The sequence below is a fragment of the Convolutriloba macropyga genome, chromosome 11 (genome assembly GCF_964194025.1).
Source record: "Convolutriloba macropyga chromosome 11, txConMacr16.3, whole genome shotgun sequence".
Taxonomy (NCBI): Eukaryota; Metazoa; Xenacoelomorpha; order Acoela; family Convolutidae; genus Convolutriloba; species Convolutriloba macropyga.
In genome coordinates this window covers 19,516,862-19,631,603 of record NC_134478.1, presented here as the reverse complement: position 1 = coordinate 19,631,603, position 114,742 = coordinate 19,516,862, and the positions used below count along the sequence as shown (strand labels likewise).

Here is a 114,742-nt window from a genome sequence, read left to right as displayed (position 1 = left end):
TTGTTCACGCAAACGAAAAGAGATGTATTCTAAGTGGTTCGATTGACTTTGACTGAAACAAAGTCACTTTGACTGATAATTACGGGTTGAGAGTAATTAAATCAGAAATGTCAACAATTCAACACAGTCCATGTCATTCTAATTCTGATATCTTTTTGCCCTAAAAAATCATAAATATAATGGGATCCATTTCTCAAAAAACCTTGTTGGCTATCCAACTACTTAGCTATCCAGTACTTATGATCCAGCGCACTGAAACGCATGAAGATACCTTTTTTTAAAAAAAAATGTGCTATTTTGGTCGATCAAAAATATTTGTGAAACAATACATAAATGGTAACAGATGTGAGCCCCTGAAGATTTGAAGGGTTCCGTGGGAGAAATTTCAAGCTACTTATTTCTCGAAGACAAATTGAAGCTCAAAACGTGAAAACTTTTTGCGATTTGTATTTTACGGCGGTTCATACACGCTAGGAGTACAAGAACTTCAAATGCATAGAATACAGTTTTAAATCGGATACAATACGATACTGTTATAGTGAACTTGCTAATTGAAGATTGCCTAAAGATGAAAGAAAACAGCAACCCAAAACAAAACCGAAATTGAGTTTAAAAAGTTTTGAATAGCAACCCAAACAAAACCAAATTTGAGTTTGAAAACTAATTTCTTGAAAAAAAGTTTGTCCCAAAAATAAAAGTTCTTGATAAAAAGTTTTAAGATCAACTTGAAATTTATCTAATAGATTGATTCCTATTGATTACCATTTTCAACTTTTGATTAAAATAGCTTTCATGTCATTCTCAATTATCTGTTTTAACTGTTCAAAAATCAATCAAATAGGTTTTCTGCATAAACTTCAACTGCAAAGATAAAAAAGCACCACTTAAGATGGAATATTTTGTGTAGTTGGCATCAATAAATATTTTGGCTGTAACTGCCCAAAAGAACTCTTAAATTGAACAATTTAAATTGAACAGAGAAATTAAATTGATCTTCATTGTAAACGATCGATTTGCACCCAAAATTATGAAGATCGTCGTCTGAGTTGGAAAATGAATGACCTGAAGAAAAATTAATAAGACAAACGAAAAATTAATTCAAAAGAGCGAATACTAGAACTTATTCGCTGATATTATGTTTACTTAAATTAAACTTTTTCTCAATTGTTGTAGAAATTTTGTTAGTTAATTACATTTTTGAATAAAATTTACTCTTTTCAAAGTGTTTTTTCGGGAGCTCCAATTTTTTAAAGAAATAATAACCATTTCAACACTAGAAATAAATAAAATAAAGAAAAAAATTCTTAACCAATTTTAAAAAAAATCTTCATTCTGGATTTTTGCAAACTGTAAAAAAAATTGTCATCAGCACCTAGTGATATGTTTTTGAAAATCACTTGAAGTATAAGCTAACCGATTGAAAAATAAAATAATTAGATTTGGCGATCACGTTTCCTACAAATGATCAAGCCTGATTATTTAGAGGAGCTGATAAACTTAACGATATCGTTTTTTGATTGAAATTCAAACACATTCAATATTATTCTGCTCAATTGCTTTTCAACCACAAAATTCGCCAGACTTTGCTAAAACGCAGACCACAAAAAGGGATTTTATGTTTTCGGGTCACTTATTTTCAATCTGAAAAAAAAAATCAAACTGATTTCCCTTATATTTTTTGTTTCATTAGTTGCGTTTAAATTGACCAAATAATTTGAATGCATTGAATTTTGGACCAAAGAATTAGCTGCACTGTTGAACTGCTTATAATCTAGAATCTAATTGTCTTTTTGCCAGTTACCTGTTGTACTTATGTAGATTATATTTGCTGAAGTGAAGTTTGATAATCTTGCGGCAAAATTTGTACCTTGTTGATATAGTAAACCTATTTACTCACTTTTACTTAACTGATGGCCATTGGTGAAAACACTTGTTTGATTGCTGTCAAGAAAGACGAAATTAATAACATTCTGGTGAACGATTGATTAGATTCAATTTACAACTGAGTTCACAGGTTCAGTTTAGATGTCCATGTTTGCAAGCAGCATCAACTTGTCGCAAAGAAAAATCTCTTCGGCGCGCTACGAATTCGTTCACGCGTTGAAATGGCAAAAATTTTTAAATGGTTGAATTGACCTGCAATGAAACGAAGTCATTCTAATCAATAAATACAGTTTGAGAATAATTAAATCAAAAATGTCAACAATTTAACGGTTCATGTCATTCTAATTTTGATAATTCATCCGGAAAACTTACCCAGATTGTTTGCCCTTATAAATCATAAATTGAAATATAAGAGGATCCTTTTCTCAATAAAAAGACTTGATGGTGACTATTTGGCTATCAAAAACTTATGCATCATTGAAACGCACGAAAATGTTATCAGAAGTGAGCCCCTGAAGTTTTGAAGTGGTATGTGAGAGACATTTCAGTTTACTCAATTGTCGAAGACAAATTGCAGCTCAAAACGTTGAAAAATTTTGCGATTATTCGTACACGCTAGGAGTACAAGAACTTTAATTGCTTAGAATATAATTTTTAATCCTAATGCTATGCAAAGCGATACTGTAGTAGAAGTTTTTCTAATTGTAAAGTGCCCAAAGATGAAAAAAAATCACAATTTTTTTAATAGCAATCCAAAACAAAAACCAAAATTGATTTTAAAATTGTTTAGTAGCAGCCCAAAATAAAGCCAAATTTGAGTTTAGTATGTAATTTCTTGAAAAAATATTATTTGCCCCAAAAATAAAAGTTCTTGATAAAATTTTTTAGGATCAACTTGAAACCTATGTGGTAGATTCTTCATATTGATTAATATTTTCAACTTTTAATTAAAATAGCTTTCATGTCATTATCAATTATCTGTTTTCACTGAGCAAAAATAAAAATAAAAGAAAACAGGTTTTCTGCATAAACATTAGCCGCAAAATTAAAAGGAGTACAACTTAACATGAAATATTATGAATAGTTCACCAGAATAAATATTTTGGTAAGAATTATTTTGGATCTAAATTGCTCTCAAAAATATTCGGCTTCATTTTTAACTGGCCAAAAAATTTCAACCAATTGACATTGAATAAGAAAATTCTATTGAAGTTCATTTTAAGCGATCGATTTTCTCCCAAAATATTAGAAATCGATGTCTGAATTTGAAAAAACATGACCTGAAGAACAGTTCTCTAATTCAACCATCGCCTTGCACTGCTTGAAGCTTCAAATGCTGATTGGGTTGAAACCAAAAAACAAGCTAAAATAGGTAAAAGTTTACGCGACCCAATAATCATAAAGAAAAACTTTATTTTCAACTTGTCAAAAAATGGTTACGTTTTTGACATTTTGTTTTCTGTATTTGTGTGTCTGCAAGATAGAAACGTTACAAACAAAAAATTACTTGAAAACAGCGAATATTAGAATTTTAGAGGAAGCAATAATTCTTGAGTAGTAGAGAAAAAAGAGAGACCAAATCTTTTTTTTCTGATAAATTAGAGACTTTGGTGTATTCAAATACTTAACTGAAGATTTTAAATATTTTCCGATTTTCGTTGTTTCCTCTTAATCAATTGGAGGGCTGGAACGTTATGTGCCCTGCCAGCCGATTCAGTTTGCCCAATATATTGGTGTTCGTAAATGAATGCATAAATTATCATATATATTATCAATGGGTCGAATATATATTATCCCGGGTCGAAATCAAATGGTTATCTTGCAAGATTCTGCCAGATTCTGCCAGAATCTTGCAAGAATATGCATATTCTTGCAAGATTTCTGCCAGAATCTTGCAAGATAACCATTTTTCTGCCAGAATCTTACAAGATAGCCATTTTTTCTGCCAGAATCTTGCAAGATAACCATTTTTCTGCCAGAATCTTACAAGATAGCCTTTTTTTCTGCCAGAATCTTACAAGATAGCCATTTTTTTCTGCCAGAATCTTACAAGATAGCCATTTTTTCTGCCAGAATCTTACAAGATAGCCATTTTTTTTCTGCCAAAATCTTACAAGCCATTTTCTCAACTACATTTTACACTTGAAAAACGCGCTGAATCCACTCCTAAGACCTTGAAAATGAAAATAATTAACGTCTCAATATTTGAATGTACACATAATCTGGGCATCGACAAAATCAAGAGAAAAACAAGAGACATCAGAAAAATATTAATCTAAGGCATCAGAAAAGGAGTCCTTCCAACTTTTCGCTTTCTTGTTTCATTTCTTGACTTTGTTTTCTTGAAAAGTTTTTTCTTTTTCTTGGTTCATTTCTTGACTTTGTTTTTGGTTATTTTAATGCTTAGACCCTTTTTCTTCTATATCTTGCAAGATAGCCATTTTTCTGGCAGATCTTGCAAGATAACCATTTTTTTGCCAGAATCTTGCAAGATAACCATATTTTGCAAGATTCTGGCAGAATCTTGCAAGATAACCATTTGGTCTCGTCTAGGGTTTATACCGAAATTTGACAAAACTAAGCAAATGTTCAATGAATTGTTTTTCTTTAGATGTTATGTTTACTTAAATTTCACACTGAAATTAAACGTTTTCTCAATTATTTTAGAAATTTCATTAGTACCTTTTGCATAAATACCTTTTCCAAAATTGTTTTCTCTTTGCAAAGTGTTTTTCTTGAGGTCCATTTTTTAAAAGGAATAATAAACATTTCAGCTCTAAAGATTAGCAAACTAAAGAAAGGAAATAATATAATTTTCTTTTAACCAATATTGAAAAACAACAAGTCTTCATCCTGTATTTTGCGAACTTAAAAATAAACTAAAATATCATCAGCATCTAGTGATATGTTTTTGAAAACCACTTGTAGTATCAGGTAACTGATTGAAAATTAATATAATTGGATTTGGCAATCACGTTTGCCTACAGTTGATCATGCTTGATTATTTAGAGGAGTTGATAAACTTTACGATAATGTGAAGTTTGATTGAAAATTAAACACATTTAAAAATTTTCAGCTCCATTGCGTTTTGACCACAAAATTTGCAAGACTTTGCTAAAACGATTGCAAAGCTGCAGACTACAAAAAAGGGAATTTATGTTTTCAGATCAGTTTATTTTCTTCAGGAAAAAGGCAAAAACTGATTTTTCTTTTCCATTGTCTTTGCTTATTTTTGATTAGTTACGTTTGAACTGTCGAAATAATGTGAATGCAGTGATGGACTAGAAAAATTAGCTGCACTTTTTCAGTACTAAAGAATGCTGTTTTCTAAACACAACTAAATGCTTTGGCAATCGTCATTTGACAATAATATTTGTGGCAATTTTAAAAACATCTTTTGAAAATAAACAAACTACACAAATCAACTATTTTAAAACTTGTTTACAATTTAGCATTTTCTGGTGACAAAACATCAGATAAATAAGTGCCTAGCCGTGACTTGATGGAAAACCAAATAGTTGGTCGCAGAGCAGGTCACTTCAACCTCCAGAGTAACACGTGGTGTTCATTTTAGATAGAACCATGTATTCGTTTTAAAGACTATGTTGCAGAAAGCAACTACGAATGAAAGACTTAAATAAACGAGAAAATGCGTAAAGATCACAAGTAAAAACAATTGTAAAATCACAGCTGCAAGTAGGAAAAAATATTACAGCGGAAACGTCAACCTTTACTCGATTCAAAATGTTAAAAAGATTGTAAGAGAAAAAAGAAACAATCAGAGTCAACTGAATTGCTGAAATCCGCTGAGCACAAAATTTTCATTGAATCTGTGACGCAAATCCTTCTTTTTGAAGCAAAGCGTGCAAATTTTGATAGCCCATTTCGGTACCGTTGCCTTCCAATTATAAGGAATTAAAGTGAAAAATCAATTTGAGTACAAGCATAGAAGTATCAGGAAAAATTGAAACTTTTTCAGAAGGGATACATTTTTATTTTGTCTTAAAAACCTCAGCCAGCCGCTCGCTTAGAAAATTTGGGCTGAGTTTTTTATCCAACACAAGGAAACACAGGTGATATATATCGACTAAAATATTTCTTTTACGCAATTATGACCAGCATCTGCGCCCTCTTCGGAAGCCGTACTTCCTTAACTTTTTTACTCGTTTTTTCACCAAAAAACAATGAGAGAAAAATAACATTTCTGTCGGATAGGAAACAATGTATTCGTGTTCTGCGCGCGGTTTGGTTCAAAGGTTTTATTGTTCAGGTCAGCTTGGCACTTTTAATTAACCACTTCTTAACCATTTTCAAAATTGCAAATTAATATCTTTTGCTGACAGCAAACATTGGATTACTAAACCAAACAGATGAAAGAAGCACCACAGACCTATGATCTATGGAAGCCCGCCTTGACGTGCAGGAAAACCAAATAGTTATTCACAGGACAGGTTGAATACACCTCCATGAAAAAAGACAATGGATAGATTCCCTATATATGTTAGGACCTAAAGTTCGTATATAGAAAAAGTAAGGACAAAGAGAATAAGAGAACTAGAAAAAAATCGCTCTTTAATAAAATTAAAATATCAAAAGGCAGGGCAGGCAAGTAAGAGTAAGAAACAATATGTGAAGAAAAATGAAAAGATCAAAGAGTAAAATCAAAATTTGAGCGAACTTTGACAAAAATCTACATGTAGAGAATTGTTACCATCTCGAAAGAGAATAAGTTTGCTAAAAACTAGTGCGGACAAGAACCCATTGATTCCAAATATGAAGTCTCTGAAACCAAAAGGAAGCTCATTCACTATACGAGCAGCGGATAAAACGCACAGAAGCTGAGCAAACAACTACGCATTACGTGGCCAATGTCTGAAAATGTTTCATGGAATCGAAGACGAAAGCGCGCCCACTTTTCACGATTATTATACAAATTTCGAGGATGGAATTTAGTTATGCAAAACGTGGACAGAGGTTACTTATATCGTGGAAAGGGCTTAAAATTTGTCATCAGTATCATTCACGTAACTCAATTCCACATCATTGCCCGAATTTTATTGGTAATTAATTGAGAACAAATTCAAAGACTCAATTGTTCTTCAGAACCGTGCTCTAGGAAATTGCAAAACCGGCTATTGTCTTGCTAACCGACTAATGGTATTGAGAGAAAAATTCCTAAGATTAATCACCAATTCGTTGCTCTCTTTCATTCCGGTAATTAGAAACTGTAATCGTGGGAAACAGTGACCAAGAAACGCGTTACTTATAGGGTAGAAATTAGTGTGGCGTGAAAATGATAAAATGAATTTTGTCCTAAATTTTTACGCCAATCCCAAAGACACGCAATACCAAAGACATCGCTATATCTTGTGTTTGAAGCAAATTTGATTTTCATTAGTCCTTTGGCAATCGTCTCCGCATACGCTTACAAATTTATTTGTAAAGCAAGGTTTGTGGAAAAGAAAGCCCAAAACAATCGAGTATATATACTTGAATTTTTGAACAAGGGCCACGTATTGCCATACAAGTATTCCTCAGAGAAGATATGTTTAATCTGATGCCAAAGTGAACCGAATTCAATTGACAAAACAGTGAGAACCAAAAATGGAGACAAGCAGAAACAACCTAAGCGAAAAATGAGAAAAAAATAAATGCAAAATTATTTTAGCACTTATTAAGACTATATGGCAATGCAGCAAAAACTAATATTCAGGAAGAACCACTATAAAGAAATTTTGCAAACACTACCCAAGTTTAGGTGTCACGCCCAACAGAACACTGATCAGACCATTTTCAAATTTTGTCTCCTGATCAAACTGCGCAAAACTGAATAAAAATTTTGACCAGACTATTTGTGACCCAATAAATGGTGCGATAATTAGTTCAGACCAGACCTCCGTGGAACCTTATTTTTTGAGCGACTTTCTGGCAAACCAATTTGCGCAATTCCAGTCAATCAGACAATGCTGAAGATTTTGCCTTCTGATCAGACTATTCGCTAATGGATATTAAAATTATTTGTAATTCGCATAAAATGTGCCATTCCAGCATATATATATATATATATATATATATATATATATATATATATATAGCACTCAATCTAAGTTTGAATAAGATATTATTTATTGTTATTGCTAGTCTAATAGACAAAATTACTGGGAATATATTGCCATAGTGCGTGCAGCCTTGTTTTTGATTGAACAAAAATAACGCTATCAGTTATTGATAAAAAACAGTTGAAGGACAGTTTTTTTACTAATCATCTTTTTAATTTCCAATCTCCAATTTTCACTAATCAGAGATTCTTTTTCTTGCTTCCAATTTTGCTAACTGCTATTGTCAAGTCATAAGGCGCCAATAATGAAAGATTTTGTCTTTTCCGAATTATTTTGACACTCATTGACATAATTATTCTGGCCGCGACAGGATATTAAACTTGCATAATCTTGCAAGATTGAAATCCGAATTGCAAGTTTCTCAAATTCTTTTTTTGAAGTATTTCAAGAAAACTAAGAGTAAAATAGACGGCATTTGAATGCTTTTACTTATACCTTGTGATGTAAAAATGATAAAAAAAGAACTTTTACGTAAAATTCTACTTTATTCTAAGATCTTTCTCTCATTTTTGAAGAACAGAATTGTGACTCAACAGAATTGAAACAAAATCACTCAGTAAAAAGAATTAAATTGTTATTACATAACCCATAAAGAAGAAGGTGAACAGCTTTCCTGAAACTTTAGATTGATAATTCTGATGCTTTTGTTGTTTATGTCTCTTTTCCTATTTGTTTTCTATGTTCATAGAAGTTGAGTTTTTGGCACACGATAGGATAGTTTTTCAGACTCTGTATTATGAGTATCATTTCTCTATATTATTATTCTTGAGTCTCTACGTTTATTGTTTCGTCGACGTTTTGTTCCATGTTTTTAGAGTTCCTTTGAAAGCTTTTCGATTTTGCAAATCTAATCTTGCAAAACTCTTGCTAAATTTTTTACCATTTCTGGTATTCAGGCTCAATCAATATTTGAATTCAATCTGCCCAGTGCCTAAACCCACATAGCAATTCTTGAAAAGATCCAAGACATTTCTAAATAACGTAAGTACACTGAGGTGCTTGGGAAAAACGTCTTTGCAAATTGGATAATTAACTGAACATGAAGCTGTATGAATCCTGTTAAACAATCAAACTATATACAATTTCTCAATGATTCAATGTTTTTATATAATTTCATTTTTTTAGTTGTCCCAAGAGTAATTGTTTTATTCTACAAAAAATATGGTTCTTAGTATTCGTACAAGGTCATACCAGATTCTTAGTAATTCTACTAGGTCAAATATGGATTGCATCATTTCTTACTGTCATCTATCATATAATTTCTAGTTAGTTATACAAGAATCATTAAAAAAACTGTAGTCCAAAATTTTTATTCCCGATAGACATTTTCAAAACTTCTTGGAAATCATACGGTAAATACTTTACATAAAACATTGAATAATGCCCTGAATTCCCGTATAACTAGAGAGCATTTAAATTTGACATATTGTAGTCCACTAATGGCAAATTTGGTGCACTAAAACAATAACTTAAGATTGAATACAAAGCAAAAAATGATTTAAACTATCGAGTCAATATTTTCTGCTTTTCCTCTATTGAAAGAGCATTCTTTTTATAATTTGGCTTCAGTGAATATAAACTCTTTCATCTTTTAGATATACATGTTTTTCAATTTAGCATCCATTTTGCGCTACGTATTGCGGGGCAATTTGCCGGATCACAAATGGTTCCGGTTAATGACATAAGTGTCGCCTCATTGGCGAAAAGAAATTTATGAGCTCATGAAGTAAAAATTAATGATTGTTTTTTATCATAGTTGATCATCTTTGATTTTTTGGTAATACTACTAAGATAATATATGATTTTTGTGGATCCGTACTAGGATCGTAGCAAGAAATCAAGAATGTAAAGTATCAAATCATATATGAACCTATTATGAAATCGACGTAACTTCAACCCGGGTATTGCTGAATTAATGTATATTTGTTTAAATGGTTGCTTCAACTAACAGTTTAATTATTTTCCTGTTTGTTTACGAAAACAAACAACGCTATTTCTGCCGTTAGTTAATCCCATGATAATCCCTCAAAATTCTATTTGCTATACGCATGATATAGACGTAAAAATTGCCAACATATTGTTTTTTGATACCTAATAAGGCTGAATTTTTCAGTGAATTCATTTATTTTTTATCAGCAATTGAAAAACTGAAACATAAATATAAATAAACAAAATTGCTCAGCGGCGCTTTCATCCGTAGAGTTTTTCAGGAATTCTAATCGATACGTGAGTTTTCATTGAAAAACGTTCATAAATTTTCGAAGGAATATCATTCCGTCTGCGATATGATTCCAAAATTACTAATGCGATTTGAGCGATACCAAAATTGACACTCTAAACACTGCAAAGCACCGTAAAACCACTTGTTTGGTTGCACTATAAGTGAAGTGCAATCAATTCATATTTGAATTCAATCTGCCAGGTGCCAAAAATTGCATAGCAGTTCTTGGGAAGATTCATTAGATTTCTAGAAAACGTAAGTACCCTGAGGTGCTTGGGTGCGTTTTGCAGGCCAAAACGTCTTTGCAAATTGGATCATTAACTGAACATGAAGCTGTTTGAATCCTGTTAGACAATCAAACTATATACAATTTCTCAAAGATTCAATGTTTTTATATTATTTCACTTTTTTAGTTGTCCCAAGAGTAATTGTTTTATTCTTTAAAAAATCATTTTTGATTGTTCTTAGTATTATTTTTTAAGAATTTACTATAGTTGAGTCTTTGTCGAAAAACATCCTAAATTTCGTAGTTCACAAAATTATTTGATTCCAAACATTTGTCATAATAAGTAGTATTAAAAATAACAGCTTCGGATAATCAACAACTTGAATGACAAGAGCAAAGATGAATACAACCCTTGAAATATAAGAAAAATGTGTATTAAGACCTTGTATGCCATATATTTGATAAAGTAAGCAATGAGTTCAATTCAAATACACACAGTTCATTGAACGTACAATTTTTTTTGATTTCATACTGGTTCATTTATGTTTCTGATTATTCGTACTAGGTCACAAATGACTCTTAGTAATTCTACTAGGTCATATATGATTTGTGTCATTTCTTACTGTCATACAGAGACCATAGAATTTCTTGTAAGTTATGCGGGACTCGAAAAAAAATTGTGGGCCGATACCTGGAAAATTACTATTCCCGATAGACATTTTTAAAGCTTCTTGGAATTCTTACTACGTTAATTATTTTACATAAAACATTGAATAATGCCGGGAAGTCCCGTATAACTAGAGAGCATTTAAATTTGACATATTGTAGTCCACAAATGGCAAATTCGGTGCACTAAAACAATAACTTAAGATTGAATACAAAGCAAAAAATGATTTAAACACTCGATTCAATTTTTTTCTGCTTTTCCTCTATTGAAAGAGAATTCATTTTATAATTCGGCTTCAGTAAATATAAACTCTTTCATCATTTAGATATGCATGTTTTTCAAATTAGCTTCCAATTTTGTGCTACGTATTGCGGGTTTTTTGCAGATCAGAAAAAGTTTCCGGGTAATGACAAAGGTGTCGCCTTATGTGCGAAAAGGAATTTATTAGCTCATGGAATAAAAATTAATGATTGTTTTTTATCATATTTGATCATCTTTGATTTTCTGGTAAGACTACTAAGATAATGTAAGATTTTTTTGGTTCCTTACTAGGATCGTACTAAGAAATCAAGTAACTAAACAATAACTTAAGATTGCATACAAAGCAAAAAATGATTTAAACTATCAATTCAAAAATTTTCTTTTGCTTTTTCTCTAATGATTGAGCACTCATTTTATCATTTGGCTTCAGTGAATATAAAATCTTTCATCATTTAGATATATTTGTTTTTCAAATTAGCTTCCAATTTTGCGCTACGTATTGCGGGTTTTTATTACAGATCAGAAAATGTTTCCGGGTAATGACATAAGTGTCGCCTTACGTGCGAAAAGAGGTTTATGAGCTCATGGAATTAAAATTAATGATTTTTTTATTATATTTGATCAACTTTGATTTTTTGTTAATACTACTAGGATCATATATGTTTTTTGTGGTTCCGTACTAGGATTGTACTAGGAAATCAAGAGTGTAAAGTGAGAAATTATGTATGAATCTAAATTGAAATCGACAAAACTTCAACCCGAGTACTGCTGAATTAATGTATATTTGTTTAAATGGTTGCTTCAACTAACAATTTAACTATTTTCTTGTTTATTTACGAAAAAAAAACAACGCTATTTCTGCCATTAGTTAATCCCATGATAATCCCTCAAAATTGTAATTGCTATACGCATGATATAGACAAAAAAATTGCCAACATATTGTTAATTGATACCTAATAAGGCTGAATTTTTCAGTGAATTAATTTATTTTTTATCAGCAATTGAAAAATTGTTAATTGGAATTTCACTAACAAACACCGTGAAGTGATGAGCCGTTACGTTTTTCTTTTAAAAATAAATATTAATAAACAAATTGCTCAGCGGCGCTTTCATCCATAGAGTTTTTCAGGAATTCTAATCTATACGTGAGTATTCATTGAAAAACGTTCAAAAATTTTTGCAGGAATATCATTCCGTCTGCGATATGATCCCAAAATTACTAATGCGATTTGAGCGATATCAAAATTTACACTCTAAACACTGCAAAAGACCGGTAAAACCAATCGTTTGATTGAGATTTAATTCAAGTGCAATCAATTCATATTTGAATTCAATCTGCCAAGTGCCAAAAATTGCATAGCAGTTCTTGGAAGGATTCATTTCATTTCTAAAAAACGTAAGTAGACTGAGGTGCTTGGGTGCGTTTTGCAGGCCAAAACGTCTTTGCAAATTGAATGATTAATTGAACATGAAGCTGCATGAATCCTGTTAAACAATCAAACTATATACAACTTCTCAAGGCCTCAATGTTTTGTATAATTTCATTTTTTAGTTGTCCCGATAATAATTGTTTTATTCTTGAAAAACATCTTTGATGGTTATTAGTTTTATTTTTTAAGAATTCATTATAGTTGAGTCTTTGTCAAAAAACATCCTAAATTTTGCAGTTCACAAAATATTTGATACAAAACTTTTGGCATAATAAGTAGAATTACAATTAACAGCTTCGGATATTCAACAATTTAATGACAAGAGAGAAGAAAAATACCAACCTTGAAATGTAAAACAAATGTGTTTTAAGATCTTGTATGCTATATAATTGATAATTGTAATCAAAGATTTCAATTCGAATACACAGGGTTCCTCGAACGTACAATTTTCTTTGATTTCATGCTGGTTCATATATGGTTCTTAGTATTCGGACCAGGTCACATAAGATTCTTAGTAATTCTACTAGGTCATATACGGATAGTATTATTTCTTACTGTCATACAGAAACCATATATTTTCTTGTTAATTATACAAGAATCATAAAAAAAATTGTAGTCCAAAAACTAAAATATTATTCCCGATAGACATTTTTAAAGCTTCTTGGATATGATTTTTTGTTAAATACTTTACATAAAACATTGAATAATGCCAGAAATTCCCGTATAATTAGAGAGCATTCAATTTTGACATATTGTAGTCCACAAATGGCAATTTAGGTGCACTAAAGCAATAACTTAAGGTTGAATACAAAGCAAAAAATGATTTAAACACTCGATTCAAATTTTTTCTGCTTTTCCTCTATTGAAAGAGAATTCATTTTATAATTTGGCTTCAGTAAATATAAACTCTTTCATCATTTAGATATACATGTTTTTCAAATTAGCTTCCAATTTTGCGCTACGTATTGCGGGTTTTTTTGCAGATCAGAAAATTTTTCCGGGTAATGACAAAGGTGTCGCCTTATGTGCGAAAAGGAATTTATTAGCTCATGGAATAAAAATTAATGATTGTTTTTCATCATATTTGATCATCTTTGATTTTCTGGTAAGACTACTAAGATAATGTAAGATTTTTTTGGTTCCGAACTAGGATTGTACTAAGAAATCAAGTAACTAAACAATAACTTAAGATTGCATACAAAGCAAAAAATGATTTCAACTATCGATTCAAAAATTTTCTTTTGCTTTTTCTCTAATGATTGTGCATTCATTTTATCATTTGGTTTCAGTGAATATAAAATCTTTCATCATTTAGATATATTTGTTTTTCAAATTAGCTTCCAATTTTGCGCTACGTATTGCGGGTTTTTATTACGGATCAGAAAATGTTTCCGGGTAATGACATAAGTGTCGTCTTATGCGCAAAAAGAAGTTTATGAGCTCATGGAATTAAAATTAATGATTTTTTTATTATATTTGATCAACTTTGATTTTCTGTTAAAACTACTAGGTTCATGAATGATTTTTGTGGTTCCGTACTAAGATTGTACTAAGAAATTAAGAGTGTAAAGTGGGAAATCATGTATGAATCTAAATTGAAATCGACAAAACTTCAACCTGGGTACTGCTGAATTAATATATATTTGTTTAAATGGTTGCTTCAACTAACAATTTAACTATTTTCTCGTTTGTTTACGAAAAAAAACAACGCTATTTCTGCCATTAGTTAATCCCATGATAATCCCTCAATATTGTAATTGCTATACGCATGATATAGACAAAAAAATTGCCAACATATTGTTAATTTATACCTAATAAGGCTGAATTTTTCAGTGAATTAATTTATTTCTTATCAGCAATTGAAAAACTGTTAATTGGAATTTCACTAACAAACACCGTGAAGTGATGAGCCGTTACGTTTTTTTTTTAAAAATAATTATTAATAAACAAATTGCTCAGCGGCGCTTTCATCCATAGAGTTTTTCAGGAATTCTAATCGATACGTGAGTTTTCATTGGAAAACGTTCATAAATTTTCGCAGGAATATCATTCCGTCTGCGATATGATCCCAAAATTGTTAATGCGATTTGAGCGATATCAAAATTTACACTCTAAACACTGCAAAAGACCGGTAAAACCAATCGTTTGATTGAGATTTAATTCAAGTGCAATCAATTCATATTTGAATTCAATCTGCCAAGTGCCAAAAATTGCATAGCAGTTCTTGGAAGGATTCATTTCATTTCTAAAAAACGTAAGTAGCCTGAGGTGCTTGGGTGCGTTTTGCAGGCCAAAACGACTTTGCAAATTGAATGATTAATTGAACATGAAGCTGCATGAATACTGTTAAACAATCAAACTATATACAACTTCTCAATGCCTCAATGTTTTATATAATTTCATTTTTTAGTTGTCCCGATAATAATTGTTTTATTCTTGAAAAACATCTTTGATGGTTATTATTTTTATTTTTTAAGAATTCTTTATAGTTGAGTCTTTGTCAAAAAACATCCTAAATTTTGCAGTTCACAAAATATTTGATACAAAACTTTTGGCATAATAAGTAGAATTACAATTAACAGCTTCGGATATTCAACAACTTTAATGACAAGAGAGAAGAAAAATACCAACCTTGAAATGTAAAACAAATGTGTTTTAAGATCTTGTATGCTATATAATTGATAATTGTAATCAAAGATTTCAATTCGAATACACAGGGTTCCTCGAACGTACAATTTTCTTTGATTTCATGCTGGTTCATATATGGTTCTTAGTATTCGGACTAGGTCATATAAGATTCTTAATAATTCTACTAGGTCATATATGGATAGTATTATTTCTTACTTTCATACAGAAACCATATATTTTCTTGTTAATTATACAAGAATCATTAAAAAAATTGTAGTCCAAAAACTAAAATATTATTCTCGATAGACATTTTTAAAGCTTCTTGGATATGATATTTTGTTAAATACTTTACATAAAACATTGAATAATGCCAGAAATTCCCGTATAATTAGAGAGCATTTAATTTTGACATATTGTAGTCCACAAATGGCAAATTAGGTGCACTAAAGCAATAACTTAAGGTTGAATACAAAGCAAAAAATGATTTAAACACTCGATTCAAATTTTTTCTGCTTTTCCTCTATTGAAAGAGAATTCATTTTATAATTTGGCTTCAGTAAATATAAACTCTTTCATGATTTAGATATACATGTTTTTCAAATTAGCTTCCAATTTTGCGCTACGTATTGCGGGTTTTTTTGCAGATCAGAAAATTTTTCCGGGTAATGACAAAGGTGTCGCCTTATGTGCGAAAAGGAATTTATTAGCTCATGGAATAAAAATTAATGATTGTTTTTTATCATATTTGATCATCTTTGATTTTCTGGTAAGACTACTAAGATAATGTAAGATTTTTTTGGTTCCGTACTAGGATTGTACTAAGAAATCAAGTAACTAAACAATAACTTAAGATTGCATACAAAACAAAAAATGATTTCAACTATCGTTTCAAAAATTTTCTTTTGCTTTTTCTCTAATGATTGAGCATTCATTTTATCATTTGGCTTCAGTGAATATAAAATCTTTCATCATTTAGATATATTTGTTTTTCAAGTTAGCTTCCAGTTTTGCGCTACGTATTGCGGGTTTTTATTACGGACCAGAAAATGTTTCCGGGTAATGACATAGGTGTCGTCTTATGCGCGAAAAGAGGTTTATGAGCTCATGGAATTAAAATTAATAATTTTTTTATTATATTTGATCAACTTAGATTTTCTGTTAATACTACTAGGATCATGTATGATTTTTGTGGTTCCGTACTAGGATTGTACTAAGAAATCAAGAGTGTAAAGTGGGAAATCATGTATGAATCTAAATTGAAATCAACAAAACTTCAACCTGGATACTGCTGAATTAATGTATATTTGTCTAAATGGTTACTTCAACTAACAATTTAACTATTTTCTCGTTTGTTTACGAAAACAAACAACGCTATTTCTGCCATTAGTTAATCCCATGATAATCCCTCAAAATTGTAATTGCTATACGCTTGATATAGACAAAAAAATTGCCAACATATTGTTAATTGATACCTAATAAGGCTGAATTTTTCAGTGAATTCATTTATTTTTTATCAGCAATTGAAAAACTGTTAATTGGAATCTCACTAACAAACACCGTGAAGTGATGAGCCGTTACGTTTTTCTTTTAAAAATAAATATTAATAAACAAATTGCTCAGCGGCGCTTTCATCCATAGAGTTTTTCAGGAATTCTTATCGATACGTGAGTTTTCATTGAAAAACGTTCATAAATTTTCGCAGGAATATCATTCCGTCTGCGATATGATCCCAAAATTACTAATGCGATTTGAGCGATATCAAAATTTACACTCTAAACACTGCAAAGACCGGTAAAACCACTTGTTTGGTTGAATTTTAATTCAAGTGCAATCAATTCATATTTGAATTCAATCTGCAAAGTGCCAAAAATTGCATAGCAGTTCTTGGAAAGATTCATTTCATTTCTAAAAAACGTAAGTAGCCTGAGGTGCTTGGGTGCGTTTTGCAGGCCAAAACGTCTTTGCAAATTGAATGATTAATTGAACATGAAACTGCATTAATCCTGTTAAACAATCAAACTGTATAAAACTTCTCAATGATTCAATGTTTTTAAATAATTTCAATTTTTAGTTGTCCCGATAGTAATTGTTTTATTCTTGAAAAAAACATCTTTGATGGTTATTAGTTTTATTTTTTAAGAATTCATTATAGTTGAGATTTTGTCAAAAAACATCCTAAATTTTGCAGTTCACAAAATATTTGATACAAAACTTTTGACATAATAAGTAGAATTACAATTAACAGCTTCGGATATTCAACAACTTTAATGACAAAAGAGAAGAAAAATACCAACCTTGAAATGTAAAACAAATGTGTTTTAAGATCTTGTATGCTATATAATTGATAAGTGTAATCAAAGATTTCAATTCGAATACACAGGGTTCCTCGAACGTACAATTTTCTTTAATTTCATGCTGGTTCATATATGGTTCTTAGTATTCGGACCAGGTCACATAAGATTCTTAGTAATTCTACTAGGTCATATACGGATAGTATTATTTCTTACTGTCATACCGAAACCATATATTTTCTTGTTAATTATACAAGAATCATTAAAAAAATTGTAGTCCAAAAACTAAAATATTATTCCCGATAGACATTTTTAAAGCTTCTTGGATATGATTTTTTGTTAAATACTTTACATAAAACATTGAATAATGCCAGAAATTCCCGTATAATTAGAGAGCATTCAATTTTGACATATTGTAGTCCACAAATGGCAATTTAGGTGCACTAAAGCAATAACTTAAGGTTGAATACAAAGCAAAAAATGATTTAAACACTCGATTCAAATTTTTTCTGCTTTTCCTCTATTGAAAGAGAATTCATTTTATAATTTGGCTTCAGTAAATATAAACTCTTTCATCATTTAGATATACATGTTTTTCAAATTAGCTTCCAATTTTGCGCTACGTATTGCGGGTTTTTTTGCAGATCAGAAAATTTTTCCGGGTAATGACAAAGGTGTCGCCTTATGTGCGAAAAGGAATTTATTAGCTCATGGAATAAAAATTAATGATTGTTTTTCATCATATTTGATCATCTTTGATTTTTTGGTAAGACTACTAAGATAATGTAAGATTTTTTTGGTTCCGTACTAGGATCGTACTAAGAAATCAAGTAACTAAACAATAACTTAAGATTGCATACAAAGCAAAAAATGATTTAAACTATCGATTCAAAAATTTTCTTTTGCTTTTTCTCTAATGATTGAGCATTCATTTTATCATTTGGCTTCAGTGAATATAAAATTCGCATAAAATGTGCCATTCCAGCATATATATATATAGCACTCAATCTAAGTTTGAATAAGATATTATTTATTGTTATTGCTAGTCTAATAGACAAAATTACTGGGAATATTTTGCCATAGTGCGTGCAGCCTTGTTTTTGATTGAACAAAAATAACGCTATCAGTTATTGATAAAAAACAGTTGAAGGACAGTTTTTTTACTAATCATCTTTTTAATTTCCAATCTCCAATTTTCACTAATCAGAGATTCTTTTTCTTGCTTCCAATTTTGCTAACTGCTATTGTCAAGTCATAAGGCGCAAATAATGAAAGATTTTGTCTTTTCCGAATTATTTTGACACTCATTGACATAATTATTCTGGCCGCGACAGGATATTAAACTTGCATAATCTTGCAAGATCGAAATCCGAATTGCAAGTTTCTCAAATTCTTTTTTTGAAGTATTTCAAGAAAACTAAGAGTAAAATAGACGGCATTTGAATGATTTTACTTATACCTTGTGATGTAAAAATGATAAAAAAGAACTTTTACGTAAAATTCTACTTTATTCTAAGATCCTTCTCTCATTTTTGAAGAACAGAATTGTGACTCAACAGAATTGAAACAAAATCACTCAGTAAAAACAATTAAATTGTTTTTACATAACCCATAAAGAAGAAGGTGAACAGCTTTCCTGAAACTTTAGATTGATAATTCTGATGCTTTTGTTGTTTATGTCTCTTTTCCTAATTTTTTTCTATGTTCATAGAAGTTGAGTTTTTGGCACACGATAGGATAGTTTTTCAGACTCTGTATTATGAGTATCATTTCTCTATAATATTATTCTTGAGTCTCTACGTTTATTGTTTCGTCGACGTTTTGTTCCATGCTTTTAGAGTTCCTTTGAAAGCTTTTCGATTTTGCAAATCTAATCTTGCAAAACTCTTGCTAAATTTTTTACCATTTCTGGTATTCCGGCTCAATCAATATTTGAATTCAATCTGCCCAGTGCCTAAACCCACATAGCATTTCTTGAAAAGATCCAAGACATTTCTAAATAACGTAAGTACACTGAGGGGCTTGGGAAAAACGTCTTTGCAAATTGGATAATTAACTGAACATGAAGCTGTATGAATCCTGTTAAACAATCAAACTATATACAATTTCTCAATGATTCAATGTTTTTATATAATTTCATTTTTTTAGTTGTCCCAAGAGTAATTGTTTTATTCTAGAAAAAATATGGTTCTTAGTATTCGTACAAGGTCATACCAGATTCTTAGTAATTCTACTAGGTCAAATATGGATTGCATCATTTCTTACTGTCATACAGAAATCATATAATTTCCAGTTAGTTATACAAGAATCATTAAAAAAATGTAGTCCAAAATTTTTATTCCCGATAGACATTTTCAAAACTTCTTGGAAATCATACGGTAAATACTTTACATAAAACATTGAATAATGCCCTGAATTCCCGTATAACTAGAGAGCATTTAAATTTGACATATTGTAGTCCACTAATGGCAAATTTGGTGCACTAAAACAATAACTTAAGATTGAATACAAAGCAAAAAATGATTTAAACTATCGAGTCAATATTTTCTGCTTTTCCTCTATTGAAAGAGCATTCTTTTTATAATTTGGCTTCAGTGAATATAAACTCTTTCATCTTTTAGATATACATGTTTTTCAATTTAGCATCCATTTTGCGCTACGTATTGCGGGGCAATTTGCCGGATCACAAATGGTTCCGGTTAATGACATAAGTGTCGCCTCATTGGCGAAAAGAAATTTATGAGCTCATGAAGTAAAAATTAATGATTGTTTTTTATCATAGTTGATCATCTTTGATTTTTTGGTAATACTACTAAGATAATATATGATTTTTGTGGATCCGTACTAGGATCGTAGCAAGAAATCAAGAATGTAAAGTATCAAATCATATATGAACCTATTATGAAATCGACGTAACTTCAACCCGGGTATTGCTGAATTAATGTATATTTGTTTAAATGGTTGCTTCAACTAACAGTTTAATTATTTTCCTGTTTGTTTACGAAAACAAACAACGCTATTTCTGCCGTTAGTTAATCCCATGATAATCCCTCAAAATTCTATTTGCTATACGCATGATATAGACGTAAAAATTGCCAACATATTGTTTTTTGATACCTAATAAGGCTGAATTTTTCAGTGAATTCATTTATTTTTAATCAGCAATTGAAAAACTGGTGATTTGAATTTCACTAACAAACACCGTGAGGTGATGAGCCGTTAGCTTTTTCTGTGAAAAATAAATCTAAATAAACAAAATTTCTCAGCGACGCTTTTTTCCATAGAGTTTTTCAGGAATTCTAATCGATGCGTGAGTTTCATTGAAAAACGTTCGTAAATTTTCGAAGGAACATCATTCCGTCTGCGATATGATTCCACAATAACTAATGTGATTTGAGCGATATAAAAACTGACACTCTAAACACTGCAAAAGACCGCTAAAACCACTTGTTTGGTTGCACTTTAAAAGTTGATATTTTTTTTAAAAAAAAAACAACTCAAGGATAAAGACAAATACTTTTCCAACGTTTCGTCTTTATATTTTCCTTTTGATGTGTGAAAAAGAAACTTAATCGCAAAAAAATTAGCAATACAAAAAGTAAAAAAGATATTTAAAATTTACCGCGATCCCACTCCTTTCTGTTCATTTTTTCTTCTTTCCCTTTCAAAATTTCTTCAGTTGCAAAAATCAACATTAGGCTGGGCTTAGCTGGACATTAAGCTCAACATTAGGCTGGAAAAAATTAAACTAGAATTTCGGAGAAAAATCAAAATAGTCAATTCGGCTAAATTGGGTTCCTTTTATAATCAAAAACATTATTTTTTAAAACGAATGTGTGCATTTTGTTTTGAATAGGTTGCTTTTGGAAAAATTACATTCACTTGAATAAAAAACTGAATAAACTGAAGGAACACGTCAGTTTAGACAATACCGCACGCACAAAGCAGAAGACAAATAAAATAAGAGCTACTTTTGTTCATACATTTTTGTTCAGAAAAAATAAGTATAAAAATTTTTGAAAGTGAGCTAAAATTTCTAACCATAATTTTTATTTTTGAAGCAGTACTGTAATTGTAGCTCTAGATTTTTGGTTTAAAAGGTTTTGGCTATTTGAGTAACAAATTATTCAAAAAATTTATTTGCGGAAACGTTTCAACCATAAGAACCAAGTTTGATGCTTCTCAAAGTCGTTTCCATCTAATTTTGTTATTTTGTTTTTTTATCCATTTTAGGAGTTTTTCTATCTTTTGTCAGTTTCTATAGTATTTTGAAAGCTGTTTTAAAAAAATAATTGTTCCAACAGAAGCTCATTGTTTTCCTGTTTTTCAATTTGTTGCAATTAATTTTGAATTGTTTTTGTCGCTAAAAACCTGAATCAATAAATCAGGTTTTTGGCCCTCTTTACGTTTTTTAAACAATTTTTTCTGTTTCCTAGTTTCCTAAAAAAATTATATCCTACTAATTTGAAGCTTTTATTTTTATTTTTAAGTAAAAAAACTTCGAGATAAGGCCCTTTTTAAGTTTGCCCTTTGCCTAGTTGTCCAATATTTTTGTGAGAACAGTGTGAGAGTATGGTAAATTTAACTAGACTATACTTTTGCCACTTTTTTATCACCACCATCCAAACAACGGCTTAGAATAAGTTACAAATAAACATCTAATGCAAAATAGTTTTAACCCACATTAGCAGATTTTTGTGAAATTGATAGTATTTTTAACAACTTATGCAATTGTTATGATCGCAACGAAAATTGATTTCTAGCTATATTCCTCACATTCTATGTTTTAAACGTCACAAGAATTGTTAATGAGAAATCTTCTGATAATTTTTCACTTGAATCAATAGCCACCTCGGATTGTTGTTTGAATTGAAATTCATAATAATGAACAAGGTGCTGTACACTGTTTTTTTTTGGAGTGGCAATTTTGTAAATACTTGAGTAAAAGTTTGTAAATATTGCTTTTCTTGTTTTATCTTTCATGGTCTATGCTAATGAATGAAGAAATTAATATCCCAATTGTTATAATAGTGGTAATTGCAGCGGAGTCTTTAGCTTGTTGGGAACCTCCAGAAAAGTTAAATGCGTTTCGTCTTTCTTTGTTTTTTCTTCAATTAATTAATCACCTTCCTTGTTTTTTTCAGAATAGAGTAATAAATTTTTTGTTGCTTTATCTCTGTTTGTTTCTTAGGCTCCCAGGTAGTTTTTTTTCCTTAAATAACAAATATCATATAAATATACAATTTTGCCTTGAATTTGCAGTTTTTCAATTATTTCAGTTTTTTCTGGTAATGTTTATGATTTATTTCAGATCATGCTGTTGAAAAAGTTCTTGTGAGCCTGTTGCTGGACTATTGCATATTTTTTGCTATTAATAATTTAATTTGGAAGTCCATAACACCTAGAAACTTCCGGTAAACCTTAGTAGATTTGCTATTTTCATGTACATGCAATTTTGTGCTTTATTTTTTCACTACTTTTTTACTGTTTGCTGGCAAAGTATATACAGTATAGTTGCTATATTTTCATTGGTCTCTAAGTCTATGGAAGTATTTTTTCCCATTTAGTTCCGAATGTTAAATTGGTCTCCTGGTCCAGTCAAGAGTTATATTCTCTTTGTTTCACGTTAAATTTTTAGGATTAAAACTCGGAACTTGTCTTGGTGTTTTAACTGTTCAAGCAATTTACCTCGAATATTAATTAATATTTAGGTATTACAAACATTTCGTTCGTTTCCTGAGCCTTCCAATGTTTCGTTTGCGTTTATCACAGTTTTTTAAAAATACATTTTAAGTTCACGTTCTTTAAGATCAAAAAATGTTTAATGCTAATGAGATCACTGCACACACATCACACTAATCAGATTCATTTAATAGCAAACAGTCTTTTATAGTACATAATAACAGATCTTCTCGTTATCATCTTTTCATTCACGTTTGTTTGCTGGTTTGCACCCACAAAAGTTTTCTTTTGCTATGTAAATATTTTTTCCATTGAAGTTGAGGAACTTAGAAAAATGGGAAAAATTGAACTATTTAGAAAGCCAATAGCAAGGTAACTTTAAAATTTCGATTTCCGATTAAATGCTTACATTTCCAGGCTAATGTCCAAGAACAAAAGTCGATATGTCTGGATCAAATCGAACGCATAATTGGTGAGGCAGGGTCGTGCATTCGAAAGTACACGGACTGGAAACATGAATGAACGCATGCGAGATAGACATAGGAAACTTTGAACGCGCTAACTTCTGGCCATAGCTATCTTTGAACGGAGTTAAGTCTGCGCAGAGGTAACTTCAAACGCACAAACATTTGAACATAGGAAACCTTGTGCGCAAAAATGGATTTAAGTTTAAAAAAAACTGCTAAAAACATTCCATTGACCTCCGAAAGTTCATTGGCCACGTTTTATTCATCTTATTTGCTAACTAACTACTAAGCCGTTCATCTCAACCATAACCGTAGATGTCTATGCATGCAAGGGATACATTATGAAAATTTTCTGTACAATTTATACGTACAAGTACGGAGATATATCTCGAAATTATCGCATACACTCTCTGGACATACTCTCTTTTGAACACACGAGGAACACAAATACACGAATACACGAAGAACACACAAAAAATTTAGAACGCGCGAAACTCTGGACATTGGCACTTTTGATCGCATGAAAAAAACGAAAGTCTAGCGAACGCTCGAAAATCTTTACGTATTTGCCTTGTACGCACGAAGAACTAAAAAAATAACGCACGAAACTCCGGAACTACTAACTGTTGCACACAAGAAGAGCAGACTCATATTTTTGAATACACGAAAGTCTGGTCAACGCACATAAATCTGGACATACTAAAACGAACGAAGAAAGCACAAAAATGTTAAACGCAAGAGAGTCTGGATAGCCTCAAAGTCTTGATTTCTTGACTGGGACGGTCTGAGTATGCTAAGTGTCGGTCTGGGACCTCAGCCAAGGTTGTAGTTACTTTGTATTTGTCATAGATAATTTAATTTCAAATCTTGGCTGTTTCGGTATTTTGTAAAAGCGAATTGTTATTATATGCAAATTTAAATATCATATCCGTTAGTGTCACTCTATAGCTTTCTCGCTTAAGATCACACAATTTTTTTTCTCCTGTGTTGAAAAATGCGCCCAGAGTAATTTATTACGTTTTTTGGAGTTTTCTCGTGTTTCATTTTCTCTCCCCATCTCGGAAAAAATAACTTGTGAGAACACAAAACTTTCAGTGTGATTAATAACGGAAACGATCCATAATAACAGAATTTTCACTTTCTTGCCCTTTCTATGGCATGTTTTTGCAAGAAACGACTAAACTTCGTATGATAAATCTAGCATCTCTATTGAACAGTTACATGGTCAAACAGGTGAATTACTGGCTGAAACCATTCAGTGGTTGTAATTTCTTTCAATTCGGTTTATTTTCTAGCCATTATAATAAATACAACTTTCATGGATTTAACGCTTTTCTACTGTGTAAAGATACAATATGAGTCGTTTTTTAAGTAGAAGCGCGCGACTTTTTTGTTTTTATCTTTTCAATTTTACTAATAGTTTTTTTGAAATTATTTTTAGATGAGAATTAATAATTAAAGCAGTTTGATTTAAATTTTGTAAAAACTTAAATCTAACTTTCAATCAAAATGAATGTTACTTCAAATCATAAGCAAGAGCCATCAGACAGCAAGAACTAACTTTTGAGATTGAAAAACATAGAACTTGTCGAAACTCAAAATTGACTGAAACTGAAAATTTGACAAGTTGGGACTCCAAAGTTGTGCACCCCGCCCCTTTTAGGAACGGAAAACTTGAGCAACCGACGACTTTAGCACTTGTTTGGGGTAGGCTCCATGCAATCCAGATACCCGACGAACGTTTTTGCATCATACCCAAAAGTGTAGCTATTAACACTTTTTTGGAGCAAAAGTGCATTTTTTTCATATATTTCCTTTTTGTAGCTAAATTTCCTTATATGTTATTTACGTGGACCCCTGGTTATTAGTTTATAATCAAATGCCATACATTCAAGGCATCTAGTGCTACTTAATAGCCTTCCGGGCTTTTGTCAATAAAACCATATTGCGCCATTACTTGACATTTACTATGTAAATTTTGACCTAAATCACTTTACTTGATTTACCAATTAGAAAAGATTTATGATGATATTATAGATAATGTTTACTTTTGCTCTTATATCTGAATTGTGCAATCGTATCGAAATTAGAATCTAAAGAAGTTGGTACCGGTATCAGCTGGTTTTCAAATTGACTAAAATTTGATTCTTGATCATCATTGGTCATTGTCAGGCTACATAGCTAGATTTTGACAATGTTTTCTAAGTTATATTAGCTTTCTTATAAGAAGTCAGCAATATTATTTCCACTGGATGAAGCCTTACAAAGTTCAGCTCAAGAATGAACTTATTTGGTCACTTAGGAGATACTTAACTTCAATCAAGCCAAATCAATTTTAAAGTTACAAAACTCTATTACGACCAAGCGACCAGTTGTTTCGAAGAGATTATTAGTCAATCAAATTAAAAAAGAAGCAGGCTGGCGTAAAGCTCAAGACCCAGGCTGTGCAAATTTGGTTCCACTGAGATTCTGCATTACTTGGTCCGCGGATTCCGGACGACAACACGAATAGTAACGAATCTTCAATTCAATTTGGTGGACCAGAACGAAATCTGTAGGATGGCTTGAGAGAGCCCCGATAGATATTAGAAATCTCTGACAAGATATCAGGCCAAATCAAGATAAAAAAATGAGCACGCTCAATTACATAAAAGTTTTGACGGACATCTTGTTTTAAAACATTTGACGGACATCTTTCTTTAAAACATTTGACGGACATCTTGCTGACTTGAAAAGTCACTTAGCCCAAAAAACAGTGTCTGCCGAAAAAGCATATCGGTGTTTCTTCGAGACATACGTGGAACTCGAGGCAAACAGACAACTTCAGACGCACCTCCTGAAGCTACACAACTTTGAGAACTTCGATGCCGACATCGAACGAAATTTGGGCGAAAAAAACAAAGTACTCAATTGGTTGCTGAAAATTTACCAAAACTTGGAGAATTTGTAAAATATAGCAGCTACGTTCTCAATTATCGAGGGAACGCCTTCCGATTTCACAAAAGGACGGGAAAATGTTTATCGTTTTATAGCCATGCAAGAAAATTGGAAGAGGAGTTGGGATGAGAAAGTTTAGAGGACCCCCCGCAAGCTAGCATTAAATGACAAGCTGGAACAGCCGCTAGCAAAATTAGATTTCAATCAGGCATAATTTACAAAAATTTTTGATGTCGGATATTGCTACAGATTGATTTACGGCTTTGAGCAAGAATAAAGATGATAAAAGTGGCCTGCTAAAGCAATAACTGAAAACCACAGATATTGGAAATCAGACATTGTTAGTGTAATCCACATCAGCCGGTGATAAGGAATCAAACAAGACTTTAGTTGGGACAAGGAAAGTGCTTAGAGAAAACGTCGAACAGAACGTTGAGGTCTCATTCAGGTATTCTGCTACACCCCGAAGAGTAAGAACCCAGTATTGCGAACTCATGCTCATCGAAAAGTCGAAAGATCATGGAAACGGAGCTCAAAATCCTAAAAGCTGAGATAAACACCGAGCGATAACTGCGAGATTGGCAGTATGAGTTGGAAAGGGAGAAAAAGGAAATAGAACTACGTCAACAATAAGAGGAACTACAACAACAAGAATTACGTCTAAAGTGGCAACAACAAGAATACGAACGACGCCCGCGACAGCATGAGCGAGACCTCGAAAACAAACAGAGAAAGCAGAAGCTGACGAACACCAAAGGCGCCTGGAATTTGAACTGACAAAAAGAGAAGTTGAAAAGCATCTGGGTCGCAGGCAGCCAACTTAGAAGGCGTTGGATGAAGACGTCAGCTAGAGAGAACGACAGGCTGGGCAAATTCAGTTGCCAACCAGCTGGCACTAGCTGGCCACTATCTCCATATGCTGTGGTCAACCCTTCTAAAAATGTTATATTGGACATGTTCGAAAAATGCTTCAGCTCCAACCAAAAAAGTACCCCGCTGTCCCAAGCAGCTGTAGAACTCGTGTTAGCCACTGCGTGACTCGTGTTTTCTGATGAAAACAGATATCGCTAAATTATCTAGGTTGAAAGAACCAAAAACGCATTTGCCTAAGACGCCGTTTCAACCCCAAAGAAAACAGAGAGAGTAGTCAAATGCCAAGCACAACTCTGGTAGAATATCGATGGAGAGCCAAAAACCAAACAAAAGTGAGCCAATTTACACCAAAATTAAATTACCAATCCATTGGTGATTCAAGACGATTACCAAAACACAAATTACGAAGCTCTCGGGAGATCCCTTGACGTGAACCGAGTGTTCAGAACGTTTTGATGTTATTTTGCAACCAAAAGCGACTGAGCGGTACTGAGAAGATGCAGTATCTGATGATTACCCCCACAGTTAGGTCGAAAGCTACAATATCTGGATGGGGCTTCAGCCTACAGTCATATGATGTTGCATGGGACGTTCTCTGCAAAATGCTTGGCAAACCTAGAGTCATAGAGAAAGCTCAACTTTGAAGATTTATAGAACAAGTGCTGAAGTTTACATTTTGTTTCGACTATCAGAAACCTGGTCATCAATCGAGGGATTGTAAAAACAGAACTTGCAGTGTGCCCATTTGTGGCAGAGCATATAACAAGGGCCGGCACAGCAACAAAGAAGAAAACCACAACAGAAGTCTCAGATGCTACGACAGCAATAGCAACAATCATCAAACAAGGAGGGCTCCCCGTGGTGTGCAGTAAACTGGTGAATGGAAACCACAGATTGAGCGCGCTGGCAGTATATGAGACGGAATCTTTAGTTTACATTGTAAATAAGTCAATCGTATGTATACTGTATCTACAAGGACAAAAAGCATTCTTGCCAGTTGCAAGAATCACGGACCACAAAACGTAAAACAGAAAAAATTGCTAATCGCTGTTTCAGCACACGGGAAGTTACGGCCACTGACAACAGTACAGTTCTTTTTTCACGAAACTTGACTTTGGGTGAGCAGATTGTAGATCTTCAAGGTTTAAAAGATCGCTACCCACATTTGAGCAACCTGACAAATCTGAGCTACAATCTTAGTCAAGTCATTTTTGGATATGACTGCTGTGATATACATAACTCTTTAGAATTCAAGCGGTAAAAAAACAGAATAGCACTTTGGTCAATTAGATCGAACATAGGATGGGCCTTGAGTAGTTCCCTATCAGCGAAGCAAGCAGCCACACTTTCTACAACAGCCACCTCAATTTTAGAAGACAAATTAGCTAGCCAAACGAGTAATTGCTGGGACATCAAATCGTACACCTCAAATTGCAACGTCATTGGTTTATTGATAGATGAACAGAGAGCAATCAATACACTGGAGCAAACAACCCGATTCATCGATGAAAGATATTAAATTGGACTTTTGTGGCGCGAAGATGAAGTGAAGTTATCAAATGAATTCTACTCTGCCATGAGACAACTTAAATCCCCAGAAAGACGCTAACAAAAAATTGATAAGCTACGAACGCGATATCTGGAAACCATTAGCACTAACAAACATTAAATGGCACTTCAAGCCGACATATATAAGATGTTCAACAAATTGCTGTCCCAAGCTTTGACACACGATGCTTACGATTTCTCTCGTGAGAAGATTCAAATCATAGTAGAGCGGTCTACGAGTATACACAACACGTTCTTTGAGCGAAGAGCTCCCAAATTGTGCAAATTACGCTTTGCATCAAGTGGCAAAATACCACGCGAAGGACGACAAAAATCTTGTCAAAATTGTACAGCAAATTTTGTACCTGAACGAATTTTAAAGATTTGAAACATCATCAAGCAAAAGAATTGAAACATCATCAGCAAAGCTGGAGTCAGTTTGTCGAAATGAATACCGAGTGACAGAGAAGTTACAGATCCCTGAAGCAGACAAATTGACAAAAGTAGTGAAAACTTTCGAGGCCGAGCCACAACTCTACGTGAGCCTTGGAATAAATAGGAAAACAGTTTCCGACACTCTCATAGACTGTCGTGGAAATTAATAGAAAGATCCATCAAAAAAATCAGAGAACTTTGTTTCACCATTGTTCGACCCACTTGGGATATGTTCACCATTCACCATAAGGACGCGGTTTCTACTTAAGAGCATTTGGGCAGCTATGGTACAAGCACGGGACAAAGAGTTGCCAGCAGAGCACTCGAAAATATTCGGCAATTGGTGCTAGGAGTTTAGAAAAAAAAGATGGTGTCGATGAATCAACATTATTTCGGAAACTGATATAAAAAATTGAGAACCCACGTGTTCACAGATGCGTCAGAAAAAGCAATGTGCATCGCGACATATCTGCAAGATGATGCAACGTTGAAACACTTATATGTGATAGTATATGCCGTTCATCACCTATCCGACACAACGACAGTTCAGAAATTAGTACTTTAAGCCGCAATTTAAGGATTGCGTCTCAAGAGGCAGATATTGAGAGAACATCATGTGAAAATTGACAAAGTCTATCAATGGAGAGATTCGTCAACCATGTTACAATGGTTACAGTCAGCACACTAGAAACAAGAAGTATATGTTGCCAGCAGAGATACTGGAAAATTTTGTAGTGGTTTTTATAGTTATCGAACGTATTAAGGAGTCCGTGTGGTTAAGCGCATAAACATGGCTGCAGAGAGTGGAAGTACAGTCAATCTCCTTAGCTATGCTGCCGAGTGAACAAAGTTGAGGCTGAGCAAGCTACCAGTACTGTTGCAAAAGAATCTAAAAAGGGCCAGCCGTTTGACTACAGACGGTACAGTAGCTTCAAACAAAGCTTCAAGCAAAGCATGATGTTCAAGATAAAGCGGAAAGGACATCTCATATCAGATGAGATTCACCAAGCAAAGCAAATTTTGTTTCGATTTGCTCAAAACAAAAGCTTCCCGTATGTTTCGAAGTCGAAAACAGATAACAAAGAAATCTCAAAAACATTGAACATTGCCAAATGGTCATCCTTCATAGAAGAGGGTGGGCAAATTTGATTGAATGGTTGGCTGAAAGTTTCAAGTTTTGATTACAACGACCAGCATCCAATATTATTGACAGCAAAACATCCAGTCGTACAACTTCTGTTAGTGAGAAGTCGCACCAGTATAACCCATACGAGGGCACAGAATACGTAAGACACATTCTCCAAAAAAGGTACTGCATCATAGAGCTAAAAAACGCATTAAAGAAAACGAATTGAGAAGTGTCAAATGCCGGCATAAAAACGCCAACCCGATTCATCCACCAATGGTAGACTTAGCAAGAGAGCAACGTGCTGTACATGTGTTCCCATCCACTCATACTGGAGTTGAATATTTCGGACCCTTTGAAGTCAAGTTTCTACGGCTTGTTGTTCATTGAAGAGACATTGTTAATTTTTCAAATGTCTAATAGCCAGAGTAATACACATTGAAGTGGCACGGTTATTATACTCTCAGTCATGTCTAGATGCAGTGACAAAATTCATCGCAAGACGTGGCTCCCAATCACCATCATCAGTAGCAAGAAAACAAAAATAGTCGTAGCAGCTAAAGAGCTGAAAACATTTACGGACGCATGGGACAAAAACTAATATTGAATGTGACTTGGCTCAGATCGTTTAAAAATTCAGCCCGACTGAGCGCCACTTTTTGGTGGAATCAGGATGAAACTAGTTCAAAATTGCAAGATAGTCATGGTTGCAATCTTGAACAACCGAAGCTTCACAGACGACGTACTCAGCACAACAATGGTTCTTGTGGTACATTCTCTCAGCGCAAGACACTTGACATTAGTATGTATCGACTCGGGAGAATTGACAGCCCTCGCACCAAATCACTTCTAGCTGAGACGGGAAAATCGAGTGTTTCATTCATGCCATCCAGTGAGAGCTATGACTTGAGAAAATCCTTCACAACGGCTCAAGCATATGCCGACTTGATCTGGAAAATATGGACTCGTAAATACCTTCCTTGATGAAACCAGAGTTCAAAGTGGTCAAAATAACGTGGGCAAAAATTCAAAGAAGTTGAAATTTTTTGGCTACTTAGGGAATCTTTGAAACGCGCTGAGTATAAACTGGGGAGAACCGATCAAATTTTCACTGGCAACGACGATGTTGTTCGATGAGGAAGAATCAAAATGGCAGATGGGTAGCTCAAACGGTCAGTCTTGATGCAAAAGTGCATTTTATCTTATATTTTCTAATTTAGCTAAATTTAATTTTTTGTTATTTACGTGATTTCTTAGTTATTTTTATGGTCAATTGCCATTCTTCCAAGGCATCTCGTGCAACTTAAAAAACATCCGTGCTTTTGTCATTAAAATCATGTTGCACCATTACTTGACAATTACAATGTAAATAGTGATCTAAAGCTTTCTACTTGATTAACCTATCAGGAATGAGTTGAGATGATGTTATAGATGATATCCATTTTAGTTTTTACTTTTAACCGTTGAATTGAATTATGAAATTGTATCAAATTTATAACCTGAAGAAGTTGTCACCGAGATCATTTGGTTTTCAATTTGACTATAATTTGCTTTTTGATCATCATTGGTCTTTGTCAGATTAAGTAGCTAGATTGTAAATTCGGCAAACTTTTCTGAGTTAAATTAGCTTTCTTATAAAAAATTATGAACCTTATTAACGCTGGCTGACGCCTTACAAATTTCAGAACGACATTGAACATATTTGGTCACTTAGGATATTCTTAACTTCAGTCAAACGAAACCAAAATCTACCAAATCAAAAGTTACAGTCCTTTGTTACGACCAACTGACTAATTGTTTTGAAGGATTGTTAGTCAATCGGATTTAGTAAGGAACCAGGCCGGCGTAATGCTTGAGAACCAGGCTGTGATTTTTTAGTCATGCTGAGATTAATGAAATTCTTGAGATTCAAAAATTAAGTTTTGTAATTAAAACATATACTACAACAGCAACCTGAATGTATTGTAAGTGAAATGAGGTAAAATTGCTATAAAGAGAATGTGGTAACATTTTTGTTGTTGTAAATCGACTACTATACTTAGTTGGGGGTGGCAATAAGGGGAAAAATAGCCTTATCGACCTGGAGTGTCAAGAAAATTTACCAACTCCATTTTACCTAATGCCATTAAATCTAATGCCATTTTACCCAATCTATGAAACTAAATGGCCCTTGGAACTTCTTATGAAGCTATCACAAGCGGAATCCCGGATAATTGAACGATATTATCAAACAGCTTGCATTGGATGGGTTTGCTTTGAGTGAGTTTGCATTGGGTAAAATGTGACAGAGTAAACTGTATTGGGTAACTTAAAGCTAACCTCAACCAAATGATAGTTTTTGTGGCTGTGTAAATTCAACGTGCTTTTTTTTCAAAACCTGAGCGGGATTTTTTCAGTAATTAGCCCTCTTTGGTACCTAGTAAAAAATTGCCTCCTTCTGTGCTATACTTTACCGGAAACACACAGGGCTTACCGGGGTCAAGTTTTGATGTTAAATGGCAAGATCTTGCAGGACTTTTTGGCGCAGTCATGCAAGGCTAACATCCAATATTCAAGAATCTTGAAAAATTAACATTTTCATTTCGCAAAATTTTTGAAAATTGACATCCAAAACAAATTGTAAAGAAGCCAATGCAGCATTTAAAAATACAAAAATCGACAGAAAACGCTAAATAACTGCCGTTGGGTCTCTCAAAAACCGCAATAGAGCCTATAAATCTATCCCATAAAACCTTGAAACTTATCCTATAGAGCCTTCACGGGTCGAGGTGCTGGACAAATTAACTGGGTGATCCAGACGAAAATTGGCCATGCTCAGACGAACCAGAAAATAGGCCATGATTCGAACTATCGCGAATTAATGCTAATTATTGCAAAGTAATTGGAAAAATTGCGTTCATGTCTTAACCCTGCTGGACTATGCAAAATTTTGCAATAATGATTCGACGGTGCAACTATTCGAAAATGTGCGACGATGATCAGACAAAAATCTCACTTCTCTACTCTAGAGCACTGACAAAAAAATCTTTGACTAATGACGTGACTGAAGCCATGGTTTTGTCAAACATACAAACAAAAGATGCATGGTTTGAAATCAAAAAGTTGTCTGAAAACTGAAGCCAGTGTGACTTGATAAACTGAGACCGTGACGTAGGAATACTTGTTCCCAGGCCAGTATTTTATCCGCTTTCATATCTTTTTCTATTGGAAAACTGGTTTTTTAACGGTCTCAAACATCTTTTTTTTCTCTCAAAATTTACCTGAAGACAGTTGCGTTATGTGAGTTGGTAACCTAATTGAAATATCATCAGGCTTTTCGCCGATAAATCAAACACCAAATTTTACAAAGCCTATCGCGTTATTTGAACGCAACAATAATCCGAAAAGTCATCCACAATAACTTGAATAGATAAAACCTACAGATTGCGCCAAGTCATTGAATAAATCAGATGTTATAGGTTAGGACTATTAAAACGGGTATCAATTGACCAGTATGAGCACCAAAAAGCAAAAAAAACTTTCTGAGGCCTATCTTCATTTTTGGGGAATTCGGAATTTTCCAAATAATTATACTATGGAAGGGAATTAACCAGACTATGATTTGCTCTGTCTCGACCGTTCAGGGCCAATTTTTGAAATAATGCGGCAATGAGTGGATATTATTTAGACTATTATTCAACTTTTTATGAACCGAATTAGGAAAATTTAGGAAGATTTTGCGGGACTATGATTCGATTGAGCCCGATTGTGATGCTATATAAACCGTGCGCTTCAGATTTTTCGCGGTTATGATTCGTTGATGCCAGATCATGATTGGAAATAGTGCGACCCAAAAGTTGGGCCCAGACCGTGTATTCATCGTCTGGGAGGGGGTACCCACAGACAAATTTTGTCGAATCATATTGCAACCACCTCACGACGTGTTGAAACCTATATATCCTATTAGAAATCAAATAAGTGTCAAATTATGAACGTACAAAAAATGAAATCAACAAAAGAAGTGAAATGTCTAGAATTATCAATTTAAGGCATCAAGAAGTGCTGACTGGTTTTAAGGTTCCAAAAAGACGGTGTACTTCTGCTGTGGGAAAATTGATTTGAGAATACATTTAGACTTTTTTGCTTAAAGTTATCCAGAAAAAAATCACATCGGAAGGTTTGATAGAAAGCCGTCTATATCACTTCAAAGTTTCTTGATTATCTTTAAAAGAACTGTTTTTCACAGGTTAGAATTCCGATGTTAATTTTGCGAAATTAACATCCGGTACCAGTCAGGGTAGAGTTTTGATAGCCGAAAATCAGTATATACCCAATTCCGGATCGCTCGCTGTTCATGGCGTTTCCTTTCATGTGCTGTTGCATGTTATCCGGAATCCGGAAATAGCTGGTCGGATATCGCAGAGAAGTGAAACGCTCCCATCGATCCAGCAGTTTGATTTTTTTGCTTTGTATTCCATTTCAGCTAATTGCCATAGCATGGCGTATTTTATTCTATTCAGTTTGATATAAAATCCGCATGCGTGGAAAATTTTTAGTCGCCTTAAATTGGTTAATAATTGGCTTGTTTAAAATCTGTTCAATAATAGCCCTTATTTTGCAAAGGGGGCAGGGCGCAAATGTTGAATAAAACCTCCGAGCTTCAAAATTGTCATTGCGTTTGTTTTTGTTTATCTTTTCTGCTCGTTTTCTTATTGCATGGTGGTAACAGCAACAAATGCGTTTATAATAAACGCACTTAATGAAAATAGATATTTGCCACGTAGTGTATTCCATCACCGTATGACGCATACAATTTAACGTACTTTGAGTTTGAGTTTGATGGTTTTTGGCAAATGCGTTTGTTATTGTATGAAAACCGTATAACACCCATATAAAACCGTATAACGCACCATACACAATTTTACGTACAGTGAGTTTGAGAAATTTTCGCCACTTTTGACATTCCCTTGTTTTTTTAGGCAAAATCCGTGAATCAAAACTCTTATCGCGCTTGTTTTTTTTCTTGTTCCATCATTTCAGGCCAGTTTCACGTACATTGAGTTTGGATTTTATCTTACTCTTTTTAAAAAGTTAATTTTTGTTTGCAAACTGTTCGTTTTTCACTGAACGCTGTCCCACCGTTGCTAAGGAGTTGAAACTGTTTATGATTATGGCAAGTTGGAGCGAAACATCAGTTACTGCGGATGGGCCAAGAACACGACCGAAACGTGAAAGTGATATTATCAAACTGGTGGAGGAAAAATTCGAGGTCAAAACTGAGCTTCGCAAGCAGAATGCTTCTGCGGCCTTTGCAGTGTTTGTGTTGGAACACCGATTCAACATTCTCGTCAAGCCGCCTGAGGGAGAATTCAAGAATATCAACACTGTATTTCAGTTAGAAGAAACGAATTATACACCTTTAGGCAAGACAATCGGAAGCAAATGGGGCGATATGCACTTGTACAAAACTGAACCCACTGAATGCAAAATTTATATTCTCGGAAAGTTTCTACTTCAGAGAAAAACAGAGATTGTAGTAGGGTTTGTAAAAACTGATGTTGGTCAAATGGTTCCTGTTCATGTTCATATACCGAAGCTGAAAGAAGGCAGTTCCCCGGAAAACAGTGACATCCATGGTCAAGTATGGATGGTTAACTTGTAAGAACTTGTTGTTTCTTAAGAGTTCCTACCAGGAAACAAGGGATCGCCGCTTTTTAAGTTGTTCTGCCTAATAATTATAAGTTCCTATGGATTAACTCGAGAGATGAAAAGAATCAAATTAAATCAACTTAATTGTTAACATAAAAAAACTCATATATTAACTCATATTGAAAACTTATTTTTTGAGATTTTCTAGTACTATTTTTGCAGTTTCTCCCTGCTATTTTCCCCCTCTTTTTATAACGTGATTGGCTGAGTAACTGAATTAAGTCATTGGAGCAATGGTGTAACAAGCCAAGCATGTACAGCTCTCTCGGATCTTTTCTGCTATCCCCCTCCACCTCAAGTACTCAATTGCCAAAATATATGCACTCCAAAAATTAATGTTTGGCTCCCTCCTTTAAAGGTTATTAATATGCATAACTATCTTCCGGGTATAACAGATGGACAACTGTGTTTTCAACTCATTTTAACAAACCTAATATTGTAACCCCTTGACAAAGCCCAAATACAAACAAAAATTTGCAATAAGACCAAATTTCAGATTGATGTTTACATTACATGCAGTGCATTATTACTCTGAAAGCATTAAATACAAACCTCCGCTCTGCTGATGTTTTTAGATGCCTATTGATACGCATTTACGTTAAATTCACGTCAAATGCATGCATAGTGTAAAAAAACATACAAATGGGAGTGTCTAATTTAATTAGGATGGGGGGTGAAGGTATCTTTTTAACTAGCATCCCCCAAGCCCTATATAGCTACTATTTTAGAACCCACCAAAATCTAAGTTTTTGCCAAAAAAAATAAGAGCAAAATTTGCGTTTCATTGAAACATGAGTGTCTAGGTAGATTGAAGGCAATTTCATTTCCTTAAAAAAACAAAAATCAAGCCCATATTGTAGCCGATATCACCAAAAATTATATTTTACAGAAATACTTATTGATATGGTTAGGTTATCTGCAACAAATTTTTGTTGCAATACATTATATTTTCAAACCATAGCTAGGCTAGTTTTCAAAAAATGCCTATTGTTCATATATAACCATGTATAAACTTACTTAACCTTAGCAGTTTGTTTAAACGGGGGGCGCAAAACTAAGCTGGTGGGCGCCAGCAGAAAATTCCGGGTGAAACTAGCGCAAAAAGACATTTCTCTAAAACAATTAAAACAAGACAAAAGACAAAAGATAATAGAAAAGGAGAGTAAATATGTATATAATGTTTCTAAAAACGAATTGTCAAAACGATGTGTTAAAAAAGTCCACCATAATTGTAACGGTTACTTCTTCTTTCCTTTCAGGCTTGAGACAAGTAGTGGTAGAGTTAATGAAAAAAATTGGAGAGCTCTGATATGTCGCGTTGAGAAATAGTGATAAAATTTGACATTTTATCACGAAGCTGAACATTTTTCCCGCTGTGCCAAAAGTCTCTATTTCTCTTCTTTGCACAAAAAAAACATAAGCAGCAGGGAGATCAATATCTTGCGAAAAAACAAACTTTTTGTAGATTTCATGAAAAAGAATTACAGCGGTTCCAGTTTGTACGTTTTGTGGGATTAATTAACATTTTAAAAGAGCTGTTAAGGATTTCAAAGTTTTATCAGAATCTTGCAAAACTCTTTTTTCCTTCCAACCAAAGAAAAGTTTGATAAAGCATCCTAACTGTTTCGGCGTTCCTGGTGATCATTAAATTTGTTGAAGCATCTTTTATATTATTTTCACTCCCAAAAACGGATTTCAATTCAAAGAATTCAAAATCTTGAAAGATTTTTGCCCTAGTTATCAATTGCACAACGCGTTCTATGAGCTGTGAAAAATTTTGTAAACGTGTTTGTAAATTACTAGAGCATAATAAATTTGTAATAAAATTTGAGTTTGAATACACTCATTACTAGAAAACTATCTACTTTACAAGTTCTTGCACGCTAACCATCCAGGATCCTACTGGGATAGCAGCGCCATCACTGGATACAATGGACGATGCCACGCTTGATTGTTCCCTTGATGCCACCGACAATTCAAATCCACTACATTTTTATGAAGATACTGATGAGTACGCTGACTCTGATGATATAATCGATTGGGGCGACAGTTCTAACGACGAGAGATCACAAAGTGATAGCGCCTCCTCACAAGGGAGCGAAGATGACGGGAAACCTATTAGCCAGTCAGAAGGTATGGATCAGAGTACAGCCAATCAAGATGAAGAAGATGTCGTGTTTCGTGAACTAGAGCCACCTCAAGAATCTCTCCCAGTTGAGATTTCAACGAACAATGCAGATGTGCCTTCCGGGGAGCCTCGAGTTTACGTTGATCAAAATATTTTGTCGGATGAGGGAGTTCGTGAGAAAATAAAGTCCCTTGTGGAATACGCTGTTGCTATAAAGTATACACATTCTAGTTCTAGTTATTCCTAAGGATTATCGATCTATATTATTATTAATTAATCCTTGTACCTAACCAGTTTATTCTTAGCGTATCTTAAATAGGTTTGGCAATTAGAAAATACATAGTGAACAAGTGATACTTATTCTAGCACTTACGTAAGGTCGCTTAAATAATATCGGTTTAGCTGTGGTATATAGTTATTGTGGTAATTAAGATCTAGCGAATAAAGTCCCCACCACACGGAGTTAAAAGTATGCATTTAAATAGTTTTGTATTCTTTATTGGGATATCCAAAAGAAGTCTGTAATGCAACTTAAATAAAGCGTTTCAAAACTTTGCGTTAATATAGAATGCAAAGAGGAAAAAAATCCTCAAAAAATTTTGTTCCAATTAATTTATGTTGAGGGTTTAGCTACTCTAAATCGTCTTTCTCTTTTTTTGCCTTTTTAATTGTGCGATCAAGGAGAAATTTTTATTTCAACAACTGTCTTCGAAAGTGGGTAATATTTTTGGTTGCTTTTCAAATGACACAAAAATGTTAAAAATTTTTTAAACTCAAGTACAAGGTGATGACAACAAGTTTTGTCACAATAGGTGTTTGTCCTTTTGGAGTAATATATTAAAAAATCCTGTATTATAATATAATCAAAAAATATTGAAATACCAACAAATTAAATTGATTTAGAAACCAAGAAACCAAATTGATTTCAAAAAGAAACCTCTGCACAGTGTACTAAACCAAGAAGCGAGGTTTATTGATTTCGGATTTTAGATCTATATTAATCGTGCTTCCTTATTTAATTTTACATTAGTTTTATATTGCGTCTTAATTATGAGCAGTTAATGAGAAGGTTGTGACAAGAAAATTCTAAAGTTTAACGGGAGAGAACATCGTAGAGATGTATCAAATTTTCGTTTGCTAATAATAACGCAATTTTCCATTTTCTATTATGTCGAGTCAAGGTTGTTTTAAATTACATTGCGTAAAACATTTCCACTTATATTTGAAATATGAGGTTTTCTTGCTTGAAATTCTGATCACGGTCATAAAATCCTACACTTTAATATCATACACTTGATCACCGCTTGATACAAAACAGAAATACATTTAATTTTTGTGTTTAAGTATAACCATTGATTCATAAGATTTTATTCAAAAGGGGTAATGGGTTCCATCATTTTATTCTGCATATCTAGTCACATTATTAACTTTTTTTAGATTTGGCATTTGAAGTTTGTATACAGTTTTTTGTATTCATGAAGTACAAAGATTTTTTGTAAACAGTCATATCAGAGAACTGTTTCAACCCGTTATTTTAAATATTATTCGGTGCCTAGAAAAAAATTCAAAAACAATTGCTTGGGGAAACAGTTAAAAAATTTTAAGAACTAATAACCTCAAATTAGTAATTTATCGGGAGAGAACATCGTAGAGATGTATCAAATTTTCAGCGCAATTTTCCATTTTCTGTTATGTCGAGTCAAGGGTGTTTTAAATTACATTACGTGAAGCATTTCTGCTTAAATTCGCAATATGAGGTTTTCTTGCCTGAAAATCTGATCACGGTGGTAGTATCCTACACTTAAATTTTCTTTTTCGGATCAAAGTTGCTCAGTTTCCGATCAATAAGCTGTTTTAAACAATAATCACAAAAATTTTACGATCCTACAGAACGGAAACAAGAACGCGTTTTGCAATATTATTTTTCAATAGCTCGCGTTTTCTTTGTTTTTGTTTGTACAAATTGGATTTAGGCCAATTTTCTTACTCATATCATTTAACCCCTCTATCACTTCACCCCTCTATTATTTAACCCTTCCATCATTTCACATCGTCATTAGGCAATTGTTTTGTCATAGTTTCATATCAAGTCCCATGGGCCGCTGAGTCTTGGCCATAACCCCCGACGCATGGCCAGGTAATTATTTTATTTACTAATTTAATAGTTTTTATTAAATGAAAGTTCAAAATTGGAGTTGAATGATAGATGGTGAAAAAATTGGGGTAAAAAAAGAGGGCTTAGTGGTTCAGAGGGAATAAAGAAAATCTAAGTTGAATTCAGTGTCTTTCTATGTTAAATTCAGTGTCTGTGTATGACAATTTGTTTGTCAAAACTGCCCCTTTAGTATCAATTCAATGGCTTTTGTATCCACACTCATCACGCGAGTTCTTCAATTAATCATCACGCTTGATCAACGCTTGATAAAAAACAGAAAATCATTTAAACTTTGTGTATGTGTTGTGTTTAACAGTCATATCAGAGAACTGTTTCAACCCGTTTTATTAAAAATTATTCGGTGCTTAGAACAAAATTCAAAAATATTTGCCCGTGGAAACAGTTGAACAACTTTAAGAACTAATAATCTCAAATTAGTAATTGGTTAAAAATGATTTCGCTCAAAAAAAGGTTTTCAACATGATTCAGTATTATTCCTGATCGGATAAGGATTACGCGAACTAAAGTGTACTATCCATCAAAATGTTTAAATTTGTTGAAGAATGTTTGATCAAAAATTTAACTTTATAATTAAAATACGGTTTGTCATTTTTACGACAACTCAATAAGGCAAGTCAAGATAAAACTTCCATTTCCGTCTAACTATACATATCAAAATTCGGTTAGAGAAAATAAAAAAGAATTTAAAGAACTGCAAAGTTTCATCAAGAAAATCTCTGACTTTTTTTCAAATATTTTTTAGATCATTATCGAATTTTGGGTCGGGATTTGTTGAACCTCTACATTTTTCTTATGAAAACTGTCATTTCAATCATTTGTTTTCCTCATGTTTCACTATGAACACAAAACAGGTGTAAATAATAGGTGCTATATCATTAACTCTAACGGCAAAATTTGAAAATATCTTTTTTGATTGAAAGTGTCTTAAGCAAAGTTATAACAATCTGCTTCTATTTTTAAAAATAAATATGAGGAGATCAAACCATTTTTCCTAAGTGTTTTGTCCGGAGTTGCAGAACCAGAGCTACAAAAATTTAATTCGTTTTTGAACTAAAAATTTTGAAAGTTCTTGATGAATATTTTTTCTTGTATTTAATTATAATATGCCTCAGGCAAAGATTTGAAAATAATTATGCTCTTCTTCTCACCATTGTTTTGAGCAACATAAATAGTATAATACAAATGCTTGAAGATCGGAGGGGGGGGGACTGGGGGAGAACCTTCGGGGGTGATACTTTTGCCAGAGGGAGAGCCTTGATCCCGTCGGGAGATATTTTATGCGGTAAATGAAGAAAGTGGTAATTGCGCTACATGTATTTGTCTGACAGGCTGATAGTTAGTATAAATATTTATCACGCTATTGGAGAGACATTGTAGTTTATGAGAGAGGGGAGATCCTTCATGTTAAAAGATTGGTTTCTTCGATATTTGTATTTCTGTGGTTCGCTTTTTGTCGGAACATAAGTTTGTTGGAAAGTCAAACTCAAGTGGGGAGGGGGAAGTTATCCTAGAAGATTAGATATTGATGGTTAAGAATCACTTTGTCTGAATTTTATTTGGTGAAGAGGATGGCCAAATGGATAGCAACCATTGACCTAAAAAATATTCTTGAAATTTACCTGCTGTTAAAAAAAAAATTATCCAAAGTACGGTAAAAGGTTTCTGTATTTTCTTGCTGCTTCTGTATACCTTGATCTTGAGATCGATTTGGAGCAAACATTGAAGCTCAGTCCGCATGGCGGTCTAATTGGAATCGATATTTTGTTACTGGACAACTACTTCCAAATCCTTCAAAATAATTCAAATTCATGCAATGCTCCACGACGCATCGGGTTTTATAGCAAAGTACAGTCAAAAAGGCCCTGGATAGTCCTATGTATTACCTTGCCCAATTACGAACAAGTAATTGGATCATATCACGGGTTTGATTTTTGTCGTTTTTTTGTGAAGACGTTCAAAAACAAATTGTTCATTTTGTAGGAATGGTGAAGCAAGAAATAGTGGTTTTAGAGTATAAAGGTTTTCGTTACAAGACTGATTATTTCATAAAAGAGTTTTCGCTTTGTTCAAATATTTATAAGGCAGAATTCGTTTCCTTCCAACACCTCACTTTCCGCAGTTTCCAACAACTCACTTTCCGCTAGTGACAGGAGATCTCATAAATGATTTTTCAAATTTTTACATGGTTTGTCTTGCAGCAGCGGCACTTATCATTACTAGTTTCTATCACAAATCATTTTCGCCAGTAAGCATCGGTTTCCGTTAGAAAAATTTTTGTGCCAAAGGGAAAGAGAAAACAGAATAAATTCAAACTCTCTTGCAGAAAGAGGTAATAGATATGAACCAATAGATATAAACGCTTCTCCAAAGATTCAGGAAATGAAATCGCCAACTGAGAATATTACTTGCGCTCTGCACTATTTCTACATACCCGAAAAACAAAGGAAGAAATATTGTGCACGGTTGTATTTCTATTGCATCTCCTGTCATCCAATGATCCGTCGAGTGGAGAAAGCGGCTCCTTCAATTCTTCAAGTGAAGTTACCTCCAAGTATGACAGTATGCAGTTCCACTTCGAGTGATAAACAGTTGACATTGACTTTATTTAATGAAGAGAAAAAAGAATCAGGGGCCAAAACATTCTGCGGAAACAACAGATTCTCTGCAACCCCAACCAAAATGAGACGCTGAAGTAATATCTTCCATTATTTGAATGCCTCCACATGGACCATTTAGTTACAACAGAAAAATATAAAATTGAAATTCACGCCTCTAACTACGCCAGCACCAGTTCAAGTACCTCCGGATGATGACAATCTCCCAGATGATATTAAAATGTTAGTCACTGAAGGCAACGTAGAGTCTTTTGTCTACTATGGAGGTTACCTATGGAAGTACAAGCAAAGTATAAAGTAACTTACAAATACGACGAAAAAGACTCTCGATACACTACCGATGAATTCTTTTGTGTTAAAGACAGACTCACAAAAAATCAGTTTAAACTAAAGAACTGAGTGTTAATTCATTTTTGCAAAAGATTTCTTTTCAAGTGAGTGTTGAGGATAGACTCCGCTAATAGAGGGGATTTAAATATTTTAATTTTGATGAGGAAAATCAAGAGATGCAGTCGTGGAAAACTTGTAACTCTCGGCAACCCCGTTCCGAAGTCGTTTGTTTTACTCAAATTTTAATAATGCTTTTCCTATTATGGTTTCTTTAACCAAATTTTTCTTTTCCAAACACAATTGTGAAGAATCAATAAGTTGTTGTCATTGCTTTCGTGCACATTTGGCTACGATCCTCCAAATACAAAGCAATGAACAGAATAATATTCACGAGCAAAAGGATTTTTATGGCTGTTTGTGGTCCGTCTTGTTGTGGAAAAACAGAAAATATTTTTCAAATGTTATTGAGAAACACTTTCTATCAAAACTTTAATTCAATGTACTATTGATATCAACACAAGCAACCAAAGTTCAGAAAAATGGAGCTTAAAGTGCACATTTTGTACTAATTTTTCTAGATTCGAATTCATTTCTCAGCTGCACAGTTGTCTGCTTGTGTTTGACTATTCTTGTGAAGAAAATTCCAGTGACAAACAGTTTTCAAAACTCGCAACTGCCGGACTCCATAGAAATATTAGCCTGATTTATGTTAAGCATAGATTATTTCAACAGAGTGAATGGTCGCGAACAACTGATCACAACACAACTCATATCATTTTGTTCAATTCACCTAGAGACATACAGCAGACCACCTATGTTGGAAAACAAATAAACAAAACTGATTTTTTGAAGGAAAACTATCTATGAGCTTTCAACAAAACAAACTTTTGGACATTCATTCATTGAGTTAGATTAAAAAATTGTTCAAATATTGTACAACCAGGTGCAACAATTTTTTATCTACTTCAAAGCAGTTATCTTTAATTTGACAGATGGAGAGAAAGGGTTATGTATGCTTTTCAAAACATTTCAAGAACTTCCTTAAACAAGCACCAAATAGTTTATAATTCGCCTTTGTGCGTGTTCGCTCAATGTTATCAATGGTAATGTTCCAGTGAAAAAGCAATTAACTAAAAAGTCAAGAGAATTCATTTACACAATTATTATCAAAGGAAACAAATTTTTTTAAAAAAACAAAAAGGTTTAGCTAAAAAACCAGAACTCATGTGAACGTTGGGATTGTCGTGCTACATTTACTTAAATCTCAAATAATGCATGCAGGAGAATCAGTTTTGATCCGTAAAAAGATGTTGATTTCAAAAAAGCCAAGCAAAGAATAAATATTTGATTATCCAATATATCAGCAAAAAGCTACTCAGTTACCTCCAAAGAACTAACCCAAATTTTGAACGGAACATGGAGAAAAAGTACAAGACGCAGAAACTTACACTGATAGGTTGATCAAGAGAACAAATAGTAGTGACAATTATGAAACAAGTAATCCAGACTCTGTGAAAACCGAATTGTTTTTAGTGATGGCAGTGAAATGGAGCCAATAATGAAAAAATGGATGAATTCAGCATTTAACTCAATGTTAGAACTGAAATTAGTGGTTAAAAACAGAACAAAAGAGCTGCAGTTGTCCTAAATAAAATTTTCATTTCAACTAAGGGTAAGGAACTTGCATTCTGATGAAGCCGGAGTGCCAGTGTACCGCTGTGAACACTGATTTCACATCACTATGCTTGCGAAATCTTGAACGACATTTCGGAAACTAACATAAACCGTTAGCACAATGTTGTCTCTACTGCTTCAATGACTTTGACTCTGCTGATTGCTTTGCCACACGCATAAGCGATCAAAATGAGCCGCCATCGAGAACTAGGTAAAAAAGCGGAAGGACAACAGAATCCTTTTTGAATGGAACGAAGGACTTCCAAAAACCCATGGAGTTCATGCCGAAGAAAAGAGACATCTTATAAAGAGCGACGTATTGAATGCATCCAAAAAACTTCATTTCGTTGCACTTTTAGATCTCTGCTGTGAAAAAAGGGAAAATGACAACGACAAATAAAATATCGAAATCTTTGCTAGCTCTGAAATGACTAGAATGTATTTGTATGGACTCTCAAGCGAAGATTTTTCCAAGATGTTGAGTTAGATGTTTCTCTTCATGTTTTTATCACAAAGCAGGATTGATTCTACGCAAAGTAAAGAGACTGGAATTCAAGATAGCGGCTTTTGCTCCCGTGCATGCATCGTGATACGTAGCTCTACCTGGATTCTTGAACAGGTGCCGTTCGTTGCTCATCATACGAAACAATTTCGACCTCAACTGCTTCTTTTATTTTTTTGCTTCCGCGTATCACATCAGAATTCGAATAAATTTACTGACAGAAGCCCGATCGGGAATTGAAAAGACGAATGAAGATACCTACAAGAATGCGGAACTACAACCAGTCGGAGACTATCAGATGCCGATGCCCAAAAACAGAATCCCGTATTTTCCAATGCATTTGTCAAATGTTTTTTAAATTATCTCAATGAAAATCAATTGTTCCCGCTAAACGAATAAAAATGTGAAAACTGCATAGGTCTTGTTGAATTAGTTTCGTTTGCAAAGTTGAGCGAACACGTTTGCTAAAGATTTACGTCTTCAAGAACCAAAACAAACCCTTCATTATGGACCGTGTCCTCCAATTTGAGAAATCCCATCACTACGTTCTCATCTTGAATCTCCAACCATTTGCTGCATACTTCAAAGGTATAGAGCGCCGTGCAGCGCAACTTATATGTCGAAATTGTTTCCATTTGTGTACCAACAAAAAACCTATTAAAACCATGTTAAGCATACAGCAATCATGCACCAGCCGAAATTGTTATGACAAAAACAGGCAACACTTCGCTAAAGTTCCGGAACTGGAACGCACGCTGGTTTCTTCCTGTTGTTTTATAGATTGATACAGAACTTTATCCTTTCCAATTGCTATAACACTACCCTCACCCTCCATTTCCTATGCAGTAGCAATCGAAAAACATGAACCTTTTGGACAAGCCATAGCAGCACTTCGAACTCAAAAAAGGTGACAACAGTTTGAACGAATTTGTAAAATCTTTGTCCGTACTAGCGCGTGACCTGTAAAACCAAAAAAAAATTTTCTCGGGACCCTACAGAGGACCAGTTCCAGTGCGTGAAACTAACACGATGTGTTGGATCTGTGACCACGAAATAAACGGTGAGGATGAGCTTGTTGCTGAACATTGTCACTATGATGATCATTTTCTAAGGTTACATTTAGTTTGTAACCCTCGCCGCAGAACATCTAACGTTACGCCAATGATTGATCATAATATCGAAAAGTATGATATTCAGCAAAAATGTCTTGTTTTGAAGAACCTGAGCAGGAAACAAAGTTTGATATTTAACCTTCTGCTGACGAAAACTATATATCATTCGTTGCCGGAGAGTTCACAGAGATTTTTGAGTTGGAGGCCCTAGAACAAGTACTCATTTTCAAGTACATAAGATTAATTGACTCGTTCAACTTCATGCCCCAATCACTCGAGTCCTTGGTAGCTGATCTGCCTGAAAAATGCTTTGACATTCTAAACTCTAAGTATGAATCTTTCTCTGACAGTGATTTTCAACTTTTCTGCCAAAAAAGTCAGGACAAATACATCAGGACAATTTTTTCAAGGCAAAGCCTTGCCGCCATTATCGGAATGAAAAAATAAATTGCACGGCCGTAAAATCACCATCAGCGAAACGTACTAAAATCATGCCCAAACAGTGTTTTCAAATTATTGTTGTCAAAACATCGGCAACTACCACCTAACCTGCAACATTTTGTTCCTGGCGTACATTTTTGAGGTTTTCAGAGGTATCTGCTATAATATTTACGGCATGGACTGGGTACAGTAGTAGGGAGCATCAAAGTTATCAATAGATGCCTTGCTCAAGGTCTTGCAAACCCGACTTGCATTTCCTAACCAAGAAGGAACAACTTGAACGTGATGCGCGGAGGAGTGTCTTCAGTCTATGAGCAATGGACCTTTCAAGCAAACAACTGCCACTTGACAAAATGTGATGCCTCTAAAACGTCCACATATGCGTTGATGCTAGCGGCAGAAAACCTTTACGGCAGCATAATGCGAAACGACCATTTGCCACTGAGGGGTTTTGCAATAGACGCTCAAATGATACTCAATGAAATACTCAAAAAGTCGTCAAGGACACAGCATGGCTACATCCTTGAAATTGATGTTGACTATCCACCCTCAATTCAAGAAACTCCTCAATCCTTCCCTCTGGCGCCATACTTCTTGCCTGAGATATAAGAAAAACTTTAAGGTACAGATAAATTTACCTGGAAAGTCATCTGGCCAAAACTCGTTCAAACATTGTTGCCTAAAACCGCTACACGCTACATTATCGGCCGGCACAATTCTATAAAGCGATGGAGCTCAAAATCGCAAAACTTCATAGGGCATTAAAGTGTGAGCAAACCAACTGGATGAGATTTTACATGGAGCTAAATTTCAGTCTCCCGATTGATGCCAGTATTGCTTTTTTGCAGAAAAACTTTATAAAAGCATGAATATATTGGCTTTTGCAGAAAATTGCACGTCCAAAAGGAACAATGACCAAGTTGTGATTGTTCAAAGAGCTGAAAGTGCGCTACAAAGGACGCAAAATTTTTACTCTAAATCATTCAAAATCTTTGGAAAAAATATGGCTGCAATGAATATAGCAAAAACGGATTTATTGGAATGAACCTACTATTGTGGGGGCATGTGTCCTTGATCTGGCCAAGCTAAATATGTGCCAATCCCACTACACAGTGATGAAACCAAATTTCGATTGCAAAATTTTCTACTCGGATACGGATTCTTTGCTATATCGAATTAATACAATAGACATTAATAAGATGTAAGCCGAAAAATTCATATTTTTCAGTATTTCAATTTTCCGACTATCCACCACTGCACCCGATTTTCTCCAAAGTGAACGAATTTTTCCTCTTGGAGTTTATGGACGAGTTTGAAAGCGTGCCTGTTCAATAATTTTGTGCTCCCAAGCCGAAACACAGTTTAGTAATCGCAATTAGTGACTTAGTTTTCAACAAACTCACGCGTATCAAAAACAGCCTTTTAGTTGGAACTGTTCCTGAAGTTCAGTATTTTACTTTAGATGGTGGGTAGATGAAATCGGCTAAAGGTGTCACAAAGTTAGCACAACGACAGCTGACGCATGACAAAATCAAAGAAATTCTCTCCTCTGATAAATTGATCCGCAATCATAACCATAGAATAGCCTCTAGCAGCCACCAACTCTATACAGTAACCATTAATAAAGTGGCGCTCAACGCTTTCGACGATAAACGATACATTCTTGACACTGGGATCGATACGATGCCATTTGGTCACAAAAATTTTTGTTCAAGATTGTTTTTTATAATAAAGACAACAATTTGAATAATGAATCGTTAAAATCACCGCAATGAAAAAATCTGATATTGATTCTGATGAAATTGCCGACGAAAACGACATAGAGGAAGAAATTCTAGAGTATAACCTATTGATTGATTATAAAGCGATAGAATCAGACGCTTAATTAGCAAAACAACGCGCTATTTCCTATTCAATTTGACGCTTTTGTACGCGTTGATTTCTCTTGTCTACATAAATTCTGCTCTATGGGTTGTATCGAAATATTTAAGCTTTAAATCTCATCTATTTTGCTAGATTTTGCAACAAATAAGCAAGGCAAGATGAAACTAAAATGGTTTTCCAATAGCGCGAAATATATACATCAACAATAAGCTTTTCAGACAAATACATATAGCGCAATTACCACTTTTTAAACATAGAACAACTCTTCTACGGGATCAGGGATCTCCCACTGCCAAAAGGATTTCGAAGGATCCCTCGATATTCCCGCATATATATCATACTACTGACATACAAGGTTTTTTCCTCCAGGTTTCGTATCGAAAGTTTGACAGAATCGAAAATAGGATGCTTATTTGGTCAAATAAAGAATAGAACACTGAGTTTGTTTGTTTAAATTCAGGAAACCTTTAATAATATAAGTATAAAAATAAACGATTTTTTATATCATCCCCATGTTCTGTTTTTCATTCCTTGAAATTTTTTCAGCAAAGTTTGACATTTCAAATTTTCGCAGAACATATAAATTTGAATTCTATTGAGTTGTTTAATTGATAGAATTTTGTCAACCATTAAAGAAACAATTCGTTGCACCCACTCAGTCTACTTTTCAAGCCAAAAATAATTCGATTGAAATAGTATATAAGAAAAACCTGACTAAATACACAAATACACATTTTTATTTTAAAAAACATTTTTATTTAGACTAAATCGAAGCCAAACTGTTGAGAATGTGATCGAAAAAAAAATCAGATTTGTAACAGAGAAAAATCATTGTTTACTAAGTTTTCTGTTTCATAGAAATAAACACTGCAATTTAAAGTTTCGAGGCTGTCAAAAAATGCATGCAAAATTTGCTTACTTAAATTGTGCATTAATTTGACTTATTTTTTTCGCGGAGGCAATCTTTTTCAACGCTGCAAACATTTTGGTGAATGACACAAAAGGGAAAACGGGCAAATGAAATCAAATTAGTCTGTAAATCAAAAGGGATAATTTCTCTTTTTAATTTCAGCAAGCATTTGATCGAAAAAGATAACACTCAAATAAGTGGACTAAAACAGTGTAATTGTATTGCTTTTCTAAGAGTGTTAAATTTCTCTAAAATTTGTAGTGTATTTCTAAGATTGTAAAATTTCTCTAAAATTGTATTGTTTTTCTAGGAGTGTAATTTCTTTAAAATTATAGTGTATTCCTAAGAAAGTAATTTCTATAAAATTACACTCCTCCACTCTTTTCCCTACTAAAATTTCGACCTAAAGAGTGTAATTTTTTAGCGTGTAAAAAGAGTGGAGTAAAGGGTGTAAGTTACTAAAAATTACACACACTTTTCCCCGCTATTTAAGAGCGGAAATTGCTTTACACCCTTATTCTCGCTTAATAACGGTGGAATACGGGTGGACACCTCGGCCGGGGAACATAGACATACGACTAGTTCAATTAAATGTGTATGGAAGCGACTAAATGGAAAATCTCTGTGAAATTAAGGAGATATTATCAATTTGTGAGAACGAAACGTACGCTCGAATAAGTTCAAAAATTAACGTAATGTTACCTGGAATTGGGCACATAATTCTTAAGATTTGTAATTTACGGTAAATTATTCAGCCAACAAAAAATAATATACCAGCTTTTTGAGATACAACTAGCCTAACATTCACTGGATATACAATCAAATCCATTTTTGCAGGCAAAAGTGAACTGTAAACTCTGATGAAATTGTTGAAATTTTCCCAGAAAAACATGATTAGATTCAAAACTTTTTTCTAACGCTTCATGAGCGAAACTCAGGATAACTAAAACAGAAAACCCGGATGATAAATTGCTGAAACGGTAACATACATACTTTTCGTTGATTGTATTCTTGTCATTTACAATTATGTTCCTCTAAAATTCCTATAGATCCTGTATAACTTCAGTCTTGTTCTCTGGGCTTGTTTAGATCAATCTTTTAACGCTTCTTTCATTGTCACTCAATTCCACTTTCTTTTTAATGCGACAAACATGGTTTTTGTACTCAACGCTTCAGTTATCTGATTTCCATATAAAACTGTGACTTGCTTTCCTCTTTTTAAAAAGTTTTTAGAGTGACACCATAAATCCGTTATTTTCTCTAGGGGCAACGCTTATAACTTTTCCAAAGGCTAATTGAAAGTCATTGCGATATAAAATTTTGATCAGAATCTCGTCAGCCGAGTGCAGTCGGAGGCAGACTGTGGCCATCAACAGGGCTGATGGTTATAAAAACTGGCCAAAAAGAGCAGTCAGTTCGAGCTCTGAGAAATTAGCTTTTAAACTGATTATATAGTGATTCAGTAATGCTTGATACTGATATTGTCTTCACGAGCGCTGAACTACAATGACGCGTAAGTCCAGGTACTTTTAAACTTTTTTATAGTGATTGATAGTGATTTCAGGCGTACAAGAATATGGTTAGCTGTTTCAAAGGTTTGAAGGTCTGCTCATATTTGTGCCTACCTAACTGTGATCAAAGACGGTTTCAGCCACCCAAAATCGAGTCAGAAACTTTTTTCTCGAGATTGGAATAGTTCATTATGTGAAGATACGGCGAGTTATTGAATAATTGGCCAGATTAAGCATAAAAATAAGAACTAATTAAATTGAAGTAATATCATTTGAAATTATACTAGAAATAAACTATTGGTTATCTCTAAACCTCGTTCACTTTGGCAGTAATTGGTACCAAAAAGAACAGAAAAAATTAGAGAAAAAATAAAGCATTGGTAATGTAAAAGAAAACTGGGATCCTTTCCTGTCTGTACCCTTTCCCCTGTTAAACGCAAAAAAAATGTTGCAAACAATTATTTTGAGAGTTCAATCCCCTGCCTCCGTGAAGCTGTCTGTGTGAGGATGAGCTCTTACTTAACCATAGCTTCAGGTCGACCATAGCCTGATCAATGTTGGCTGCAATGATGGTACCACGTGAAAGTTTCAGACGCAAAAAAAGTGGCAATCGTCACCAAAAAAAGTGCAATGATGCTCATAAAAAGAACAGTCTGAAATGTTGGGAATAATAAGAAGAAGGGCAGCTGAGAACAGGCCGCGGTGGCCTAATGTTGTTCCATTGCGATTAAGCAGGAACAAATTATTATTATTATTATTATTATTATTATTATTATTATTATTATTATTATTATTATTATTATTATTATTATTATTATTATTATTATTATTATTATTATTATTATTATTATTATTATTATTATTATTATTATTATTATTATTATTATTATTATTATTACTATTATTATTATTACTATTATTATTATTATTATTACTATTATTATTATTATTATTATTATTATTATTATTATTATTATTATTATTATTATTATTATTATTATTATTATTATTATTATTATTATTATTATTATTATTATTACTATTATTATTATCACTATTATTATTATTATTATTACTATTATTATTATTATTATTATTATTATTATTATTATTATTATTATTATTATTATTATTATTATTATTATTATTATTATTATTATTATTATTATTATTATTATTATTATTATTATTATTATTATTATTATTATTATTATTATTATTATTTATACTTGCAATGGCAGGTGCTCTGTATTTGGGCTGTGCATAGCCGCGTACTATGGGGGTGTGGCAGTAACGGAAATGATCTGCAATTTCTTTCCTTCTTATGAAATATAATTTCAAGCACATGAAGTTCAGGTAATCGATCTCAAAATGGTCTAGGCTTGGATTGCAAGAAAGTTTGGACAATTTTCTTGGCTGAATCCGACCAGAGATCACTGTGGTCTGGGATGGTCTTCTGATCAGAGAAGCCGCTGAGCTCATTTCGAGTGGATGAAAGTCTGGTCAGAGTGGATGAAATTTGAGTGGATGAAAGTCTGGTCAGAGGTCATTATGGTCTGGGAGGTTTTTTTTTATCCGAAGTCAATTTGAACAGTCTGAGATGTGGGAATAATAGAAAAAGGACAGCTGAGAACAGGCTATTGTTAATGCAGACTCAAAGCCTAATGCTGCTCCGCTGCGATTACACAGAAAATTTACTTATTATTTATTATTATATCTGGGATTGTCTGCTCACAGGGAAGTGTCGGGAAGTATAGGGAAGTATAGGCTGTAAACGCAAGACCTCAACCTAGCTTGTCCATTCTTAAGTCTGATCGACATATTCAATTTGAAAAAAAAATTGATTTTAAATAAATTTTTTGTCTTTCGGTTTACTGTCCCAGCTTCCTATAGTCATATCTTTTTCAGAAGTGCTTTCTTGATTCAATTGTTCTGACTACTTAAGTTTAATGACATTGGTAAAAAACAATGCTACATGTATGCAATTTTTAACGATACAACTTCGTGGCCTCCTCCTCTGAACAGAATGTTGCCGATAAAAATACGAATAGAAAATAACTTGTATAAAGATACAATTAACAGAAGATTAAGAAAACACATTACGAAGTTAAATCGACGTTAAATTGAGGTGTGTGTGTCTGTGGTATTCAAGCAGTGATACAGTTTCTATAACATACAATTTGATAAGCTTCGTTTTGAGAGTTGTTTATTGTTTTAACTTAAAAACTTAACCATCTGATAATATGTCATTTGAAAACTGTTTATTTTTCGGACGTAAACTTTGTGTGAACAAATTTTACTATTGTGTCAAGTGCAGTGTGTAAGACAAAAGCTCTAGACGGCCAAATGGCAAATTTAATCAAGAGAAGCAAAATGCGAGTGTAATAGTGTAAAAAAATATTAGTGCAGAATTAATTGACAATTGTTGAGTTCAAATGTGAGTAGACGAGGAAAGATTTTGAAATCACGATTTCTCGAATATTGTGCAAATAAACAAATATTCACCGAGACTATGTCAGAAGTTAGGAAAATTTACGCTTATTTCAGTTCAAAGAACTGAACTCTCTGAATTTATGATATTTGGTCATTGGTTTGCCATTTGGCGGTCTATACAGCTGATTAACTTCTTAAAAACTTCTGAAAAAAGTTTTCCGCGATCAGGTAAATAGAGGAGGAGAAAAGTGAAGAAACTGAGGAAGATAGATTGACACACAAAAGATTGGTACAGAAATCCTCACAGTTGCATTGGGCGAAAGTGGACACACGCTATGGTTAGTGAGTTTTCTACCATCATATCTCCCAGAAAGGTATTGAATTGCACCAACCCTGTTTCAGGTTTCATAGAATGATCTTTACAAAACATTGTTATCTAACTGTCTGCTAAACGTGGCGACGAAAATAAACCTAAGTCTAGTTTTCTGAAGACTTTGATGCCGTGAATATTAGCCGGTAGAATATTGACCAAATCATAGTTACCTTTATATTGTTGCATCCGAGAAAGTTTCCTTCATTGTCCTTAGTTGTTCTTATAACTTTTTTTTTAAAAATGACAACTCTATGTATTTGCTAGCCCCACTGTTTTTGTTAAAATCATTTTCGACTCTTTTTGAGGGCATAACAGCCAAACAAATCTGGTTTCATTTAGGAGCTAACTCACCAAGAATTTCAATACAAAAATATTTTTAAGATCCCGTCGTTTTGAAAAAAAAATTATAACAATTTTGAACGGTGCAATTTCTTCATATTTAGGCCCATTTAAAGCGCTTTCAGCCAGTTTTGCCCATTCGCGATGATTTTGCGGATTCTTAGTACTTTTCTGCAGTTCGTTACAAACACAAAAGCCACAAAAAGTTCAGTCTTGTAGATAGTTATCAGTTTATCTGCTCCTCTCAACTGAGAAAGCACAGAAAAATTTTTCAAAAAACTAATAAGGTAAAACAACACCTGTGCTAGATTTTTAGCATGCATTTTCAACAAAAATAGGTAAAAAACAGTTTTAAGGAAGAACCTACAACACAAGAGAAATTTTAGACAGGAACAAAACATTTCGCATCAAAATCCATTACAACAGCTAAAATTCAGCCGAAATTGTGTCAGTTGAGTGCTAAAATTCAAATTATAACCACCAAAAGATCAATCAGATCCTTTGTTAGTCATTAGAGAGCAACTAGTAGAAAAAAATTATGTTTGATCATCAGCTGTGAAGCACCGAAGGACGTCTACTTTTTAGCGTTTTTAACTTTCAGTTTGTTGTCGTCATATAAATTTGTTGACGGTTTTTATACCAAAAATCTCAACTGTTAACTGGAGTCTATCATTTTAAGTGCCTTTTTAATAAATGATGACACATCGTGAGGGACAAAACGGGGTTTTTCATTATTGCGGGGAGAAGCATAGCTAAATTGGAATTTTGAAAACTCCCTCATTACAGTGCAGAGGTATACCCAAATCGTCACGGGCAGATATGACCGATGTGTGTATCTCGTGTTCGTTTTTACTATGTTAATACATTGAAAGTTGTACAATATTGCGGAAAATAGCTACTTTAGCAGAAACCGGCAAAATGGAAGGGAATATCGTATCCCGTGTTCGCAAAAGTGTCCTAATTTTAGCCGCGGAATACAAGTACAAACTTAATAACCTATTTTTCGCGCGAGTTGTATCACGCATCCGCTCAATTTACGTATCAATTTTTCGCACACAATGTGGCCCGATTTCGCATATAATCCGCAATTAAGCCTAATTTAATGCGCTTTGAGCATCAAAGTGATTATTAAAGCTTTATTAACTACTTTTGTTAAAAGGAACCATTAATTGTCTTATTGTTAAGAACATCTTCGATTTTATTAAAGCTTTATTACTACTTTTGTTAAAACGAAGTCCCACATTATGCTGATTATACTGAGAAGTACTCCCACATTAACAAACAAAGCCTTTTTTGGCCAATGAAAATAGATTTGATCAGTGAAAAAAAGATTCGGCCGCTCTCAAAATTGACAAACAAAGCCTTTTTTCTGAGGGATTTTTTGGAAAAAAGTCAATTTTTGTGGCACTGGGACGTATACCATATATTTGACTAAATAAGTACGGCCAGTACCACATTGACAGTCACCTGGCTGCATTCGGTGGTCTATCGAGCTGAAACAGTTAAGCATTTGTCAGAAAATTTAATTAAGATTCTAAATCTAAATGTTACTAAAATAAACAACATAGAAAATACACACAAGGATTGCTGACACAATGATTGCAACAAGTGTACCGATAGACATTGTCTTGAAACAAGTGTCCCGAGAAGTGAGTGAAGTGAAACTCAGAGGGCCGCTGCATTTAAATTTGATTGCAAAATAGTTCTGTAATCCTCATCTGGGGTGTTGTTTATCAGAGTTGTTATCAGGGTTATTTTTAGCAGCTTCAAAACGTAATCTCTACATTCGGCGATATTGATCATTCTTATAACGTTATACTGCCTTTCTAGTTTTATGGCATCCCATTTCTCATCGAGATATTCGTCTAGGAGATAAGTGGGGATGTCATTACTTTTCGTCGGTTTTAAGGCATATCTGATCTGATGTTTGCTCTCCATTAGACACAACGCCTTTCTCAGCTGCTCGTTTACGGGAAAAAACTCCGTCTGCGTGATGTCCAAGATAAACCAGGCATGCCCCCAACAATTAGGATGTGCATTAAATCAATGGCAACAAAAATATGTTGCTTTTTGTCAATATCGGATGTCCTCAAGAGGTCCTCAATTCTTAAGTTGGAGCCATTTAGAATTGTTTTTGCTGCAGATAAAATTTTTCTTTTTTATGCTCTATGGTTGAATTGGCTATTTCATCAATAAACCTAGCATTTAGGTAAAATTTTCCGTCTATAGAACGCAGGTTTTTCCTGTAGCAGCTTCTTATCTCCTCTTGTTCGTCCATTAACAAGGTAAGATTGCACAGAGGTAAATTTCGGTAAAAAATCAACTATGAATTGATTACCGCTTTTTTGTTGCTAAATTTGATTTAACGAGTGCCTTTCAATTGATTTTGTTCAATTTTAATGAGTTTTTTTCCAATGAAGTTGTTAAATACAGTACTCAATAATTTTGCGTCTAATTACGGGTTTTCAGGTGTCAGGAACAATCCATCGATTTTTCTCCGGAAAATCCCTCAATTCTGCGTGTGTTGTAGTTAACTCTTTATACCGCCATTTACAGGTGTCTATTAAATTTGGACTCATTTACAGGTTGCGTCTGTTTACAGATTCATAGAGTACTATTACCTTATCAACGAACCCCTTTATGTTGGGTTTAGTTTGCTCACAAATACGAAAACCCCACAAGTTGTGAAAACCCATTTTCCATGTGAACTGGTACCGTAAGCATTTGAAAAATGAGGAATGTCGTGTCATTTAACGGAACCCGAAAGACATAATTGTGAATTAATCTCACTTTTAAAGCGTCCCTTTACAGGTTTGTAGGTGCGGGTGAGTAGGTGGGAGAGTGAGACGATTAAACACAAGGTCCATAAAAAACAAAGTACCCTTGCAGACCCCCTCTTACATTAATGTCAAAATTTGCCTTAAAATTGATCTTTAAGAAAGTAATGGCGAAACGACAATTTCGTTTTTGGGTCTATTCCCAAGTTTACAAGCCTATTTATTTTTTTCAGAAAAATCCCTCCATTTTGGTCTCTCTCTCTCTCTCTCTCTCTCTCTCTCTCGCTCTCTTCGTCTAAAATTATTTTCCTCTATTTTTACTATTAGTTAAGACAAACTGCAACCGTGTCAAAAAAGAAAAATTCCTCCGTTGAAGTTGGAGTTTTGTCGAATTTTATTTTTTTCCGAAAAATCCCTCCATTTTGTTCTCTCTCTCTGTCTTCCTCTAAAATTATTTTCCTCTGAAGAGTTTGCTGAGCTTTTTTTGCTATTAGTTTAGTCACACTGCATCTGTGTCAAAAAATCCTTCGTTGAAGTCGGAGTTTTGTCGAATTTTATATTTTTCCCGAAAAATACCTCCATTTTGTTCTCTCTCTATGTCTTCCTCTAAAATTATTTTCCTCTGAAGAATTTACTGAGTGATATTTACTATTAGTTTAGACAACTGCATCCGTGTTAAAACTGAAATAATCCTCCGTTGAAGTTGGAGTTTGTCGAATTTTATTTTTTTTCCGAAAAATCCCTCCTTTTTGCGCGCACTCTCTCTCCCTGCTTCCCTCCCTCTCTATCTTTCTTCCTCCCTATCTCTCTCTCTTTCTCTCTCTCTCTCTCTCTCCTCCCTATAAATAAATCACACAAATAATACGTTCATATATACACAATCTATGGCAGTAGACATTAAGACATTAGGCATTAAGGCATTAAGCCATTTTGGTAGTTTTTTTTGGTAGTTTTTGGATACAGAATTACTGATTACAGAATTGTCATTCCCTGTCAATAGAGTCATTGCAGTTGCGGTGGATTTGTGTGACCATTTGATGTTTGACCATTTGATGTTTGTGTGACCATTTGACCAAGTGCTGCGAACAAGTGACCAGATGACCTGAAACAGTCCGGGGAATTAATTTGTCTTTGTTACTTGGTGTTATTTAAATCAATGTAAAGCTTTAAATAGCTTCAATAAAATCTTAATTTATTATTAAATATTAAACCACTTTTGCATGCTCGAAATGCGCGCATTTAATTAGGCTCAATTGCGGATTAGAGATACTTTCAATGCGAATAATAGATACCTAAATTGAGCGGAAACGTACTACAATATTTGTTACCTATTTTTCGCACCGAATGTTCTTTTATTTCGCAAAATTGGCGGAACCCCTTTTGCGAAATGTAAGATACAAAGGATGTCATCTAATTTCGTTCATTTTATGTAACTAATTTTCGAGCCAATTTTACTAAGGCGGAAATTTTGGGGTATACCTCTGCACTGTAATGCTGGTTTTTTGATGAACACTGAACATGATAGATTTTCTCGGAGAAAATTTAAGCGAACATTTTGCGGCGAATGAATTTGATAACCAAGCCATCTACATTTCAAAAAATCACGTTAATAAATTTCTTTTCCCAGTTCTAATTATTTTAGTTCTTTCCCATTGGTTCAAAAAGATTGAACAATTTTTGTAGACCTGACGGCTATACTAGAGTTTTAATTTTTTATCTCCACTCATTGCCATGATGTATTTTTCACACTAACTCTCTCTAAAAATTTTGACGTTTTTCTGAAAGAGTTGTAGCAGCCGGCGACAATTTTTGCAAAAAAAATTGGTGGCTTCCTAGATCCATTTGGGAATTTTTCATGGCTACTATGCCAAAATCTTTGAAAACATATATGTAGTAAGTTTGAAAAAAAACTTAACAGAAAATTGAATTTCATTGAATTTGGGTATAATTTAGAGGATTTAGTCATTTGGCTGTAACGTATTGTCATTAGTTTGTCATTAACTAAAGTTTTCAAATAGCTTTTTCTGAAAAGAACGGTTGTTTTCTTTGTAAATGCTACTGTTTTCGGATTGTGATTAGAAATGTCATACCAATATCACTGAGATAAAAGTCATGTTAGTCCTTCATTATGCTTCATTGTACTAATGGACTTTTTTGTTAAAAACTTTTTCAACTCTTCAGCTCCTTTAGAAAATAACGCGCACCAAAAAATTTATTGCTGTCTATCTTGAAAAACAATTGCAATCATCTGAGGAACTTTTTCGGTGAAAAATGAAAAACATTTGATGCACGGACACTGTGTAGTCACTGCTTCAACGTTGCAAAAAAATTTTCGTTGCCACTTTGTTCTGAAACATTTTTTTTAAAAATGCTAGCGTGTCTGATAGTCTACCGTATGCTGTGATTTTTTTGCCTCTTGTGCTCTCAATCATGATTGTATTTTTCCACTGCACTGAATCAGGCGAGCCTTCTTGGTGTTCTTCATTGTTAGTTAATAGAGTGCCAGATGGTGAATTCTTTGGTCATTAAAATGATTTTAGGATTTGCTTTAATTTATTTGTTTCATCTCAATTAAAATCTAATTTTTTTCCAATTTTGGTGTAATTAATTAATTTATTTAGTGTAGCAACTGCTACACTTGGTTTCGAGATTTCTAAAGAGTTTCTCATTTTTTGGAGCGTTGTCCTCAATGAATTCTATTTGTTCAGCTCGGGGCTTTTAATTAGTTCTCGCTATCGATCTTTAGTTACACTAACTTGGAATTAAACTCCAATTTAGACAACTAATGCTAATTATTACAGAAAAATATCGCAACCATTATTTTTCCATTTAGCATAATTCAACTTTTAAGGAGAAAAATATGGTTACTGAATTAAGACCAGGATTTTCGTGCGATTGTTTGCTCTCTTTTGCCCCTCTTAATATATTAAATGTAAAAAATACAAGGCGGCTCGGTAATGTGCGATCGCACATAAGGTTCCGACCCCGCTCATCCACAATTTTGGCATAATTGTCAACCAAATGAGGAAAAGATAGAAAAACATAAAAAAATTCAAGTATTTTTCAAAAAAAAAAAAAAATGGTGTATGATCGAAAAGATAGCCTCCAAAGCAAATAACTCAGTGGAGTAAAAAATGATGCATTAGATTGATGAGATATGCCGATATTAAGAAAGCGAGCGAAGACGAACGGCAAAATTAAACAACAACAACAAACATTAATAACATCAAAAAACTTATGTCCGTTTTAAAAAACAAAACTTAATAACAAATTCATCAAAATAGCGTCAGATAAAACTGAAAATAAACAAAATAACTTGTAATTCATCAGAAAAAAATGGTTATTCACCAGTTCATAAAAAAGCTTGGTAAAAATTAGACAAAAAACAACAGAAACTTTAAGGTTAGAAAATTCGCTGAATTTAAAAAAAGAACAATTAATTTCAAAGTAATGAAATCCATTAGGAATCAAATAAAATATCCCAGAGGTTTACAATCACCAATGTGTTTATAGAAGGGAATTAGGAACTCTTGATATTCAGTTTTTTATGCAGTTACAAAAAGAACAACAAGGAGACAACAAACTAAAAATCAATTAAAATTTGCCAGAAATTGCTTTGGAAGCCGTAAAGCCATATCTTGGCCCCCAAAATATGCTCAATTGCACCTTCGTCGAACACCAAAAATGTATTATGTGGCCGCTGATTAGTGAAAATAAGCAACAAATAGACAAAAAAGAAAAAAGCAAGATTATGTAAAACTTGTCTTTATCGAAAAAAATTTATTTCCAAAGACATGAAAGCCAATAATTACAAAATGAAAAAATTGAATAGGTTCGTTTATTCCCCCAAAAGAAGCCCTCGAGACCTGAAATTATCTAGAACATGTCTTACGTCTACAAAAAGAACGTAAAATATGACAAAAATCAAAAATTAATTTTTTTTTTGTGAAAAACCCGTGTCGGAGCCAGTAAATTCATAACGAATTCTTTAAAAACATTAGATATTTCGACACCAATCCCTTTTGACACCTACCTTTGACAACATTAATGTCATCTTTAACCTTTAATTAACGAGACCAGGTAACAAACAGTCAATAAAGGGAACAAAATTGCGAAATTGAATTTTTTTTTCATTTTTCAAAACAATTGTTTTCAAAGTCATGAAAGCCATTATCTATCTTCTAATATCAGAACATCCGCCCATCTACTCTTCCAGGAAAAGCCAATCAAACCGGGTCATTGTACAGAAAATTAAATACGACTAAAAAGACAAAGTAAAAACGAAAGTTAAAGACAAAATTAAAATATTCAATTAAATTTTTCGAGAAAGTATTGTCGGAGCGGTAAAGAACCACAATCTATATCTTTAAGGATTTAAATAATATCAATAGTGCGTTATTTTGAACGCTAAAAGTTTGATATATGAACTGACAATAACGTGATAATTTGACAAAATTAGAAAACATGAAAAATGGGCGAATACCCAAAAATTAAAAAAATTTTGAAATCTAGTAGTATCAAAGCCAGAACACCATAACTTAAGGCGTAAAACCGCAATAAAGACTAAATTTGAATTCAGCAGAAGGAAGGACTGATCTTTGATTGCTGACACTAAGCTACAAGTTGACCAAAGTAAAAGAAAAATGGAGGCAAAGTTCAATAAGCCATTTTTTTTTAAAATCAAATGTTTTAAAAGTCAAAACGACCAAAAGCTATCATGCAATTAACTAGATAAATTAATTTGGAGCTGATTAGGAAGCCAATAGGATCTATCACTAGTGAGTCGTGATTTGAATTGTTCTGTTATTTAATTAACATAAAAAAGATCATTTTTTTAAATTAAAAAACCGATTGATGACAATCGGAATCATTTTTTGGATTGTAACGGTCCAAGATTGGTACAGAACTAGTCCTGCTAATGTTGTTTGTCCATTAAAAATATTTAATTTTTGGAATGTCATTGATATAGTTATTTTGTTTGTTAAAAAAATCAAAAGTAAATGCTGCGTTTTTGATAATCAACGAATAAAGTTAGCTAAAAACGGCAAAGTTTTTTTTACAGAGCACTCTTAACGCAAGTTGAAGTGGATTTAGCCCGCCCCCTTTTCAGTCTACAAAGACTGTGTTAGTGGTGTTTGGGTGTGCACTTTCTGCAAACTTAATCAGAGTGGACTAAAGAAACTTATTTCGTGCTGTTTTTGATGAAAAAGTCTGAATTTTGTGAAATTTTTAGCAGGAATTTGTAACAAAAAATTCAATTAAAATAACCGACAATGTATCGACAATGTATTTTGTCTTTAAACGTAAAATCAACAACATCTTCATGAATTTTTTTTTCAAATTTTGTCAAAATTGGCAAAATTTTTGGTCAAAAATTCCGAAAAAAACTGAATGAAATCAATGGAATTTACTCTATTTTCTCGAAAGTTTAAATCTCGATATCTCCCTGTCAAAAACGAAAATCAAAAAAAATTTTGAATTCCATATTCTACGCTGGACAAGCTTTCTAATGATACCAGTCTCAACTCTCTACGATGAATATATCGATCGGCCAAAATTGACTGAACAAAAAAAACCCAGTTGAGTATATAGTTCCTCCCCCCTCAAGAGGGGTCGGAACAATTAACCTAAATTTCATTAGAATAAAATAGAAACTTTAGCAGGAAAGTCCTTGAAGTCTTCAGAAATAGATTGATTTATTTTGAAATAATGAGAACTACAATATTAGTGTGTATAATTATAAGTGTCAATATCTAAAAATTTAGGATTGTTATAGAAGTAAAATAATTTATGCCAACCCAGTGAAATGAAACTTGAAACATCTTGCTAAGAAGCATGATAAAACTTGACAAATCTTGGCAAGATCTTGGTGAGATTCGTGGCAAGGAAACGTGAAGATATGAACGAACCTGTAAGTTCTTTGCAAGAAATTCAAGAAATAAGATCTTATTAAGATAAATAAAAAAGAATTATGATCATAACAATATTTTGTTATTACATCGCCGGATAACGAAAACTTTTTTAATCTGCAGTCTGATTCGAATAAAGCGATTTCATTGTACGGTTGCTGCTGAAATCTGTTTGTGGTGTCGTTCTCGATTGCTTGTTCAATGCTTACACCATCCGCGCGCTAAAACAATCCTCGAGAGTCAGCGATCACCGTTCTTGGATTGTAGTGATGGCTCGACACTCTCAGTCTTTCAATATACAGACCCTCATACTTTTCAGTAGCTAACAAAACCTTATCAGAGCAGAGGTACTTTTCTTGGAAATTGCTTCCTTTAATCTGAAACATCAATGCACCACATCTTGGAGATTTTTTGAGTATTTTAGTGGCTAAGTTTTGATTATCTTTTCTGGAACTTACTTCTAATGTGTTTCCCTAACTGGTAGGGTGCGTTTTGGCAAAACTTGGTTGAATTTTATTTGGTTTAATGGCATTTGATTCAAATTCATCATTGGAAGTTGATAACAAAAAAGTAAAGCGCAATTCTTTTTTATAGAGATACAATTAAAATTTCCAGAGCTGTACTAAATAAAAGAATTGCATCAACAGATTGGAGAAAAAGTTATCAACAAAAGGAAGTATTGTCCGAATTTTAACTGTCTTTATATTTGTTCGAACAAGTTTTGAAGACATTATTTTTCATAAAAATTGGGAAAAGAAATGATGAGTACAAACACAAATAAGTGGATATCTAATGAATTAATAAATTTTATTGACGAAAACATCAAGTTTTCTATTTGGAGGAAAAATCAGATGATTCAACTTATAACGCATTGACAATTATCAAAAATTGCTACTATTGCACAAATAAATAAAATAAGCCAGGTATACTAAAAAAATGTGCCAGGCTCTTCCTTATTCGAAGCAGAAACGAAATTTTTCAGATACAATTCAAACAAAGGTAAGAATAATATCAAACTATGAATTTAGGCCAATAATATAATCATAAATGATGAAAAGCTCGCTAACGCAATGAATAATTGTTTTCCGACTTTGCGATTTTGTTAAGGGGCAAAAAATGTAGCCTTACCGAATTTTGTTTTCGAAAAATGTTTTTCAATCAGATGAATAACGTGAAAAAGTTATATGACGTCATTGACAAAATACCACATAAGAAAGCGTCGGTTCCTAGTTTTTTAGCGCTTAGCTTATCGATTGTTTTTTATGTGAACAAAGTATTTCCAGGTTTGTTTTATAAGCATATGCGTGATCCCGGTTATCAAGGAAATTACAGATCAAATTTGGTGACACCAAGCCTTGCTACGATTTCTGTAAGGTTTCTGTCGCAACAAACAAAGAAAACAAAAAAACTGAGATACATATTTACTTTTGAATTTGTGAAAAAAAATTATCGAATGACAATGTTTTTCAGTTCATCAGCAGAAAAAAACGAACAAACAGAAAAAAGAAGTTGATAGTATTTTATCAGTCTACCAAGAAAGTTTCTACGAACTTTTTACACTATTTTTTTTCCAGAAAATTACACAGTATGGATTTGGCGTGGAATCAAGAATCATTCTATGATCAATAGAAAACAATGCATGAAAAACAAAATCATATTTCTATATTGGATGACAATGAACCAAATACCTCAGGGAACAGTCCTCGGTCCATTGATCTTGTTATTATGTACTATTGAGGAGAAATAATAAGAAAAATGGGAGGAGAAACGAGTTTAACATTTCTTGAAGGGCACATTTTTATCTCACTCGAAAACAAATAAAGACCCTCTAACAAAAGCAACTTAAGACATTGATATGAACCAGATTATAAGAACAATGATCAGAATTGAAACTAAAGTTACTGTTTTTTCAAAGGAGTCAGTTGCGAATTGCGATAACTTTTGAAAGCAAATAATAAAAAACAAGATTAATTGATAGTTTGATTCGAAATAAATTGATGTTTGATGCAGAACTAAATTAAATGCTGATAAAAAATTGCAACTGCTATTAGAGCAATCTATCAGTGAGACATCTAATATAGTTAAAAGCAATAGTTTTTTTTTGAACCTTGTGTCTTGTCAGGTTTTATTTCCAGTGCTTTTTCCCAATCTCTGCCTGCTTCATCACTGCAGAAATCAAGGAGTCGGAAACTAATTAGTCGATTAAATTAGGGGTAATAAAGTTTGCCTTTGTCGTTAAAATTTTGAATGCGAAAAGGAATTTACTTTGAAGATAAAATTTTACCCGCTCTTCTTTTCATTAAGACAATTTATTTTTTGTTCAAGTTTTTGATATATTTTAGCTCTATAAAGAAAGGAGCCGAATATCTAAGAAAGTTTTGATATTGTGATGTTTTGTCATGTTTTGCAATGTTTTGTCAAAATTCAGAGGAGAGAAAGTTCTCAGACAGAGTACTGTTTTCTCAAAAATATAGGTCAATGTAAATAGAGTCACAAATCTTAATTAGAATTTTTTTCAGGAAATTGGAATAATTTACAAACAAAAATACGGAACTAAGGAACAAACATTTAGATTTGCGAGGAATTAAGTAATAAGTACAAGGTTTTAGTGTTTATTTCTGATAATTCTATGCGGAATAAACTATTCATATGTTCATGAATGATTCTCTAGATGTAAAAGTCTTACCAATCTCTTTTGTCATGGTTATAAAATTTCATTTACCTTGCAACAAAGAATTTTAATGTGAGCTTCACAAATAAATCAATAAAAACAAGTTTTGTTCCACTCAAGGTCAGGTGTTCAATCTAAAACTGTTCTGATTCTACCTACTTGGGTCGCGCACGGGGGTGAGTTCTGGATCCTTCCACAGAGTATGAAAGCAACCCTACCGTCTGGGTTTTGACTGATCAAGGTTCCATCCAGAGTCTGTAAGGTCTTATCAGGGAATTTCCCCTGTCCAGAGTTTGTATAGTATAGTGGTGTGCTTCTGAGCAGATCCCTAGAGTTTCTACGGTCTGATCAAAATCATTTCCAGAGTCTGCAAAGTGTGGTGAGAACCAAGAAGTCCAGCCGCAGAGAGCAGTTTGACCACTGAAAAAGAAGTATAAAAGAAGTGGCAATGAGACTGTTCTATAAAAAACTTGTCGTATTTCAGGTGATAAGAACAAAATACAACGTGTGCGACTCAAGTTGGTATTACCATAATTGATTTCTGTCTGGATTGTCTCGCACCCCCTGTGCGGGACCGAAGTCTGTCTGCTCAGAGCTAACTTGAGTCACCGACCTCAGCCTGTGTAACCTTTTGGTGAATAAGAAAATTATAATTATTTTTTTTTTCAAGATAATGTAGTTGCCTCGAGGACTTCCTCAGACAGATATGTTTTCGATTTTATAGTCTTCAAGCAGTGGCAGCAGTGGTTCGGGAATTGAAGTGGGAGAGTTGTGCGGTGGAAGGTACCTCTTCAGTCTAGACAGGGTTCTGGGTCAAGGTGCTTTTGGAAAAGTATTCATGGGTTGCTTCAAAGGTCACAACAATTACCACTATTCAAAAATGTTTATTTACGTTTTAGTGTAAGTCGCGAGTTGATGCGATGAAAGTTAAGATAAGTACTGAAAGTGAGGAAATTATAGGTATGTGGAACATTTGAAAGATATGCGTTGCCAGCCTCTGGAAAATTTTTCTTCTCATTGGAAAAATCTTGCCTATTTATCCGCATAATCTGTAAACAGAATTTATGCATGATATGTTTTTTAAAACTCAAGTGGATCAAGCGGATACTTCTGGAAAATTTTCCCGATTATAGATGTTTGTTTGCAGCGGCCGTCAGCGGACTTCTTACATAACTTATGTACAAAACTCTTACAAAACTCTTCGATTTGAGTTGTTCAAATAGCTACTACCGAAGCGCAAGACCTTTAAAACGTAATACGTCACAATTACTATACAAATATAGAAAATGTGCTCTAAACCCGAAATAAGCAATGAAAAACAAGGAACAGCAAGAGTTAGTTTCCTATCAAATAGTTTCTCATATAATTTTTCGATATATTTACAGAATGATAAATCTGAACCTCAGTTTCTTGATAAACGAGTTGTTAATATTTATGCGCCCAACTAACTCACTCAATTACAGAGTTCCCATTTATTTCCACAGGATTCGCGCAACTTTCTCCACCGAACTTTTTAAATGTAAAAAATTAGATTCTGATTAATTGTTGCATCATTTTATTGATCGCGGATATAAATACTCATAAAAATAAACATACAAAACTCAAATATTGGTACATCTGTTTGTGGGTTTTATTTTGTCTCCGGAATTATGCTTCTTTTTTGCGCGTCCCAAGTCTATTTTGAGAGCCTTCGGCAATATACCTCTAAAACTTATATAAAAATTTTAGCAAATGTTGGCGCGTTTCCACTAAGTTTTCATGCTTTTCTGCCGAATTGAAAATAATCGTTCTTGCACAATACCGAATCGTTAGAAAAACGTAAATAGAAACTCTTAAACTATATTACAAAATTTTTCTTTGAAACAGTTAAAAGTTTTTCTACCAAAAATATGAAATTCCAATTTTGAAAGTGAAAGGCAAATTTTATTCTATTATTCGTGAGAATACATAAATTGTTTTCATAGTTTATATTGAAAAAAGCAGATGAAAATGCCTGTGCGTTGTGCTTTTTGTGAGGGCTGAAATAGGCAGAACAAATATTATTTTACTTTCGATTTCTATATATTAGAATACTTTTTGAAATTATAGAAATACGGCACGTTTTTGATTTGCACACAGTAAAATTGAGATTTGAAATCTCATTATTCAAAAACTACAAAAAATAAACTGATAATATTGTCTTTTTTATAGAGGTAATTTAATGTTCAGAAAATATATAAGTTACTGAGGACTTCCATGAGTTATACAACTTGGAAATACGAGGAAAATTTTGAGTTTGATCGAGAGTGATTTGGTTTTTGAGCAGAAAACATTGCGAAAAACCGAGATGCTATAAGAATGGTTTGAGCGAAGCATATTTTACTAATCCGACTCATTTTTTATCAGCTGCAAGTTGTTCTTTCTCTTAACCCTATTTTTTCAATTCATGATACAGTGAAAATACTTCTATTAGGAGTCCATTTTTCTTTCCAGTGAAACAAAATAAGAGTGAACTGCGGAAAAAAAATTTCAGAGAATTTTCTGTTATAAACTTTAAGGTCTCAAATGTATTTCAGTTCAGTTCAAAATAGAATAAAAAAGGTAACAGGAAAATGGTTTTTTTTTTCATTTTCATCTGCTGTAAAAAAGACAAATTCTTGTTGGCAACACGTTGAGGCCTTTTTGTCACCAAAATTCGGCTGGATTCTGCTCATTTGCAAAAAGTGGACAAAACTTGTATAGTTATACCATAAGGCAGAGTATAAGAAACAAACATATAATTACAAAAATCTGGTATCAGGTCTGCTTTTAATAAGTAATTACTTAATGTTTTAGCAATTTTTCAAAAAAAGACTTTATTTTTTTACCATCAAAGCCCTATTTTTTCAATATAGGTCTTAAGATAGGCAAAATTATGTTTCATCGTTATTTTTAATACAATTTGAAGAAATTTGAAGTTAAACTCAAAGACAAAGATAGTTTTCAAAGCAAAAATAACAAATCTACAGCCAGGTAAATGATACGATTTTGGCAGGGCAAGAGGTTAGAGGCAATGTAAACCAAACGTAGTCAAGTCGGTAGTTAAAGCCATGCAACAATTTTTCATCTTACGCAACTTTTCTTAGTCAACTTTCTTCAAATAATTCAAAATATCTTTTAAATGGACCCAATTTGTTCATCTCAAAATTGTGTATAACAAAATAAAATCACAGCTATGTTTTTAAGCATTTTTCTGATCGATGAAAACATAGATTGCCGAATCAACTTGAAACTTAAACAAAGAGAATCTGTAAAACGCATTTGCAGATGAGTTTCAAAACTCTTCACATGATATTTGAAGCAGAGAATGTTTTGCTAATATTTGCTAAAGTAAACGAACTATGGAATGTGAATGTTCTGTTTATTGAAACATTTTAAATTCCTCTAAAACTTAATTCAGTTAATATATATATATATATATATATATATATATATATATATATATATATTTATACACATATGGTGTTTTGTTGAAACAACCAAAATATCATGTTTTTAAATAACAACCGGCAGAAACTATTTACAAAATAACAGTAAAATCATATTAAAAGCTCTCATTGATGTGCAAGATGTTGAAAATGATATTGAAAACATTTGATTTTAATTTCTAATTACCTTGAAAATTTCATGATGTACATAAAAACTGTGCATTAAAAAAATCGCTTGCTTTTACTAATGTAAAGTCAATGTTTTTCAATAACCAAATAATGTTTATGTATTGCTTCTTTAATATTTGCATTGTGGTGGAGGAAATAAAGAATTATTTTTCATTGAAATGACGAAAAAAATAACAGAATCAAAGGAACAATTATTTAAGCCTTATTCTTGGAATCTTTGGGGCTACTATGAATTTTTTTTGGTCAAAATAGCAGGAATGCGTGCTAATTGATGAGAAGAGAGAAATTATTGCCAAACCAGAGATCAAATCTGACCAGGCGCGCTATATAGAAAAATTTATGTTGAAAATAATCCTTTCCATATGTTTTTTGCGAAGCTGATTTGCAAACACATGTAGATTATATACAAAGTTCATATCAAAAAAGTTTTCGCTACGCAATTTAATTCTGAAATCAAAGAGCATCTTCGATAATGTTTGGGATCAAATTAACCAACAACTGAACTGCTTTATTCACGACAAATTGCTAGAAACTGATTAAATGAAACAAAATAGAAAAAGATAAATACTCAAACAATGATAAAAATAAAAAAGCAAAAAAAAATTAAATATGACAAAAAATTATTTAAATTACGACGGTTAGCACTTAGAAGTTAAGAAGAAACAGTATTGAAAACACACTGAAGACAATTTGAGTGTCAATTTTTCCAAACGCATTTTCTGCGATCGCTTGTGTAACAATTTTTTTCAATTTTTTCTCAATTTTTGATGTAAATGAAACAACCATTTTTTAGAAGTTGTTTCCGCCGAGTAAATTTATATTGCAAAATAGTTTTCAAAAAATTTTAATTAAGATTTACGCGGTGACTAAACTATATAGTTGATTTTGTGAACAGCTCATTTATTTCTTAACATATCTTCATTTTTCCCAACGCTAAAATCTTGCAATAAAAGAGGCGTTTTTGCTGAAACATATAAATTTTCATCGACAATTATGATTATTGGAAAAATCAACTGAAGGTTTTTCCGTAAATATTTGTTCCTGGAATGTGTTTATAGTTGGTTTTAATTGACCACGGCAGCAGAAAGGTACATGATCTTTTATTTTTTCACAATGGCGACGACCATATTCATAAAATTTATCAAAAGCAATTTTCTATTGTAATTTTTCTCAAAAATGTGCCTAAATTGTGATAAAATTTGAGCCTCACTTATTCTTCAAGAAACGAAAAATGTGAAAAAGGCTCTTCAGCCATTAATTCATTGTCTCAAAAACGTCTCAATGATGCCACTTTGAACCAAATTAAAAGTTTTACTATTTCCATTTTTGAATTAAAAACAGAAATTTGTTGTAAACTGTTTCCTTTTTTTTTGCAATAATGAATGAACCATTTTTTGCTTGTGTTTCGGAATTAAAAGACCTGATGTACTCATTGTTCAAGAATTGATTTTCATCGTTTCCGTGGTAGGAAGATCTTTGCTATAACTCTTAAGATAGTTGTTATGCTCACAGCTCAAAAATTGGCAGTCACTGCCTATGATGTCAAAAAATTCTGCTTCATTTTCTCCAGTTTTTTTTAAAAAAACTGTCTACCGTTCCTTCCAGAGAGATGCTGATAGCTTGGCTTTTATCAAACTGTAATTTTATGGCAACAAAGAATTTAAAAACCAAAAAAATAACTGCCCTGTGATCATTCTCATATCTTTTTAATTTGGGGAGTTAATCGTTTTCAACTTTGTGTGGAAATAAATTGGGAAGAGAAAAATAACTTCTTTTTTTTCTGATATTCTTGACGTTACAATTGACGATGAACCGAAATTTATATTTATTTTCATGATGTTACTACATTTTTTCTTTTCATATTTGGCCTTTTTTGTTCAGATAAACCGGACACGAAAGTGGCGGTGAAACTGATTGACCTTCGCGGAGGGGATAAGAGTGAGGTGATGCTGGTGATGTCAGAAGCATGCCTTCTACTCAAGATGAAACACCCAAACATTGTCATCATGCACGACTGCGTCCCGGTAAAGAGTTTCCCGTGTTGAGGAATTTTGTTTTTCACTTGTAAGAAATCGTCGTTTTTTAATCATTTTCCTTAGACAAAAACGATCAAAATCCTTACGTGGTAATCGTCGTTTTGTTCGTTATTTCGTCGTTATTTTTATGTAAGTAATGATCGTTTTTTTCATGTAAGAAAAAAACGACTAAACAACGCGCCCCGCTGGGATGCGATCCTTTGAACTCCCGAAATATTTCCTGATGCACTGACCACTGCGCAATCACGACCTTAATACTGATAATCTAAAACGATTTTATATTAGCAACAACCTTCAAGAGCAATTGCTGACACGTTGTCGGATTGAGTCTAATTTCGTTATGCTCTGGAAAAGATTAATCACAGCGAGAGCTACTCCGCAAGTGTCCTTAATTTATACAATGAAGAGTATCCAACAAATGCAATCAGGGTTTTGTTGCCACCTGGTGGGAAAAAAATGTCCGTTCATAATGGTCATTGCATCAAAATTCGTCTCATATGAGTCCATCTAAGTTCAATGATCGTAAAATACAATACTCAAATGTTGCCAAGAGAAAGTTCACTATGCTAGAATCCATTATGCTGAAGTACTCAAAATACTCAAATAAATCTATCTATCGTTAATAATGAGAATAGATATAAATAAAATGTTAAATGTCGTGTTTAATTAATTAAACTTAGAGTTTCATTGAAAAAATTTGTTGAAAAAGAACAGATCTAATGATTGTTGGAAATTGTTCATTTAAGATGAATTCAGGTATAGTATCCAATGTTCCAATGGCGCTCGAAGACGCCCCTGATCTGACTGCTCCAGATTAAAACGTCTTTTGATCAGACATTCAATGGATTTTGTGAAGATTTCGTTTGTCCAATTTAATTTTCCGTCAGTCAAAAGCAGAATATCATTAAACGAGTAGTGTTCTCTGTAATGTATCCTTTTGGTAAAAAAATTCTGCTTATGATTAATTTGGTAATGGTTCATTATTATCGTGAAATGACCAGACCAATGAAAAAACCTATGTGCGCTCGGGTGGCGGTCAAGCAAGCCGATAGGCAAGCAAGCCGAATTTTGAAAATGAGGTCAAGTACCCACTGGATGTCTAACAATTGACGCATTTTTGTTTCTTTGGTGCATTGGAATACATTATGCACTATTATACTAAGCGCAGTATTGATTGTAACGGCTGACAATGTATTATTTCTGATAGATTACATAACTATTACATAACTTTCGGCTTGCTTTTCTGTCGGCTTGTTGGCCTATCGGCTTACTTTGCGTTCGCCGTGCGCTCGAGTCATTTCCAGTTGATGTATTTTGAGCGCTTCATTGCCTTTTATAATATGCCGTTTATAACAGAAAGATGACTGTGTATTCCTCGTGATGGAGTTCTGCAATGGAAAAGACTTGCGTGAGCTTCTCGACAGTGTTGACAAGTTCCCAGAACCCATCATTCAGATATTCCTGAAGCAGATAGCAGCTGGACTGGAATTTATGCACGCACAGTCTGTAATACACAGAGATTTAAAGCCTCAAAACATTCTGCTTCATTATGAAGGCGAAAGCGGCAGCAATAGTGACATGGACATAGGAAATGTTTCGCTCATGTCTGCCATTACAAACAGTTTTCTTGTTTTGCCCATTATTCATAAACCATAGTGTAATTTTGGAGCTTATAGCTATGCACAGAGAAAGTAAAGTATAGTGCACAGACAGAGTAGATTTTTCCGGAAAAATAGAAAAAAAAACATTTATAATCACAAGTTGCGGCTAAACATTACTGGTTAATACATACCCATTAATTTAGATCACATTCGCCCTTCTTTTAGGCCTGTGGAATTCACTTACGGAAACTTGAACTACACTTATTCTAATCAGTCAGTGTTTTGCATAGGACGCTTTAAGACGCTTACTTAACCATAGCTTTAGGTTGACCATAGCCTGACCAATGTTGGCTGCAATGATGGTACCACGTGAAAGTTTCAGACGCAAAAAAAGTGGCCATAGTCACCAGAAAAAGAGCAATGCTGCTCATAAAAAGAACAATCTGAAAAGTGGGGAATAATAAGCAAAGGGCAGCTAAGAACAGGCCGCTGTGGCCTAATGCTGTTCCGCTGCGATTACGCAGGAACCAAAAAATTATATGAAAAGGCATACAGAATTCTGTCAGCGGATTTCACAAAGCATTAAGAAGCGATTCGACATTCTTTAATTCCATTTGTTCTTTCTAATTCCAAAGTTCTTCATTCGAAGTAATATTCTGTGGAAACCACTTACATGTTTCATCGATGATTACATGCACAACTAACTCCTCTCCCATAGCTGAGGTTAATTTATATAATCAAGGGCAATTAGTTCTGATTTCGACAAAGTTAGTTCAAGAACTTCAATGAAATAAACTCAAATGTGGAGCTTTTTGCATTAGTACTAATTTGTTTTCACACTATGAATAATGTATAGGTAATTTTGCCTGCACAATGTGCAGGTAAATTTGTGAGCAGGTAAAAGTCACCGACATAAATTTGCTCCTAGATCTCAAGTTTGCCAACCTAAACACCCACCCTTCAGGTAAAATGCCTTCAAAGGGATCTATTTTCTCAATCGAAAACTCCCCGAAGCAATAAAACCCGCTGCAAATGTTACTGGTAAAAATCAATTTCATACTTTGTTTTATCAGACGGTAAAAAATGTTCATAGTTTTAAATTGATATTTCAAAATCTAGAAATAAAAGAATTTTGCTATCGACAGAACCCGGGTTGCTCATCATACAAATTTCTTAGTAGTCATACTAGGTCATATATGATTCCTAGTAATCATACTAGGTCATATATGATTTATATGATTTCCTAGTAGTCATACAAGGATCATACAAAAAATCAAATTTTACAATAATAAGCTTAAATTATTATGACCTAAACAACTGATACAAAAAAACTGGATCATTGCAGCCATTCTACAAGAACAAAAAAAATTTTTTCTTTGTAATCATTTTATATTAGTCATACAAGGCTCATATATGATTTCCTAGTAGTCATACAAGGATCATATATGATTTCCTAGTAGTCATAAAAGGATCCTATATGATTTCCTAGTAGTCATTAAAGGATCATATATGATTTCTAAGTAGTCGTACAAGGATCATAAATGAGTTCATAAATCATAGGTCGGCTTGCAGTGGTTTCAATGCGTCAGCTATCGGTTTTCGAATGCTTGCGAACTAGAGCAGTATTACCTAACAGTTATGATTTCCTAGTAGTCATACAAGGATCATATATGATTTCCTAGTAGTCATAAAAGGATCATATATGATTTCTTAGTAGTCTTTAAAGGATCATATATGATTTCTTGGTAGTCATACAATGATCATAAATGAGTTCATAAGTCATAGGTCAGCTTGCAGTGGTTTCAATGGGTCAATTATTGGTTTTCGAGCGCTTGCGATCTACGAGCAGTATTACCTAACATTTATGATTTCCTAGTAGTCATACAAGGATCATATATGATTTCCAAGTAGTCATACAAGGATCATATATGATTTTCTAGTTGTCAAAAAAGGATCATATATGATTTCTACTAGTCATTAAAGGATCATATATGATTTCTTAGTAGTCATACAAGGATCATAATTGAGTTCATAAGTCATAGGTCGGCTTGCCATGGTTTCAATGGGTCAGCCATCAGTTTTCGAATGCTTGCGATCTACGTGCAATATTACCTAACATTTATGATTTCCTAGTAGTCATACAAGGATCATATATGATTTCCTAGTAGTCATACAAGGATCATATATGATTTCCTAGTAGTCATAAAAGGATCATATATGATTTCATAGTAGTCATACAAGGATCATAAATGAGTTCATAAGTCATAGGTCGGCTTGCAGTGGTTTCAATGGGTCAGCTATCGGTTTTCGAATGCTTGCGAACTACGAGCAGTATTACTGAACGTTTATGATTTCCTAGTAATCATACAGGGATCATATATGATTTCCTAGTAGTCATTAAAGGATAATATATGATTTCCTAGTAGTCATACAAGGATCATATATGATTTCCTAGTAGTCATAAAAAGATCATATATAATTTCATAGTAGTCATACAAGGATCATAAATGAGTTCATAAGTCATAGGTCGGCTTGCAGTGGTTTCAATGGGTCAGCTATCGGTTTTCGAATGCTTGCGAACTACGAGCAGTATTACCTAACATTTGTGATTTCCTAGTAGTCATACAAGGATCATATATGATTTCCTAGTAGTCATAAAAGGATCATATATGATTTCCTAGTAGTCATTAAATGATCATATATGATTTCTTAGTAGTCATACAAGGATCATAAATGAGTTCATAAGTCATAGGTTGGCTTGCAGTGGTTTCAATGGGTCAGCTATCTGTTTTCGAATGCTTGCGAACTACGAGCAGTATTACCTAACAATTGTGATTTCCTAGTAGTCATACAAGGATCATATATGGTTTCCTAGTCGTCATAAAAGGATCATATATGATTTCCTAGAAGTCATTAAAGGATCATATATGTTTTCTTAGTAGTCATACAAGGATCGTAAATGAGTTCATAAGCCATAGGTCGGCTTGCAGTGGTTTCAATGGGTCACCTATCGGTTTTCGAATGCTTGCGATCTACGAGCTGTGTTACCTAACATTTATGGTTTCCTTGATTTCGTACAAGGATCATATATGATTTCCTAGTAGTCATACAAGGATCGTACCAGGAAATATTTTATGATTTGTATGACATCATATATGATCCTTGTATGACTACTAAGAAGTGGCAGTTTTAATATAAAATGTATATTAAATTTTGCACAAAAGCAGTTATAATAAAAATAGGTTTCCGTTGATTTGAAAAATAGAATCACAATTGCATCAGTAAACGGGAGATTTTCCGTACAGTAAAGACTGTTTAAATCTAGCTATCATAAGAGAGCGAAACATCAATTTTATAGACCAAATCCGGCTCAAACTTGCTGATTTTGGTTTGGCAAAGCAGATGGAGAGAAACGAGAAGCTGGAGCAAGCATGCGGCACCCCTGGATACATGGCTCCAGAAGTACTGGCAAATAAGAGCTATGACTCCAAAGCGGATATTTGGTCTTTGGGAATCATACTGTACGAGTGCTTCACTGGAGAACTCCCATTTAGCTTGGGCGCTATCATGTTAATGGCTATGGGTACGTATGAACGGTAATAAATGAGATGGCACTGCAGTGTACCTATAATGCATGTTATGTCTTAATCAGTACTGAATCGGTCAAATTGCAAGTCATCGATCAGTACTGTATCGGAGCTAAGATCATGATGTCACTATTTAGACTTAGCAGCCCGAGTCGGAAACAAGTTAATCTTGCAAGATCTTGCAAGATTCTTGCAAGATCTTGCAAGACCAACTCCGTCTTGCAAGATCTTGCAAGATTAATTTTTTTGCAAGATTCTTGCAAGATCTTGCAGGATTAACTTTTGTTCTCGACTAGGGAGGTCTTGAATCAAGTCTTAATTCTGGCTAAGTCAACCTGTTTTGTGAGACAAGCTTAATCTGTTATAAACTTCTTAATAAACTTCTATAAACTTCTTTTGGGAGACACCTGCCTACCGTAGTGTCCTAAGTGTTAAGTGTCCTTCTAAACCCTTGGACTATATTGCTCCATGTGGAATTTGTGCTTCCAGCACAAATGGCATCTAACGCGAATTTGACGAGCACAGTTTTATTTGTCACAGTTTTATTTCCCTAACTGGTGCTCATTGAATTCACTGGCGACATTTTTGAATTAATGTGATACTGAGACTAAAAACATGAACACATGCCTCCTTTTTTTTGGTGTAATAGATTCTTGTGCCTTATTTTCTGAATCGATAGAATGTTTGTCAGATCACGGTTTCACTACTTAGAATTGTCGAGGATTTCGTGTCATATTCGCGATAGATTGCGCACTACCGAAGAAGCGAAACATGGCAGCGTTTTGTTGAATTGTTTCGCATAAGTTTGCAGCAATGATATTATTCGAACCATAGCCGTTTTTTGTCTGGATTGTCTTGTCAAAACGAACTATTGTTTAGAACGCAGGGTCATATTCACTACGGGTAGAGTTTAAAAAAAAGTTCTTAACTTTGAGTACAACTACTTATTTTGGCCTGGGCTCGAACAGATGGTGATCAGATGGAATGCATATTTTAACTCCTTTCCTTAAACGGGTGGCACTTCCAAAGCGAGTTGCAAGTGATATGATTTGAATTGTTATTCAAAAGCCCATTAAGGAGCTTAAAGAGTTGAACTTACGTTTCTAATGTGAAAAAAGAAACTTAATACAATTTGTAAAATCGTAACCAATGGCCTAAAACCAGAACTATCAGAATTTTAGGTGTGAAATATTTCTTTAAGTCGAACGAACAATTAAGTAATGCAACTAGAGACAATATAACAGCTGCAAACACCAGACAACCCTTAAGAGAACATTCAGCTCTGTTTTGGGAACAAGCTACCAAGTAGATTAGATTCAGTAATGACTTTAGCAAGAAACGAAAAGTGAAGTAATTTTGTTAGAGCGGTTACCTTGAACTCTCAGAAATTTCGGGTATTCTATTAAAGACTTGGGATCTGTGGTGCACTGATTGAGAGTTGGCAGAACTTTGGCGCTTGCTGCTATCATATGTACTGTTATCACAAAGTGTGGAATCATAATAAATGTCATCATTGAACTGTTACCATGAAAGTCTCTGTGAAGAGGTTAAACCATCTCTTTCAATATCTTGCGTAATTTATATGTAGGTATCCTAGCTCTCATGAGGTCCAATTAGAGCATATAAAAAGCCACTGCTACGTAGCTGAAGTTCATAAACCGATTATTGCTTATTACTGACCTCAATGCATTTTACGGGGATTTATATGAAATTGCGTTCTATACTGAATACTAGCTTGCTGTAATCCGCGAGTAGCTTGTTGCAACATAAAAAAACCGTTAGTAGTCACTGACATCCGTTATAACTGAACGAAAATAGAGTTTTACGAAATTCCCAATTCTGGTCAAATACGAAAATTTTTACAAGTTGGGACTCCATATTTGTCCACCCCCCCAATTTTGCGAACCCCATATGGCTGAACCCAGCCAGGATCACCAACACCCTAGGTGGCCCCCAAGCTCTTTGTGTACCAGAATTGGTAGCGACAGCTTTACTAGGTGGGGAGCCATTAACACTTATATGGGGAAAAAGTGATAATTTTGGGGTAAAATCCGAAAACGCTGATTTTTGAGTTTCATGAACGCCACCTATTACAGGGTGCAATAAGGCCTGGAGCCCATGCCTAATTAGGCTCGATGCGGACCGTGCCCCCCAAACCGCCTTATGTAAACAAACGACCCGGAAATGTAGGATCGGCCGAGAACTAAGCGTGAACCGATTTGCCGGCCAATTTGAACTTTATACTTGTTACGGACGTACAGCGCAACCGGGCCGTAAGCCTACAGCGGGTAAGCGGACGTGCGGACGGTACCCTAGGAATTCCCCTATGTAAACAAATTGCACGTTAGAATAGAAAAATCCGGAGTTCGCATATATGTAAATTTGGTAGCCATCTTGACTGATATCTATTAGGTAAGTTCGGTATTCGACACGTTGAAGTTTTACGGCTTTGGTATGACGGAATGTAAACAAAGTAGCCAGTAGCATTATGGCAAGTGGAGACGTGGTGCAATATCGACGGTTATTTGGTTTGAGTAAACAAACTGTTTGCTCGGCTCAGTATAAAAGCGGCTTACACTATAAGCGCAGCGCAGAAGTTGCAAACCGTGAACGAGTTAATATTCGATTGTTTGGCATAGTTTGCCGGTATTAATGAGCGTGAGGCTCTGTGAATCGTTATTAAGCGTCGTTGCGTTAACTTTGCCGGAGCGATTGAGCGCGATGCTCTGAATAGTCGCTGTTATAGAATTAGAGTTATTTGGCAGAGTTTGCCTGGTTGATTGAGCGAGAAGCTCTGAGTAGTCTTTGCGATTCGGTTAGATTATTGAGCACAGATTGCTGTTGCAAGTGAGCGAGAGGCTCTTGAACTTGTGTTATTTGATTGAGCGAGAGGCTCTGAATAGTCGCTGAAATCGGACGCGCGTTGTTTGGCAGAGTTGCCTGTAAGTTTGAGCGTTGAGTTCGGATCGTAGTCTAGCGTGTTTAAAATCGCTGGACGGGTTAGTTAGGTAATAGAGCGATCGCTCTGATAGTTTGCGGGATTACCGACGTTTATAGTGGGTAGATAATTGTCTAGAATCGTATCGTTTCGTGGGAATTCGATTAGAATTTAGAGTTCCTTTGTGCTTAAGGATTACCAGTCAGTTCTCCGAGTAGTTCTTAAGTGTATTCTAGTTAGTGCTGTTAAATTGTTACTTTAGTTGAGTTACATTGCATAGTTTGATCGCTTGGAGTTATAGTTACTATTATCCTGATAGTTATTTAAGTATTTAGTTTATTAATTGAATAGTTGCACTAACTGTTTTGATCGAGCCGGAAGAGCAAATAAACGGGCTAATAACAAAATTGAACCACCAAGCAAAAACCTTTCGAATTGTGAGATCTGGGCGCTGGTTCCCGTTCTAGGCCGCCTAATAAAGTTCAGAATCTTACAGGGGCGCTCCTGGGTGGGCCAAGTTCCGTGGTACTACTGGAGAACAATTCCTGACTGTTAGCTACCATTGGTTCCTCCAGACCAGTCACTTCTCTCCAATGGTCAGCCGCATGCAACTGAGATTTGAACTCAATTTTAGAGTCTATGTCTGAGCCACGATGTGCGCTCAAGTGTTGGACAACCGGCTGCTTGTCCGATGACCTCGTATGCAATGATTCTCTGAGCGTAGTCTTCGGCCTCTCCGACTGCAGTAATTCAAAGTTCTGCTCACTCTGCGTCTCGTCTATCGCCATGAAGGAAGCGGCTAGACACTCCCAATCTGTTGAGAAGCTCTCCTCGCAATCGGGGGTCGGAATGCCAAAGTCAGCGTGTCCGTGGCTGCTTTGCAGCTCTTCTTCGGGTCCTTCGTTCGAATGTTGTCTCAGCGATGGCTCCGCGTTGCTTGAAACTGGCTCGCTTGCCTTTCTTCCCTCTAATTCCACTTTCGCTACAGCGTTGTTGACGTTTAGTTCAGTGTTTAAGGCTTCCTCAGGTAAGCTTCCTCTGTTCTCCTCGTGCCGTTCGTCTGGACCTGCCAAGGACCCGTCCACCTCAGCGTCTGAAATACAATTCGAAGAGCTTTGCGGTTCTTGGCTCCAGGCAGCCGTAAGAAACACAATCTCCATCAGTTTTGTCAAGATGAGCAAAGTCTTTTGCAGAATTGCAGAAACTGAACACCTCAGCAATTGGCAGTTCCCTATTGCGGAATCTGAGTTTCTCTTTTTGTTCTGCGGTAGGCTCCGGGAGCGTTGCCTTGCGCTCGACCTCTTTTTCTTTTGGTGACAAACTCTAAATCGTTTTTTGCATCCTCTACTTGCTTTTCTTTCTTTCACATTTGTCTTCTTCTCCTTTGACGGACCAGCTGTCTTGTGATTGCCTGGGTTGTCTTCTTGCGGGCCAATTTGTGAGGCAAGACTTTCGCAAACTAGTTTGTCTCCGTCTGTTGCTGCCACTACTTTCAGTAATGGAAATTTTTGAGTGCACAACGTGACTACTTTGTCCGGTCGCTCATCGCTGTGAGGAAAGGGGTAGGTTTTTATTCTCCTCTCACTGGTGAGTAGAGCTAAACAATTCGTTTCTGATTCTTCAATGTCACCCAGAATGTTTTCAGTAGACCCTCTTTGATTTTGATCGTCCCACTGATCAGTGTTTTTGGGCTCATCAGTCACCAGGACTGCACTAGCTGCTACTAATTCAGTTTCCACTAATTCGATGCACTCAACCGACTCTTGCAGTCTCTCATTGATCTGCCGCTCCACCACCTGCATGTCTTCCACTAGATCTGACATGTGGCTCCAGTTCCTGTCTCTAGGCAATTGAAGGTAGATCTGATCTGTCGTTCTGAGCCAGAGTGCTTGAATCCTGGCGTACTCCGTTTCCGCCTCGTTGAGAGCAAGATTGGTGCTCCAAGCAATTACGCGCTCCGCAAAATCGGCTACCACTTCCTCTGGTGTTTGGAAAGTTAAGTTTTCTAACTCGTCTTCAATCAGCGAGTCCAATTCATGCTCGCTTCCTTCTAGCTCCATACTCTTGGACCAGTCGATGTCTAGTACTCCAGGTTCGGCACTTGCCTCTACTGTGTCCTCCAGTTCTGGATTGTTGAGAGTCACATCAGTCCCCTTTTCCACTTCCCTCTCAGTGCTCGGAATTGATTGTGCCGTGGAATTGCGGCTGTCTTTGGAGGAGACGGCTTCCTCTACAAGTTTTTCAGTTTCAAGTACTCTCCCTTGCTGGGCCTCATTTTTGCTATGGGTTAACCACACGTTCGATGTTTGGTACACCGCCACCTCGCTGCCATCACTTCGGGTCTCTGATTTGGGACCAGGATTTCCGTTTCTAATTCCATTCTCTGGAGCTCCCAGACAATTTCTTCGAAATAGCTATAGTGGTGGCTCGCTCCGAGTCCTGCCCTCAATTCCTCGCGAGCCTTTGTGCACATCACGTCGATTGCTATGTCATCTCGTTCCCCTTCATCCAAGCAACTCAATTCTAAACTCCACAGATGAACGCGTTGTGCGAAGTCTTCCACCATCTCATAGGGTCCCTGTCTTTCAAATGCGTGGATGCCTTGTTGAATGGCTTGCAGTCTGGGACTTATCTCGTCCAGTTTGGTCTTCGTCTCAGCATCCTGTTCGGCGAAGCTCACTGTCGGTGCTCTATAGGCTTCACGTCCCTCTATGTTCCACGGCTGCGTGTGGGAACCAGTGTATGGGTTTGCCTCCCCTTGTCCTCGCATCATTTCTAACACGTTTGTTGAGTTAAGTCCATTATCCGCAATCCAGCGATCTACTTGCTCCAAATCCACAACACGTCCATTAGAACATGATCGAAACATTTTGTAGAGCTGTCTACCCATCTCCAACAGTTCCATCTCTTCATTCCTCTGTCGATTGTGTATTTCGTTCTCCTCGCCGTACTCGCTCGCCACTTGCCCTGGGTTCGAGCCAAAGTCACACCAATCGTTGCCATCCCCCACGCATCTGTCGTTGTTCCGATAGATGGTTACCACTCGTAGATGTTCGCCCTATTGTGTCTCGCTGAAGAAGAAGCCCACCCAGGAGCGCCACTGTAAGATTCTGAACAATCAAGAGCATAACACGGGAAATCTATTGTTGTTAAGAAGAAGACGAACCACCAAACTTAAACCTTTCGAATTGTGAGATCTGGGCGCTATTGTTTTCCCGTGATAGGCTGCCTAATAAAGTTCAAAATCTTACACAAGTTGTGAAGCTTTAATGGAGGATTCCTTCTCCGGTCACAAAATATTTGTAACTGGACATCCTATTCAGACTCAATTAGATATGGGAAATCCATAAGAAAAATTGAGCCTAAACCACAAAAACAAACGTTGGACGGTTCAGCAGCGTTTTCATTTTTTCTCATCGTTTGGTGGGTGGAGTTTTCTCTTTTTCACCGATTCTTGTGTTGACGAATTCAACGACTTGGACGAGGACTTGATCACTGTCATCGTCGTCGTTAAAGTGTAGTCTGCTCAAAGAATTATTCTCCGGTTGCGTATTTCAAATAGAAATCGACTCCCATCAGTGTTGTTTCCCATCTTGTGATTCCTGCTGATGCTGTCTCCGGGATCTCTTCGTCTGGTGCAAAAGATATTTGGGAGGTTTGTGGTCAGTCTGTATAGTGACATCCCTTCCGAGCAGGAAATGTTTCTATCTTGTAACTACAAAAACGAATGCTAGCGCGCTGCGCTCAATATTGGAGTAATTTTGCTTGGCTAGTGACAATTTTTGGGTAACGCACATCACAGTGTATCCTTTCTGTTAACCCTGAATGAACCTTAGCTGTTGCTTTTTCTGAGGCCTCAGTTATAACGATTGCTTTTTTTGTCAAATTGAAAGGCCGAATATGTTGGATAGCAAATAATTCACTTTTGATGTTTTTAAAAACTCATAGCTCTTCTTTCTACCATCTGAAGTCGTCTTTTCCATTTTTGTTCAATGGCAACATCTTCATAGTCAAATATTGTTTTTTTTACTCTAAGAGACTGCCGATATTTACAAAGGAATCAAGTTGTTTGATGTTTGATGATGGTCTCCCATTTTCGATTTTTCTCAACATTCTTAGGATCGGGTGCTATTCTTTCTTTTGAAACAAAGTAACCAAGGAAAATAACGCTTGAGACTTGTTATGTGTTGAATTTCAATTCGTTGACTGCAAAATTTTTGTCATGTAGCCGACTTTCGGCTGCAGGCATTAGTTTCCTATAATGTTTCTTTGTTGTTCCATATTTCAGTCCATCGTCGTTGAAGACAAGCACAACCCTGATTTGTTTGAGAGTCGAGTCGACGGAATTCAGGAAAATCAATGAAGAACTATTCAAGCCCCGAAGCAGATTACACATCTTGAACAGTCCTTGAGATATGGTGATTACAGATATTTATTTTCATCCTAGTCAAATTCAATTTGAAAATATTCCTCTGATAGATTGACTTTGCAATGTATGAGGCAGCATCGAGACTTTGAAAATTGCTTCTATGACTAGGATTGGATAGACATCGCCCAAAAATGAGCCATTATTATAAACTATGATGTCCACGTACAGTCTTAGAACTCGATTTTTCCTCGATGAAAAACTACTGTTGATAAACCAGTGACAACACCAGGTTCAACAAGCTACAGAATGCCTGATCGTACCAGCGTCTCAATTCTTTCATTCACCCTATTTTCCAAAAGTAAAAATCTTTTTCAGGGCTTGCAGAACGTTGACTGTAATCTCGGAAGGTGATTCACATGCGCATTGTGTCTTCTTACTGCAGGCAGTCTCTCATAACACACTGCGTTGACGCTTTCTGGGAGTAGTGTGTCTCTCCCAAGTAGCCCAACTTATTTTAGTGCGACTGCTAGTGGTAGTTGTTTATACTTACTTCAGTTCTACTCAAAATCAAATGTTAGTGATCCCTGGAGCATCTATTTACAACTATCACGACGTCCGATTTTCCCCCAAACTGACGTTTTCCGAGCTCACTTCAGATGAAAGATGATATCAGGCTACTCTCAGCACCGGTATCAACGGGCATTCTTATTTAATGTTCTTCACTGTACTTTACTTCCATGTTACTGACATGTATAACAAGTTTTCCCGTATCTAATTCAATTCAATTTCTGCTTCGGAAGATGTTTGACTGCATAGCTTATCTTCTTCTCAGCAAAAAAAGTTGTTGTGTTGCTTAAACTGACCTTATTTAAGCTCATTTATTCCTCTCCATCTTTTAGAAAGGCACCGTTTTTTTCTCAGGTGCTACATTTCATTTTTGAAACCGGACACGGCTTGCTGCTGTGTGGCTAGCCTCCACATCTACTGCACAAGTTAACGCTTCCTTAAGACCATTTTTTATTTGGTTTTTATAGGTCTTTTTGAAGTTAAACCCCACTGCATCTCTTATTTGCAGTTTTAAACCTAATGAACAGCTTGCAAAGGCAATTGAATGACTTCAGAACTGTAAGTTTTTTGTCATTTCACAAAGAAACATAGTTGTTTTTTTTAAGCCACCTATTAGTCTTGTCCCAGTGTCTCTCAAATCAGAGATATTTTTTACTTTCTCCAATCTACCTCGGAGTTGTTTGCTGTTATAGGCTTTTAGATGTTACAGAGGCTAGATTTTTCTTTAAGTTGTGCTAGCATCTTGTCATCAGACTCTCCTACGCTTTGGATAACGTACAGAAATTTTGGCTTTTCTACTTTTTTTACTCGCTCCTTGGGAAATGTAGTTGGTAGTTTTAAGGTTTTAATCTTATGTTTATAAAAGTAGTGTCTAATAGTTTCCTATTGTTCATTAGGCTCCAACACTTCAGATGAGCTTTTTGGTTGTGCATACTAAAAAATAAATTTGTAACCGTTAATCAAAAATGGAATAACTGTTGTTCAATTTGTCCTCTTTATTCTCTGCGCAATAACATTGCTACAAAAAATTATTCTTCGCAGTGCAGGGTTCAGCTTTCTACGGATCCAATAGTTGTCTTTCGGTTGACGGGTTTTTATAGTCTATATCAGTAATAAAATCTACAGATCGGTCTAAATATAGATTACTTGATATAGATTAATTTACACCTCATGTATGAAAAAATTTTTCTCCTTTCCGTATATGGCAAGTACTACAGCAATTTTTTGCACTTAAAACTTTGTTTTCCCAACCTGAGACACTGTCATTAATATCTGCAGGGAGGATTGGCGAGCTGGTTTATGATTATCATTAATGATGGGAAGGTCAATTTCAGCGCCCAAATTTATGTTTTGTACACGCTGATAAATTTGGGGTTTGAACAAATTTGAAGCAACTAGTTTTTTCAAATAAGAAGCTATTATTCAATACAACTTCACCATCATCAGGTAATAGAGTTTTCTTCATATGTCGAAGTTTCAGTGTAAACTCTTAAGTTCTTTACTTCGCGATGTATCACACACAAATTATTTGTTTTTGGAGTTATAAACGGCACTTGGTGGAAAAGGTCCTAGAATAGTTGAATAGCTAGTCCCACCTTTTACTAGATGTTTGACACACTTTGTTCACCGAGAAAGAAATCGGTTCCGAAATTGTTATAACAATAAAGATTTTCATACCTTCCAAAATTACAAATCTTTATATTTAAGGAATAATTCCGGATGACTTGAGCATTAGTGTCCCCCCTCCGGTTTCATCTCCTCTGAAGAATCTGCTGGAGATTATGCTACAGACTGTTCCAGACGACAGAGCTAGCTACGAAGACGTCACTAAACACCAATTCTTCAATGCAAAAAATGCAAAACCTAAAAGTTAGTGTGTCATTAAGAGCCGTTGGAGAACCAATTTGTTTCGTTTACATTTACTTATACCATAAAATACAACAAAAGAAAAAAAACCAACCAAACTTTTTGGTAGTATGGCATTCAATTTCTTTGGCTATATAGCTCTCGGACATCGTTTTCCTCAAAATCATTCCTGATCACATCCTTTTGCGCTCTTAAGTGTCTCTCACCAAACTCAATTGCCTCAAGTCCGCTGACCACCAGACTATCCCATGTTCCGGAGGTCACAAAGACCATGAAATTGCGAGCTCAGAAAAAACAAGTATGCCTGATCTGAAGTCAATTTTTTCTGGAACTTCAGCCAGGGTTTGATACGTGAAAGTTTTTACGGATAAGAACAGAAGTTGCACTGATATCTCATACAAAAACAATGATTTTTGTCTTCCATCTGTTATTTTTATAACTCCTTACTTTTAGTTGTATGAGTTGTGTTGTTTTGTTTCAGCGACTATTGCTAAACTGTCGAAAGGATCCATTGCCTCTCAGTTCTCGCCACCGAAGCCAAAGGATTCAAAACTGTGTAAGTAGAAAAACTGAACTGCACGAAAGTCTCGTCATATGTAACTTCGAACACAAGAAAGTCTGGAATTGGGGGTCTTTTGATTAACGCACGAAGAACGCGAGAACGCACAAATATTTTTTAACGCACGAAAGTCTGGAAATGGGTACGTTCCGTCTGAGGTGGTCTGGACATAAACATATTTGTTTGGGACGGTCTGGACATAACGACTTTTGGTCTGGGACCTCAACATGGGCTGCATTGAAATATTGAACTACATGGCTAAAAGCTCCTTTTATCTACTTGGTACATTCGTTCGTGTCACAGTTTCCACCATCCCTTTAACAGTGTCACACTTTTTTTTAAAAAAAGAAACAAAAATCTAATTGTTAATTCTTTGAATAAAAATCCATCAGACTGCTAATTGAGTTTAGAAAGATGCGATGCATAGAAGCATTTACGTATATCAGGGATCTTAAGATATTTGGAATTTAAATTAGGTCTTGAATAGTTAACAACAAAACGCTCAAAAGAATGATTTGATCCAATTAAAATTGTTTCCTCCGAAAACAGATGACAGTCCTAAAAAGAAGACTGTCAACTGTCATCTTCATTCCGTCTTTACTACTTTATACAATACGTCTTTATTGTATGTTTGAAAAAGAGGAAATATAATTTTTCTTTATCATTATGTGTTCACGGGCTCTTAATTAGTTCGAAGAGAGCTGGTACAAAATTGCAACTTCAGATAGTACATGAAGACAAGTATCTTGCGTCACCTGCAGAGGGTATCTCGAAGGCAAACAATTTCTACAGTTTTAATAGGCCAATTTCTTAATTGAAAGTCTTTTCCTTACGAATTTCGTTTAAAAATTGTAACTTGATGTGGAAAAAATGCCCGTTCTTTTGTTTCATGTAAAAAATCCAAAAATGGATTATTTTCACATAGCAAGGCATAGCTTTGTTTTCCATATTTGTTTCTCATTTAGTCCAAAAGACTGAAAACAAACTCTTTGTCCATGTAGAATTTGAAAAACTGGGGTGGGGCGATTCCCTAATCAAATCCCAACAATTTGTATATACTCAAATATTCAAAAAAACAGAGAACTAGATTAGTGGTAACTTCGCAAAGCCTATTACCCTATATAACAGAGAGGGCTATACCAGGCCCTTCTATTAGTCCTAAGATTCAGATTGGAGGCAGCAGCATGTTTAAAATTGTAATGATATAGTTGGATTCAGGGTTCTCTAGCCTCAACTATAAGCTAAGTGTATGGAAAAAGGAAAACAATTATAAAATAGGCGGTACTGTGATTTAGAAGTATACCAAGTTCTCAATGCAACTACGTTATACTGAGAGATCAATCTGTGACCCTAAAGATAATTAAAATTGCAGATGAAGCAAATTTCGTCGTAGTTCATTCCACAACCCAGCCAGACGAGTATCAGCCAATTGAAAAAAGAACGCAAGTTCTATTGCCCATAAGGTACTTCAGGTTTACTGCATACTTACATGTCTACTTGGTTCGCCCATCCATAATACATGGGTTAGTTTTGCTCGCCAAGTCTTCCACGAGCAGGCAATCCTACCCTCAGAGTGGCTTCACTTATTCAGTCTGTCTCCAAAGGAGGGCGGCGGTTGATATTCTTAGAAACTCTCGTCCTGAAGATGTCTGCGCTAATTCTCTAGATGTCGAAGTCCCGGGAGATCTTAATGTAACCTAATAATTACTGATCTCTATAAAACCACATATGTTCCTAAGCAGCTAAGTTATGTTATGAATTAAACTCAAACTCTAACTTAAGAAATCACCAGACTTATAAATTTCAGAGCAAAGTTACCACAGACCTTATTCCTAACTAAATCAAAGTTAGAATCAAACTAAGTGTACTCTACAAAAATTCTCCTAACTCTTTTTATTTCTCTATTCGATCTCTGAGTCTACACCGACTCTATCAAACAATCCTAAGAAGTTAGAAAAATCGAACAAAGGAAACACTATTACCGCTGAGAATAACAAATGTTGTATAACAAGCAAGTGAATTTAGAATCAAGTAATTGTGTTATGAAAAAGGCTCAAAAATTAGCCGAATTTATACTAGCTTATCTTCTCATATCTAGAGATAATTGAGTCCTGCGGGATTAATTTAGCCTAATCATTAGAGATAATGACTTTTAAGGGCCTTAAATGTGGCCTGATTTCTAGGGGTTTTATATCCGTACGCATTATGTAAGTTGCGAAAAATGCGTTCCAGGTCATTTGTTCATGCCTACATCCTCAAATAATAATTTTAGTTTACTTTCAAGGTGTTGCATTTAGTAAGATTATCAGGTCCAAATAATATCTTTATTTTAAATTCGGTACCAACTTAGTTTGAGAGAATCAAATCATAACTCTAATTTTGATCTGCACAAATAACTTGATTTCTCCTTTGTCTATTTTCGATTTCGAATTATACGGTTCATCGAGATTATTTAAATGTTAGTTCCAATTTCTTTAACTTTCGTTTTTCTGTAATTCTTAAGTTTCAATTTGTACAGTGCAATGAAAACACAAGAATTAGTTGCAATTGCCGAAATACCATTGTGGAGATTTTTGGTGCTTTGAAAACAAGTTTTTGAAATAAAAGTAATTTGATTACAAAGCCCAAACATAAACCACTCCGCGAAAATAAATCATTCCTGAAAATCTTAATAAATATTCTTCTAATAAAGAAACATTTTTACATTTCTCTCTCTCTCCCAAATTACTGCTTCTATTGATTCCCAATGTCTTCTCAAAATCATTCACAGTGCCATGAGTATTGCAGAATTGTTCCTGGTCGGTCAAGTTTGGTGGCCTACAAAAGGTCTTATTTAATCTTCTTGCTTTCGACATCATCGTGCACTAAACAATTTGTTCCTAGATACATTTGATGCTTTTGTAAAATTGATTGTCACTTTCATTGACATCGTTGCCTGATATTTTTTTGACGTTAAAGTCTTGTCAAAGCTTGCCTCGATAAGTTCATCACGAACGTTGAATTCCTCTACTTTCGAGAAATCCGTTCCCCACATATCTTCTAGCTCATAGTCTTCATTGTACTGTTCATCATCGCGCAGCTCCTCAGTTACTATTGACAATATAAAAGCATTTTATTATAATTTTCAATGATGTTTTATAGTGAAACCAATTTCTTTGCATGATTGCTGTTTTTCTCGGCAAGATCGTCTTTGAAGTTCATCTTTGGCGCTAGGAAATTTAGCCTTTTTTGTTCCATCAATGTTTTTTTTTCAGCTCTAAGTTCTTTGAACTGCTCTTCACTAATGGTGTCGCTTCCAAAAACCCCGCAACTGGACACAAAACTAAATTTTTCAAAAAAGGTTATGAGCTCCATAATTTTTTCTAATATTGACTTGCTAACTTTTTTGTTTTTGGCCTAAACCTGGTTACCTACAAGCTTTTCTGACTTGAATTGATCCATTAGAGACGGGATTCAATCAGACCTCTTCAGTAAATCAGCTGTTTTGTGCAAAACAGTTACAGCAAAATCTGTCTGTTTCTCATTGATTGAGATTTTCTCGGAAAAAATTTCAAACGAATGCCATCGTTTAGTTCAATTTTGTCGGTCAAATTTTTCTCTCTCAGTTAATCATCTCACCGACACTCTCCCTACTCGCTGTAACCAGTAGTTTATAAAACTGCTCATAGTGAAAAGATTTTAAACAATTGTTGATCAAACTGGTACAACATTTCTGTTAGAGTACAACATAGATTTCTGACCTCCAAGAGGCTCTGGGAGAATCACTGATAGCAAGCAAAACCCAACCACACAAGTTTGTAGGGAACCGTTTCGTCAACTCTTCTTCCGTCCGTCTAAGCATAACGTCCGAGCTTAAGTGATGTTCAGGCCTTCAATAATTCTAAATTTTTTCAATCATCGTGAGGATAACTGCTGCACCAATTGCACATAATCAAACCAGTTGTAAATGAAGTCCGTGAGGTAAATGTGCACTTGTCATCTTTTTTGTGGATTTGCTAACATTAGCCCAAAAAACAAACTGACGGTCATTCAAGAGCAAAATGTAAGACAAAAGTCAGGCCCACATGAGCGCAAATGTCTTTCACAAAAATTTTGCTAGGATGAGCATTGAGGGGAAATTGTTGCCCAGCAGAGCGATTAAATAAAGCAAAACAGATGTTTTGAATGGCTAAAAAAATCGCTACACTGATACTTTGCTAAATGTTCTCTGCCGCTTGTGTACGCTGAGTTCAATTAAGATTGTCTCTAAAATTTTGTTTGCGATAAGTCAGTAGGTCTAAAACTAGCAATCAAATGGGAAGAGTTAATAAACATACTTGCACTATCTTGAAAGATTTATTTTGAGACAATATATAGTAAAATTTACTATTATTGCTGCAAAACTTGAGTATCGCTTCGCTGAAATCAATTAATTCAATTACTCATTATCATGTTTTTGTATTCATAAAATTTTGAAACAACTTATAGTTACTAAACAAACTGTTGTAACAAAAATCACGCAATGATCAAGTTGTTTCGCTTTTTTCTGTCTCTCTCGGTTGTACCTACAATGCTAATCTTACTACGCCCAAACTTCTGTTTTCTTTATCAAACAAATCTTAATCTCGTAAGCAAACAGATAAAGTTACGTTTCAGATCTGTCACTTTTGGAAAGAAGAAATGAAGGAGATTTACTGAGCCAGCAGCCATTGCTCTACTATTCTTTCTTACTTTCTTAAGTACTGTCGATCCTTGCTCAGCGTTCAATATTTCTTTGGTTTTTCACTTAAAGCACATGTCATCTCCATTAATGTTTAGTTAACATTAAAGATTAATTTGAAAACTCATATCGCTCCATATTCGTTATCAAGATCAACCGCACAGTGAAAGAATCAATCAATCTACGTCATAAGACTCTGTGTTTATCGCGATTTCTTTCAGGAAATGCATTTAATCTGAAGCTAAGAAAATTGGTCTTCACTTTCTATATAACCACTTCAGGCAACTACCCATAGTTGAGAAAAGTCAAAAATAAATTTCTTGAAAGCTTAAAAATTGACCTTCCTGGTGATCGAGGAATCTTAGTAAAAATTGGGATTTCAAAATTGTAAATATTATTATTTTTCCGGAAATATCATCCATAGGCACAATACTACAATATTAATTGATCTCAGTCTCAATGTTGCACGAAAATGACTGCGGATACTCTCCCATGTTTTCCCCGATTGGCTCAAATTTTCCAAAGGTCTTAACTCGTGACCATGGTTTTAAGATCTTTAGGGTGAAAATATTTAGGACTATTTTGTTGGGGCCAGTTGCAAGCCAAAAATTTATCTCTTGGACATTTGTGGTTAATAATCGTTTGCATTTCGATTTTTTTTAATTGGTGGCGAGTGCCAAAAATCAAACATATCAGAGTTCGTCAAAATTGAACAAGGTGCGTATAATTTTTCCTTATCGGTCTTCGGTTATCATATGATTACCATTTAAAATGCATTCGAGGGCCCAGTTCTCGTAATTTCCTTTTTTTCGGCACTTGAGTCATTCCTAAGCACCAATTTTCTGTCAACTGGTTAAAATTAGCACCATTATAAAACGCCGATCAATTACAGTAACTGTACAAAAATTATGGGGATGGGTAAAATCTTACTTCAACTTCCGCTCCCAAATTTGTTGGACAACTTGGAGACGTTACGATATAAACTACGTAACTAACTTTCCCGATAGGCGATTCGGTCAGTATGGTATAACCAGAGGAAATCCTAGTTGCTGTCAAAAAGTTTATCGTTCTGTAATTGTTCTAGCGACTAAATCAGCAGCTGCTCTGCGTAAGAGAGTCTGTTTGGTCAAAGGAGATCTGACCAAGCAAAAGGTGGATGTCATTGTCAATGCAAGTAAGAACATTTTTCTCTTTTCATTTTTTCACAAATAGAATCCGTTAAAGAGGTTCGGGACTTGGGCCGAGGATAGGTTGTGCTCATCCTATAACATGTAACAAGACATTCAATTCAGTTCATTTAATGTTACAAAACCCGACACCAGGAAAAATATTAAAACTCACCATGTTACAAATTTTCACCACTTTATTTAGATAGAATCTTAAAAATTAATTTCTTCAATTAGTTGCTATAATTTCAGTACCATCGATCCCATCACCTGTTTCCTTTGACCATCTATAATCGACAAAGACAAGTTCGTAACAATATAAACATTATTAGAGCAAAAACGTCCAATAGTTTGTTTAGACAGTCTAATGAAAATAGAGTTCAAAGGTACGATTAAGTTTTTAGATATATCTTGCCTTTGAGTGTATTCAACAGTGACGCGGATATGGGAGAAAGAAAATGTGAAAGGTACAACTGATCAAAGTAAATATAATGTATCAAAAATCTATATCTTTAAATTAATACTCATTTGAGTGGTTTCGTTTATAATACTCATTGTTAAATTTGAATCAAGTCAATTTTTGATTTCCAAATGCACTTACAAGCTATATTCCTTTGGTTCCTTTGATTATTCCAGAGTCCCAGTAGTTCAGTTTCTTCTTCAATTTTCTCTTCAAATTTATCAACAACTATTTCAAGGGCTGAGTTTAAAGCAAATCATCCTTGAAGAGCTGTCCCCTTTTTTGGGCGCAGACATTTAGGATTTTATGACCAATCTTTCATTCAGGATTTGATGGTACAACTGTCTAGAAGGAACAATTGATTAATAAATTTTCACAAGAACTCACTTTCTTCGCTCATTAACAGTTGCAATGTTGTGTCGTGTGTTTAAAAATGAAGGCCTTGAGGTAGAACTTACAAAAAAATGAATCAGCTTTTCGGTTATATTAAATTAATTCAGTTATATTAAATTAATCGTTCGATTATTCTTCTACCCGGGTAAGATTGGGAACTCTGTCTAAAGATAAAAATTGGCTAAGAGCTATGCAAAGATGGACTGAAAAAAAGTTTTAAATGGAAGTTAAATCTAATATTTATGATAATTGTAGATCACAAAAACGTCAGGAACTTGGTAAAGATTTATTGTTTTGTATCATTAGTATCATTTTGTGTTAATCGGAATCTTAGGAAACATTCACATTAATTGATCATTTTATATGAAAAGGTAAAATTAGCTTAAAATTTATTATTTAAAAACAATTTAAGGAAAAATATGCAAACGTCAAGCAGAAACATTTTGAGTTCTCATCTTCATACAACACTACAAAATTTCTCAAAATTCGATAGAACAACTGTACTCAATTTTTCAACTTTCAGAACTTTTTTCGTAACTCTGTTTCAATCAATTTTAGGAAAAGATGTCGAAGATACCCTAGTCCCAAAGACTGAATAAAAATGACGTAAGCAATATTTAATATGCTCAGTTTTCCACAAAAGATGTCGTCGTTATGTTCAGTTTTTTTTGCCTCAAACGTAAGCAATCGTCGGTATAGTGGAACTGGGACATAAGAAAGCTTTGATATAATTGGTTTCTTAAAATCTGCATGTTCGGTATTTCAGACGTGAGATTTGGTGGATTATGGCATCGTTTCTGATTTTACTCAGCTTCTCAGTAATTAAATAAAATGTGAAATGAAAAATTTAAAAAAGTTATCTGAATTAAGTAATCGATGGGCTGTTAGGTAATTTTTTCATGCAATGAATGAAAAATTTTCAAACAACTGAAACAGAAAGAGAGACGGAAAGGAGATAAATGGAAATTTTGTAATCTAAATAAGAGAAATTTTCATTACACTTTATGCTTATCTGTAAATTTAAAAAAATCCTCTGTTTTTGTATCCATATTTACGTATATATTTAACTTTTAGAGGATGTTGAATTGCATTACTTTTAAGATACTATTTTAGCTAGTTAAACTTTTTTGATTGTTTTTGGTGACTAACAGTTGCAAGTTCCTTTAGTGGATCACGACAGAAGATATTAGCTGCGTTGTTAGGGATGTAATTGTATCTTCTCTTGACATGTTTTCTTGTATCAATTTAAAAAACTCTGATTTACTAATGGTACAAAAACATAAGCCGTATCACTTAAAACCTGTCGCATTGCAAAATTTTTCAGCTATGTGTTTTTTCCAAACTGATATCTTATGAAGAAGTGCGAATTTCTAAAAATTAATGGTTTTACAAAAAAGAAGTGCTAGAAGAAACCTTGTAAATCTTATAACTCATGGTTAATATCCTAATTTGAAGTGATAAATACCAAATTGCTCGATTGCACAAGTAAAAAACTTTGATTAAACTTCTACTTTCAAAAACAAGGAGGAGGGTAATTGGCTGCGCTTCGCACAGAAAGTGATCTCATCTATCAAGTAACATTTTTTAAGTGAATGGGCAGAAATTTATGAGCGCTGAGCAGGCAACACTGATTTACGAGTGGAGAGTATTAATTCAAAAAACCAGAGTGCAGATTTGAAAAATTTTCCTAAACGTACCTTTACATTGAGCATTGAAAAGTTGTTCTGTGCTAAACTATCTGGTTTTCTAAGGCATAATCAATGCCAAAAATGCATCGATTCTAAATGTTATGCTAGAATCTGAATTAAAAATAGCAAAAAATATCGTTTAAATTTTTCAAAATATAAATGTTTCCTACGCAAATAATATTAACACAATTATCTTCACAAAACATATTTCAATTATTAAAAAGACTTCTGTTGTTTAGATTCCATGTAAAACAACGCCTTTGAAAAAAGTCGAGTTCAAATTGATGAGAAATACTTTATTCCAGAAAAAACTTCCTGGCTGACTAGCCAACAATAAACAAGCTGATGATTGATTATCGTGACCCCGATTGGAATCAAAGCAAGGAAAAGAAAATGAAATCCATTTAATCGTTTTGTTATAAAATAAGCCCAAAAGTAGGTGCTCGTTTGCCTGGACTGTTCTATTTGGTCTAAAGGCTGGGTCAAGCCTCCAAAAAAATGTTCATTCTTCCAAATGTCATGAGCACCTATTGACATTAGACCTGTTAACTGAGACCAACTAAAAGAAATTTTAAGTAACGCGCATTCAAAAATTGATCTTTTGAATTTTTTCTCGTTTCCTTTCTTCATATTTACTCGGCTTATTATAGGTTTTCTGCTGACAAAAATCTCTTTTAATTTCAACTGAGTGGGTTCACCGAAGATTGAGGTTAGCCTGGAAAACTCATTGATTTCAGGCGAAATGTTGAAAAACGGGATAAACTAGGACGAGAGAAACAAATTTGTGTCTGACAAAGTTAAAAATAAAAATAACAGGATAAGCCCTATTACGATCGCCAAAATAGAAAGAAAACCAAAAACCTTGCTATGATTAACGTTATTCAAACAGCCCTTAGTTGACAAAGTAGTTGCTATTTTTCAGTGCACAATTTATAATGAAAAAAACATAAAAATGCCTTAAAAATTCTAATTTTAGTCTTATTTTTCAGAAAAAAAAATATTGCAAAAATTGCTCAAAACCATAGCGAAAAATTAATTTTATGAGCTTCAAAAAACACATTAGCTTTTAAAAGAAATCAGTGAATGCAAATAAAAGGCAAAAAATAAACAAAAAAGAAGAAATTTTACTTATGTTTTCGAAACATAGTGGCGACAAAGGAATTATAACGAGCATCAAAATGACTAGGAGGCTCGTTAATGTGCGTTCGCACATGACGTTCCGACCCGAGCTTATCAACTTTCTTTACTTAATCGTCAACCAAATGACATAACAAAAATAGATATTTGAGTTTAAAACAATCGTTACACAATCTAACCATCTATTGAATTACATAATGCCATGCCTCATTAAAGCGCTAACGAGATCTGCCGTTAAAGAAATTACGAGAAAAAAAACACAAAATTAGCAAAAACAAAAATTTCACGGAAAAACTGAATTTAAAAACTAAAAAAAACCTAATAACCACGTCAAAACGCAGTCAGATAAAACCTTAACTACACAAATTTACTATTTCCTAACTAAACAGCAGATGGAAATTGTTCTTAATGAGACCAGGTGACCAGTCGACAAACAGAACGAATAATGAGGAGAATTTTGAAAATTTATTAAAATTTTTTAAACCAAGATATTTCAAAAGTCTTTAAAAGCAATAGCTTTTAACTAAATGAACTTTGACAAATTTGTAAAAAGTTGTTACGAAACCAAAGAGACCTGTCTTTGGTTAGACTTAGCCACTGAAACAGACTAAAGATGCAGAACATCTCAAAAAATTACAAACGATTTGCGAAAACACAAACTATTGATGCCATTAATATCATTAGCTATGATCTGAATAGTTTATACTTTTAATTCAATTGTTTTTTCTACTATTTCAGCTAAAGAATTTATACTGAGATGTTAACTATGTTTACCTGGGCCACATTTGAAAACCATTGGGATCTGTTATTACGCGATTGTGTTGAAAGAAGAGAAAAAAACCCAAAACTGACAACTCAAAAAGCGTTTATAAAAACGCATATTGTCCACTAAAAAAACGTCAGTGACCAATTTTTTAAGTAAATATGTTTTTTTTGCAATGCACGAAATTGGACGGGACCTCTCAATGATGAAAATAAGTTACAAGTTGACGAAGAGAACAACAAAAACTGAAAAATTTGAAAAAAAAAATGAAAATGTAAATCATAAACTTTAAAACTGTTTGCTACAAACTGCGTGCGTCGGGTAACATCAGTCATTCAATCCTCAATTACGAGCTTATGTGACCGGTCAGCAATTTGCGGCTACCTAAAGAACAAAAAAACAGCAAGTTCAGGAAAAAATTGAGCCAGAAAAGTGTCGAAGGTATAAAAAAGTGAACTTTTCAATAAAAACTTTTCTGGTCCCAAATCTTTCTTTTTTTAACAGGAAGGTGATTCTTCTTTTTTAACAAAATAACTTCAAAAAATCACCAAATATGAACAAATACATTTGAACCACGAAACTTTTGAGAAAACTCGTAGTATCAACGCCATAAAATTCAATAGCTTTCAACGGAAGCCAGTAAGTTCGCTAAATTGATGGGACAACAAAATTGTTTGCATTTCATATTTCATCAATAAACCTTTACCACATGTCATTAACTATGAAAACGACAACAAATACAGGCAAAAACAAAAAATTCAGTATAAAAATGCCTGAAGAAACTGTCGAAGCAACTTAAATCATAAACTCTACTCTGAAAACTTTATCTATGATCCATTGAACGTCTTCCTTAAACCAATGGGAACTATCTGTATTAGAACAATTTGATAAGACTTCAAAAAGAACCAAAAATAAGAAAAATTATCTAGAAATTAAAAAATTATGAAAACCCGTTGCATTGATGTCTTGAAACTATTACGTAGAAGACAAAAACGGAAACCAAATTGTTATCGTATGCAGTGGAACAAAAAGGGGTTCTATAATTACTGAGACTGACTAACAAATCACGAAAAAAATTTAAGAGTGGTTAATGTTTAAAAAAATTTACGAAAAAACGATTTTTAAGGACTTAACAGCCATTAATTTCAATAGCTTCCAACGGAAGTCAATAATTATACTCCAATATGCTCCGGTGGGAGGAAAAAGATATTTGTCATTGATATCTAATCAATAAAGCATCACAATAAGTCTTATGACTATGAGAACAACAACAAAAACACTCAAAAAACAAAAATTCAGGAGTAAAATGCGAGAAGAATATGTCGGAGCCATTTTAAATATAAGCTTTCCTCTGAAAACTTTATCTGTGATCCACTGAACGTCTTTTCTAAGCCAATGGAAGCTATCAATATTTGGATAAGGTAATAAGACTGCACGCTATAAACTGAGTGCTTTGGATAACATCATTCATTCAATCTTCAATTACGAGCTTATGTGACCGGTCAGCAATTTACGGCTACCTAAAAAACAAAAAACAGGAAAAAACAGTAAGTTCAGGAAAAAATTGAGCCAGAAAAGTGTCGAAGGCATAAAAAAGTGAACTTTTCAATAAAAACTTTTCTGGTCTCAAATCTTTTTAACAGGAAGGTGATTCTTCTTTTTTAGCAAAATAACTTCAAAAAATCACCAAATATGAACAAATACATTTGAACCACGAAATTTTTGAGAAAACTCGTAGTAACAACGCCATAAAATTCAATAGCTTTCAACGGAAGCCAGTAAGTTCGCTGAATTGATGGGACAACAAAATTGTTTGAATTTCATATTTCATAAATAAACCATTACCACATGTCATTAACTATGAAAACGACAACAAATACAGGCAAAAACAAAAAATTCAGTATAAAAATGCCTGAAGAAAGTGTCGAAGCAATTTAAATCATAAACTCTACTCTGAACACTTTATCTATGATCCATTGAACGTCTTCCTTAAACCAATGGGAACTATCTGTATTAGAACAATTTGATAAGACTTCAAAAAGAACAAAAATAAGAAAAATTATCCAGAAATTAAAAAATTATGAAAACCCGTTGCATTGATGACTTGAAACTATTACGTAGAAGACAAAAACGGAAACCAAATTGTTATCGTATGCAGTGGAACAAAAAGGGGTTCTATAATTACTGAGACTGACTAACAAATCACGAAAAAAATTTAAGAGTGGTTAATGTTTAAAAAAATTTACGAAAAAACGATTTTTAAGGACTTAACAGCCATTAATTTCAATAGCTTCCAACGGAAGTCAATAATTATACTCCGATATGCTCCGATTGGAGGAAAAAGATATTTGTCATTGATATCTAATCAATAAAGCATCACAATAAGTCTTATGACTATGAGAAAAACAACAAAAACACTCAAAAAACAAAAATTCAGGAGTAAAATGCGAGAAGAATATGTCGGAGCCATTTTAAATATAAGCTTTCCTCTGAAAACTTTATCTGTGATCCACTGAACGTCTTTTCTAAGCCAATGGAAGCTATCAATATTTGGATAAGGTAATAAGACTGCACGCTATAAACTGAGTGCTTTGGATAACATCATTCATTCAATCTTCAATTACGAGCTTATGTGACCGGTCAGCAATTTACGGCTACCTAAAAAACAAAAAACAGGAAAAAACAGCAAGTTCAGGAAAAAATTGAGCCAGAAAAGTGTCGAAGGCATAAAAAAGTGAACTTTTCAATAAAAACTTTTCTGGTCTCAAATCTTTTTTTTAATAGGAAGGTGATTCTTCTCTTTTTAGCAAAATAACTTCAAAAAATCACCAAATATGAACCAATACATTTGAACCACGAAATTTTTGAGAAAACTCGTAGTATCAACGCCGTAAAATTCAATAGCTTTCAACGGAAGCCAGTAAATTCGCTAAATTGATGGGACAACAAAATTGTTTGCATTTCATATTTCATAAATAAACCATTACCACATGTCATTAACTAAGAAAACGACAACAAATACAGGCAAAAACAAAAATTTAGTGTAAAAATGCCTGAAGAAACTGTCGAAGCAACTTAAATCATAAACTCTACTCTGAAAACTTTATCTATGATCCATTGAACGTCTTCCTTAAACCAATGGGAACTATCTGTATTAGAACAATTTGATAAGACTTCAAAAAGAACCAAAAATAAGAAAAATTATCCAGAAATTAAAAAATTATGAAAACCCGTTGCATTGATGTCTTGAAACTATTACGTAGAAGACAAAAACGGAAACCAAATTGTTATCGTATGCAGTGGAACAAAAAGGGGTTCTATAATTACTGAGACTGACTAACAAATCACGAAAAAAATTTAAGAGTGGTTAATGTTTAAAAAAATTTACGAAAAAACGATTTTTAAGGACTTAACAGCCATTAAATTCAATAGCTTCCAACGAAAGTCAATAATTATACTCCGATATGCTCCGATGGGAGGAAAAAGATATTTGTCATTGATATCTAATCAATAAAGCATCACAATAAGTCTTATGACTATGAGAACAACAACAAAAACACTCAAAAAACAAAAATTCAGGAGTAAATTGCGAGAAGAATATGTCGGAGTCATTTTAAATATAAGCTTTCCTCTGAAAACTTTATCTGTGATCCACTGAACGTCTTTTCTAAGCCAATGGAGGCTATCAATATTTGGATAAGGTAATAAGACTGCACGCTATAAACTGAGTGCTTTGGATAACATCATTCATTCAATCTTCAATTACGAGCTTATGTGACCGGTCAGCAATTTACGGCTACCTAAAAAACAAAAAACAGGAAAAAACAGTAAGTTCAGGAAAAAATTGAGCCAGAAAAGTGTCGAAGGCATAAAAAAGTGAACTTTTCAATAAAAACTTTTCTGGTCTCAAATCTTTTTTTAACAGGAAGGTGAATCTTCTTTTTTAGCAAAATAAGTTCAAAAAATCACCAAATATGAACAAATACATTTGAACCACGAAATTTTTGAGAAAACTCGTAGTAACAACGCCATAAAATTCAATAGCTTTCAACGGAAGCCAGTAAGTTCGCTTAATTGATGGGACAACAAAATTGTTTGAATTTCATATTTCATAAATAAACCATTACCACATGTCATTAACGATGAAAACGACAACAAATACAGGCAAAAACAAAAAATTCAGTATAAAAATGCCTGAAGAAAGTGTCGAAGCAATTTAAATCATAAACTCTACCCTGAACACTTTATCTATGATCCATTGAACGTCTTCCTTAAACCAATGGGAACTATCTGTATTAGAACAATTTGATAAGACTCCAAAAAGAACCAAAAATAAGAAAAGTTATACAAAAATTAAAAAATTATGAAAACCCGTTGCATTGATGTCTTGAAACTATTACGTAGAAGACAAAAACGGAAACCAAATTGTTTTCGTATGCAGTGAAACAAAAGGGGGTGTTAAAATTACTGAGACTGACTAACAAATCACGAAAAAAATTTAAGAGTGGTTAATGTTTAAAAAAGTTTACGAAAAAACGATTTTTAAGGACTTAACAGCCATTAAATTCAATAGCTTCCAACGAAAGTCAATAATTATACTCCGATATGCTCCGATGGGAGGAAAAAGATATTTGTCATGCATATCTAATCACTAAAGCATCACAATAAGTCTTATGTCTATGAAAACAACGACAAAAACAGTCAAAAATCAAAAATTCACGATGCAAATGCGAGAAGAAAGTGTCGGAGCCAATTTAAATATAAGCTTTCCTCTGAAAATTTATCTGTGATTCACTGAACGTCTTTTCTAAGCCAATGGAAGCTATCAATATTTGGATAATGTGATAAGAGTTCAAAGGTAACCAATAAGACAAAAATATCCAAAAATCTAAAAAAAAATTTGAAATCTTGTCATTGAAGTCATAGAAGCAATATCTAGAATATAAATCCGCTAATCAGAATAATTTTGATTGCAGTAGAAAAGAAGGGGGTGCTGTCGCTACTCAGACTGACTGACAGTTCACGAAAAAAGTTTAAGTTTGGTTAACATTCAGAAAAGTTTTTCGAAAAATTGTTTTCAAAAGCTTAACAGCCATTAGAATCACTGGATTTCAACGGAAGTCAATAAATACGCTCAAGTATAATCCGATTTCAGGACGATGACGTTTTTCATTCATAGCTAATCAAAAAGACATCACAATAAGTCTTATGACTATGAAAACAACAACAAAAACAGGCAAAAATCATAAATTCAATAGAAATGTGCGAGAAGAAAGTGTCGAAGACATTTAAACCATAAGCTATTCTCTAAAAACTTTATCAGTGATCCGTTGAACGTATTTTCTAGGCCAATGGGAGCTATTAATATTTGGATAATGTGATATGAGTTCAAAAGTAGCCAATAATACGAAAATAACAGCAAAGTTAAAAAGAAAAATTGAGATCTTGTGTCATTTAATTCATATATCCAATTGTTAGTAGATAAAACCGCTAACCAGATAACAGTTGGTTGCAGTAGGAAGGAAGAGGGTTCTGTCATTACTGAGATTGACTTACAGTTCACGGAAATAAGTTTATGATTGGTTAATGTTCAAAAAAAATTTCGAAAAACACTTCTTAAAGTCTTAAAGCCATTAGCTGTCCAGACAAAGCACTATATATGTTCACTTAATGCTTATTGCGGTACATATTTCACCTTTAGTCAATCTTTTTATGCCATAGGACTCCACAATTAGCAAATCCTCAAAAAGGAAAATCATATTTTCATATAAAATTACGAAAACTCAGTGTCGAAGCCAAAAAAAATACGAGTAATTCCTTGAAAACAAATTTTTTGTTCCTTGGGCTTCATTTGCCTGTTAATGAGATTTGTCGTATAGGAACCTCGATATGAAAAGTGGTTAGTCTCTCGGTGACTTAAAAAAACAAAAAAATTGAAAAGTTTTCTAATAAAGAGCTCTCAAACAGAATTCGATTTTTTTTTGATAGCGAACTTCCCTATGAGACCAGAACAAGTCGTTTTATCGCCTTCAGTCTATTAGGAACACACAATTGGTTCATTTTGTGGCATGAAATGAAAATTTGAAATACTTTTTTTATAGAAAATATCTTAATTGGAAGTAAAATTACACTAAAAGTGAACAAAATCATGCCAAATATCCCGTGTTCACACAAAACTTCAATCGTCGATAACTCCTCGAAAAAAAAACGAAATTCAAAAAAAAAATCTTTTTAATTTTGAATTGTACGCTGGAACAGCTTTTTAATGATACCACTCACATTTCTCTACGATGAATATATCGATCGGCCAAAATTGACTGAACAAAAAAACCCATTTGAGTTTATGGTTCCTCCCCCCACAAGTGGGTCGGAACAAAAAAATGGGGACAAGTCCAAACAGAATAGTCAATTCTTAGACTTCTATCTGTTAGCTCCAAGTTTTCTCTTTCGAATTTTTCATGTATGCGCTATCACTTACCTTTAGCACATGGGACATGTTGTCTGTAATGTAGAATGAAAGTTTAAAAAACAGAAAAACGGGAAAAACTACGAGAAATGTAGTGAAGTTTTTCTAACAGTTTATAAAAATAAACAGTATCTAAGTTATTAAAAACATTAGGCAGGCTTAAATAGGAAAGAATTATTCTGCCGCATTGGAAATACGATAAAATCTGGAATTAATAAGATGTCAATAGCGGCAACAATTATGGACGAAACTCAAAATTTTCCTAACTTTACATGAAATCAAACAAGGTCAAACCTAAATCAAATAAAAATTAGCTATCAACTGAAACAATTAAGTAGATTTACTAATGCCTCATCAGAAATTAAAAAGACCTGCCATTATTAAACTCTGTCAGTCGAAAGAACGACATAAACAGCAGTCGCTAAGGGAAGAACTCAGAAAATCATTAACATTCATTGAAAAGAAATAGTGCCAAAACAGGAGAAAAAAATTCATCGTGATAGGTTGCGTACTAGAAGTTGTCGGCACACAAGGTTGGTTGTTTTTGTTCTGTCGATCATTTTAATCCAGAATTTGCTCGATTACATTTTGACATTTCTCGCACAGCCTGTAGTTTTTTAGACTTTTCTCATGAGTCATTCACCGACATTTTTCACCGACTTCTCTCACAATCAGACTTTGCCGGGACTTGTCTAGACTTCAGAGAGCGATCGCTACTTCCACCGACCATTCTGAGTCACTCAACCCCCACCACGTACGATCAAATTAGTGTGATCGGAGGACAAAATGATATTTATAAAGTGACATCACGGCTCGACAAATGTCAGAAGTAAAATAACCGTCCTCGATTAGAAGTGCAACCCAAAATTGTGTCTTGTGATTTTGTTCAGGTAACAGCATGCTTAATGGGCAAACTGGAACAGACAAAGCTGTTCACGCAGCTGCTGGCCCTCAGTTGAAGCCAGACTGTCAGAAACTGACCCCATGCAGAATTGGGGAGGCAAAGGTCACCAAAGGTAAATGAATACGGCAAAGTGAACTAAATGTTTGTAGTTTAACTGTAAACATGAATCACCTGCAAAAGCTCTACGTAAAAACTGAATTGACTAATGACGTATAACTAATGACGACAGTATAACTAATGACGACAGACGGCAGTTTTCTACAGAACTGTTCTGCAAAACGTTCTGTACTCTAATTATACTGACAACAGGATGCTTGATAACAAAAACCAATTAAGTTAAAAAATCGACCGATGAATCTTCTGGTGAGATTTAGGAAATTGAACTAAAATCTCCTAATCAAATTCTACTCTAAATCCTACCGAGAAGCTGAGTTTAAACAAAGTTGAGAGCCACCAATATTATTTAAATTTAGTTATTAATATCCTCTATCATTAGTTAGAAATCTATCATTGTTGGATTTGTTTCATAGGCGCCGTTTCAGGTTATAACTTGGCAGCCAAGTACATAATACACACTGTGGGTCCGAGGGAGCAAAGACCCAAACAACTCATCTCCTGCTACAAGAATAGGGATCTGCTGATTGCTAATCACAAATTTTAAGGAAATTTTCATTCGATAGTATAAAAGTGAATAGTAATTTTGTATACTATTACCAAACCCCATTGGAGAATACATATCCACAGAACGCCTTCAAAGTAAAAATTTCTCATTTCATGATGGACGATACCCAGGTTGAGGTGCCAGACCGAAAGTCGATGTGTTCAGATCATCCCAGACGGAAGTATTATACTTATTTTAGACTCCATCATTTTAATCAACGTACTTCTAGAATGTATGCCGCATCTAAAAACAATAGACTTCACAAATCAAAACGAAATACAACAAAATCGATGAATCCAGAAGCTTTTCCGCATCCTGTTTCGGTCTTTTAAGCAAAACAAAATGCAATAATACAAAAACGCGAAACACAAATACAAATGATGGTTTCCACCATCTTATTTTTCCCATATATATATATATATATATATATATATATATATATATATATATATATATATATATATATAAATTCATTAAGTCGCCAATCCTACGTTTTGAGAAAGCAAACTTGCTTACCAATGTCAGCATTGTCCGTTCTCTCATGTTTTAAGTTTAGGCGTTATAGGCTTTTGCCAATAACAGTGACAGTGAGGGAAACCATTTCAAATAAATTCAAAATTGGGAATATATTTGCCACTGATGCCCGCGGTTGCGGAATTTGATGACACGCGAGAAAAGCAAATAGGTTTTGTCAATTTTTTTCCGGGAATTTGCGTCGCTAGCATCCGCGCTAAGGTAACTAACTTCCGCGCAAAGCTTCATAAACTCATTAAAAGAGAAAAAGTTGGATTTAAATATTACTTCTTATCAAAATTATGTGAGGCGTAATTATATTATGAATCAGTCAAATTTTTAAATATGAATTGAGGGTTATTGAGCAGTGATGACGATACCTCTGCTCACAAATTGCGGACATTAATGACATAAAAAAGTAAAATTCCGAAATCAGAGACGAAATTTTGTTAGAATTGTCCGCAATTTTGTTGTCACCGTTGTTCACAATTGAAACATTTCTCTCCCACGCGAGAATGGGTGACAAAATGTCGTCACCCGTGTTCGCAAACGCGGATTTTGTTGAATTTGCAGCATTGGCGACGTAATGTTTAGTTATATTTCAAGTCCTCTAATGATCCAAGTTTGAAGGATAGCATTAAACAGCGTCAATCTTTTAATGCTTCTGCTTGCAAGAAATCCTGTAACACTTCTTTAAATTGAATTGGACTTACCACAAAGTTTACAACAAAAATGATCGAAATAAAAGGGAATTGCATTGTTGTACCTGACTACAAGGGAAAAAAACTCTTCAGTTCGCGTAGCTTTGTTCTCATGCGCAAATCAAATGCCTGCCGCTAGAGCGTGTCTTACAATCAACATTAGCAAAATTCCAGAAGTCATTTAAGTGCTGAAAAAGCGATCTGACATGATGTACCAGATTGGACCGGTTCAGCAAGGAAACCTATTTAGTTAGGTTATTCAGGTATTGTGAGTCAAAGAGGACTCCTTTTAGTTTCATTTAAAACATCGCATTCGAAATTCTTCCAAGCGCAGTAATCTTCATTTGCTCAGACACCGGACATCTGAATTATTTCTCTAAAAACAATGCATTTTGTTCCAGGAAACAACATTGTCAAAAAGGAGCAAGTTTTTGGCAGATTTTTTGTCGATAAATACTTACAATTTTTTATTGCATCGATCTCTTGATTTGTATTATTATTTCAATCGAACGCTGAGAACGCCTATTTGAGAAAAAATTTTCAAATAGCTTGATTCTTTGGAAAGTAGATCTCAGTCACTTCCTCAGATGAACTTCAATGGTTATATTGTAAGATCTACCAAGAATCTATTGAACAAATTACGTTTCTGCAAGATGCAAGATCCGGAGGCTTATCTTGTCGGAATCGTCAATCAGTTTTAAAATTAAAGTGATTTAAAAAAGCAGCTTTGAACTAAAAGTCATTCAGAAAAGTTGTTCTCTTTTTTGTTTTTTTTATTTTGCACTCCAACCCCATCTGTTTTGTGCCCCCTCTCATTTACTTGTGTTTTGCTGATATTTTTATTTATATGTGTTATCTTAAACTTTTTTGTAGCCCTCCAACCCTTTGCATGCCCTATTTTGCGTATTTTGACGATGATCCTATTTATGTGTTGGCCTTAGCATTTTCAGGGTCTCTCTTTTTTCCCTTGGAGGCTAGGTAAAGCGTATTTTATTCTCTATCTTTTTCTGTCTTATAGCTATTTTATTATCTGGTCTTCAAAGAAGCTAGGGAGACCCATAAAGCAGCTAAGGCATGTTTTGCGGCGCTTCTTACAAAACAATTTTCTTGCAAGGGTCTTAGAAGATGGAGGGTCATCTTGCAAGATCTTGCAAGATTCTCGAAAGATCTTGCAAGATGATGCGGAATCTTGCAAGATTGTTGCAAGAATCCTGCAAGATAACCGTCCGATTTTTCTGTCCATCACTGCTTAAGTTTGCATACATTGCCATAAAGTTTGATAAACACACTCCTTTCTGCCGATCAGGTACAAGCCATTTTTAGCAGAACATAGCCATGTAGAGTTTGTAAATAGTTCTTTTGAAAATAATTGTAAGAAACGGCTGTGTCCAGAATAAAACAGTTATTAGCGTGTTATTGTTCTCGATTAGACAAGCAGTGTTACACTAGAACGCGCACTTGTTTTATCGAAGTTTTGTGGAAACTTTTTATTCTTTTTGTATGCAACCATAAGTATTTTAACGGCTAGTGTAATCAGAAATGGGGCTCTGTAATACATTTCAGGGTTACTTACTTCATTTTGTTGAAAGACAACGCTATCTGGTTTAGAAAAGAGAAAATTGATTGCCAATTTGCATTTTTTTCTTTTCTTCTATACCCATTGAACCTTTTCTTTACTCAAGTCTTCTGTCACGAATGCAAGATTCTGCTTTCGTGCTGACAGTGAAATATGCCAGGCAGATCCTTATGATGTTCAACCTGTAGCTTCGACAAGCTTCTCCAGCTGAAAGAGAAGAGCATTGCATTCTGTTGTATCTCCACGGGAGCTCTCGGCTATCCCAGAGCAGAGGCTGCCGTAATAGCACTCTCCACTGCCAAACACTTCCTACAGGAGTTCGGCACGGACAAGGTAATCTCAAAATACAGCAAACGCAAACTTGATTCTATTCTGTAGCCCAGGCGGAGGTGTTCAGACCGACTAAACCTCTGATTAGACCATCCTTGAGCGCACACCTGATCAGGTTGCGCTCGAAATACATGGTCTGTTAAACTCTCAGAGCGCACTTTGGTATGGACAACGGCCTGGAACATTTCCAATCAGAGATAACTAAATTGAGCTCACAATATTCTGATCAGTTCAGATTTCGAGCGCATTGGAACTGATCTGAAAGCATTTTGAGCGCAAATTTGCGTTCATTTTTTGCATTTTTAACTGAGAAATGTTGGCTTTGCATGAATTATTTTGCAACACTTGGTTTTTTTTTCAGTAGCAATGCTCTTAAATATTAAGAGATTTGTGCATGTGTATGAATATTCTCTGATCACACGGCTTTGAGGGCACTCGAGATTGATCAGAGGTGATTTCGTGTGCACTAGAGTCTGGTCAGAGATGGATTCGAGCTCACAGTAAATTGATCAGACGAGTATTTCGAGCGCACTTCAAGCGCAAACGGAGTTTTGGGCGCATGGTAGTCTAATCGGAAGTCACTTTGAACTGCGTTGGTCTGATCAAAAGTCACTTTTGTCTGGAACGCTGTAATGAGGGAGGATTTCGGTCTGAATTTTAGCCCAATATATATTCTTAATTATCCCATAATAAAATAACAACGTTCACCCTTGGTTAGATACCCGGGTTGAACAGGGTTGCTCACCATATAATGGACATTATGTGGTCGATAAAATCCACTTTTTTGTTTCGTTCAAAGATTTTGTAGGTACTTGTAAGTTAACAAAGATTTCCAAAATAGCGTGTATGTCTCATTTCATCATTAGTAACTTTCTTTTTTTCGAAGCGGATTTTTCATGGTAAAATACGGTTACTTATTACTTTGTATGGTTCGTTTTTGACAAGTAAGGTGCTTAGTGTTTGATGGTTAGATGTTCGTAACATATGGTTTGTTCTATCGAAAGTAAGGTAGCATATTTCGCCAGTTTTACGACAAAACAAAGAATCGTCTGAAAAATCTCCTAAGGCAGGCAAACTTTTTACGGTTAAAAATTTTAAGCATATTTTGCATAGTGCTAGTCGCAAAACAAAAATTAATCTTTCAAGGTATTGCCAGGCAGAGCTAATCTTGCAGTTTTTACTTAAATCGCAATGCACAAGGGGGCTAAAAAGGGCAATAATTTGATTCTGTTGAAAGTCTGCCGTCATCGTATTCGAACTATTGCACTTGTGATGATTTTTTCACAACTTTCAGAAAAACATTGGCATGACATATCATTTTCTTCATCAAATGGTGCTTAAATGATAGATCTTTCAAAAAACGCATAAATTTTGGTCTTATATTTGGTTTTCGTTGGCGACATCAGTTTTTTGCCTGTCCTTTTCTCATCATTTTCAAGGCACCACAAATAATCATCGGAAAAAGGCAGCTTTTTTAAATTTTAGTAGTCGATTTAAAATTATATTATTTTTTTTGTGAGTTACATTTTTTGAATACAAAAAAATAAAATTCTATTTCAGCTATTTTTCTGGAAGACTAAATCGCAGCCTTATATTTTAGTGAGAACTATTAACAATTTTTTTGATTTCAGTTTGATGGCTGAATTGGAATGTTTTTGATGAAAATCATACAGCATGTGTTGCTCAACTTTATTTAAAACCCCAATATCAGATTTGCTATAAACGAATTGGGGATTGCCCTGTTCTTAAGTAAAGGGAAAAAGATAGCTTTCTTAAAGCTAATATCCAAGAAAATTTCTCCAAATTCTAACAAACTTCACTTCTGTCTTGAGTCTTAAGTGTTTTGTTCATTATATCAAAACCATTAACAAAAAATTGTCTCAAAATGGAAAGAAATAGTTATCAGACTCAAAACAATGCAAGAGTTTGTTCTCCAGCAGCGCAAAGTAGATTTCCTGAAAAACAAAATATATCGTTTGCCTAGAAAATTTACGAAAACTAGCAATTTTCAAATCGCAGGAAAGTACTTCCAGCCAAATAGTGCCAGTATTAATTTTGTTAATATTTATGACGTGTTGTTAAAATCAATCAATAAAAAACAATATTTATGTTTCCCAAGGTTAAGATAGACATTTTTACGTTCAATAACTGATAATGACTGTAAATGTTTGTTTAAATAAGCCTATATAAGGCACCGCAATGAAAAACTGCTCAGGAGGTTGAAAAATTGTTTTCTGAACAGATCTATTCGTTATTGTGCGATAGAAAAAGTGAGGTACAAAATGTTATTAGTTTCTTTAAATCTTCACAATCATTAGATAAAGTTCTTCGTCTCTCACCTTTTAGTGAACTTTTGTTCAAGTTTCTTTGAATGTAAAGCAAAAACGTTATAATCAGTTTTTGCTTCTCCGAATTTAGGAAATTTGTTGAACAAACGTAACAATGAATGTGAACAATTTTGATTTCGTGTTTGTTTTCGTTTTTTGACAGTTTATTGAACATTTAAAACCAAATATTTTTTTTATATTTCATATTGTTTCGTTGTAAAATGTAGATGGTCCTTGAGCAGGACAAAAACGACAACAAGCATGTTTTTATAAATGGCTTACAATATACTTTTGTTGTCGAAAAGTTGATGAGTTCCCGAGAAAAGAGTGCGACGTTAACTAACTCTACCCCGAGTCCCTTTTTATGATGAAAAACTTAAAAAGTGGTAAAGAAGCTGCACGTAGAGTTTTACATGTCAAGAGTCTACCTGTACTAAAATTTTGGGATGTAAGATTTACTTATTCGTAATGATGTTGGCAATCTATTCAGACAATGGCCCTCGCTTTCTTTCAATTGAATGAATGAACTAATTAAACTTTTAATCCAGATGTATGATTAGTTACAATTGTTGCACGAAAAATAGGTTTAGTCTGAATTAAAAACAACAGTACCAAAGTACTTCGAAAATGCTCCTCATCAAACATTCTCGTTAAGCAGGTTTCATTACTTGGTGAAATTGAAAACGTCATTGTTACCATCCACGTATACCTTTGAAATGGCTCTATAGTGCCTCACATTTTTGAGATTCTGGACGCTTGCCAAAGTTATTAGGCCATAGCTCTTTGTTATTCAAAACATTGTACAGCTTTATAGCTCTAAAGTGTATTGATTTGTCCATCGGTGAATTACTCTTCGGTAAAAGTAGTATAGCCTTTTCTTTACTTCTCGTGCTCATAGTTTGATTGAATTTGAGTTTCTTTCTAATTTTTTTGGAAATTGAATAAAAGAAATTTGAGCAGCTAATGTGGAGATATAGTTTGTACACGGTTTGAAAACCTGATTCCGCAAACAAATGCGTGCAAGTGTCGTGTTTTGTCATAAACAAGACGAAGAATTTTCTTTGCAAAACACAAAATGGTTTCAATGACAACTCTGTAGTAGATCCATATACTAGTAAACCATACGAGATCACCGGTCTGATGTAATTATTATAAAACACCTTTTGAAAGATGTTGAGATAGCATGCGTTTGTTTTTAATCAATCCCTGTTTTTTTCTCAATTATTTTTATTAAATTAAACAAAATCACGAGAAAAATACAAACGCTTTTGGCAATATCTGTCAGAGATGGTTTGAAGATGACGTTAACTTTCTATGTAATTATACTCAGTGCTGGCACATTACTGTAGAGAGTAATTTAATTGAACGTGATCAAGTTCTATAGGAAAACTTGGTGGCATTTATCGCCTATTATGTGAGGGAAATGTTAGCGATGTGGTTAAGTCAATCCTAGTCGATTTAGGATGTCATTATAAGGTTAATATCTTTTTACTACAATCTTACAAGATCTTGCCAGATTAACATCCTGTCTCGACTAAGGAATTAAGGTGGTAAACAAAACCCGTTTTGGTAATGAAAACCGATATCGTTGAAATTCCATTTCAGACATGGATATGTTTCGTATTGTCTGATTCCTTAGATTGAGAAAGTTGTGTTCTGTTGCTTCTTGGATGAGGACTACAAAGTGTACGAGCACCTCATCAACAACAAGATATTCGCCACATGAGCAAGAAGCCATCATCTATCAACCAGATAGACATTTACGAAGCAACAAAGTTTATGAAAACTGTTGATATGCTGCCGAAGACACTACATGACATGCGAGAGCCCTAATTGGTGCTTTCTCTTGAATTAGCACAAAATTTTGTTTCTGACTACTGAAATTAAATTTTAAATTTATATTATGTATTTCACTGGTCGTTCCGAAAAACTGGAACTGTTACTGTCGAACCCCCCCCCCCCTGATTTCAGCTACTGCTTATGAAGTCTGTTACCCGTCTAAATAAAATTTGTGAACCTCACTCGTGCCAATGAACTGAGCTGATGCTACTATTAGGTGACCTTGGTGATTTTGTAACAATCCAAGTGAATCAAAGATTTAAAGGGAATCTTCTGTTAAAGATCTGACAAAACTTTAACAAAGTTGTCTCGCTAATTGACAGAAAGGGAATGAATTTTCTTAAAAAATCTGATAAGACGGTAGTGAGATCATGCGCCACAAAATGTTAGATCAGATCTTATGCGACAAAAGTACTTATTATCAGATCAGGTCTTACACAAAAATTCTTGTAATCGGATCATACAAGATAAATGTTGACCCCGTTATCTGACCGCCGATTTGTTGGCTTTTTGATCATAAGATCGGATAAAAGAACCTTTTTAACAATTTTTTTTTAAATTTACAAATCAATATTTAAGTGATAATTCTACCGGCTTTTTCTATACAATTAATAGCTTTCTGCGAAACACCACAAAAGTTAACAGAATGAGTGTTTTCTAAACTTGATCTAGGCTGGCAGTGAGAGGATTCGCCGCCCAAAAGATCAATCAAGTAAAACAAACCAACGAATTTCAATCGCTGAAGCAACCGCAACTTTGTTACTCTGCTAGTTCCCCTCTATCATCCTTGTACGCTCTTAAAACTTAGGCTGTCTCGAATAAAAAATTATTCTCAAAAAGGCCCGGAAAATCACTTTGGGGATGAAAGATGTACGTAAATTAATTGATTTTTATTGAAAAGAACAATCTCAAGAAAATTTATAACGGTAATTAGGAAGATAAAAACAGAATATCCGTGGTTCACTTCCCAACTACTGGTTCGCCACACTAAACTATTAGTTTCCCTGCCTTTCATCTAACTTTCAAATTCTCAAGTTGTTCATTCTAGCTGCGTCTCGCGTGTCAACCTAAATTCTCTCGCTTACAAATTCTGGCACTCTATTTTGGTCGCTTCAATTTTTACTCAACCAACAAGTCATTATTTTAAGCAATAAAACCATAATTTTTAAGTAGGCATTGCATCTATCGTTCAAAATCGGCCGAAGTCCGTGGGAGAGCTGTGTTTATTATGCAAACAAGTCAATGTCAGACTATGCTCTGTCATTCAATGCCAACCATGTTCAGTTTCCACCTTATATTAAGGAAACCAACTTTGAAATCTTATGTACAGACCATTTTGCCTTATAGAAACATGCACTTGACATATTTATCATTTTTCGCGTAGTAAACTTTAAAATGCTCATCGCTTCATTCTCACTATCAAAACTAACTAGCTGTAATCATTCTGTGTCAAAAACTTTATGTTTCAGTTCGTTTACCAAACCTCATAAAAAACTAAGCGCAAGGCTTGGTCTCAATTTTAAAGGCAGTTCATGAAATTTCTTGTAATTAGAAAATATCATTAACAACAGTTTTCCTAGAAGTTCAATTATTAACATACGGAGACTATTAGGGGGTCAGACGTCCAAAACTGATGTCCAAATCGCAAAAACACCAACATCACACAAATCCGTTTACAGTTGCATCAACCTAA

The 114,742-nt window shown here is 34.2% G+C and overlaps 2 protein-coding genes across 2 annotated transcripts; both read left to right on the top strand.

Moving 5' to 3' along the window:
• Positions 1-35,510: 35,510 nt before the first annotated feature.
• On the top strand, positions 35,511-38,861 carry LOC142349468 (uncharacterized). The gene is made up of 2 exons (XM_075401052.1): positions 35,511-36,415; positions 38,379-38,861. Exons 1-2 carry the CDS (start codon positions 35,939-35,941, stop codon positions 38,856-38,858), a joined length of 957 nt encoding a protein of 318 aa, XP_075257167.1. The 5' UTR covers positions 35,511-35,938; the 3' UTR covers positions 38,859-38,861.
• Positions 38,862-54,067: 15,206 nt separating this feature from the next.
• Positions 54,068-113,178, top strand: LOC142349388 (serine/threonine-protein kinase ULK1-like). The gene is made up of 13 exons (XM_075400904.1): positions 54,068-54,086; positions 54,382-54,537; positions 66,993-67,122; positions 71,785-71,927; positions 73,296-73,527; positions 76,899-77,123; positions 86,709-86,870; positions 87,349-87,423; positions 93,210-93,299; positions 105,089-105,214; positions 105,645-105,732; positions 108,742-108,886; positions 112,850-113,178. Exons 2-13 carry the CDS (start codon positions 54,535-54,537, stop codon positions 112,934-112,936), a joined length of 1,506 nt encoding a protein of 501 aa, XP_075257019.1. The 5' UTR covers positions 54,068-54,086; positions 54,382-54,534; the 3' UTR covers positions 112,937-113,178.
• Positions 113,179-114,742: the final 1,564 nt, after the last annotated feature.

Bases quoted from the DNA above. Each gene is read 5' to 3' on its own strand.
- LOC142349468 (XM_075401052.1), top strand. From the start codon at position 35,939: ATGATTATGGCAAGTTGGAGCGAAACATCAGTTACTGCGGATGGGCCA. The intron at 36,416-38,378 runs GTATGGATGGTT...CTAACCATCCAG, and splicing joins ACAGTGACATCCATGGTCAA to GATCCTACTGGGATAGCAGC.
- LOC142349388 (XM_075400904.1), top strand. The intron at 86,871-87,348 runs GTTAGTGTGTCA...GTTTTGTTTCAG, and splicing joins AAAAAATGCAAAACCTAAAA to CGACTATTGCTAAACTGTCG. The intron at 105,733-108,741 runs GGATCTGCTGAT...TTCAACCTGTAG, and splicing joins ATCTCCTGCTACAAGAATAG to CTTCGACAAGCTTCTCCAGC.